Raw genomic sequence first — 109080 nt, forward strand, 5'->3', positions numbered from 1 at the left:
AGTGGATAGATACTTCGTAACCCTGCAGCTGTGGCAGTCACATTCAGTGAGGGAGAGCGCCCAGCCCTCCTCGGCCCAGGCTCTGGCTCCGGTCAGTGCCCATCACACAGCAGTCAGATGACTCCTCTTGGGCCCAGGTCTTCTGTCTGTGAAATGAGGAGACCTAGCCTTCCAGGGGATGCCTTCCGTGGGTCTGCCAGAGGTGTGGGCAGAATTGTGACCATTTTAACCAGGCGCCGGCCATCCTTCATTCTTCGGCCTTGCCTGGGGATGGCCCTCCTCTCAGGATACAGGAGCCTGGCGTGGGCCGGGGTGGGGGCTTCTCCTCTCCTCAGCTCCTGTCAACATGCCCGTGGGACCTGTGGTCCTCAGACCATTCCTGCTGGTGAACTGGGCAGTGGCTTCACTGAGACCGGTGTCTAACAGCAGAAGGTAAGGGATGCCTCGGTGTCCAGCAACCAGAACCGATGAGAAACCCGTGGGGAAAGTGTGGCACTGGCAGACAAAACAGACTGGGGGGTGGGAGCCAGTCTGGACCCCCTCCTGGCCTCCTCCTTATATATAAAGACAGGTCTGCTGTCTATACGGGATGTCCATTCGCCTTGGTTCAGAGCACAGGCCTTGTACTCTGGGCTGCTCCATGACTACCCGTGTTGGAAGGTCTGAGCCTCAGGCTCCTCATCTGCAGAATGGGGAGATTTCAATTCCTAGTTCCCGGGTGTTGGATAACTGGCTGCAAGATATAGAGACCCTGGCACGGTCTCTGGGCGTGGGGGGCACTGTAGACCGTACTGGAGGAGTACCGAAGCAGGGTTCTGGATTGACAGGTCAAACTGCAGGTTCAAAATGTGCCCATCTCTTAGGTTCCGGGCATGAGATGGAGCTTAGAGTAGGCAAAGAGAAGCCAAGGCTAGCAAAGAGAAGAAGCCAAGGCTAGCAAAGAGAAGAAGCCAAGGCTAGCAAACACAAGTAGCCAAGGCTAGCAAACATCAAGTAGCCAAGGCTAGCAAACACAAGTAGCCAGGGCTAGCAAACAGAAGCCAAGGCTAGGTGAGTGTCAGCCTGGGCTTTTGAAGGAGAGGCTGACCAAAGTGGATCCGAGAGAGGCAGACAGGAAGGGAGGATGACTCCAAGGAGGGGAGGTGTTGGGAAGAGGGGGTTTTGTAGGCCGGGGCTCTGGAGTCGCTGGAGTCGCTGGAGAGATGCCCCATTTGGGAGACAAATTGGACTAAGTTCTGAGTGAGTGTGAACAGTTTGGGAACCTGGGAAGAGAGGAAGCTGTGGGGTGTGTGGGGTGGGGAGCAGGAGCCCGGTGTGCAGAGCCAAGGCCATGGCTGCCTCTCTTGGAGACCTGCTTCATGGCCAATGCCCTGTAAGTGGAAAGCAGGTGGAAGGATTGTATGGCCTGAAGCGTGGAGAGCGCGCCATGGTCAGAGGGCAGAGGTGGGCGCCCTCTGGACTTGCTCCTGGACGACCTCCCACTCCTGGCCTGCTGGGAGGCAGACAGGTCCCTTGGGTGCCTGTGTGAGGTGGCCTGTGCTTGGCCTACAGACGGAGGGCATGTTCACAGTGCTGAGGCATGGCCGAAGCTCAGCAGTCGACACCGGACAGTCCAGGTAGGAGGAGGGCCTGAGGCGCTCAGCACAGCCCCTGCTGGGGAGACCCCAGGCTTTGGGTCACAAGCTGAGCAGTCTTCGTGGCACCCTGGCAGTGGGGCTTCGAGGCTTCCAGAGCTGCCGTCTGCTTTGCCACATTCTCAAAGATGCCTCATTGGACAGACTGTCAGGGTCCTCACCGTCCCCAGGCGGGGACGCCCCGCCTTGTGTCAAATGGAAATGCATCTTCCTCCATAGGTTGCTGAAGACTGAAGTGGCCATCTATCCTGTGCGTGTCTGTGGGTGTGGACACGCCCCGGGGCATTCATGGCTTTGGAGGACAATTCAAGGAAGCTGGTGTTCTCGGCCATGTTCTGGGTTCTGGCTTCAAACTCAGCTTATCAGGCTTGGAGGCAAGTGCCTTTACGGCTGAGTTATCTCACCAGTACTTGGAAGAGGTCACCCACGTAAAGAACTGAGCAGTGCCAACAGTCACGGTCGATCGCCAACAGCAGCTGGAATCATGTCATGATCAAGAGGAGTGCTGTGTGTGCAGACCCGCGAGCATCTACAGCAGTGTCGTCCGGCGCGGTACAGACGGGCAGCAGCAACAGCCCCAGGGGCACCCGCACAGCCGGGCCAGCCTCGTATGGCTCAGCAACTCCACAGGGCTTCTTGGGAACCTGACCCGGAAGCACTCTGGGGGTGAGCTGTTGGGTGTGACCGACTGCGGGCTCTCCCTAGATGCCCTCCCTAGCAGGGAGTAACGTCCTGCCTTTCTGAGGCTTCATTTGGAGAGGCCTGGAGATAGTCGTGTCCCCTCCTCCTTCTACCGGAAGTACCAAGTCACTTCTCCAGAAGACTGGGTGGCCCCGACAGACCCAAGCACACGGCCCCCACGCAGCCGGAAGTGAAAAGACTGCTGCCCTTCAGCTCGAACTCCTTCTATGACCTGACTGCCTGCTGGGAAGGGGTGAGGCCATGTGAGTTAGGCTGGCTTGGGACGACCTAGACATGAAAGGGCCAAGTGCACCAGGGTGGGCATGATGGCACATGTCTGTAGTTCCAGTGTTCAGGAAGCTGAGGCAGGAGGATGACTGCTCAAGGAATGCCTGAGCTATACAGGTTGAGACCCTGCCTCAAATACAAAACACACAGGCTGCATGCTAAACACAGGAAAGCGAAGGCTAAGCTGGGTGCCCCAAGGTGGGGAGACTCAAACCTCCCCTCCTCAGAGATACAGTGGCGTGAGGGCCTCCCCACCCCTACCCAGTGTCTGGAGACGTCCAGCAGCTGGAGGAGAGCAAAGTGACCACAGGCACTTGAAGAGACTGTTTATTGCATAACTGGCAGGGACAATTTCCAGAACAATGGTTTTACATGAGGGGACAGTAACGTCGGGAACCGGATGTTTAACGACAACGGGGGCCGGTGCAGGCGAAGGAGCGACGCAGGCAAACACCGGGCGTGCCATGCGTCTCCTTCTGTCTGTGCAGCATTGTTTTGTAGGAGCACAGGTCACATTCAACTAGCACAAAGAAGGAAAGGAGACTACAAGAGGCTCCGGGAGCTGTGGAGGACTCGCTGGGGGCAGGGGAGCACCCCACACTGTGATTATAGTCCCGACTGTGTGCAACACTGGACTCGAGTCTTTGGCAAGTAAGAACCGTCATGCCGAGACCACGGTGCCTCCTGCAAATGGAGCTTGGGGCGGGGCCTGCTCACCAACAGGACCTTCATCCTCTCGGTCCTGGGAAGTGGGGTACGCAGGCAGGAAGGAAGAACAGGGAAGGAGGGACAGAACAGCTGGATTGGACGCAGGGCTGACTTGCGCAAGGCGATGGGACCCACAAGCAAAACCGGCCAGGACAAGCGTTGAGACAGGATGCATTTGCCTATGGGAGCAGAATGTTCTGACCCCAGGTTTCACGAGGGGCTTTGTGGGGCACCTCCTGCTGTTTCCTTGGCCTCCACCTGGAAGCTTCGGCCTGAGGAGCACTCAGGACTGACTGAACTCCAGCAGCCATGTGGCATTTAGGGTTTTATGGACAGATAAGTGGGCAGAGTTTCTGGAGTGCTGGCCCTTTGCCATGCACACAGTGTAGGCAACCTGACCTGGAGAACCTGACTGACGGTGCTGTTTCCGGGAGGAAACCTGCACCTTGGTCATTCCCACAGAGCACACGGGAGGAGACTGACAGTGACCTCAGGGCAGGTGATCGCTGCCTTCCAGGGTTGGCTCAGAGGCTGCTTCTGGTGGCCAGGAAAGCCAGCCCTCCTCGGGAGGCAGAGCTGGCAGATCTCTGTGAGTTCGAGGCCAGCCTGGTCTACAGAGCCAGATTTAGGACAGGCACCAGAACTACACAGAGAAACCCTGTCTCGAAAAAAACAAAAACAAAAACAAACAAACAAAAAGCCAGCCCTCATGTTACAGTTTACAGACCGCAGCAGAGGCTGTGAGAGGCAGCCTAGAGGCTACAGGTCACTTCCGCCTGTTCAGTGGGCATGTCTGGATTGACTACCCACATTTCTAACTAGAAAAATGGCATAAAATGACCCAAATTTCTGGTATCCGGAAAAACCAAAACTTTAGCAACTCCAAGTCTGTTTCTCCACAGCAACAGGAGAGGAGGGAGAGGGAGAGGAGCCGCTGTCCTTGCAGGCCAGGCGGGGCTCCCCGCTGCCCTCTGCCCTGCTGGACACGTGGCTGCCTTCACAGCCATACACTGCCTGTGCTCTCAGGTCAGGCCTGAGTTCCACCCATACGAAACAGATGGGGTAAGCTGGGACAGATGGGCTGGGGCATGAAGAAAGAGCCTTAGGTAATGTGAACCCCAGTGCTGCTGAGGTCTGGGTGTCAACCTCCTCCCTTGCAGAGCTATGGGAGAGCTGCAGTCAGCTGGAGCATGCTGAGAACTACCTAATCTCTAAGTAGCAGCGAGGTGAAGGGAAGAAACCGAGGCCATTATGTCTTACCTGGGAAGAAACCCTTCCAGAGCAGGAGTCACGGGAAGCTGTGAGGGGTCACAGAATGAAGGGCACCATGGTGTCTGCCCAGTGCAAGAGCTGTGGTTGTCTTTGCAGTAAGTTCTCAGTGAACTGTCAGGCTGGGGGGAAGGTAGGTCCCTGACAATGGGTGCTGCTCATGCTCTGAATGTGGCCCACTGGAACCCGATGTAGAGGGTGGATTCATAACTACTATTTGGACATTATGGAGACTGAAGCATGATGGTAAAATCTTTATAGATAGAAAATCAAGATAAAAATATTAAATAACACACACTTAACATGATATAAAAGTTAGATATGGGTCATTTCCTTGTCTCTCCCAAGAGATGCGCTCTCTTTAGAAGAGGCAAGGACCCTGCTCTCCACACTCGCCTGGAGATACCCCGAGCTCTGGGAGTCTATGACAGGATGGACAATCTACTTATTGCACGATGCTTGGAAGGAACAGAAGTCATTTTTTAAAAATCCAACTCTCTTAAGAAAAGGTTTTACTAAAAATATCAGTTATAGTTTCAGCCATGGGCAGAGAGTTGTAAGGGATGGAAGAGTTTTAGCAAACTCTGCACAGAGACTTGAAACACATCTGGTCATGATCTAAGCACCTGGTGACAGGAACACAACAGGAACGAAGCTGCAGACAGGCACAGGTAAGGCAACGGTAAGTTACAGTCAGAAGTCTGTTAGAAAACATGCAAAAATAATACTGAGTTTTCTTTTAAAAGTTTCAAGTCATCATTAACGTTTCTATAAAAATCTGAAGAGTTCAGGTCTACACCGAAGCCGGACTTCCAGAAGCCTAGAAAACAGGGCCGCGCCTCACAGCTCAGTTGTTGTTCTCTTTGGTGGTGATTGTGACCAGCTGTTTGGCGGCCTTGGCGATGTCATAGGCACACTGGATGACCTGCTGTGTGACCAACTGCACATCTGTGGGCAAGCTCGAGTCTCCCGGGAGGGCCTTTCTGCACTCCGACTGGAGCCGGTAGGCACTGGACGTCAGTAACCGGAGGGAAGTCCTCACCGTGTCAGACTTGGGTTTCTAAAATGAAGAGGACAGCGGTAGGCTGTGGGTTGCAGGGTGGACCCCGACAGCAAGGAGGAAGCCCGCCCGAGAGCACCCGGAGTTGTGCTTTAAACGTTACCAGCTTCGCCAACAAGGGCCTAAGCAGTGAGGAAATGCTTACATTTGGGAAGAATTTTAGAAGTCTGTGCTGTTTTAAGGCATTTGGAGATGATCTTGTAGGCAGCACATTCTAAACTCTACTCTATTGCCTTGCCTTGCCACCTGACTTCCAGATCCACGTCTCACTAAATCTGATGTTTGTGCATAATAAAAACATCTTCAAGTCCTCTGAGGTGATGTGTTTTAAGCCATGTGCTACAATGTAAGAAAAAGGCTGTGGGTCACTGTACAGCTCCACAGCAGAGTGCCTAGTACACGCAGGGCCCTAGATTTCATCCCAGCACCCCGCTCCTCACCAAAGACAATCCATAAGGTCCGGGAGCAATGATGAGAAACTCATTCAAAGAGAGCTGGGAGGAAGTGACTTACTTTGGGGAACAAGGCTGCCATCTCAGTAACGGCGACATGGATTCTCTCCGAGCAGGGAATATAACTGTAAGACATTGAAAAGGCTGTTAAGCAGCAGCTCAAATGATTCAGAGGTCAAGAGTGCTCAGCGGCCAGACAGGTTCCATTTCCACTTTGTTAATGCAGGGGCTGAGGCCGTGTGCACCCGAGAGCAGACACACAGCTACAAAGCAGGTCCCCCTCTTTCAGGAACACACATTCACCCCGGTAACAGTCCCCAGGCCTCGAATTTGCACTATGTGCTCTGGGCCACAGAGATGAAGACAACCATGTGCCTAGCCTGCTCCCTTACTTCTCCTATCTACCTTCCAGGTTTCCAGGAGGAGGAGCAATGGTCCCGTGCCAAGTTCCATGAAAGTGAAGAAGAAAGGACTGATAAAAAAAAAAAAAAAAGGTCTGTTGGGCGGTGGTGGCGCATGCCTTTAATCCCAGCACTCGGGAGGCAGAGCCAGGCGGATCTCTGTGAGTTCGAGGCCAGCCTGGGCTACCAAGTGAGTCCCAGGAAAGGCGCAAAGCTACACAGAGAAACCCTGTCTCGAAAAACCAAAAAAAAAAAAGGTCCCTCCAGTGCCTCCACCTCACCATGTGCTCCTTTCCTTCGGCTGCTCCGAGAGCAAGGAGATAACAGCTTCACATTGCCATCTGTAAAAAGCCTCTTTGCACGCAGGCATGGTGAGCTGACTCGTAATGAGAAAGGGAAGAACCGCCAGGCGGTGGTGGTGGTGGCGGCGGCGGCGGCGGCGGCGGCGGCGGCGGCGGCAGCAGCACACGCCTTTAATCCCAGCACTCGGGAGGCAGAGACAAGCGGATCTCTGTGAGTTCGAGGCCAGCTTGGGCTCCAGAGTGAGTTCCAGGAAAGGTGCCAAAACTACACTGAGAAACCCTGTCTCGAAAAACCAAAAAAGAGAAAGGGAAGAACCAAGACCCCGGCTTTAAGCAGGAGTCTTATCTGAGGCACCCTGACAGAGCGCAGGGGATTCACTACAGCACACCTGTCAGGTCTGCAGCCTGGGGAGGGATGATGTGCTCTAACACAAGCTGATGGGGACTGAGTGACAGTTCTGAATACAACACTGCCACCAAGCCTTGGCTATGTGCGCAGGACTTCCTCGCTGCCTGGGAGGGACATGGGCACCGGGAAAGAATGTTGGGAGGCATTTTCTGCAGAGAAACACTGCCCAGACTGCTGTAGGTTTAGCCTGATGAAGGTGTTCCTAATCACCACGGACTCAAAGCCGCAAGCGAGTAACAATCTTTCCTTGTTTTTTTAAAACCATAAAACTGACTTCTGAGTAAAGACTATCAAAAGCCATCTCTATTTCTAATTTTATATTAGTGTGTGTGTGTGTGTGTGTGTGTGTGCGCGCGCGCGCGCGCACACGTACACCCACGCCCGAGGACAGAGACAGGACCAGGAGCACATGAAGCTGCAGCAGAGCCAGGCTGGGGGTGAAGGAAGCCCGCTGGACTCAGGCAACTAGAAGCGAGATGGAGGTGTGGAGGTGCAGATGGCCTAGGTAAACCTGAGTGACAGCCATGTGATGAGGACGCAGGCGGGGAGGAGGAGGCGGTGGCTGTCACTAGCCCAGCACCAGGTCCATGTGAAAGCTCAGAACACCAAGTCAGTAATAAAGAGGAAATCCCCAAGGCCAACTTGAGCTTTAAATCGGAAGCATAAGCCAATGATTTTGATATCGTTTTCTCTGGTCTTCAAGTGAAAGGAGAGCAAGTCATTAAAGGTGCTGATGGATTTCTACATAAAAAAATGCCCCTAACTTGAAGCAAAGAAGATATGGCAATCGTTGAAGCCGGAAGTCTCAGGGTTCATATTTATTTGTATTTCTGACAGCCACCAGACAGCGGTTAGTGTAAGCGCAGCTTGAAACACCAGCAGTGTTTCTAACTGTGTAAGGAATCACACACAGAGCACCCCGACAAACGGGGAGCACTCGGGAGTGGTTCTTGTGTGAGATCCCTTATCACTGTCAGGTGGTGTGGGGGAAGCTGCAGGGCACTCTGCTCTATGCAGGAAGGTGCAGTCTCTTGCCAAGTTACCATGGGCACCTGTGTGTGTGCGCGTGCGTGCGTGCGTGCGTGCGTGCGTGCGTGCGTGCGTGCGTGCGTGTGTGTGTGTGTGTGTGTACGCGCGCGGGTGCTCTCCAGAGCATCCTCCCCCTCAGGACGCCTCCTGTCTGGAAGCCTCATCCCCAGTGGACTCTGGCAGCAGCGCTGGCCTTCGAGCTGTGAGGTGGTTCCCTCCCCTGGGCTGTCCCCAGACACTGCAGCTTTATTTCTGGATGTATTTACTCTAGATGACTTCGTAACGTGATGAAAACACAAAACTCCACACTAACATCCCCAGACTCGAGCCACACACATGTTCACGTTCCCACCCACCCCGAAGTCAGAGCAGAACTCAAGCAGCCCCGCTGGCCCGGGTGCACACTCAGCACACCCACCCCGCTGGCCCAGGTGCACACTCAGCACACCCACCCCACTGGCCCAGGTGCAGCTCGTACCTGTCGTGTGTGTTCTCCTGGGCCGCTCTGAGGAGCTCCTGGATGTTTTTGGTGATCTGCTCAGTCTTCCGGATGACATCTTCTGTGCTGGGGAGCGTGGGGCTGGGGACCAAGTGGGGCTCCGCTGGGTCGGGCAGTGAGCCGTCACCGGGCCACACCACACTCCTCTGCCGTCCTTTCCGGTTTGGCCTGTGGACAGTTAGGAAGGCTAAGCCCGAGGAGCGCACACGAGCTGTTTCCGTGGTTCCCCTCTCCTGTCTAACAGGAGACCCACAGCCAGGCCTGCCTGTCACCGGCACTGCGGCCACACTCCGCCTTTCACTTTGTCCTGGCTGGAGTTAGGGCTGCTGGAGACAGGGCGAAGGAGAGAGACGGAGGAAAGTCAGGTGGGGAGGGCCAACAGCCACCCCAGGCTGCCGACTCCTTGAGAAACAGGAGGGTGCAGCAGGCTGGCACAGGGGCAAACGGACGGCACTGAGCTGGTGATGTGAGTGCAGAAGACAGACAGACAGTCTACGACACCAGGAAACCCAAGCAGCTGTGCTCACAGCCCCACGGCCCCGCCCCACGGCCCCTGGCTCCCTCCTGCACATACACTGTGTCATCCGGCTCAGTGTCATAGGGAGTGTTGTCATAGTCACTCTCCGGGGTGCTGTTCTGTTTCTCCAGCCTGGATGCCTACGAAAAGAGATGGCCCCCGTTAGTTTTGAGCATCCCATCCTTCCTCAGTCCTCCCAGGGAGGCACGCCTGCCAGGCTAGGTTACCTTCACACCCAGAGCTCCCTTGGGACAGGAAGCGGCCCTTTAGTGGGAACGCAGTGAAGGTGAGTGAACACCGGGTCCACGTCTCCTGAACAGACACACGCATGACAAGGGCACACACGCAAGCCTCTCCTCTAGTTCTCAGTGGAGGGAACGAGACGCAGTTAGTAACAAACCCAGCGGCATGTGTCTGAACACACACCTTCAGAGCTGGTCTGGTTTAACACCAGAGGGGCAGAAGGACCAAGAGCTAGCTGCTCACCCTCAGGCAGAGTCTGCAGAGGAGCCAAGAGCCGGGCCGCAAGCCTTCTGCAGACCCCCCATTACCACATGCTTGGGAAGTCTGGGGACTGCTGCTAAGAACTGCCTTCAGGGATGGTTTCCATGAGCCCTCTTTAAGAAAGCCACGAGCTGCCTGGGAACCAAATGGGTTAGCCCAGGATGACTCTTAGTTCCACACTACTTGTTTCCCAAAATATTTACCTCTGAAGATGCAAAGATTCGGTCTAACTATGGAGGTTCAAAATGGGCTGAAGATTCAAAGTGGGAATGCCTAAAGCACTGCAAGGGAAAGGCAGTGCCATTAAAGGTGGGGCCTCTCAGTGTGACAAGATGTGGCAAGGACCACATCCTCTGGAGGAGTCTGGTCTGGAGCGTGTGGAGAAACCATCTCTCGGCGTTCATCTTCCTGTGTGTGACAACCCCTTATCTAGAAATAAGCATAAGTCGATGCAAAATCTACACCCATTACAGACTGATTGCCTGTTTCCAGCCACCCACGACAGGGACTTAACTGGTGTGGCGGGAGAGTGTGGTGAAGGCTGCGGCTGTAAAGGCTTTGCTTAGACACAGGAGACGGGGCCGCCTCCTCCAGAACGGCTCCTGCCAGAGGAAGCTGACTGAGGAAGTCTGCAGAAGGTCTGTGGTCTGGCCAGCTCCAAGGTGGGGCGCCTTCTCTGTCTGTCTGCTGAGTTCCTTCACATTTCCTCCTGGACTTCCTCTCCCCCTCTGAGAAGACACTGGGGCTGGCTAGTATCTAATACCGACTTTCTTACCCACTCCAACTCATCTGGTCAATGACCAGTGTTGGCTTGGAACCTCGTGACAGTAAAACCACACCTCTCTAAGACCTTCCTTACCTTTTACAGGGAATGTCTGGCTAATCTTTTTTTTTTTTAATTTCAAACAAATATGCACACACACACACACACACACACACACACACACACACACACACACACACACACACGCAGCTGGACAGTCCATTCAGAGCTGCTCCCATGGGAGGAAAAATCTAGAAGACAGGACTAATATCTTCCGCACCTTCTATTTTGGATGTTGAGCAGAGCCCTGCTATGTAGCCGGGTCTGTCCTAAAATTGTAATCCTCCTGTCTCCTGCAATCCCATGTCTCTACAGCAGATGATTCTGCTTCCCCTGATGTCAAGACGACCGTCAGAAATGGAATACCTTACCCACAGTGATCAACAGTGCCAAGCTCTGTGTAAACCTCCGAAGAGTGAGCCACACACCCACTCAGTGCTCAGAGCTCAGGGAGTGCTCGTCCAGCGCAGAGGACAACCACCCAGGGTCAATTACTTACGCACTAAGTCCTCCTCCGTCGTCAAAAAAGCACACAGGATTTCAATGTAGCCAGCATTTAAGTTTATGAAAATTACTGTGAACATGCAGAGCCAGGGCTGTTAAGTGCTGCTCTCAAAGCTGTTAATAGAAAAGTTACCTTATAGCTGCTGTTTCTCCAGCTCCTTAACAACTTGCCATCTCCTCTGCACAGACAAACCACAGAAACCTAACCTACGACAAAGCTGCAGGAGCTCGGATGAGCCTGAATGACTTCACCCATCACTGCACAAAACCATTTCAGCAACAGGTCTTTTTCAAGGCTACAAAAACGCCATACATTTTAAAAACTACAAAATTTTATGGTGGGTAAGGAGGGCCTACTTGACTCTCATTAACAAAATTATGAACAAAATGGGGGATTTCCTTATTATTTTGCTGTTCTCTAGCTGGATTGGAACAAATCACTAAGTAGGCCGTCAGGACTCCTCAGAAGACTGCAAGTACCAAACAGCAAGACTTCTTTGGACGTCACCACTTCAAAAGGAAACTCAGACCTGGCTAGCCACGTGACCCTGGCAGCGGATGGGGTCCCCGCCACTCTGAGGGGCGGAGGGGACCCACCAAGCCTTGCTGGGGGAGGTACTCTCTTGCCCCCAGTTCCGTCCCTCTTCTCACCCTTGCTCCAGACAGACTGAGCTAGAACTGAAGGGCAGGTCTCCACCGCTCGGGCTCTACCCACAGCCTTCCTCAGAGGAAGTCATCATGCTCTCTGCATATATGAAAGCATTCTTTCTACATGGCGGTCCTTTGGGAACAGGGACCATAACACTTAACTCCTCTGCGTCCTTTAGCTGCCTTTCTTTCTTTTTTTTTTTTTTTTCTTTTTCTTTTTTTGGTTTTTCGAGACAGGGTTTCTCTGTGTAGCTTGGCGCCTTTGCTGGATCTTGCTCTGTAGACCAGCCTGGCCTCGAACTCACAGAGATCCACCTGCCTCTGCCTCCTAAGTGCTGGGATTAAAGGTGTGCACCACCACTGCCCGGCTAGCTGCCATCCTTAAAGGTAGGTGTTGGGGAGGTGACCCCCTAGAGGGGCTTGATCATGTACTACTCTTCAGAGGGTGAGGCCCACACCAGCACAAGGGTCTGGCCAATCAGTACAAGCAGACAGTTTAAGCCTATGGCCACCTCACCCCTCACACGCGTGACAGCAGCACTGAGGGCTGGGTTTGTCAGACATGACGGTGCCAGCACAGAGTAAGTCAGAACACGTTCGTGCCAACCCAAACACAACACTTGAACTGCAGCTCCAAAAACCTAGACAGATTTTCCCTGTTATAGTTAACCAGCAGCCAGCTAAACGTTCTGTTTAACAAGATAGTATGCTTAGAGTGAGCGCTGCAGGCTGATTCGTGACCTTGGTTAGACAGGTGAGAGGAGCGATGTGGAGTCACACAGAGGGAGGCTGAATCGCTAGGACAGATGTGCATGTGGCTGCTGCCGTGAGAAACCAGGAGCAAAGTGCCGCCGCCGTTTCATGCAGGACAGAGGGCTGTTAGCAAGGGACAGGGACAGAAGGACCAGCGCCCAAGCACAAAGCGCCCAGGAGCACTGCCCCTCCTCCAGGGCAGACCATTCAGAGTGTACTTAACCCTTCGGGCGCTTTCGTCCCTGGACCAGGAAAGTGTGGAGGGGAAGGAAGGCAGAGACGAAGAGGAGGTCACAAGTGCACTCCTCCCGATCTGGAAGTGGAGAGAGAAATAAGCTTGGGAAAATACAAAATAAACCAACGGCCACCTCCCACCCTGCGGCTCATCACACAATAGTCCCATGAGCTCAGTGACAGCTGTGACAGCTCCTGAGAGGCTTGGTGCCTGCTGGAAACCACTCTCCACGCAAGAGGCCACTTCTGCTGGAGGGAAAAGTCAGCACAGCCATCAGAGCTATGCTTGGCGTACGGTCAAAACCGGCAGCGCCTACAGTTAATGCACAGCCTGCCATGAATGACGCGTGCTCTCCAACCAAGAGGGGCAATGTGACCTAAGTGCTGTGGGTGACGAAACTGGCGCACCCCAGCACGCCAGTCTCCAGTCGTGCAGACACAGGACAACACGACAGCCGTACACCCTGACGTCCTCTAAGATCAAGTACGCTTGTACGTTACCAAGGTGGGCTTTCCTAAGTTCTGTTCTCGGTTATATGAAAATTAGACTCTTTTTCACTTAGTTCAAAGACAAATATATTGTCTTCAAGCATTAAACCAAATAAACAGAAGTTGAGAAATGGACTCCTGGTTACATACAACACTACAGCTTTACCACTCTAAAGCTGACAAAATTAAAATCAGTTTATTACATTTTTTTTTTCTTCTCGTATTTCAAGACAGGGTTTCCCTGTGTAATTGTCCTGGAACTGGCTCTATAACCCAGGCTGGCCTCGAACTCACAGAGATCCTCCTGGCTCTGCCTCCTGAGTGCTGGGATTGAAGGTGTGCGCCACCACCACCTGTCTAGTTTATTAGATTTTTATCATTTACTTTGCATTACCCTAAGGATTTTTTTGAAACTCTATTTTCCAAGAAATAATTTTGACACTCAGAACAACTATGACACTCTGAAGGCAGTGTATGCTCATGGCATTCTGTGAAAACAGACAACTTCATAATAAACCAATCCAGAAGAAAGAGCATTTTAATGTCTGAAAACAAAACTTGCATACCAATTTGTGAGTCACTGCAAAGATCGTGAGAACCTGTCACAGAGCAGTCTTCAGAACTGACACTTGTGGGGTAGATGCAGTTTCTATTATTTACATCTTTTTTATTTTTTTTGAAGATAAGCTCTCCTCATATAGTCCAGGCAATCCCCCTGCTTCAGCTTCCCGAGTGCTGCTTTCCTTGCTGCTTAGACTGCACCTTTATGAAATGACCGAGCCATGCTAATAGCTGTGCTGAGGTCAGTGAACAGGACGCTGAAGCCCAGAGTCTCAGCCCGTGGGTCATCTTTGGTCCTAAGTGCTACAGTTCATAGAGGGGCCTGCCTCTGCCTACCCTGCTGGGTTCCCGAAGATCATCATACGCACGAGTGTTCTGCTGGCATGGCTGTGTGGCACGTGCATGCAGTGCCCTTGGAGGCCAGAAGAGGGAGTCAAATCCCCTGAACAGGGAGTTGCAGACAGTTGTGAGCTGCCATGTGGGTGCTGGGAAATGAACCCAGGTCCTCTGCAAGAGCAGCCAGTGCTCTAACCATTGAGCCATGCCTCCAGCCCCAATCTCTGCCTATTTTGAAGACAAAGACATTTCGGCTGGGGACCTTTACAATTGGCTTTTGTTTGTGGAATCAGGAAGGATGCTTTACATAAAAATTGTCAACAGAGGCTGTCTGGGAAACACATCACAGAAAGAGAGGCACTGAAGAGGCGGGGCTGAGCAAGAGCCAGAATGCCCAACCCAGCCCAAACATTTCAGCCCACAAGCCTGTGCGCACGCCCATGGCACATTGGGAGCACTTGTAGTCATGTCCACTCAGCAAACCCACGGCACTTCTCAGAGCCCAGAGATCACATGGTCAGAAGAGGAGCACGCAGTCAGAGCACACAGTAGGGACAGACACACAACGGTGCTACTTACATGAGCAGGGAAGGGTTGAAGTCTTGTCCTGCTCTCCTCAGGGCGGTTCGCTTCCCCCAGTGGGAGGTATGGTTTCTGACCTGATCCAGTCTCATACATGGACATGGGCCTACTGCCCCGGGCCGATGGCCGGCGCTTTAAAGACGGGTGGCTGGAAGTGTCTGGGTAGTCAGGGCCAGTCTGCACCTGACAGGCATTGGTTGTGGCCTGCTTCCTGAGGCTTGAATTCTCACTCTGGAGTGTCTGAAGCTGAAAGAAATGTCAGGCAGTGGGCCCGTGTTTTCGCACAGTGAGCAGACAAAGCCAACATCAAATACACGAGCACAACGCCGGCCTCAGGCGAACAGTAAAGCTAGCTGGGCTGCAAGTGGAAGCCCTACCTCTCCCTCTGGAGTGACCCACTTTTCTATCACACAGGCTCACGGAAACTCAAGTCTAACCACCTAAAAAGTTGTCTTGGGGTGGGGCCAGAAACATCTGCAGACAAGCTGTTTCAAGGACGCAGTTCAGAGCGTTAACTCGATTCTTTTTGTGTGACCCCTGAACATTTGCAGATGGGAGAAGTGACGGCAGACACCACGGAAGCAGGACAGAGAAACCATAGTTGCTGTGCGAAGCAGGAAACAGAGTGAGGTTCAGCTCAGGAAAACCCAGCACCCACTGCTTTCTAAAAGACCCAACAAGAAAAACTGGGATAAATTTGTATTGCACGGCACTCTTGATATTCCAAGCACTTTCAAGCACGTCTTTAAAAGAGTATGAGGGAGCCAAACCATGGTGAGTTCGCTAAATTCCCTTATCACAGAAAACTGGCAACCTATTGGACTACATTAGCATCTTCACATGAAGGCACTCCACGGGGCACGTGTGCTTCCCCTGGTGACCAGTGCTCTGCCAGGGCTGGTGCATCCAGCCTTCCTGTCATTGGCCCTGTCACTCAAAAGCCATGCCGTCAGTGATGATGTGGCTCTAAAGGAGCTAGCCTGCCTGGTGGCACCTGGCTTTGGTCAGACACTGACATCTGGAGGCCCCGAGTAATCTCCATGTTCACATCTGGGCTGCTTCAGGGTGAAGAGAGCAGCAAGGGATTGTGGGGCTGGCGACCTGAACCGTACCCATGCTTCCTGGTGCTTCCCCTCTGTATGGCAACTTCCCGACACTGTCCCAACTGCCTCCTCTTGGACAGAATGTACCTCTGACCAAACTGCCCTCCATCGACAAGGTTTAAGTCCATAAGCAACTGTGTCTGCCCCAGGAGAGCCTTGCTTTCCAATAGCAAGCTCATGCAGTATTAGGAGTTCACTTTCAATTTTTATTTAGAAAGCAGACATTTGCGCAAAATACACCAATAGTGGCCGGTCCTCTTCATTAATTAGCATCGTTTCCAAGCAACTGTTAAATGTAAAAGGTCAGACATAAATCACACTACTTTGCCAATTCTATTAAAAACTGTATCTAGCTGAAATAAAATCGATACATACTTTGCTATATAAACAAGCCCAGGTCTTTGTATCAGAAGGGCCACACTTCCACAGAAGCATGGCTTCCTCGCCTATATCTGCAACCTCTTCTTCAACCAGAGCCTCCAGCAATCCTTGCATTCCAGGACACAGGTAAGTGTGATTGGCCTGTCAGGATTATGAACGGGGAACTGGGTGCCTCAGTGAAATGGCCACAGTCCAAAGAGTGAAGAGTGTAAGTGACTACGTGCCCGAGTGCCATGTGCATGTCTGTCTACATTAAAAGCCCACCGTGGCGTCTCAGACTAGGCTGTGAAATCAGAAACCCTCTCAACACTGCTGATGCCTCTGAAATGTCCAGTCTGGGTCTTGCTAATTGTCTTCTGAGATGAGAACAAGTTCTTGGTTTCAATCGCCCCAGCCCCTCACACGGGATTTAATCCAGGGCCTCAAGCACAGAGGCACATGGTCTACCAGAGCTGTGACCCTGGCACACTGAGACAGAGTACAAGTTACTCAGGCTGGCCTGAACTAGTTCTTAACCCAAGAGGTCTCTGAACTTGTGATTCTCCTGCCTTAGCCTCTGTAGTGCCTGGGATTACAAGGCTGTGTCAACTTAAAAAAAAAATTAATTACTCTGTATTTTTTTTTTTTTTTTTTGGTTTTTTCGAGACAGGGTTTCTCTGTGTAGCTTTGCTCCTTTCCTGGAACTCACTTGGTAGACCAGGCTGGCCTCGAACTCACAGAGATCCGCCTGCCTCTGCCTCCCGAGTGCTGGGATTAAAGGCATGCGCCACCACCGCCCGGCTAATTACTCTGTATTTACAAAGAAGATGCCCTTAGATAAACGTTAACCATGTTTATCTTTGTAAGAACCAGGCAGTGGTGGCACACACCTTTAATCCCAACACATGGAGGCAGGAGGAGCTCGGTGAGTTCGAGGCCAGCCTGGTCTACAGAGTAAGCTCCAGGACAGCCAGGGCTACACAACACAGTGAAATCCTGTCTGGAGAAACAAAAAACAAAAGCTACACTGTTTGGAAAAAATATGGCAGGAAATAAAAAGTTACAGATATTTCAATAGTTTCAGAAACCAAAAGTATTTGTAAGAATGGAAAAGGCAATCAATGAACAATGGCCCTGCTCAACATCTCCTTTTAAATGTCTGTTTCTTTCTTTGTGTGCACATGTATGCACCTAGGTGAGTGCACACCATGGCACATGTGCGGATGTTGGGGTGTTGGGTCCTTCCTTCTACTGTGCGCTGGGAGGGGGGGAACGACTGAACGTAAGTCATTAGGCTTGGTGGCAAGTGCCTTACCCACCAGCCACCTCCCCGGTCTCTGTTCTACATTTCCTAAAGAAACTCAAGACACCTGCTTTCAGAGATACGGATTGCCTCCAGAAATTAAAATAAAAACAAAAAATGACTATGCACATGGGTATCAAGTGTGAGTTGGGGTGGTCAGAGGACAACGTGGCGGAGTCCTTTCCTGCCTCTATGCAGGTGCTGGGACTGGAATGCAGGCCATCAGGCTTCTGCAGTGAGTTCCTTTGCCCGCTCAGCCATCGCCCCAGCCAATTTTAGTTTTCCTTATTTTTTTGCATATGTGTGTGTACCTTCCTCAATCGCTCTCTCCCTTACCTATGGAGACAAGGTGTCTCACTGTTTGGTCTAGCCTGGCTAGTGGCTTGCTCTGGAGAACCCATCCTGCTTCTGGTGCCCGGCCATTGCAAGTGGACCGCTGTGACCAACTTGGCTTCTCACATGGATTCTGGGGGTGTGAACTTCAGTCCTCACCTTGCCTGGCAAATCCCACTGAGCCATCTCCCAGCACCGTCTGATGAACTCTATAGACACTGAAAGGAGAGCTATAGGAAAAGGTGATGTCTGACAGAGTGCTCTCTACAAAGGCCAAGTTTCAGAACAAAGACATCACTCCAAGAAAATGACTTGTGTGATGACACATTAAACTACATCCTTGTGTCTCAGAAAAGGTGGAGGAAATGCAAGTCCTGATGTTCCAGCAAAGGGATCTCAGCCTGTTGGTCTCCGTTGTGCACTAGCCTAGATGGGGCTGTGAGGCAGGCCTGAGCACCGGTCTGTGGGGGCCGAATGATCTAAGGCATCCTCACCCTCTGCAGTACAGGTATGGGACCACCCATTTCAAAGGGTCTCACAACCTGAATCCCAGCAAGCAAGAGCTCGATTCTCTGGCTTTCCTTTAGGAAGAGCACCTGTGACCTGGCCTTAAAAGTTTTTTAATCTGAAGCTGCATGGTGGTGGCGGTGCCTTTAATCCCAGCACTCGGGAGGCAGAGGCAGGTGGATCTCTGTGAGTTCGAGGCCAGCCTAGTCTACAGAGCGAGATCCAGGACAGGCTCCAAAGCTACACAGAGAAACCCTGTCTCAAAAAACCAAAAACCAAAAAAAAAAAAAAAAAAAAAAAAAAAAAAAAACCAAGTAAAAAAGTTTTAAAATCTGAAATAGCATTCTTTGACGGCAACATAAAAACACAAACCAGTCTCTGGTTTTTCTGGGTGCAGAAAAAGCTTGTTTCTCAAGAGAACCAATGAGTGCAGAAACTACAATCTGGGGGTGACGCTTGTTGCTTCTCAATGTCCCACTCTCACCCATGCCCCACAACCAGGTAAACGCACTCACGCAGTTCCCAGTATCTTCCAATGTCTTTGGGGGTTGGGACCTACAGCTTGAGAACCACTGCTCTCGGGGACTAGCTAGATGTGCTGACCACAGGGGCTGTCGCTCCTTGCTAGTACAGGGGAACGTGTGAACTGAGATGCTGGAGAGGGCTGCAGGGTAGCGGTCAGTCGGTGCCAACAGAGAGTGCACCTTGCATGGTGTGTGATAGACCTCCATGCTGATAAGCCCCCTCTTTTGCCTTCTTTGTCTGCATGGTGTGATTAATCTTTGGAATCAGTGACTGGAGTGTGTGTGACGCGGTGTCACATCCAAGAAGTAGCTTCCAGACTCCCAGGAAGCCCAGGACAGGACAAAACTATGCTGCCTCACACAAACTAGGCTGTTTGTTAGGTCTCTTGAGTGGAGAGTTTACTCTGGATGCATTTTTAGATGCAAATGATGCATTTAGAAGCACACACTGAACTATATCCCCAGGCAAACATGAAAACTGAACCCAGGGCCTCATGCATGCTAGGCAGATGCTCTACCACTGAGCTACAGTCCCTAGCCCTCCTCTGGATGCATTTCTAATCAGTAATATTTCATTTCAAACATCCACACACATCCTGCTTTCAAGAAGACAGCTTTCCTTGGCCCCCGGATCTCTAGGTCTGCTACAGTCAATGTTTCCCTTCCCTTGGCACACTCATGGTGACTAGGGTTCTCCCTTCTACTCTGGGGTCAGTGAGTCAACCATCCTGGCATTTATGAACATGTTACCTTTTTCTGCATAATTCTCAGCTCGTCACTCAAGTTGTTATTCACCTTCATTAGCTGCTGTATCTTGGCCTCAGAAGCCACTAGGGCGCTTCTGACCTCCATAAAGTCCTGCACAGTGACTGGTCCATCTGACAAATCTGAATCTAGGCTCTAAAAATAAATTGGGGAAAACGTTCACAATCTGAGATGATGATGTTCAAGACTACAGCTAAAGAATCTCAATCTCTGGCCATGCCAGCTGAACTGCACAGTTAAACCAAATGAGAAGCAGGGGCCCTATAGTCCTTTTGACTTTGAAAGCCAGAATTTCCTCAAGGAGCAGGGAGGGAGCTGCAAACCTGTATGGACACTGACTGTCTAAGGTTTGTCCTGACTTGCACACATCTTCCTTGCTAATTTAAAAACCCATTCTTTCAAGAATTCATTCATTCCATACTACTTCCTGAGCATCAAGCGATTTCCAGTGAGTGGGATGTATCAGGAGAGAAAATAAAGACTGCCGCTTCCATGGTGTGTGTGCCCAGCAGGTGAGAGGGAGGACTAATGTGGAATCACAGCCGGGCTGAGGTGATTAGTGCTGTGGAGACAGATACAGTGGAGCAGGGGAGGGAGAAAGCTGGACCAGGCTGCGTGTTAAGGTGTTGGGGGATCTCTAAGTCATGTCTGAGGAGCGGGGACATCAGTGAGAATGTCCAGAGGAGAAGCTTCCAACAGCAGCAGAGCTCAGCTAGAGGGAGCCGAGGATTGGAGGAAGAGTGGGAACCTAGTCATTCAGTGGAGGGTCTAGCCCGAGGGTCTGGGAAGGACCTTGGCTTTCAGTGGCAGGGGTATCCCTTCTGCCAATGTGAGGTAGCAAATGCTGAACACATCTCTGTCCACGCCCCTGCTTCAAGCCTATCTCCTTGCTCAGTATTCTAGTGTCTGTGGAGTGCCTCTGGGGGTCAGTCCTGGGGCTCCAGCCTGCAGTGGGTGGGACCTTCTCTCATGTTCATAGTACAGTGCCTCAGTTTCTCCCACTGGCCCCTCTGGCCTAAGCCCTGAGGGAGCTCTGTGGTCAGCCCTTTCCAGCTTAAAGCTTCTGGGCTCTGCACTGCCCTCTAGGCCTCCGTCCTCCGAGGTGGTGTCACAACCTCTGCGCTGTGTGGCCGACCTTTAGGCTGGTCCTCCCCTCTGCCCAGCCCTCCCTGCTCCACCTTCTTCCTGCTTAAGATCCTACACTGTCCAAGCCTCCACCCTTCTTAAGATCCCACACTGTCCAGGCCTCCACCCTTGGTGCTCGGTCTCTGCCCCTCCTGGCTGGCTGTCCTTCACGACTCACACCACCTGTGTGGTGCGCCTTTTCCTGTCACCATCCACTTCCCCAGCAGTGACCTCTTCTGGGGAAAGGAGAAGAGCCTCATTGGGAGAAGAGCATGCAGAGAAACCACCTGATAAAAATTTGAGCCCATAAAAGCTTCTGGTCATGCCCCATAAAACAGTCATGATACCAACAGGGATGACTTTTCATTTGCTTACTTTAAGAGCATTTACTTTTTTATCTTTGCTTGTCTTGAGGTAGCAGGAAACCCAGTTTCATCCATAGCACCTTTGAAGGGCTAACCCTTGCAATTTTGCAGGCAAGTTTTATTTTTTTTTGCAAGTGTATGTGTGCTTTTTCTGGTGGTGCTGGGAATTGAACTCAGGGCCTTGTTCATGTTCGGCAAGCTCTGTGCCATTCAGTGTCAGGCCCAGTGGGAGAAGAAGTTGAAGAGACACACGTCTGTCCAGTCTACGTGTGTCCTCTCACCTTCTGCCGGCTTGCCTTGCTCGCTCTGGTCTCCACGTCTGTGTCTTCATCTGAGGCCACACTGTCATAGTCTGGCTGGTCGTTGTCCTGGCTCTCAGTGCTGTGCTGGTTACTGACAGTTCTCAGTATGAGTTCCACATTATCTGTTCACAGAAGCGGGAAAACGATTTCAGACTTACAATCTATTCTTTCCTCCTAAAAACTACTAGGATGACTTACTGGTTTACCCATTTAAAGGACTGAAAGAAAATGAGAGAAATAATAACATTACATTCTTACCCATAGAGGGCTAACAGAAAGCAAGCAGCCCAATGGATAGCTACACAGAAAAGGTCAGAGTCCCTGATCCAAGCCTGTAGAGAGCTGACCTAGGTCTTCTGCATATATGTTATAGCTGAGCAGCTTGGTGTTCTTGTGGAACTCCTAAGAGTGGGAGGGGCGGGGCTGTCTCTGACTCTTTTGCCTGCTTGTGGGATCCTTTTCCTCCTACTGGGTTGCCTCGTCCAGCCTAGATGAGATGGTATATGCCTGGTCTTACTGTGGCTTGTTATGCCGTGTTTGGTTGATGGCCCTGGGAGGCTTGCTCTTTTCTGAGGGGAGACAGAGTGGGGGTAGATCTGGGGGAAAGCAGAAGGGTCAGGGAGAGACTCGGGGCGGGGGAGAGGAATCTGTGGTTGGGAATAAAATGTATGAGAGAAGAAAAAAAAACCCGCTCGTCCACCCACTGTGGCTGGACAAGCTCGGGGCTGCCAGACTCAGCCAAGGATGTCCTTTGGGCAAATACTGAATCTGCCGGTCAGGAGCAATTCCATGTGCATATTCTTATATGGTCCAGTCTCCTTACACTTCCCTTACAAAATCGAGACTACACCAAACCCTTAAAAATGTCCAATTTCACTTCCCATCACTAAGTGTTTCTGGAATGTTTGTGTGCTACTCTTGTGACTGTTTCTCTAGAATTTATTACTTAGCTGTTTCTAACGTCTGCTATTATATACAACACACATGAAACATCTGGTCATTTCTCTTTAAGAGGAGGCTTCTTTTGAGGTTTCAAATTAACACAGACTCTCCAGACTGCATCTTTACCAATCTACTGCACCTTCCCAGTCTTTATTCTTGGTTGAATTAATAGAACCACAATCTTTTTTTTTTTTACTTTTTCGAGACAGGGTTTCTCTGTGTAGCTTTGCGCCCTCGCTCTGTAGACCAGGCTGGCCTCGAAATCACAGAGATCCGCCTGGCTCTGCCTCCTAAGTGCTGGGATTAAAGGCATGCACCACCACCGCCCAGCTTAGAACCACAATCTTGAACAAACAAGAGCAAACACAAATTATTGTCTGCCTTTGGGGAATGTGATACTGACTGGAACCTTAATTTTTATGGTACAAATATCTTGTTTAAGTGCCTCAAAAATAAAAGGCGTCATTTCCGTACACAGACAAACGGAGACTAGAGTTACGGGCCAGCTACGGGGAAGTGGGTTCCTATGTCTGCAGATGGGACTTGTGAGAGCTACTCTGAGACGGACGCTCAGCGTGCTTTACACTTCCATCACAATGCTGCTTGCTATAGACACCTAACGTTTACAGAGCAAATTCCAATCACGTGGAGGTGGAGGGGTTCTGAATGTAAGGGACAGCAGGGGAATATACTAATTAAGGGCCGTCATTTTCTCATTTATGTCCTTTGTACACTTTAAATTAGGCTCCTGGGTTCATTTCAAGGTGCTAATTTTATGGGGAAATAAGTGGCTAGGAAAACAATTACATGTAAGATAAATCTGAGTAACCCTTGATAATTCTGAAGTATTCTTTGTTCATCAGAGCTCCAACAGGTGCCTTCCTACCACAATAAATTAGCAATGAAACCCTCAGGATGGCTAGGCTACGTTTATGACTATCCATGACCCCGGCTCTGGACTCAACCATGTCTTAGACGGCCCAGGCACACTCAGAGCTGGACACTTGCCTTTTGACCTGGACAGAGGACTGCCTTGCTGTCTCCTCTTGGCGTCACTGAGGATGTCGATGACCAGCGTAGCAAATTCATGGGCATTAAACCGAGCTAATTTCTGTCTGCCCTAGGGGGAGAAAACAATGGAAAAATGTGAGTGTGGACAGAGACAGCAAGTGCTCCACACTGACAGACTGGCTTGATCGCATTCACTCGGTCACCAGCATTCTCCCATTAATACCAACATCTGCTGTTGAGTCAAAATAAAATAGTTCTGGTAGGAGGTACAGATCATTGCTGGACACCTGACTAGCACACGAGGCCCTGGGTTCCATTTCCAGCACTATCAGAATATAAAAACGTAGCTCTATTATCAATGATTTAACTTTGAGGTGAGTGAACAGTGAATCTGGAGGGAAATCTCCAAATTTCAAGATAAGGTTCGAGTGTGGATGTGGGCTCCATCCCTTCAGACAGTCGTCAGTGGGAACTAAAACCCTCTCCTCATTTTCTCACTCCTCTGTCAGAGTGAGGCTCCCTTGAATGTTCTATTGTTACAGACAACACATATGGATAAATCTGCTCCCATTTTTTGGGGAATATTCTTAAACGAGGATTCCTTTGTACAAGGACTCACTACACTGGAGGCTTCTGACACATCAGTAAACAGTCTTCCTCCTTCCCTTCCCACTGCTCTCCCCATCTGTCACGCTCTTGCTATGGACCCAGGCTGGCTTCAAGCTGGAGGTCCCGGTCCCAGCCTCCTGAGCACTGAGGTCGCACCCGTGTGTCTGTCACCCGCAGCCGCTCACAGTCTTGTCAGCAGCAGCACAGCCCGTCACACCCCACCGCCAGCCAGTGTCCTTTACTATCTGTTACCATGTTCCTTTCATGTCTTTCTGTCCATATCTGCTTTTATCCATTCTCAAGTTGTCTGTTCACGTGTACACAGGACACTAACTACCGTGACATCAGCCATTTCCCAAATAATATGAACTTTTCACACTGGGCCACTTGCCTGGTTTCGTGTTGAGGAGTACTCAGGATTGACCGGAAGAAAGGGGACGACGGTTGTCTCGGTTACCAGGGTGCTGTGGTTTTGCGTGGCGAGCCAGACTAGCCAGAGGAAAAGAGCCAGAGACAGAATCTCATCACACCTGCAGTGCCTGCCACAGCTCCGCGGGGAGGCACGGCTCGCACGCTACGAGGGAGACTTGGGGAAGCACACTCCAAAGCCAACACACACACAAGTACACGTCAACACACGGGCTAGGAGGGCAGCAGCAACCGGGCAAGTAAAACACAGGCTGGCAGCTTGCCACCGCCCAAGGAGAGCAGAAGCTTAGCAGAGAAAGCCGCGTGGTAAGTCACCTGCATCGGTCTCTCGCCTGTCAACTTCATCGTACACATCCATGGCAAGTTCTTCAAACAAATGATTACTTAGCTGAAAGTAAGCATATCAGGGACACAAGGGACACGAGTTAACACCAGGAGGATGCCTGTGGTGGGGTCACCCTCTCTCCAATGTCTCGCTCAAAGCCAGAGCCTAGTGAATGCCGCCGCCGTTAGCACTTCTCTGCCTGCTCTACCACAGGCTACCAAGCGGTGGCTGACGGGTGACCACTCCGATCTCACTGTGCCAGTCAGCACCCTAATCTCTGCTCTCCCAAAAGGAAGGGACCCTAAACCCTGGCAGGAGAAAGAAGAGAAAAGCTGAGGTGAGGAGGGCAGCTGATGGGTCGCCGTGGCAGAGGTGAGGCTCTAGACCAGAGCCACTGTCGGGAGTGGGTAAGTATGGGGCCGCACGACACTTCTCAGCTAGGTTTCCTGCTGATTTTCAACCCCAGAGCTGAGTCTCTTCACCAAGCAAAGCACAATGTGGCTCACGAGGGCACTGTGGGGTGCAGCTTACAACACAATCCCACAGACCAAGGTCCTCGCTGGCAGCAGCCAGGAACGGGGAGGACCATCAAGGTCTTCCCAACTGAGTCAAGAAGCCCAGCCAGGTTCTGGCTCTTCTGGCTCAGCCTGACACCCAGCAGCTGTGATTTCTTTGCTGACTGTTTTGTGCTCTGAGGGTAGATGCTGAATTTGTCACACTGCCACTCTGTTCCTGACATCTGGAGGGACATCCACTTGGATGAACTTGGAAGTCTTTTATTCAACAATTAAAAAACAAAACAAAACAAAAAACCCCTGGCTACAGAGACCCCAGAGGAACACAGGAAATGCCTGATACCCACTGGGTAAAAAAAAAAGCAGGGTATGAAATTCTGGTATACAATTTCCAGAAGAAGAAAAAAAGATACAAATAGGTACCAATAGGAAATAAAAACTGAAGGAAATATACCAAAATGCTGAGCCTGAGCTCACAGAGAGAGATGACTGAGGACGAGCACATCAGTCCATCAGCCTTTCCATTTTTCTATTGTACTCACATTACACCAATTGTTCTAAATAACCCCACCCCCACCCCCAAGAACCTTGCTGGGGAATATGAGCAAGTCTGGGAGCTCGAACATACTTGAGAATCATCCAGTTCCCACCTTCAAGGACTGGACTGCAAACTGTTTTGTTATCACTAATGGCAACATGGCCCACACAGCTATTTAATACCATCAGTGAAGACAGAACTTACTATTGTCCCATTTTACAGACAAGGAAATTGCGGAACAGACATCACTGGCCTTAAGACTTCAAAATGTTAACATTTAATAATTTAAGAATACATTGGTTTTGTTATATTTCTCTCAGTTTTTCACAGGGAGGAAAGTGAGTATGAGACAGACACAGGGAGGGAGGGAAGGAATGAAAGAAGAAGAGAGAAGAGAAGGTGTATGGAGGAGAAAGGTGATGGGGCGACACACCCTGGCACTGGTGAGAGCAGCCACCTATGAGCAGCAGACCCTGGATGCTCTCTTTCCCAGCACCCCTGCTGGAGGGGAGGTTCTCTGCTGCAGGGCTGAGGGGGGGCCCGGCCGCTGAGCCTGACATACAGCCTAAGGTCTGGAGAGCATATTAAACTCTGTCCAAGGTATTTATTTAATGCCTGTCCCATGTTAGATATTACAGACAAGCTCAGGTTTTCTGTGGCATCCAGCCCAGCCAACAGAGTCAGAAGGAGTCTCTCTGTCTGTTGTGTATAACACAAGTTTGCTTACAGATGACCAGTAACTAAAGGAAAGCACACACTCCCATCCTGCCTTGAAAGCTTGACATCTCATTTATCTTACTATACGGCCTCCTTAATTTAAGAAAGGCATTAAAACACACAAACACACAAAGTGCAGATACAGAACACAGAGACACCAAACAAATTGCATAAAACACATTTATTTCACAATACAGTTAAATACTAGTAAGGATAATTTACTTTATGTGATACTTAATGATACCGTATGAGGCTCTAAAAGAGTCTCTTGTGAAAAGGGGAAGAAGGGGAAAATCACAAATCAGGGAAGTTGGGCTTTGCCTACACCATGGAGGTGTTCAGGCTCCGTAAGTGCTAAGAGAGATGGGAACTAGGAAGGCAAACACACAGGCCAGAGAGTCCTGGAGCAAGGCGCCAAGGCAGCTGCTTTTGGCTTCCGAGAGCTAATTCACAGAGCCACCCCAACAACGCATGTACACCTAACTGGACGGGAAGTGACACTGTGCTGAAGGGTACTTAAAGGTGACTAAAAGAAGCAAGGGATCTTGGTTCTGATGCAGGGAGCATGGAGAAGAAATGAGGCATGAAATCTCACAAGGGGACCAATAAGCACCTGGCGAGGCTTTGTGGGAAAGCCTGACAAAGGCAAGCCTCTCTCCCAGGGCCTCTTCACACAGAGGTGAGTGTGCCCGACAGGCCTGGGCAGACACATGGGTCCAGACCATCAGCTTCACAAGTGTAAATTTAAAAAGCTCTGAGGAATGGCATACGATGGGCAAGAGCCGTACCGCTCCATGGATAATGTACCAGACTCGATGCCCTGGCAGCATCAGCTATTGCTATTCCGCAGTATCCCATGGGACGAACGTAAGAGATGCCACGGAAGGGTACCCTACTCACCCTGAGAAATACCCAGAACTCTGGCAGAAAACAACATCCCACTACCACAGGCAGGGGCTGCATTTTTAACCCGACAGAGAAGAACATGGATTGTGTGAAGCAGTCAGTGGACTGGAAATGCTCAAGTGCTTTTGGTCTTCATTGCTCTACACAGACCTGCCAGCCTACCTCTAATGCAATAGTCATCAGATACAACAGGCAACTCAGACCGACACTAGGGACCAGCAGGGTGTCCATGCTGGGGTCCACCAGGAAGAGATACTCACAGACTGAAGCTTCTTCTTGGCAGCTTTTGCCAACTCAGACACATCCAGGCTGCTGAGGAAATGCACAAAACCATTAAGTAAGGAACTACAAGTGTGAACTCTCTACAAGATTAAGACACCCAAGGGATGAAAATACTACGGTTCATGGAACTGTCAGAACCAAGCATTCTGTAGCCGAGGAGTCACTGAAGAGGCTGAGACAATCTGGCACTGGCCCACAACTGGATGACAAAGGCTACTGTGGGTTCATCTCTAGGCCCTGGGGTATGGCTCAGTGGTAAAGTATCTGTCTAATATGTAAGCCACTGAGTTCTATCCACAGCACAAAGGGGAAAAAAAAGGCAAGGTAAAAAGGAAAACAGAGGGGAAACAGAAAACCGGGAAGACAGGAGCACAGCAGAACAGCAGTGACGCCTGCCCTCTGGCAGCACCGGCCCAGGGCTGCAGGGTCACTGCCACGGCCGTGACGTCATCTCACCTTACAGGTGGGGGCAGCGGGCTAGGGCATTTTCTTAGCTCATGAACTAAGGATGGCTTTCTATCTTTACACATTTTGGGTAGAGAAGGAAAAAGAACATTCATTTCTCAAGATCTAAACACTCGAGTCTCAGTACCTGGCCCATTATCTTAAGTGCCCTCTGATACTCTCTGGAGGACAAACTGACAGCTCTGACACTCACAGCTCACAGAGCTTAACATTTCCCGGCCCTTGACAAAATAGTTTGCCAACCCCTGTTAGAGACCAGGAATATTCATCTCTTCTGACACAGAAACATCTGTAGATATAACCTAGGAACACAAAATACCAGGACAACTGGCCAAACTAGTGGCAGCACCCCTGGCCCCAACTCCTTCTTAGTGTATCTGTGATCTGTGCTCTTGCCAAGTGCAGTTTCACACGGTGGTTTACTTACAGCCGTCTTATTTCCAAAGTGTATAGCCATAAAAGAGAAAAATGTATGGGCTCTGTTAAACACAAAATATAACAACACACTGACATACTGCAAACCAGGGCAATGCTGGGCAGATAAACTGGACCGGTCCTTACCTGTCTGCCATTTGAGGAATTATAAAGTGCTGTCCGTTTTTGTGATCTGAAACAGAAACCAAAGTTTTGCTCATCTCAATATTGAGGTATAGAGAGGAGTGCCACCATTTTTATTTTCAGTTTTCCAATGAGTCAGTTTTCATAATCGTGTATCACGTGGGGAAACCGAAGTTCTGAGACTGGCTACGAGCTCCCTGAAACCTGTCCGGTTCCAGACATCACCGGGCAGAGAACCTGTGCTCACCCCAATCCTTGCAACTGATTAACTCACCCCTAGAACAACCAAAAGAAAAATGCTGAGGGAGCCGGGTTAGCTCAGAGCAGGCTGTTGGCTCTGGGTGGCAGATGGCAGAGCTGCCCCAAGTCTGGGAGAGGTTCAATGAGACAATCAGCGGCAAACAGCCAGGGCTGGAGCAGGTGTGCTTTGCATGCAGATCCAGCGCGGCTCCACCTTGCCATCTGCTGAGGGAGGGACTCTGCCCTAACCCAGATTCTAGAACAATGATTTGCATTCCAATGAACAAAACCACTATAAGAACCTATGCGGTTTTTGTGGACACTCAGTTACCCTCTTAGGCAGTGCCTGGAGTGGGGGCACACGGTGATGTGTGTCTCACTTGGGAGGGAGGTGCCATTCCTCTGGCAGCTCTGCTGCTCTGTATTCTGAACAGCACAGAGTGGTGGCACGTGCCGCACCTGCAGCACAACGGGAGCTGGGCAGAGGGCCTGCGAGTCTGAGGTCCACCGCAGCAAGACCACGTCTGCTAAAGACAAACACTGCATCACACTGCGGTGTTCATCTGCACTTGTGAAACGGCTCGTGACCTACACCCGCGTGCTCGGTGTTTGTTGTTCCTTCGTCTTTTGCCGTTTAGACACTGTCTTCAAGTTCTGTGTTTCTCTTTCATCTTTAGGAGATAGTCTTGAACTCGAGTGTAGGAAACGGCCCAGAGCCCAAGGAGTTGGCTCAGTAAGTAAAACGTCTAGCTGTGAAAGCCTGACAAGCCCGGCCTCAGATGCTGATGGCAGTGGCACCCATGCATGCACGCAGGCACGCACGCAGCGTGCACGCCTGCAAGGAGGTGGGAGAGGAGAGACTCCTGGAAGCTCACGGGCCAGCTAGGCTGGCGTACAGTGCAGAGACAAGAAAGACTCTGGCTCAACAAAGTGGAGAGAGAGAACTGACTCCAGAACGCTGGCCCACGTGTACACACACTTGCGCACACACACAGGCATGGTATTGCATGTCTATAACCCCAGCCCTTACGCTGACCATCAGTTCACATAGCAAATTAGAGACCAGCCTAAGTTAATGAGCTCTTGCTTCATTTCTTCTTCAAATTTTTAAATTTTTATTTTAATGTGCATACATGTTTTTCCTGCATACCACAAGAGTGCCTTGTGCCCACAGAGCCTAAAAGGTCAATAGATCTCCTGGAACTGGAGTTGTAGGCAGTTGTGAGCCAACATGTGGGCACTGGGAATGGAACCCAGGCCCTCTGCAAAAGCAGCAAATGATCTCAACTACTGAGCCATCTCCCTATTGCTTCCACCCTCACCCTCTTTTAGACAGGGTCTACTGTGTAGTCCTAGATGGCCTGGAACTCACGAGACCCTTCTGCTTCTGCCTCCCACATGCTGAGATTAAAGGTATACACCATCACCACCCAGTCAAGATCCTGTTTTCAAAAATATGAAAAAGAAATGATTCTTCCGAAGAAATATGACTACATTCTTTGACTCCGTCTCAAGAGATGAAGAGTCTTAGCTGTCACTGCTGGCTCCTCTTATGGGCAGTCAAGCACTCAAACTTCTTATAGCAGGAGTATGTGGGAGGAGTATGGGCGAGAACCAGATCAGTGCCTAGCCCAATTGTCCTCAGAGACCCACAAGCATTAGGCAAAGAGAGAGCCTAAATTGGAGATCTCATCAGGTCCCTGCCCTTGGAGCTTGGGGAATCCACCAGAAGTGGGGAAGGAAGAACTGTAGGAGCCAGAGGGGCTGAAGACACCACAAGAACATGTCCCACAGAATCAACTAAGCAGGGCTCATAGGGGCTCAGTCCAAAGTGACAATCACAGAGCCTCTGCATGTATATTATGATCATTAGCTTGGTGTTTTTGTGGTACTCCTAACAGTGGGGCTGTCTCAGACTTGTGTGCCTGCTCTTAAAACTCTTTTCCTCCTATTGGGTTTCCTCGCCTAGTCCTGAGATGAGGGTTTGTGCCTGGTCTTATTGCATCTTATTACCCCATGTTAACTCGATATCCCTCAGAGGCCTGCTCCTTTCTGGGGGAAAGGGAAGGCTGCAGGAAGATGGGAAGAGTGGAGGGAGAGGAAACTGCAGTCAGCATTGTGGAATAGAATATTACTTTAGATAAAGATGTGTTACCTTTATGTTGCAGAATATCACTTTAACTATGTAAAGATGTGTTGCGTTTGTTTATGCTGCATTTGCTTAATGATGTAAAGATGTGTCGCTCTGCCTGCCTAAAGCACCTGATTGGTCTAATAAAAAGCTGAACAGCCAAGAGCTAGGCAGGAGAGGGAGAGGTGGGGCTGGCGGGCAGAGAGAATAGGTAGGACTCTAGGCTTCAGAAAACAGAGAATGAGGGAGTAAGAGAGGGAGAGGCCTGGGGCCAGCCAGGAAGCCATAGCATAGGACATACAGAATGAAATGTAAAAAGCCCCAAAGCAAAGCGTAGATGAGAAACAGGTTAGTTTAAGTTATAAGAGCTAGTGGGACAAGCCTAAGATAAGATTGAGCATTTGTAACCAATAGTAAGTCTCCGTGCCATGATCTGGGAACTGGCTGACGGTCCAAGAAAGCCTGATACAAGGATATCCTGTATGAGAGAAGAATAAAGAAGAAGACACAATCCTTCCTCAGCTGCCCACTGCTGGTGCTGCAGATCTGTTGTGCCCAGCACTGCCCAGGCTGAACTTTAGTTTTTAAATGTTCTTGATGCACATTCTTATCAAAAATGTGATTTACAAGCCCAGTGATGGTGGCACGTGCTGTGCCTTTAATCTCAGCACTCGGGAGGCAGAGGCAGGCGGTTCCCTAAGTTTGAGGCCAGCCTGGTCTACAGAGCGAGTTCCAGGATGGCTAGGGCTACACAGAAAAACCCTGTCTTGAACCTTCCCCCTGCGCCCCAAAGAAAGAAGGAAGGAAGGGAGGGAGGTAGGAAGGGAGGGAGGGAGGGAAGGAGGAAGGAAGGAAGGAGAAGCAAATGTGATTTCCAAAGACTTCCTCCCAGTATCCGGCTCATCTTTTCACTCTCTAGTTTTTGAGAGCAGGAGCTTTTGGTTTCAAGGCTGGGTGTGATGGTGCACACCTGTGGTCAGGACTAGCGGGGGGGCCCAGCAGAGGACTGCATGACCTTGACGACAGACGCGCAGGACAGGGTGAGAGCCACTCAGAGAACACAGCAGGAGAGAGGGTGACGACTTCTGACGAGGCACAGATTATGAATGTAACAGAACGAAATCCGAGAACTGTAAACCAGCATCCCAAGACCCCTCCCTCCTTAGTTTACAGCTGTAGGTCTTAGATCTCTGCCTGGATTATTCTGGTGTAAAGTTTTGGTGCACATGGAGTGCAGCATCCCTATGTGGCAATACCACGTACATTTGCACTGAGTAATGAAGGAAATAAGATTTGGAGCTGTTGATTTTATTCTAGGATCTTCCTACACTCTTAGTTTTAGGAATTTTCTTGTAGGTTCCTTGGGATTTTTCCATATAGATATATATTATCTCATTTGAGTGGGGAAAGTTTTATTTCTTCCCTTTTCAATCTCCATGGGAGGTAGAGTTTCTGGAACCTCGCTGAGTAGGAGTGGTGAGAGCGGACCCCGGCCCCAGGACAGCAGCTGGTTCTCGGGTGCAGCAGCCAGGATCCAGTTCAGCAGCCCCATCTGTTTCTAGTTGGCTAACTCTTTTCTAAATTATGAATGGATGTTGAATTTGGCCAAAGGCCTGGTCTATACCCGCTGACAACTGTGTCTTTGCCTTTTAGTTCATCAATGGCCTGAACTACATTAACTGATTTTCTTTTTTAAAAAGATTTTTTAAAACTTTGTGGATATGAGTGTTTTGCCTGCAAGTATGTCTGGGTTCCATGTGTGTAGCTGTGTGGCCAAGGTCAGAAGACAGTGCCAGATGCTGTGAACTGGAGCTTCAGATGGATGTGAGCTCACTTGTGGGTCCTCTGCAAGAGCAGCAGTGTTCTTAGCTGGTGAGCTCAACTGCTGAGCCTTCTCTGCAGCCCGCTTCCTAGTTTTTGGACCTGACAGTTTCTTTAAGGGGATATGCTGAGGTATAAATTCAAATTCTTGAAAAACACAGTTTCACAGGGCTGGGAGCTCGGCCGAGCAGTCGAGTGTTTGCCTAGCATGCATGAAACCTGACCCCAGGGTTGGTCCTCAGCACTGCAGAAGGGCTGGGGAGGAATGTGAGTGTGTATATGAACATACATGTAAGATTATGTATTTGGCTGGGCAGTGGTGGTGCACGCCTTTAGTCCCAGCACTCAGGAGACAGAGGCAGTGGATCTCTGTGAGTTCGAGGCCAGCCCGGTCTACAGAGAGAGTTTAAGTTACAGAGAAACCCTGTCTTGTTCCAATTTTAGTAAACGTGCTGCTGAAGTGAGCACAAAACCTTGTCTCAAAAAGAAAAAACAAACAAAACAAACCTTATTTATTTATATTCTCCTTTTTCTCGGGCTTTGAAAGGATTAGTGCATCTGATCTAAGTGGTCATATTTATGTGCACGGTTGTAATATCTTCCTACTGTTGTTTGTAGTGCCGGGGATCAGCACAGAGCCTTGTACGCATGCCCCCCCCCCCGCCCCCCAGTTTCTGGCCTATCAGTTTATCCAGTCACAGAAAGGGAACTCCTGCTGGAAAGATTATATCAGAGTCATGAAGTGAGTCCCCTCACCCTCCGCCACCCCCCCACTACTCCCCCCCTTCTTGATACTTGATGGCTAAGAAAGATGAAAGGTATTTCTCATTCTCCTGGGAATTGAACCTGGGTGCTCTGGAAGAACAGCCAGTGCTCTTAAACTTCTGAGCCATCTCTCCAGCCCCTATCTCTAGGCTTTTTTGATCACACCGTTTTATTCTTCTTGTGTCTGTGCTAAGGATTACATGACCCATACTTTTTTCCCAGAGCCGAGGACCGAACCCAGGGCCTAGCAAGCGCTCTACCACTGAGCTACATCCCTCTTCTGCCGCTGAGTCACAGTCTCCACTCCCGCTTTTCATTCGCCATTAACTGTCTGCTGTTAGTAAGACCCTTCTTGCTGTAGTCTGGTTGTTTTTGTTTGTTTTCTTTCTGGCATGAATAGCCTTCCTTCTATCCATTTTCTTGATCTCTATGAAGCATTGGCCACGGTAATGTTAATTTTCCCATTGTTTTCGGTGTAACAGTCCTGTGCTGGGCTAGCCATGCTCACCCTAGCTCCTCTGTGAGAAGACTGACTTGAGGGCTCCCTTCTTCTCAAATCCAAGTACTCAATGCAATAAACCTCCTGTAAACACTGTTTAACTATACCCCATGAACATCTCTCTCGGGCTCCCCACCTCCCCCTCCCTTTCTGTTTTTGAGACAGGGTCTTACTATGTAGCTCTGACTGGCCTAGAACTCACAGTACAGACTAAGCTGGCTTTGATTCACAGATGTCCCAGGTGCTGGGATTAACGGCATGCACCACCAGGCCCTACAAGTTTCGATACTGTATTTTTATTTTCATTTAGTTGAAAGTACTTTTGAGTCAGGCATGGTAGTACAAACCTGTAATTCCAGTATTTAGGCTAGGAGGACTCTGGTGAGTGCAAAGTCAGCCTGGGCTAGAGCATACTACTGTTCAGAACATGGCTTCCCTTGCTAAAGGTGAACTTCAAAAGCAGTATGTGGAGTCTGTGGTAAGACTGTGCCTCTGATCTTCCTCTCAACTCCACTGGGTTCAGTACGCTGTGCAAGTGTACATGTGGGTGCATGTGTGCCAAGGCGTGAACGTGCAAGTCAGAAGACAACTTCCGGGGATTAGTTGTCTCCTTCTACCAGGTGGGTCCTGGGGTTTGAACTCGGGCTGTCCAGGGCCCTTGCCTGCTGAGCCCCCTTGGCGTCTCTCCTTTGGTTCTATTAACGCCTGCTGCATGTGATTTGGAGCGTGCGCTGCAGCTGCGCATACAGACGTTCAGACTTGCATCGTCTTGGTGTAGGCTGACATTCTGTCACTGTCTCATGTCCCCCTCTATCTCTGCTCTGAGGTCCACTCTGACCTATTCAGATCACATCTGGTTCATTCAGGGTGGTACGGCCACAGGCAGTCTCATGTGGGCACAGCTCCAAAGTTGTTTCACACCTTTTGGTGATGACCCAGTCATGGTATTGAAGCTGGTTTCTTGTACAGTACACAGCTCAGCTTTTAACCCTTTCCTGCCACCACTGCTTCTAAATGCTCTGTTTAGGTCATTAACACTTAATGCAAGTATGGTTGTGTCTAGATTTATGTCATTTTATCACTTATTTTCTTGAGCTTCAGTTTTTTTTCCTATTTTCTTTTTATTAGTATTTTCAATAAAGATCTTTCAATTATTTGAGTACTACTTAACATTTTTCAATTTATCTCTAAAATCTTTTAAAAAGATTTGTACACACACACACACACACACACACACACACACACACACACACACACAGGTGTTTTGCTTGCATGTATGTCTGTTGTACTATTTGTGTGCACCGAATGCAAAGGTCAGAAGAAGGCATTGGATCCCATGCAACTGAAGTTACGGATGGTTGGGAGCCACCAAGCAGGTGCTGGGAATTGAACCTGGGTCTTCTGGAAGAACAGCCAGTGCTCTTAGACTTCTGAGCCATCTCTCCAGCCCCTATCTCTAGGCTTTTTTGATCACACCGTTTTATTCTTCTTGTGTCTGTGCTAAGGATTACACAACCCATACTTTTTTCCCAGAGCCGAGGACCGAACCCAGGGCCTAGCAAGCGCTCTACCACTGAGCTACATCCCCAACCTGACCCATACCTTTTAATCTACTTAGAAGCGTTACCTTCCCACCTCAAGCAGAATGTAGGGCACTACTATATTTCTTCCCCCTTCTCATTCCTGCTGCAGCTGCCTAGTACACACCCAGTCTGCTGGACACTGCATGGCAGAGCACGCTGTCAGCTGCAAATCTGCAGCCGGGCTCCTCTGCTACCATGCACTTCTCATGCAGCTCCTCATCCCGATGTGCTAAGATGCCCTCGGGTCCACGCTGACCCGAAGACCCTTCCTTCTCTAGCGCTGCTGTTAGAGCAGTGAAGTCTCTGGTTTTTCTTCATCTTGCAATGTGTTTCCTTTGTCTCCATGCTCTAGGTAAGGCTTTACCAGCTGTGGGGCCCAGGCAGGCAGCTCTTTGAACAATAACGTTTAATGTCCTTTTCATCTCCTTGACTTCCGAGGAGCATCAGGGAAACAAGAGGATGTTTACAACGTTTGGCACTTCAGATTTCTGCATCAGAAATCTATGGCAAATATTCCAAAATATTTTTAAGGAAAATCTGAAACCTGTAACATCTCTGGTCCTAGGCATTTCAGATAAAGGATATTCAACCTTGATGTGTGAATGTGTTCTGGATGTTTAGAGTGTGGTCTTCGACGTCAGCTTCAGTAGTTGGATCGGATGCGGCGTCTCAAGTGCAGTTCTCTTCTGCCTTCACCTTCTTTGGGGTTTCAGGAATTTGTTTTTTTGTTGGTTGGTTGGTTGGTTTTTCAAGACAGGATTCCTTGTTGTAACAGCCCAGGTTGTCCTGGAACTCAGAGATTCTCCTGTCTTGCCTCCAAGTGCTGAGATTTAAAGGTATGAACCCCACTTCCAGCCCTTTTAAAAATTATTTATTTTTAAGATTGTAATTACATCATTTCCCCCTTTACTTTCTTCCATCTAAGCCCTCTCATACAAGCCTCCCTGCTTTTTCAAATTCATGGACTCTTTTTTCATTAATTACTTTATATGCATACATGTATATGTATATGCTACCCTTATCTTTTGAGATAGGTCTCTTACTGAAACCTGGGACTCACTGACTGGTCAGACCCGCTGGCCAGCCAGCCTCCGTGATCCTACTTCCTCTGCGTGCCCAGTGCTGGGACTTACCGGCATGTCCCACGTACCTGGCTTCTGACACCTGCTAGACACAAGCACAGGTCTCACGCTCGCAAAGCAAGCACTGCCAGTGTAGCGCCCCAGCCCCAGCCTTCCAGTGCTCCCCACAGGCCCCAGCCTTCCAGTACTCCCCACAGGCCCCAGCCTTCCAGTACTCCCCACAGGCCCCAGGCAGGTTGCTGCTGGCTCTCCTTTCCTTGTGCTGGGGACTGAGCCCAGAGCCCCCACATGCCAGGTACCCTCTACCACTGAGCTACGTCACTACCTAGCTGTCTATTTTCAATGTATTTTTTCTAATAGTTCCAGTCTGGTATTAAACCTATTAATTTGAATTTGAGATTGTTAGCTACTATAATTTTCAATTCTAATATTCCTTCTAGGTTCTTCTGTTTATGTGTCTTTGAGAGTGTTCATTGCCTTCAGAGCATGGTCTTACTAGCTCGTTTCAAGTGTTCTGACAGTTCCAACAGGAAAACTCGTGGGAGCTGAATCTCCCTCTGTCATGTGGGTGGGTCACAGGGTCACTCAGATCCTGCTGGCCACCAGCTGGCCCCACCCAGCATCTGCTGACTGCTTCTCCTTACAGCCCCTGAGGTTTTTCTTGGCTCTTCATACACCAAGTCACTATGGATGGAATCAGGATATTCTAAACATTGTGTTTGAGACTCTGGGCCTTCTTCAAAACCGATGGGAAGTGTTACTGCTTGGGTTGGGCTCCGCCTGCTGAGCAGGCAGCAGGGGAAAAGCGACCCCCTCCCCCATGCAGGGCCAGTCATTCAGGCGCCTGAACCTAAGCCACCGTCTGTGCCGCCTGCCCATAGTCTGGGACCACAGAGAACAGAAAAAATAACATCACCTAGAGGAATCCCCTTCCTGTCTGCCTAAGTCTCCTTTCATTTCAAATGTCTGCAGCTGCATTTCACAGGCCACCAAGCGCCCCCATCAGAAGTGAAAGTAAGGCACCCCAGCTTGCTGGGACTTCAGGTCCTGTCACTCTTAGCTAGCATTTACTTTACAGAGCTACTCTGAGCATCCTGTCCTTAGCCTTTAGCTCCATTCATCAGGAGAGCTGGGGTAGAGTATGCTTGTCACCTTGCCCCAGAATGGCTCTTAATTCCATTGCACAGCCAGGCTGAGGAACTACTGTACACATTTACGTGGACACTGTGCATCAAGAGTTGGTAAACCGTGAGCCCACAAGACGGCTCAGCAGGTAAAAGCACCTGCCGCCACATCTGATCCCCAGAAACTACATGGTGGGACAGAATGACTCCTACAGATTGTCCTAGGTCTCTCTGTCTCTCTGTCTGTCTGTCTCTCACCTACCCAGTATGTGCTCCCCACTAACATTTTTTTACCAGTTGGCAAATGCCTTATGCACAGGGTTAACAGACACTGCTTGAGGCTTTGTCCTTATCTGCTGCAACAGCAGCCCGCACAGCATCAGCAGGCACAGCCGCCTTCCAATAAAATGTTATTTGACAAAACTGGTCCCCAGCTGCATGGGCTCAGCCATCGTTTGCTGACTCCTGCTCCATTTCACAAACAAGGTCAATTAAAGGTCAAGTCCACACTGAGAAACTACTCTGAGACACCTGAGCAATCTGTAGAACCTGATGTTTGGAACACTGTGTGAGACGGACTGTCGCTCTCTGTAAGCTGGTGTCTCACCTGAACTACCCTCCCAATTAACATGGGATACTTAAGGATTTTAAGACTTACCAGAGGATAAAGATTAATTTCATGTAATGAAGTGACAATAAAATGAATAAACGGCCGAGAGAAGAGGTCTGAAAAGCCAACGACTGTTTCTATCCTTGGATTCTTCTAGAAAAGAAAGGCTTCGGCTCTGCTCCTCTGCTGCTAGCTCCACAGTGCTCCAAACTGTGGTGCACGTTCAACACTGGTTCAGTTACGCTCTGGGATTCTTGAAACAGATCTTTCTCTAGAGTGAAAGTAGTTTTAAAAACTAAAATTTCAGGTTGACAAGATGGTTCTGTAAGCGAAGCCGTCAGGGGCCGATGGCTTGAGTTCTATCTGCAGAATCCACAAGGTGGAAGCAAAGAACTGAATCATGCAAGGTGTCCTCTGACGAGCGCCTGTGCTCACGCAGTACGGCACGGTAAGCCTGAGGGGGCAGCATACCTCGACAGTAACCAGCAGCTCTCTAACTGGACTCAGGATCCTCTCAACAACAGGGAACTCATGCCTGGTACTGGAAACTTAGTCCACTATCCAGAGCTAGTCAAGTCCTGGATCTTGTAGAGCCTACAACTGTCACTTGACTAAGCCAGCATCATTTCTAACTATGTTCTGAATATTTGTCCTTATGCCCACAGATAAGGACAGTCCTCATCCCTCAAGGAAACTTCTCTTTGAAACAGATGGAAACTTCTCTTTGAAACAGATGGAGACCACTGCAGAAAACCCCAGCCAATCAGAAATGCCATGTGGAGCCCAGTCTCAACAGATACATCCACATCACAATTCTTGCACCTAAGGCTCAGGGATCATCGTGCAAGAGGGAAGAAAGGTGGTACGAGCCCGAGGAACCGGGAGTTTACCGTGAGACTGTCTCCTAGAGATGCCAGAAGTTACACCCATAAAGTCTCACCAGCACGGCTGCCTGAACAGCCAAAACAGACATGCTGACACGGAAGGGGAAGCTCATGAGGCTCAATTCTTCACGGAGAATGACAGGAAACCAGACTGCCGGGAGAAGAACAATCACTCTTCCCCAGGGGAGCACTTCAATATAACCAAGGCTAAATGGCCAACCACGCAAATCTACGTACAAGTAACATAATACAAACTGTATGCATGCACTCAGGAATATATAATACATGCACGCGCACACACACACACACACACACATACACCACCACCACCAATAGCAACAACAATTAAAGAAAAAAGAGGCCATGAATTCAAAGGAGAGCAAGGTGAGGGGAACATGGGAGGGACCAAAGGGAGGAAAGGAAAGGGGGAGATGATGTAATTATATTATCTCTAAAAAATTATTTAAAAAAAGTTAAGACCAGCTGAAGGTACACAGCTAAGTACCAGGCCAAGGTGGGATACACTGTGAGACCCTATCTAAAAAGCAAAACCTAAACAAACACAAAAATTCTGCAGTTATGGTATCCTTCCAAAAAGAAACCCTATGGCAATCTTCTTGAGGCTAGTTTAAAGCAGAGGAAGTCATAAAAATGCTGTCCGGACCTGTTTTTCCAGATTCGAGGTGGAGCAGGGCTGCCCTCCTCTCCCTCACCTGGTTTCCTGCCGCAGAGGTAGAAGGCCAGTCTGTCAGTCAGCTCGTACTGTATCTCCACGAGGCGCTCCGCCAGCTCATGGTGCCCTCCTTGCCTACCAAGAAGACAAAGCACCATTGACACAGCCCAGCGCGCTGGCACTGAGTCAGAAGAGCACAGGCCGTTCTGAGACACCTGAGAGGCTATCAAACGCGACTCTCTCTCGGGAATCTGTGCTCGGCTGACTCATGGCTTTCAGTGTCTCCTCCAGGAGCCAGGGCCCCTACCCAGCCACCCTCTTCCCTTCACAAATGTGTCAAGACTCCTGAGTTCATTTCATGAGGTGGAAAAAATCAAACTAATACATAGAAGAGGTTCGCAAAAGTCAACCAGAGTATTCCCAGAAATATCCAGCCTTGGGAACTCTGATCAGTAAGGACAGAACAGCCCCAGGCCAACGTTCCGAAGAAGGAAGACCCTTCCTCCACATGATCCTGATGCCTGTGGCCAGCTGGCCTTGGGTCTGAGCCTACAAGGCAGAAATCACTTCAAGGGCTTCAAGGCAGATTAACCTGATGCAGAACTCATCCCTGCAGCTACTTCTGCCTCTGTATCTGCCATTTCTGCAACATGAAACAGTGTCTGCCTTTCTTTATTCATAAAATATTTAGGCTGTTTGGAATCCTTTTAGCATATTAGTAAACTTTTACACCGACACTATTATATGCAAAGTACACAAGAGATTCCAAAGTGAAAAAAGCGTTTACTTTGGATTCTGTTATCCTCAAAGATCAAATCTAGCTTCAGCCAGTTTCTCTCTCCACACACTTCCTGACCTGCTGCACGTATCGGAATCTAACAGACGCCCTGTCTTCTCAGTCGGTAACTGTTTGTGAAATCGTGAACTGCCCCGTGGTGCTGGTCTGTGGTGGTGCATCTGGCGGAGGTCGCTCTGTGCTGGCTGAAATGGAGCAGTGTGGTCCAGCAGAGCTGATCAAACACTGCATTCCTCTCACCACCCCTCAGCTCCTCCAGGCCCATCTCCACGGTGATGAACACACTCGGTCCATCCCCACCTCCCACCCTGGACTGTCTTTCCTCTCTTGAGGATGTTTTAGTTCCTCCTTCATGGGTCCAAATCGAACCCACTCCTCAAAGATCACTGGGGCCACAATAAAGAAACTTTACATAAGCTCACTTTCTGTTACATGTCAGTGTGTGTGGTGTGTATGAAACACGTTTGCACGTATGTGGCCCCGTGTGTGTGTGTGTGTGTGTGTGTGTGTGTGTGTGTGTGTGTATGCACATGTATATGGATATTCAAAGCCTACATCAGGAATCTTCCATGACTGCTCTCCACCTTATCAGGGAGGCAGAGTCTTGAGTGAACCCAGAACTTGATGACACAGCTAGTCTTGCTAGTCAGCTAGCCACAGGATCCTTGTCTCTGCCGTCTACTGCTGGAATACAGGAGGACCACCATGCTCACAAGGCATCTGTCTGTGGGAGCTCTGGTCTTTAGGCTTGCACGGCAAGGGCTTTAATCAGTGGCCATCTCCACAGCCCCTTACATGGGCTTTTTAAATTTATTATGGATTTCATGGCATGTATGTGGTTCAGGGGACTTTTGGTGGTGGGTTCTTGCCTTCTGTCTTATTAGGCAGGGTCTCTCTGGTTTTTGCCACACTGCACACACCAGGACAGCTGGCTCACAAGCTTTATGACTCTGCCCTCTGCTTCCCATCTTGCTGTGGGTGCTGGGATTACAGATGTATGAAGCACACCTGGCTTTGCATGTGGGTTCTGGGGACCACACTCTGGTTTTCAGGGCTGTGTGACAGGGCTTTTACCTTTGAGTCACACGGAGGGGTGTGGCAGTTCACACCTATAATCATAGCATGGGGGAGAGAGGAGAGCACCTGCAGGAATATTTCTGGGAATTTAAGGCCAGCCTGGGTTAGAGTCAGACCCTGTCTCAAAGGAAAACAAAACAAAACGAAACACCACATGGCTAACTGTCCATTTATCAACGATTCATTTATCATCTTGCCTCCATTCCTTCAGGCATTCATTAGTCCCCTCTTCCAGATTCTGGGACAGAGTTTGTTGTTTCCCATTTAATTCTTCGTGAAGCAGAACATGCTGCTTCATAGTTAATAAAATGAATCTGGGAAGAGAAGGAAAGCTAGCCACCTTCCATCACCGGCACCTGCAGGTTTGTATTTAACCCTGTGGAGTTCCTCCCCACTCTGGCATTTCAGCTGCAGCAGGGCGTGGTGGTGTGCCTGCAGCCCCAGTTACTCAGGGGCACACAGTAAGAAGTTTGTGTAAGTTCAGAAGTTCAAGATCAGCCTGGGCCCCCAAACAAAACAAAACCACAGCAGGAAAAAATTAAAGATGTATTAAAAACTTGAAGAGTGGGTACTGTATTTGCCCCCAATGCCAGGGACTGAACTTGCCCACACATGCTAGGCCAATGCTCCAGCCCTGCGGTGCTTCTAGCCCCATTTCATTCCTCAGGCTTACAGGCGAGCACGTCACTCAGTGAGCCATTTCCCTAGCCTCCTCTCTAATTCTTTTATTTAATTTTTACAATTAAGATTTATTTATTTTTATGTGTAAATGTTCTGCTTGCATGTAAGTGCATTTCATGTGTGCCTGGTGCCCTTGGAGGAACCCCTAGAACTAGAGCTACAGATGAGGTACCACGTGGTGCTGGAAACTGAACCCTGAGCCCCAGTCCTCTGCAAGAGCAGCCGGTGATCTTAACCACTGAGTGTATTCTCCAGCCACCCCAACTCCCAATTCTTGATACCTGATTTGTATGCTATGGCTTGAACACCATTTGTTATAAAGACTGGAAGTTAAACACCCCAGTTTATGGTTCTAGATTCCCTGATCTTGCCTATGTTGAAAAATCTTCATCAACAAACATTCTATCAACAACAACAACAACAACAAAATCTATTATTATAGAATATAAATCTCAAAAGGGACTGAACACAAGCCATACACAATTCAGTCACTTAACAAGGAATCCTACTCAGCTCACAGGCAAAGCCAGCCCTCCAGGCCCTCACCTTGCATAATCAACAGGAGTCTTCCCACTGGAATCTTGAGTGCCTGGGTCAGCTCCGTATACTGCCAATAATTCAGCCTGTAAAATCTGTCCTGCTTTGGAGGCGACGTGGAGTGGAGTGCTTCCTTTTTCCTAAGAATTATTAATAAAAGTAGACAAAAAAAAAATCAAACTAAGTAAACTTGGCCTATTCCAGTGCAACTCATTTTCAATCTAATATCTGAACCAACTGAGGTCTCCGTACAGGATGGAAGAAGTTGGCTTGGGCTCCTAGAGACAGCAATCTCAGACAGGTCTCCAGGTTCCCTGTTCGCACACTTGAGTGGAGTTGCTGGAAAAGAGACAAGAAAGAGTAGCTGTGAGAAGTGTCAGGTGACATGCTCCACTAGTAGCAGATCTTTATTTGGCTCAGGAAGATGGGAGGCCTCTGCTGACACAATGGCTGCAGGCTGAGTGAGTCTTGCACGTTTTATCCACAAGGAGCCAGAACTGCAAAGGCCAGTCTACCCAGTGTGGGGCCTGCCAGGTAGGGGCACAACTATGACCCGAGTGGGAAGCACAAGAAGGAGACTGCGGTTGGGTGGAATGGACTTCAAGGCCCATTGCCTTCCAGCTGTGTGAGCTGAGAAAAATTCTTTGGGCAGCGGAACCTGGGTACCATGGTGCCATCTGCCAATGGGGTTATTGTGAGGATTCAATGATACAGGAAATGTTTCAAAACTCAGACGCTGCTACACTCGTAATTATTTGCTGCTGCCATGGGTACTGCTGATCTCAAGCTGCCCACTGCATAAGCTGCACACCTGCCTTACACCATCCACTATCAATCTGCATTGTTCATCTATCCACACAAAGCTTTCAAGAGGTTGCTGTTGGTGGGAAACAGGCCTGTGCTACACCAAATCCTTATTATCACAGAAAAGCTTTCCCTCAAGTTTAATCTAGAACTGCTCCAGATGCAGTGATTGACACCACAGGAACAGAGAAACCCACTGTAGCCCCCTTTTTTTGTTTTGTTTTGGTTTTTATTTTTAATTATAGGTAGTATGTATGTATGTGCACACTGAGTGAACGCAGATGCCCACAGAGGCCAGAAGAGGGTGTCAGAACCCCTGGAGCTAGAGTTACAGGTGGTTGTGAGTCATCTGATGTGGGTCATCTGCAGAACACTATGCACTCACTCTTAATTGGTGATCCATCTCTCCAGCCCCACGTTGTATTATTATTATTATTATTATTATTATTATTATTATTATTATTATTATTAATTTTAAACACACACACACACACACACACACACACACACACACACACACACACACACACTTTTACACAAGGTCTTACTATGTAGTCCTGGCTGGCTGGAACTCACTATTTAGACCGGGCTGGCCTTGAATTCACAGCTGTCTCCCTGCCTCTGCCTCCCAAAAGCCGAGGATTAAAGATGCATGCCACCACACCTGGCTGTATTTTTTATTTGGTAAAAAAGGAGAGAAACTATTTAAGTCTTACTAATTAGTAGAAAACATATATATGTATATATGTAAAATTAGTGTTCTGAATTGGGCACATGCTCTGTTGAGTGAACATCCAGTTCAAAGCACTGCTCCAAGAGTTAAGACGTGCATTTCTACAGCATCTCCCAGACACTCAAGGCCCCCAGAGAAAGCGCCAGCTCACCAGCATAACAGACCATGTGTGCACCAGCTCTAGCCACACTCTCCCTTCTGAAGATCCCAGCCCTGCACTCCTGCCTCTGCTGTTCTCGTCTCCTAGAAACAAGCATCCTAAAAACTTCCTAGGCCCTTCTTTCAGAAACACTCCTTTGAAAATAACAATTTCCAAGTACAGAACTTACCAAAATATGTATGTGAAAACTATACTGAGAAGCACAAATTAATTAAAACTCTTAAAAAGAGGAAAAGGGACTGATTCTGAGACACTTCTTTTTCCTGTTTGTCTAGCATGTCCAAGAGGAGGAGTGACTGCCATTTAAGAGACAACTGCAGCAGAAAGCGGTCAGTTAAAGGTTCGGGAGAGATCCGTTTCTTCCCCCTAGTGAGGCAGCCCACGGTTGGCAGGCCCCTGGGACTGGGAAGAGTGCGCCCACCTTACTGAGGTCTTTGGCAGTCACACTTCCCCCTGGTGAGGCAGCCCACGGTCGGCAGGCTCCTGGGACTGGGAAGAGAGCGCCCACCTTACTGAGGTCTTTGGCAGTCACGCTGTCATCGTCACGGCAGGGCAGTCGGTGGACAAACGCTAACATCTGATACTTGGCTCTGATGAATTCTGCTTTATTGGGGCTGGTTTGAAAACAAAAGAGAAAATAGTTCACTTACAGTTCAGACACATCTCTCATTCTTTGTATCGTAAGAGGAAGTGACCACACCCCCCAACTTGAGACTACATTTCAGCAGTGCTGAAGACCTGGTCTGCAAACACAGTACAGACCACCACTTTCTATAGCATCCTTCTTCCCTTTCCAACCTCCTTAGCTGATGGAACCCCAGGGGGAAGCAGCATTTAGTCCTCGTTCTAGGTGAGGCACTGGGCAGAATGCTGCCAGAAGCCAGGTTTCTGGTCTGACTGCCACTAGTTCTGATCACACCTACTTGCCAAGCTCCGGTCTCCAACTGGAGAAATGATTAAGTTCAGTTGGCTGACCAAGCAAGCAATGGCCTCCTGCCTCACTCTGCCTTTCTAACAGAAAATGCTCAGGCACAAGGCCGATCAAAACAGCCACATCCCTTCCAATTGGGTCGTTTGTTGTAAAGAAACAGAAGGAGTTAGAAACATTCCACTCACTGCACTTTATCCTGCGGATTAGCTTTCCGTCTTCCACTCATAATAGATGCGGGGTCCAGCAGAGAATGCTCCCATATAGAATTAGCACCATTGTTATACAAGGTCTCAACCATCTGAAACCAAACAGTATGAAATGATATTTTATTTCCTTAAATAGTCAAAAAGAATCGGTAAAAAAAACATGGAAAAATAACACTCCATTAAAACACTACCACGTCTGTGTACCACTCCATTACTATTTCTGATCGTAAAGGGAGACTGAGGAGCTCGAGGTATGATTCGGCTTTGCTTGTAGGATAGCCAAATCCAGCTTGATTGCACAAACTTACAAACTGAAGGAAAACTGACTGATGCTTTAGGGTGGCATTTCCCTGCCTGAACAAATGTTATTTTACCCACATACACACTATTCACTTAATACTTTTCATTAAATCCACCTATTTAAAAATATTTTACTAATAATTGTTAGTTATAAACTCTTAAATAAAGTAATGCAATAAACAAATATTTGAGTGCTCTCTCTCTCACACGTCCCATCATGTTCCATCCTTTAGAATCTGATGCCTTAGTGTCAACCCCAGCAATTTCAATTACTCATCTCTGGACCATTTGTAAACTCTAAAACGGTAAACAAAGACAGACCTAGGAGCAGCACACTCCTTTCATGTGAGAATGGGCCTTTGGAAACTTCTAAGGCGAACTTTTTTGTTTGGTTGTTTTGTTTTTTGGAGACAGGGTTTCTCTGTGTAGCCCTAGCTGTCCTGAAACTCACTTCCTGAGTGCTTGGATTAAAGGCATGTACCACCACTGCCTGGGTTAAGTAGACAAACATCTCAACTTCATTTCCAAACAGGAGTCCTAGAAAGGCCCGTCTGTTTGGGCAGCTCAATTATCAGCAACCCAAAGCACTTGCTGTGGTACCTTGGCTCATTCAAGTTTAAGGGGCACCGTGTACAGCTGTTGCAGATTTAGTGAGATGTGTATTCAGACAAAAATCACAAAATGTACTGTTGTAGAATAATCCTTCTGTACACTGTAAAAATGTTCCAATGAAAAACTCCATCTACAGCGCACAATTAATCCCGAGTTTCAGAAGAATGAGGAATGTGTACCCCAAATAGAAGTACAAGGAACATGACATCAGATCCCAAATAAGACAAAGACCCCGACAAGTGTTAGGCGTGCAATCAAAACATGCCCACTTAGTCTCTGACAGTGGGGGCTTTAAAAAAACCTTCAGATATTGAAGATATTTCTGAGGAATCCCAATCTATGCTTTTATCAAAGCAAGAAAAAATGGTCTAAAAATGTGAGCAGGTACTCAGGAATCTAGTGTTAATGAAAAGTTTCTTAGCAGTGGCTTTTAGGATCATTCATCACACTATATATGATAGATAGACTTTTTAAAAATAATTTCCAGTAGCTGGAGGGATGGCTCAGTGTTCTAACCAAGCATTGGCTGCTCTTGCAGAAGACCTGGGTTTGAGTCCCAGCACCCACATGGTGGTTCACAATCATTTGTAAATCCAGTTTCAGGAGATCCTATGTCTTCTTCTGGCCTCTGTGGGCATATACATACATGCAGGAAAAATACTTATACATATAAAAATAAATAAATCTAAAAAAAGTTAAAAAAACAAAAATAATTTCTGGGGACTGAAGAATGGCTCAGTAGTTAAGAGCACTGGCTGTTCTTCCAGAGGACCCGGGTTCAATTCCCAGCACTCATAGCAGATCACCGCTATATCTCCAGTTTTAGGGGATCCCAACACCCTCATACAAACACACACGCAGGCAAAACATCAATGCATTAAAAAGAAATTAAAAAATAATTTCTGAACCTGGGCATAGTAGTGCACACCTTTAATCCTAGCACTTAGGAAGCAGAGCCAGAAGGATGTCTGTGAGTTCAAGACCAGCCAGGGCTACATAGTGAGACTCTTGTCTCAAATAAAACAAAACAATTTCTGTTGACAATCTAGAAAATCAGCAGTGAAAAACTAACTGAGAAATTTAGATTTCTATTGATACAGTCTATTGATACATTTGTCTAGGTATAACTCCGTTTAGGGGAACAAAATTATGTTTGGTGAGCAAAGAAAGAATAGATAACTATTTCAATACAGGACAATATTTTATACTATACAAAGGGCACAGCACTTTATCCAATTATGATCCAAACATTTTTATAAGATTTAAGATGTATATTAGGAGATCTTTTAGTTGATAAAATAACACTCTCTAAACCACAAATTTCCAATTATGAAAATTTTTCTTATCATTTACCTGAAGCAGTGTTGGAGGCCATGGTGTGTGTTTAAGATGCCTTACTTGGGAGATATGGCGCCCTAGACTCCGATGAACACTGCAACACTCGTCACATATAAAAGTTCCCCTGTTTACTGATGCCCAGGAAGGATCTGGAAGAAGAACGACACCTCAGTGGCAAGGACACTAATTGGCTGCTATAAACATGATGGTGAAAGATGGCTGATATTTGGTTTCTAAGAAAACAACAGAACATCCTCAACATAGAATCGGATGGACCAGCCTGAGAATCCTGTCCAAATGACGGATTAGGCACAATGTTAACTAAGACTCACAGCCTTACATATCAGCTACCTTCCTGTGTAGGCCACAGTCTGCAGCCTGAATGTGGATCGACCACCACAGACACAACTCTTACAGAACGTTAAAGCAGCAGACTGAAGGAGTGAGCAGGGGCGGATCATTCTCCTGTTTCCTTTCTTGTAGTGCTAGGGACTGAACCTGGGGCTTGTCCACGCTAGGCAAGCACTCTACCATTGAGCTCCATCCTCCTTCAGCTCGATGAATCATTTTGAGTCCATCTCTGTGAATAAGACTGAATAATCTCGACAGTGAATTATCCGAGTAACAGTATCGAAGATAAACAGTGAACTCACTGCTGCCCAGTGCAGGAAGTCAAGCCCCACATGCTAACAGAAAGCCAGAAGAGAACTGCAGAAGCACTCAGCTCTTCTGAGGGCAGGGAAGAGGGTGCCCACTCTGCCAAGGTGATGCTCTATGACCACACCAGTTGTTTTAGACAACCTGCTGGACCCAGTCTTGCAGCTGACTTGAAGGAAGGGGCCTCACAGATAAAGACAAACCAAGGGAACAGTACTTCTTGTTGGGTACTAGAATTTTTTCCTTTGAAATCCACAGAACTTCATCAGACAACCTTTCATAAGAGGAATAATTTACACTAGGTGGACAGGGTGGATCTGGGTAAGTAAACTGAGCTTTAGAAACCCCAAATAAAGACAGGCCTTTCCCATTCCATCAGACTCACAGCAGAGTGACAAGAGGTGCTATGCCAGCCGCCTGGCCTAAGGGTTATATTTAAAAATTCTTCAATGTCCACAAAAATCTCTAAAATGCATGTATATCATCCTTACCATTTTAAACAGTTTACTCTAACCCTTTCAAGCCATATAATGAAAAGCTATGGGGTTTCAATCAAAGACATATCCTGGGAGCCAGAGAATACAGTGGTTAAGAGGGCTGGTTATGGAGACAAACAGTCCACGGTTTGAACCCCAACTCTGCCACACTTCTTGTGCAATAATCTGAGGCAAGTTACTTCTTTGAGTGTCCTCCCAGGGTGAGAAGAGGGGAGGGACAATGTAAAGAGTAAATAAAGTGTCTGTCATGGGGGCACAGGAATGATGCATTTTACATGAACTAGGTTCCTTAAAAACAAACAAGAAATCAGGGCTGGGCGTGTGGCTCTCCTAGCAATTGTGAGCCCCAGCACCAGCGAGGTAAACAAGACTTAATCATAGTGAAGTGTCTTCTCGAAAACAAAACAGAAAAGGAGCCGGCAAGCTTAACCACAGGTGCTGCTGTGCGTGCTGCGGAGGGGAGAGGGAAGCAGGGGGACCCTGCACAGACTGTAGCAACACTGCTTCCTGCGTCCATCTGTCAGTACTAAGACTGGAGGTGGCTCTGCTTCTCATTATCAGAGGCTCACAGCACTCCTGCACAAATCAGCCAGGAAAAAGGGAGCAATGGTTTAAGATGTAGTAAGCAAGGGTCTCCATTAATCACTCAAACACCATGGATCAGAATCCCAAGGAAAGAATACTTGACCACACGGAAAATGAAAATCAAGCTTTTATGAATGAGACTGGGTGAAGCCCTTCCAGTTTATCTGGAAGGCAGGGTTTTTTAAGGCTCCATGAACACCACAAATAGACTTCAAAAGTATCTGTGTGCCCCCCCCGCCATCTTATGAAAATTTTGTCCAGGAGAGTTAAGTATTTGAGTATCTTTTGAGATGGCCTTATCATTAGGATGTCAAAGGAGCCCTAATCTTACAGGTAACCCTCCACCTGAGCTGTGCTCAAGAGGCAGTACAAATTCCTAGTTGCTCGTTCACCCTTCAAGGTAGCCACATTATCTTCAAAACAGGAAGGAAGTGACTCAAGCCCTTCTAGATTTTGGCATTCAAGACAGCTAATATGAAACAAGAGAAAAGGTCCTGAAGGGCCACAAATGGACAAGACGGTACTCAGGGTGGCAAGGGCAGGCAATCTGCCTTTGCCGTGTACCTTCCTCCCGAGAGGTAAGGAACGTGCATCCCAAGAGGAAGTTTTAAGTTAGGCACACATGAATCAACGGAAAACAGGCAAGAAAAGGAGGAAGCGGAACAAACGACATTTTTAGAGAAAATGATAGTGTGTATAAACCTGGCTTACATTATGAGGATTAAAAACCCTCCCTGCCTGTCCTCATCTTCCACCTGAACTGTTAGCCCGCAGTACCGAGGGCCACGACATACGTAAGGGTTACCACAGCACCATGTAAAATCAGGCCTCTGCTTCTAAATGACAAGATGAACAGGAGAACAGTTGCAAGCCGCTGGTGTTCAGTGACTTCATTAAGATTGTTTACCAAACCCTGCTGGACCAGGAAAGTCCTCTAACGTGTTAAGTGACTGCGAACTCGAAGTTAATCCAGTCCAAGAACCAAAACAAGGACCAAAAAAAAAAAAAAAAAAAATCTGAATCGGGACCTGTCCATGGGGTTCCAGTTACTAAACGAGATCCGATCTTCCAATCCAAATCCTAGCTACAGTAAGAACCGTTTGGGCCGTTCGATGTCCCGGACTCTGTGTGTGTGTTTGGTACCACTCTGAACCCAAACTTTAGCCGAAGGAACTACGAGGGTTCTGAACTGAGCCACACCATACAAAAGAGGCGATCCCTAGAGACTATCCATTGACCACGGCGCACGGGTCTGGCCAAAGTTTCCATCGGGGCGGGGAGGGGGGCGGTAAAAAAAAAACGAGGAAATCAAGGTTTGAACAAGTGAAGTCATCAGTCCAAGGTCACGCCGAAGCGCAATCCGGTGGGAACTTAGACCCTCCAACACCCCCGAGCTAGGTAGGGCTGTCTCCGCTCCCGGGAGCGGGTGCCGGGCGCAGGGCAATCCTCCACTCGGGGTCGCGCACACGCACGGGCGGGGCGGGGCAGGGCAGGGCGGGGGGGGGGGGACGACACCGGGAAGGGGAAACACCTGCAGCCTCGGGCCGCCCGCGTCTGACTTGTCACCGGCTTTCCCGCCCCGTCCGGTCCGCTCCGCTCCCGGGGCCCGTCGCCGGTGTCCTCGGCCGGGCCGCGGGAGGGAGGGACCCCCCTCCACCCCCCGGGAGCCCCGCGCGGCTGACAGGCCCGGGAGCGGCTCGCGCCCCGGCGGCCCGGCGGCCCGGGGTTGGGGGGATCGGCGTGGCTGGGCCGCAGTCCACCCTCCGCCCGCCGGGGACCGCCCCCGCCAAGGGGGTCCCGGTCCCCGAGAGTGCGGCGAGCGGGCCCCGCCGGCGGCGGCGGCGGCGGCGGCGTCACTCACCCGGCCCGCTGCAGTCGGCGCACACGTCGCTGCTCCGGAGCCGCTTCGACATGGCTCCCGCTTCACCTGCCGGGAACCCCCCGCGACGGCAGAGGCGGCGGCGGCGGCTGCGCTTCCGCTCTAACGGGTCCCCCCTCCCCGGCGGCGCTGGCGGCGCCTCTCCCCCTCAGCGCCTTAGCAGCCCCGGCACACTGCGCATGCGCGGGGGGAGACGTCCCGCTGAGCCTGGCGGGGGGGGGCGGTCATGTGACCGGAAAGGGCACGCTTCCTTATCGCCATGTTGAATGAGGGCAGAGGTCTGCCTGAGCATCCTTTACCTGTCTCTTAAATACTCTGGCGTTTGGGCTCTCCCTTTTGGGAAGTGACTCCTCGAGCCAGTACTGATTCGTACCAGAGGGAGAAGCAGAACTTTGCGACAAAAACTCTAAACATATAATCTCCCGGGGACAACAGTTCATTTAGTGATTCCCAGAAGCACGGGTCATGCCCATCTCTCCAGCGTGATCACGTTTGATGGTTCACCACACTCCTCCATTAAAGATCTTAGGTACCATCTTGACGTTACGAATCCCGTCTTAGCTCCCCCTCAGTCTTCAAGGACTCCAGCCCCGAGGAGAATGGACTAGGTCGGTGGGAACCCTTGACCGGCCCTTGCGCTCATCTGAAAAGCTGGGTGTATGTCAAAAGCCAAGAGGGGAGAGCAAAATGCTTGCGTGTTGTTGCACTGGACAACTTCGTCGTGGCAGCTGCGAACATCTGGGCAGACACGACACTTGGTTCTTCGTGGTGGTGTCAACAAGATACAGAGCCCGGGAGCCGCAGCCCAGAGGATGAATTTTACGTGTGCATATGGTGGGCCAACCTGGACACTCTCTAAGTCCTTTGGGCCGCAGTCCTAAATCTGAAGGGCTAGGTTAATGAGCCTGATGCGGGGTAAACCTTCACGGTAAGTACACTGAACTAGAGCCGAGTTTGGGAACTCAGACAAAAACAGTGTTTTCCAACGGGGCGACTTTTCTCCTCCAGGGGATGACTGCCAACGTCTGGAGACAGTTTTGGGGAGCGTGCTGATGGCATCGAAGAGGCAGCGCTCACCCTCCTACAAGGCATCGGACAACCTCCCCACAAAGAACCACCCAGTTCAGATTCAAAGTGTAGTATTAGCCCAGAGTCACAACCACCCCGTTATCATGAGGGTAACCGGGGGGGCCACCTCTCCAGGGTACAGTTCTTCCGTGAAAAACGATTTCGTGTTGCCCACTTCCAAAATGGCTTCTGACCAGTCGTGGAAGGGCACCAGCCGGAGGGATGGTTTGCTCCAGGCCTCCGCTCGCACCCCCGGGGCTGCAGAGCCAATGGAAGGGGCCCGGTTGTGGAGCGAACCATTGGAGAGGGCTGGAGCGGGGGGGGAGAGCGTCGAGGGGGGGAGCGCGCATCCTGGAATTTTCCCGCGGGGATCTCTGGCCTCCCGGGGGAGGGGGTTCCGCGGTTCACCATGACTCTGATCGTCGCGTGTCCCGGCGTGGGAGTGGGTGCGGCGGGACGAAATGGAGCGCGGCTCGGGTCGGTCGCGGGGCCGCGTCCCCCCCCGCGCCGCGGCGCTCGGTGGGACGGCCCGCGCACTTCCCTGTTCGGGGCGGTTCGGGCCGCGGCAGTCGGTGCGCGAGCTGTCAGCGCGGGCGCGAGTGCGCGGGGCGCGGGGTGGGCGCGGCCGAGCGGGTCCCCGAGCCGGTCCCTAGCCCGGCCCGCGACCCCGGGCCTCCAGCGCCGCCCGCTCCGGCCTCGGAGGCCCGCGCCGCCCGCCGCGCCCCGCACTCGCCGGCTCGCCGCTCTCCTCCCCTCGCTCTCCGGCCAGTCGGGCGGCGGGCCCCCGAGAGACCCCGTCGGGTCGAGGCTGGTGGCAGGCAGGCGGGCGGGCGGGCGGGCGGTCAGGCCCGGACCTCGGCCTCCTCGCCATGTCCTCGGGCCGCGACGCCAGCGGCCGCTTCCCGCTGCACCTCCTGGTCTGGAACAACGACTACCGGCAGCTGGAGAAGGAGCTGCGGGACCAGGTGAGGTGCGCGGCGCGGAGTCGGGGGTCGGTTCCCCTCCCGAGCCCCGCTCGACCCTCGAGCTCTGCGGGCCCCGCTAGGACCCGCATCGAGCGATTCCGGTAGACCGGGCCCTATGCCGAGGGCTTTTGGTACCGGATCCCTTTTCCAGTGTCGCTAGGAATGAATGCTTGTAATTCCACTTGACCGGGAAGGAAACCGAGAGACCCTGGAGCCTACTTGCCTTGCGCAAGGCCACCAGGCTAATGAGTACCAAGTCGGGATCTTTTATCTCAGGCTGGCTGGCCTCAGAATGCACCTTGAAGCTTTATGGCCTTGAAGGCGGAAGAGCAACACACACACCCACCCTTGTGCTGGGGAAGACCTTGGTTGGCTTCGGAGGCCCGGTTCTAACTCCCCTGTGACCTTGGGCAAAGCAGTTACGTTCCGGGGGGGGGTCCCTTTACCGTACCCATAGGGTGAGGATGTTGGCGGTGATGAGGGAAAACCCAGTACTCGTCTAGATTGATGGTTCTGGGGCTGGGCCTAGGAATCAGAATGTAACGAGCTTCCCAGGACGACTGATGGAAAGTTCGAGACTCTCTGGTGCTCAGACCCCTTGGGACCCCTCTCTGTTCTGAAGTGCTTTTCTTTAAAATTATATATATTGCCATTTCTCAAAAATCAGCGATTCTCAATTGGAGACAATGGGGATCATTTGGCACTGCAAGGAGACATTTTTAGTTGTTATACTTGGGAGGTGGGTGCTCTTAGCATCTACTTGGGTGGAGGCCAGGGTCCCCGCTGTGCCCTACAGTGTTCAAGGTAGCCACCCACCCACAACAGAGTTTATGTGACTCCAGATGTCAGTGGTGCCTTGGTTGAGAACGTTTGCACGTTTGCCTTGTATGTATATTCTTATTTTGTTGTTTGGGTTTCTTGGTTTTTCTTTCCTCCTTCCCCCCCCCCTTTTTTTTTGAGACAGGGTCTCACTGTGTTGCTTTGCTTAGCCTGGAATTCACTAGGTAGCCCAGGCTGGCCCCTTACTTAGGAGGTAGCCTCCTGAATGCTGAGCCACCACCTGGCCCGAGACGATGGCATTAATGGCGCTGTAGCAATTTTAGTAGGTATTGGTGCCCTCGAGTTCCATACTAAATATTAGCAAATACGATAAGGATGTGCAATTACTCCTGAAATCGGGCGTGATTGTTACTGTTCCTCTTATCCAGTGTGTTCAAGGCCTGCTTTTGAATGACTTAACATCGACTCTGTAATTGTTAAGAACCTTTGGTGGTTCTGGTTGGTAAACACTGGGCACACTCCATGGCCTGCTGTTTAAACAGCTCTGCTAAGTGTTCGTTTGCAGCTGGCCATGTGTGTTTTAAGTTGTATGGGCACCCGAGAAGAGTCAGAACTCACTATTTTCATTTTAAAAACAGGATCCCATGGCAGGTGTGGTGCTGTACACCAGGAACCCACAGCTCCCACGAGATTGAAGCAGGAAGATTCCAATCTTGGAGGCTAGCCTGGGCAATTTAGTGAGAGAGCCTGTCTGAAAATAAATAAGAAAGCTCAGTGGTACAGCACTTGTCTATTGTGTGGGAGGCCCTGGGTTTCATCCTCAGCGTGGGGCGGGGGAATAGCCAGACAGAACACGGTTTTGTAAGAGTCATTGTTCTCAATTAGATGACACAGTAACTATTTAAGAGTTAAAGAGATAATGACACATGCCCCCAGAGAGAATGATTCACTGCCAACCATCTCAGTATACCTGCTGATAGAAGTCTCTTTCTATTAGACACAGCTCAGAGACCTTCTTATCTTAGGTCTCTCCCCAAATCTCATCCTGGACATTTCAAAAAGGAGCCAGTTTTGACTAGGCATAGTGGCCCATACCTATAATGGAAGCTGAGGCAGAAGAATTACAAGTTCAAGGCTAGTATGGGCAAGTTAGACTCTGTCTCAAAAGAAAAATGAAAAAAAAAATGCGGAAGAGATGTTGGGTTGTGTAGCTCAGTGCTGAAGGCCTGGTAAGGCTCTGGGCCCAGTCCTCGGTGCTGGGTTCGCTGGAGACTGTCGTTCTCAGCTTGTGCAGTGTTGGGAGTACAGAAAACATCGCAGAATTAAAATCCTGTACGATAAAAAGGTTCATTATCATCAACCCACGGGCTTCCAGCCCTGAGTTTGGAAAACAGCATTCTACTCATTGAAGAGAAAGAGCTGTCTGTGAAAGTAAGAGCTGCACCTTGGTCCCTGGTCTCAGCGTGGCCAAGCGCTGAGGTGCAGACTCTGGTAAAGGCCTCCACTGAAAGTTCTGTCTCTAACAGTGGCGACCTTAAAGGCCTTTGTGATTACGATTTAGGAATCCAAAGCTTTTAGTTTTGTTTTGAGACAGGGTGTCACTGTAACTCTAGGTAGCCTGCAAGTCGTCTGTGTAGCCCAGGCTAGCCTCAAACCCTCTCAATGATACCACCCCATCCCCGCTCCCTACATGCTGGGATCAGAGGCTTGGCAGTGCCCGGAATTAAAATCTTGCAATAGATTTTGTGGGAGAAAACTTCAGGTCTTTCCTGCCCTTGACTTCAAGGCTGAGAAAGAACGCTCATACTTGCTGATTCTCAGGTTTGATGTTGCTCTTGTAACAATGGCCATTTCATATTGTAGCTCTTACTCCAGGGAGAGGACCTTTGCATGGACATCTTGACTGTCACACTGTACAGTCCAACTGCAGCCTTGAAGTTTGGCTGCTGAGTGGCAGGGACAGAGCAGCCGTGTGGGCCCCATGCTCTGCCATCACTGTTGTGAAAATCTCTGTTTTGGATAAGGGGCATCTTACACTTTAGTTTGCTTGAGTCCCTACAGATTATAGAACTGGTTTGGGGTCAAGATCATCGATATCACTAAAATACCCTTCAGTACCAAACATGGCGGGAGATGCGTGTTGCTTCGTGTTTGTCCAGATTCCTTGTTGATTATGACATAGCTACCTTAATGGTCAGTACTAGTGCTGACTCAGTCGTGTGTCTGGGTGTGTGACCTGTCCTGGGTGAACTGTCACCTGTGAAGGTGGCTGTGGACCGTGGAAGGCGGCTGTCTCCTGCTGAGTTCCTGGCTGAAGTGACTGGTCGGTTTGTTGTTTGGTGGAATTTAACTATGTAGCCTAGGCTGGCTTTGAATTCATGGCCGTCCTCCTGCCTCGCTCAGTCTTCTGAGTGGTGGAATTAAAGACCTGAGCCATTGTGCCCAGTGTCTGCTAAAGTATTTTTAAATGCAGTCTTAAATTTTTTTATATTTGAATTGGGGGGCGGGGGGGGGATATGACGTACACAAGAGCACAAATGCACTTCTCCGCTTCCATTGTGGGTCCCAGAGTCAGAGTCATCTCTTCAGGTTTGGGGGCAGTTGCCTTTACCCACGGAGCCATCTCTGGGTCCCTGGAGTCTTTGACTTAGATCTGCCAGCCCTCTGAGGAAGCTGTCACTATGCGTCCTTTCCCAGAGCTCTGAAGAGCAGCAGCTCACTTGCGTGCTTAGCTTGTGTTTGAGCCATGATTTGAAGCCTGCGAGGAGAGGTGTGCTCTGTCTGAATCTGTCTCTTTCCTTCCCTCCCTCCCTCTTCATCCCCCTTCCCTCTGGAGAGAAGGACAAACATAGAAGAGAAATCAAAAGCAAAGTTTTGTACTCTTGGTTGTTTCTCCTTGGTGCTGTATGTGTTGTGTAGTACACGTGTGTTCCTGGTTGGTGCTGTATGTGTTGTGTGGTACACGTGTGTTCCTGGTTGGTGCTGTATGTGTTGTGTGGTACACGTGTGTTCCTGGTTGGTGCTGTATGTGTTGTGTGGTACACGTGTGTTCCTGGCGTGCTTGCTTGTGAGGGTGCAGCGGGGAGGCTAGAGGTTGGTGTTGGGATGTCTTCCTCAGTCATTTCTCTGATCTTTTTGAGACAGGGTTTATCACTGACCTGGAGCTCCTGCTTTCTGCTAGACTGGCAGGCTAGTGACCCCTCAGGATGCTCCTGTCTCCTGTCTCTGTGTCCTTAGTGTGTGTGTGACAGGTGTGTGCCGTGCCTGGCTGTTACCTGGGCAGTGGGGACCTGACCTCAGGATCTGACCTGGTGTTCAGCACAGTGATCACCTTACTCCCTGAGCTGCCTCCCCAGTGCCTGCTTTGTGTGGTTCTTTGAGACGAGGCTTCACTGTGCAGTATCCCCTGCCTCTGCCGTCTTCCGGCCTCAACCTCCTGAGCTGGGATTGTAGAGCTATTCCATCACGCCTGGCTAGCAATTAAATCTTGCAACCAACTGGCCCAGGCTGGCTTCAAACCTGTCTTCCTAACTTCTCACCACTCAGGGAGCTTGCCTCTCCCTCAGGGATCTAAGGACAGCAATAGATCTAACCTCTGGTGTACAGTAAATGGGCACAATGCCCCTGAGCAGACCCAGCAATAGCCACTGAGTTCCCGAACCCGGGGAATTTAACTGTACTATGCATATTCCAGTTTTCCTACAGGAGTTGGGAGTTGGCTGTAAAATTAAAAACAAAGAATTCCCGTCACCTCGACAGTGGACTGCTGCTTGCCTCGCTGTGCCGCGCCATTGACTTTCCGCGGTCCACTTCTTCAGTGGAACTGGAAGCTGGCACAGCAGGATTGTTTTGTTCCAAAAGAGTTGAGTTTATCCAGACCAAGACATCAGGTCTCGGCAGCTTTGAGTGTCGCTGGCAGTGAGCACTAGTGTGACTTGGCCAACTGGGAGCATTTCAGGCCTCAGTAGGGGCCCCACAGTGCCGCTCACCCCTCGGCTTTAATGGTAGGTGGGGCTTTGAGGTTGGTGGCCACAGGGGAAAAGTGTCTTTTGACCAGGAGGTCTTTAGGACTCTCTGACCTTCCACTGATGCTAGAGAGTGAGTGAACACTTGCAGAGATGAAGGCAAAGGGAGTCCACGCATCTGAGCACAGGAACCCTGGGATCACGTTGGCGGAGAGTGGCAGATAGACGCTTTTCTGAAGCTAGCAGCCGAAGCACAGCGGTGGGAAGGGAAGAGAATGTTCCAGACAGCTATCGTCCCTGGAGCCTGTTGGAGGCCTGTGGCAGCCCGGGGGAGGTCACTGGGCACACGTTCTAGTCGGTGTCCTTTGTCTGGAGGCCAGTGTGAGCCACCTCAGATGAAACACCTACAGGCTCTCTGGTGCTCCTCCTTGGTGAACTCAAGTTCACAGAACCACCGGGGTTACCTTTTCCTATCTGACTTGAGGCAGGAGCCACAGTCACAGAGGCCCAGGGCAGTCAAGAGAGGAGAGGGGTGAGGGTGGTCGGTGTGCTGCACCCTTCTGTTGGAGGCCTCAGGTAGTGATTGCCCCGGGCTAGGTGATGTTGAGGATTCCCGGGAGCCAGTCGGGGAGCTGGAGCTGGAGCTGGGGCCCAGGCTGTCTGTAGCCGGCCCTCAAGTCAGCCACTCCCCGGTCTCTGATGGCAGGTGGTGAAGAAGGCTTTTGTACGAGGAAAGGGGAATTAGCAAGCAAGCACAAAGGAGATGTGGGAATCTTACTCCTTGACTTCATTCCAGACTCAAAGGAGAAGAGGGACTTTTACTTTGATATAGCTCATGGCTGAGGAAACAGAGTCAAAACGTCAAGGATCAGAGTTGGTTGAATTCTGAAAGCCCATCCTCTCTGAGCTGCTGGTAGCTGGCATAACTCATGAAACAGCACGTTGTCTCTCAGGGAGCGTGACAGGTGATCTGAACCTCCACAGTGGGTGGCTGCTCCGAGGAACCCAGTCGGGGTGCCAGCTGTGAGAGCTGTGAGGTGGGGACCTTTACAAGGGAGCAAACCCAAGCTCAGGAGAATTGAAGCAGCTTGTCAGGCAATAAAACGGTTTATAGATGGTAGATTAGTCTTAGGTGCCACATATAAACACACGTGGGTTTTCCGACATCTTTATTGACACACAGTTCACTTGCCATGAATCTATCTCTGGTGGTTGAACCGATTGTGTTTTTGTGCCTGGTCCCAGCGAGTGGTGTCTCTGGGGGGGTTTGGTGGCGCAGCCTTACTGGAGGAAGTATAGTACTTGGAGGTGGGCTTGAGATCACACACACATCTATATGACGTGTGTGTGTGTGTGTGTGTGTGTGTGTGTGTGTGTGCGCGCGCGCGCGCGCGCGCACCCCCCCCCCCCCCCCCCCCCCCCCCCCCCCCCCGTCCATCCTCACTCTCTGCTTTGTGCGTAGGATTGGGGTGTGAGTTACAGCTTCCTGCTCCACCACCATGACTACCCACTGTAGTGGATTCTTAACCCTCTGGAACTGTGAGCCAAATAAACGCTTTCGTTTCACTTGCCATGATCACGGTACTGTTCTCACAGCCGCAGAAAAGTGGCTCCCACAGCGCTCTCCATCTCAGGTGGCCTAGCTCAAGGTTTTTAGTATGTCCACTCCCATTAGCCAAGTGCCACGTGGCACCTGTGCCACTGTCTGTCACCAAGCAGTGGAGCAGTGGCCTGGTCTGCCTGCCTCGGCCCAGCCCCTTCAATGTGCTAGTTCTGGCAAAATCCAAACGTAGGTTTTGTTTTTAACCTGTTAACACTTGAAAAATCTAAAAAAAGTATTTAGATTATTTTTAAAAATAATAAAGAAGTAAAAAAGGAACCGTATATTCTTAGCATTTGCTCTTCACCCCTCCCTAACCCTTCAGTCGCAGGCAGCTAACGCATTTCCTGTCTTGGTACACCTGTCTCATCCGGGGTTGCACATGATTAGGCTTGTGAAGCTTGTGGTCTTTTGTGTCTAGCATGATGATGTTACAACATGCATCAGTTCTCCATTTTTATTTATTTATTTATTTTTTATTTTTGGTTTTTCCAGACAGGGTTTCTTTGTGTATCTTTGCGCCTTTCCTGGAACTCGCTTTGTAGACCAGGCTGGCCTCGAACTCAGAGATCCGACTGGCTCTGCCTCCTAAGTGCTGGGATTAAAGGCGTGCGCCACCACCGCCACTACCCGGCTAGTTCTCCATTTTTATGATGAAAGCAATTCTTTTGCATTGATAGACTGTATCCTGTTCATTTATAATATGGTCACTCTAACTTTCTGAGCAATTTCTGATTTTCAGAGAGATTGCACTTTTCTTTTTTTCTTCTCTTTGGGACAGAGTTTCTCTGTGTAGCTCTGGCTATCTTGGAACTTGCTGTGTAGACTAGGCTGGCCTCAAACTCACAAAGAAAGGCATGTGCTACCACCGTCTGGCTTTTTTATTTATTTATTTTTTTTGGCTCATCTGAAATGTGCTATGTAGCCATTGGTAGCCTTGAAATTCTGAACCTCCTGCCTCTGCCCTCAGTGCTGGGGGTCCAAGTGTGAGTAGCATGCTCATCTAAAGGGAATATTCCTTTCTCAATGAATTATTTTGGCGCCTTCATTGAACTTTTACTGAATCGGATGGTGCCTACTATAATCCAGACATAGGGCATGGAGGCAGGAGACTGAGGACCCCCAGGTGGTCTTCACCTACATACCAAGTCCAGGCCATCCTGGGCAGGTGAGACCTGTCACAAACAACAACACAAATCTTTAAAAAAACAAAAGTAAAGAAGGTGTTTATTCAGGGGTCTAAATTTTATCCTCGTGACGGGGTGTTTGTCCTCATGGCAGTATCACCCTGTCCTGTGTTTTTGTGTACTATGTTTTGAAATTGTAAAATGGATGTCCTTGAATTTGGCTTTTCTCTTTCAGAAAATTAGTTTAGTGTATGGGTGTTTGGCTACATGTATATGTGTGCGCAATGTGTGTGCCTCCTGCCCTCAGAGATCAGAAGAGATTGTTGGAGCCCATGGAGTTATGGGTAGCTGTGAGTTTTGCTGTGGCTGCAGGGGATGGTACCCAGCAGCTGGTGCTCCTGACTGCTGAGCCTTCTCTCTATCCCTTGGCTTTTCTTTTGATACTGATGACTCTGGGTTCTGTGCATTTCATATAATTTACAATCAGTTTGTCAGTTTCTACAAAAACCTGCTGGGATTTGATGGGCATTGCATTGATTCTACCATAGTTCAGCATAGGTTGTCTCTAGCTAGTCTTCTGAACCGTGAGCATCAGCTGTGCTAATGTTTCTTTAAATTCTTTAAAAATTCTTTCAGTGGTTCTTCAGACCCTTCAGAGTGTGAGCTTTGTCTTTATTTTCATTTTTTCCTTCAAGTGTTTTTTATTGTTTTTGATGCTGTTGTACGAAGCATTGTTTTCCTAAGGTTTTCTGTTTGTTTTTTGCAAGTGTATAGAAATGCAGTTGGCTTTGTTTTATACCGTGATCTCTTTGTTTTGGTTCGGTTTTTCTTTGGTTGTTTTTGTTTGTTTGTTTATTTGAGGCAAGGTTTTTGTGTCCTAGAACTGGCTCTGTAGAGGCTGTCCTCCAACTCATAGATCCTCCTGCCTCTCTCTCCTGAGTGCTGGGATTGAAGGTGTGCATCATTACCGTGGCTGTACCTTGATCTTTTATCTTGCAACATTGATGAGTGTGTGGATACTAAATGCATTTAGTATTAGTTTTTTTTTTTTTTTTTTTTTTTTTTGCTTTTTCAAGACAGGGTTTCTCTGCGCAGCTTTGCGCCTTTCCTGGAGCTCACTTGGTAGCCCAGGCTGGCCTCGAACTCACAGAGATCCGCCTGGCTCTGCCTCCCAAGTGCTGGGATTAAAGGCGTGCGCCACCACCGCCCGGCTAGTATTAGTTTTGTAGTGTACTCTTTAGGGTTTTCTGTGTACATCATCCTATGAGAAGAGATGCTTTTATTTCTTTACATTTTACGTATGTTACCCTGTGTTCTTCTGTAGGCGTGTGTTTCATGTGAGTGCAGATGCTCAGCAAGGCCAGAAGAGGGTGCAGATTCCCCTGGAACTAGAGTTAGAGGGGGTTGTGAGCTCCCTCTGTGTGAGCCCTCTGCAAGAGCAGCATGAGTTTTTTTTAATCTGCTGAGCCATCTCTCCAGCCCACTGCTCCTGACCTGGGCTCTGGGGACAGCCCTCAGGAGGTGAGCTTGTGTGGGAAGTGTTCCCACATGCCGAGACGCATGCGTTCATTCTTGATTTTAGTAACCCAGAGCTTTTTCTTAGCATCTGTCAGTGCAGTGGAGGACTTTGGAGACCTTTGCCTTTGTTGGTTTGAGAGCTCCTTATTTCTCCCTCATCTCTAGTCTCCCATAGTTTTCAAATCACATTGTCACCATAGTGTAACCGGGGATGGGGTGGGGTGGGGGGGTTCTTCGTGCCTTTCTCATTCCAGGTTGGAAAGGGAGGCCTGGTAAGCCCGAAGAATTCTCATCAGCCATGCAAAATGTGATGCCGAAATGTGTCCTTTCCTTCTGTGGTTTGGGACAGAAGGAAGCTAGCTTAGTGATCTGGGTCTTATGTTTTATATCATGTCTGAGATAACTGCCCAGGAGGTGAGTGCTGTGGCAGCCTCAGTCGGTCGGTGCTTCTCGGTTTCTGGGTGTGGAGGAGTAAGTAGTTCCCTTTCTATGGTAAACACAGTAAAAGCTGTGAAGCCGGCCTGTGTGGCTGGCTGCAGTGGGCCGAGCCTGTGGCTGGCTTAGACTGCACTTGAGGATGGAGTGTGTGTAATGGAGGGGAAGGGATGCTAATGAGTTTGCTAATTACTTCCTCACTGTTAAGCTTCAACTGTGTTCCAGCTTCACAAGTTCATAGTCCTGCTACTTTTAGGAAAAGAGTTATTTAATGCAAGTTAGAGATTAGGATGGCAGGAGCTAAGAAATACAATACTTAGACCCCATTTTGTTTTATAGTTCAATCTCTTTGGTGCAGTGGTCTAGCCATACCCTTGGTGAGGAACCCTGGCAGGGGTGTGGACTGTAGATAGAGACATGATGGTGCAGTGGTCTAGCCATACCCTTGGTGAGGAACCCTGGTGGGGTGTGGACCGTAGATAGAGACATGATGGTGCAGTGGTCTAGCCATACCCTTGGTGAGGTCCGGGGAACCCTGGCAGGGGTGTGGACTGTAGATAGAGACATGATGGTGCAGTGGTCTCCCGTTTTCAGGGCTTTCCTTTCTGTCCACTTGACACAACCTAGAATCACCTGGGAAGAGAGTCGGAGGGAATGTCTATGCTGGGTTGGCCAGTGGGTGTGTCTGTAGGGATTGTCTTAATTGGCTTAGTTGATGTGGGAAGACTCAGCCCATTGTGGGTGGCACCATTCCCTGTGAAGGGGGTTCGGAAATGTGCTGAGAGTACAGAAATTGGAGCTGGAGAGAGGGCTCAGCAGTGTAGAGCACTGGCTGCTCTTCCAGAGGTCCTGAGTTCAATTCCCAGCAACCACATGGTGGCTCACAACCATCTGTGATGGGATCTGGTGCCCTCTTCCGGGATGAAGGTGTGCATGCTGATAGAGCACTCATACATAAAATAAATAAAGAAATCTTTTTTAAAAAAGAGTGGAGAAACGAAGCTGAGAACTGGCAAGTGAGCATGCATGTGTGTGTTTCTCTGCTCTTGACTGCTGTGATGAGACCCGCCGTCCTCTCAAGCTCCTGCCCTTGCAGCTTACCCAGAGCGCTGCCTGGTGACCTGGAATGGCGAGCCAAATAAACCTCCCTCGTAAACTGCTCTTTAGTCGGGTGTTTCACCACAGCAACAGAAGTGAAAGTGGAGTCCCGTGATCAACCATGGTCCGCAGCTACTGAGCGGGAAATTCCGGAGAGAACGCGGCCATTTCCAGTTGTGTGCTGCTCTGCTCTGCGTAGGGTGATGAGATCCCTGCCGAGCACCCAGTCCTGCTGCTGACATGGGCCACCCTTGTCCAGCAAGCCCACGCCGTGTGCTGCTCTCCATCAGTCACTACGCAGCCAGCCGCTGGGCGCAGCCGCTCTGCAGGTGGAGAGCCACCACCATGCTGGTGCTCAGACGCCTCTTACTTCACTACTGTCCCCAAAGAACAAGATGATACTGGCACCTGGGATGTGCCAACGGGGAAGCTAAAGCCGGTCCTTTCATGCAAAGATGAGACAGCTTCATGAATTCATTTTTTAGACAGGGTCCTCACTATGCAGCCCTGCCGGCCTGGAAATTGCCTTGTAGACTAGACTGGCCTTGAACACAGAGGGATTCACATACCCTTGCCTCCAGGGTGCTGTGGTTAACGGTATGGGCTGCCCTGCTGGGTGAAAATTCTTCATCTTATTGTATGAATGTATGTGTAGGAAAAGCACAGTGCATTTATGCGGTTCACACTGTACTTAGCTTCAGGCTTTCACAGGTTTCCTGGGACCTATACCCCATGAAAAAAAGGGGGGTATCTTGTTTTAGCACCTGGGAGAGTGCCGAGGCCTGGGGTTGGCCAGGGACCTCCGGGTCAGCAAGCACACTGCTTCCCACTTCTTTTCCTCGATAACAGTTCTTCTCTTCATTGCACATAGCTGTGATAAAATTTTGCAGAACAGGAGGTTGCGTAACTGTCAGCGCGTGGCCGTTAACCCTCCGTCTCACCCCCGTCCTCCCTTTCCTTAGCAGCCTGTGAGGCATTTGCTGGAGACGACAGTTGACCCGAGCAGCTGTGGTTCAAGGCAGCTCACCTTTGCCGAGGATGTTCAGCCTCTAGAAAGGCTCTTGTTCCCTCCGTCCGCAGCAGTTCACTGAGTCCTGGGAAGAACTTGCCACGCTGTGCCGAGCTGTGCCATGCAGGCAGGCCGGGACACTGACACCACACCAGACTCGGTCACTTGGCTCCGGTGCTCCAGAGGAGAGCTCTGGGAGCACAATAGGAAGGGAGAGCGCAGACCCCGCGTGTGTGCTGTGCGTCTTCTCCCATTTCCCCACACTGTGTCCACAGGCGTGCCTGACGGGGCTCACTCACAGTCACGGAGACCTCAGCTGCTGCTGTGCGCCCCTTCTGGGCCTGTGGAACTCAGCACACAACCTCTGTTGTGCTGCTTTGTAGCAGCCGCCCCAGGACTGACGTCCCGATGGGACCCAGCTGATGTCCCGTGCTTTCAGTTCTGACCGCAGGCCTGCACTTCCTGTTCTGAACACGAATGCTGGCCCGTGCTTGAAGTCACCACCCTCGGTGGACAGGGCGCTTGTTCTCCCTGACAGCCCTGGCCTCTTTAGGTTTCACTTGAATGGTGTTGAAGATTATGGTGTATGGTGGAAGCCATGAGGCCTAGAGTCTTGTTTGTTTATTAGGCCCATAACTTTATAGAAACAGGAACTCATTGTTTAAAAAATTAGCTAAAACAAAAGAAGAACTTGAGCACTGTGATGGTGCCCTCCTGAAACCCCAGCACCTGGGGGTGGAGGCAGGAGGAGGAGGAGGAGGAGGAGGAGGAGGAGGAGCTCCAGGCCAGTCTGGGCTGCCTGAGAACCTGTTTCAAACAATAATGAACCCAGCCAACTCACTGGCCATCTCCTTTGTTTCTGGTCCCATGTTCGTGTTTGACCAGTGCTCACATGCGCGCTTACACACACACACACACACACACACACACACACACACACACACACACACACCTTGCAGCATCTGTTGCTGAAGTGTGTGTGTGGTGTGTTCTGTTTTCTACACTTCGTGAGGCTCACAAGTGCCTGCCTGTTCATGCTCATTATATATGACCAGTGTGAGATTTTCATGCTCTGTATGGAGGTCCAGTGTGTGATTTTCGTGCTCTGTATATATGACCAGTGTGAGATTTTCGTGCTCTCTATGTATGGCCAGTGTGAGATTTTCGTGCTCTCTCTATATATGTCCAATATATGAATGCATTGTTTGATTTTCACAGAATGCAGAAGCTCTGGACCCACGGGGTCGGACATTACTGCACCTTGCGGTTTCTTTGGGGCATTTGGAATCTGCTCGAGTGTTGCTGCGACATAAAGCAGATGTGACCAAAGAGAACGGCCAGGGATGGACAGGCAAGTATACATATTACCCAAGCAGTCATCTCCATGTTTCTGGCTGCAAATGAATAGTCTCAGGGTAATTTTCCTCTCTGTCAGCTGGGCACGATGACAACATGAATCCAGAAAGCTTGATTCTCACAGTCTTGACCCCCTCAGTGGAGGGTGACTCCTCTCCCAGAAATGGTCCTTCTGGCATCTGTCAGTGATGCCAGTTTTACCCTGGTATGGTGGGACTGCACTGAGGCCCACAGTGTAGGTGAACTCAAAGATATGAATGCCAGAAGTAGCCTCTTGGTGTTCGCTGTTTGGACACCCTCTTACTATCAGAGACAATAGTCTTGTGTGGGCCAAGCAAGGACACTTGTGTGTGCAGGTGAGTCCTACCTGCCAGAGCTAAGTGTAGTCACGTCGGTGTGAGTGCATGAGGGGTGTGATCGGGCCAGTAAGTGTGCTGTTTTCTTTCATGAAGTGATGAGTTGGTTATCAGAAGTCATGGCCATGCCTCATCAACTCCAGCTTCAGTCCTCTGCCTCTCTGAGGCACATATTGAGCTCCACAGATGGCTCTTCATGCTGGCACAGGAATCTGTCAGAGAACATGAGGATGCTTCGTGATTCAGTTTTGCCCTTTTGTTTCCTAGTTCTGCATGAGGCTGTGAGCACGGGTGATCCCGAGATGGTCTACACCGTCCTGCAACACCGAGACTACCATAACACATCCATGGCCCTTGGAGGTGTACCTGAGCTGCTACACAAGATTCTTGAGGTAATCGTAAGACTGCGCATGCCTTCCTCTGAGCCAGACACTGCCGTTACCGTGGGAGACGGCCCCATGGCCTTGTGTGTCTTCCTTAAGAGTAGTGAATATGCCAGGCGGATCTCAGTGAGTTCGAGGCCAGCCTGGGCTACAGAGGGAGTTCCAGGACAGGCTTCAAAGCTACTCAGAGAAATCCTGTCACAAACAAACAAACAAACAAACAAACAAACAAAAAAAGACAGAAAGAAAGAAAGAAGAAGAATAGTGTATATGGTATTTTGTTGCCCAATAGTGCCGACAGTTTACCTAGGGCCTATGTTCCTAACAGGGCGCCTTGTGCTGAGGTGACCTCACAGAAATAGTGATGGGCACAGTTGCTGTGTGGCCATTGCCAGGGTCTGTGTACTGCATCTCCTCAGCACTCTGGTCACTTGTAGCCAGTGGTATGGCTTCAAGTCCATTTCCGTCATTCATCGGCAGTCACTGGCTTTGGGGACATCTTGTGAATCGCATTGTGAGAGCGCTATGGCTCTGGGGTCTTCCTTTAAAGACCGGGGATTCCTAGCCTCCAGGGTAGTCTGGGGTGATGGCTGTCATTCTGTAGCTGACCTCTGCTATCTGGGGGCTCTCTCGGGAGCACCTGTGATACGCCCACCCCGGGCAGCAGCAGACAGAAGGCAGCGGGGGAGACGCCATCTTCAGTGTTCCAGAGTCTCAGCTTAAGCACGGAAGTGACTTAATTAGCTACTAGCTAGTGATCAGTTTTACAGTAATAGTTAAGGACATTCTTGAGTAAAATGACTGTTTGGAGAGGAGGAAGAACTCGGTCGGCTAGAAGTAAAGCAGCCGTCGGCCATTGTCTGAGCACTCTTCAGAACGGTTTTCTGAAGCGAGAGAAAGCTTGGGAAGGTACTCTTTTCTCAGATAAGCACAAAAGCACTTCCCGTGCAGTGTGAAGTAGTTAGATACGCTTTTTAAAACCGGATGTCCGGTTAGGGGTGTGCAGAGGTCACATGGCTCCGCTGTGTTTTCATCAGAGCTACTGTAAGCGGACCCCAGTCATTTGTGTTCTGTTGCTTTTTGTCTTTTTTTCCTGAAGCAGTTATCCCATGTGGCTCAGGCTGGTCAGCCCAGGACTGACTGTCCTCCCACCTCACCTCCCAGGGCTGGGATCCCAGGCGTGCGCCACGCCTGGTTCCCGGAGTGCTGGGGTGGAAGTCAGGGCTTCTGGCCTGGGAGGCGTGTGCTGTGTGCACTGTGTGCACTGTGCTATGTGCCAGCCTTTCAGTTGTCTGTGTGACAGGGAAGAAATAGGATGGAATGTAGAGACTGTTTTTGAAGACCTGTATTGACCGTTAGAAGTGAACTGGTGACATTGCTCCGTGTTTGACGCTTCAGGGTACAGTCTGTAAACCATTTTCAGTGGCACCAGAAGCTATTGTTGGTGGCTGTATGTTTCAGCATTGTCTCTTAGAACATACATTAACATTCCTTTCTTACCAGTTACCCTTGGATGTTGTCTTCGCCCAGTAATTAAAATCTTGGCTGCTTTCACTCAGGGTAGATTTCCTTGCCTTCTGCTCCATACAGGGACAAAAGCCAGTGCAGAGGGGAAGAGTAACGGGAGACTGAGGAGACAGTCTGACCTGTACTGTCTCCAGGACAGGGTCTCACTGTGTAGCCCTGGCTGTCCTGGAAGTCACTCTGTAGACCAGGCTGGCCTCGAACTCAGAGACCCTTCGTATCTCTATCTCCCAAGTGCTGGGATAAACACATGCAACACTATGCCCGGGGGTCTCTCTTTTTGGATGATCAGTTGGCTTTCTTAAGTAGCTCTTCAAGAGCCTTCTGTAAGAAATTAATGAGGGGCGCACACACACACACACACACACACACAGTCCTAAAACAAGGATGCTGTGGTGGCATAATACTTCAGAAAGCCAAATTCTAAAAGTTTCTGAGGAAACCGAGACGTTGGTTAAGCGAAGGGAACCCACTCCTGAGGAGGTAGTGTCGGCCTCCCTTGCCATTCTGTACTGTTGGCCAATCAATGTGAAGGACTTCCCAGCACATCCACCCTTTCCACTCAAGTTCCCTGAGAAGAGCCAGAACTGAATTCCTTCTCTTGGCGGTGAATAGGCATCAGCCATTCCTAATTCTCTAATACTGGGAGCCTGCTGGTCCCACGTAAGGTTAACCTTGGTTCCATCCTACCCAGTCACTGTTCTTCTGTTAACCTTTTCTTTTCTTCTTTTAAGTGGCATTTCCTTATTTGGGGTGTGGGTGCGTGTATGTGGGTGTCACAGGACTCCGTGGGGCTGGCTCCCTCCTTCCACCACCGTGTGGATCCCAGAGAAGGAACTTGGGCACCAGTCTTGGCTGCTGGTACCTTTGCCTGCTGAGCCGGCCACCGGGTGCCTTTGAGCCTTCTTGGCTGTCTGGAAGGGTTTTCATCAGGACGGAGGGACAGTTGAGACACCCATGACTGGTTTAGTGTGTTCACGGTTGCTCGCTCTCCTCCCTTCATTGTTGAAGAAGCCACATTAACCCTGCTGTGCTTGTCTGAGTAATCGTGTCATGGGTCACCTATTCTAAACCTTTGTCTGCCCTTCAGGCCCCGGATTTCTATGTGCAGATGAAATGGGAGTTCACCAGCTGGGGTGAGTGGCTGTGGGCTTGGAATTTATGTGTTTCCAAATTTAAATAGCCTGTTGGTAGGTTTATGTTCCTTTGCAAAAGCTCGTGGGGGGGTTGGGTGTGTGTGTGTGTGTGTGTGTGTGTGTCTTAAATCCAGATCTGGTAGATGACCTGCATTCTCATTCAGTTTCCTCTAGTCTGTCTTTCTGAGTGTCCGACTTTGGCCCAGAACATGTGTACACGCAGCAGACAGACGCTTCTGTCCCCCCTGCATTGTGTATCCCTGACACCCGCTTTATTGGTGTGATTGGGTTGTATTATTTTTAGGGGTTGCTATAGCCCATACTGGCCACAGATTCTTGTCAGTCCTCCTGCCCCTGGCCTCCCATGCAAGGATTATAAGTGTGTGCTGAAGCCTACAGCTTCTTTAGGAAGCAGGGTCTCACTGTGGCCTCTGGACCCTGGGCTGAAGTAACCTTGCTTTGGCTAGGACTAGTCGGGTACTGCTCCACCCAGCCACCTGGCCATCTTACTAGTTTTTTTGGTTTTTCGGGACAGGGTCTCCTTATAGTTTTGGTGGCTGTCCTGGATCTCGCTCTGTAGACCAGGCTGGCCTTGAACTCACAGAGATCCACCTGCCTCTGCCTCCCGAGTGCTGGGATTAAAGGCGTTGCCACTCCCACCTGGCCATCTTACTAGTTTTTAATGCCTGTTTGTAGTGCTATCATTTTCGTGATTTACTATAATTTGTTACTTTTCTTATGTTGTTTAGCTTGATTCTTTCAAACTTGTTATTCTGGGGGAAATGAGTCAATATTAGTATAGTTTTCTTTCTCTGGGTTTTTGTTTTTTTTAATTTAATTTTCTACAAAATGCATGTATTTCCCCAGAATACTCTGTGAGGTAATTGATGATATATTTTCATAGGTATCTGCTTTTCCTTCTTGTAGGCCAGTGAACTAACATTTGGTTTTTATAGCTTTTCCATCTCACTAGGATTTCCAGCTTTGATAAAAAGCATCAGGGGCCGGGTGGTAGTGGCACACGCCTTTAATCTCAGCACTCAGGAGATGAGCCAGGCGATCTCTGTGAGTTCGAGGCCAGTCTGGTCTACAGAGTGAGATCCAGACAGCCAGGGCTACACAGAGAACCCTGTCTCAGGGGGAAAAAAAGGGTTTAGACCCTTGATATACTGTGAATGGAGGCTATAATGTGGTAACTGTGGCCTTGTAGCAGTGGGCGTGTGAGTGAGAAGTCCAGATGGGCACACTCCTCAGCCCTGGAGGGTCAGTCTGGGCCAAGAAGACTGCTGGGAAATTTGTTTACTGTTTTCTCTGATGTGTTGAAATAGGCTCTTTTTTCTATATTTTTTGTTTTTTTTTAATGCTGGGAATTCAGCCCCAGGGCCTGATACATACTAAGCATGTACTCTACTAGTGAACTACACCTCTAGCCTTCCTAATTATTGTCTGTCTGTCTGTCTGTCTGTCTGTGCTGCTGGGATTAAACTTAGTGTATGCAACTGACCTATCATGGGGATCGAACTCCAGCCACTTAATTTTTTTTTTTTCTAGTTAAAATGCCCTCACTAGGTTGTCCTGACTAGCCTCAAACTTGCTATGTGGCCCAGACTACCTTCAAAATGAACTCCTGCTCAGCCTCTTGAGTGCTATGAGTGGAGGCTTGCCCCGCCTTGCTTGCCCAGCTTCCATTTCTGTTTCTCAGGATGAGTTCCTGTACAAGTGGGAAAGGGGAAGTCCAGTTGTGTTTGGGCGGTCATGACTGAACCATCCGCCCCGTTTACTGACGTCAGAACCCCAAGTTCCTGGCTCACGCCTTCTGCTGAGTCCTTGTGTTCTATTCAGTAATGCGCCTCTCCCCTCCAGTGCCCTTGGTCTCTAGAATCTGCCCGAATGATGTCTGCCGCATTTGGAAGAGTGGTGCTAAGCTGCGCGTGGACATCACTCTGCTGGGGTTTGAGAACATGAGCTGGATAAGAGGGAGACGAAGTTTCATATTTAAGGGAGGAGGTGAGTGACTCCGCTGTCCTAATCCCTGCCCAATCCAAGCCCCGGGTCACTTGGTTGCTGTCGCTGAGACAGGGTCTCACTGTGGTGCCCAGGTTGGCCCGGAACTCTCCTTGTAGACCAGGCTGGCCTCTGCCTCCTGATGCTGGGGTTGATGGTGTGCACCACCATGTCCAGTGAGTAGCACAGTAATTGTGAACCATCAGAATGTGTTTGTATTTTATTCTTTATCTGTTCGGGACTTCATCTTTGTGGTGGGTGGAGTCGTCTGTCACGTGTGAGCTACTCACTTTCCTGAGGTTCAGTACACCCTTCAGAACGGGCACGAGTCTCTAGTGAAGGCACAAGTAGCCCTGCTCACCAGAGTGGTGAACAGACCGTTCACGTCAGCTCTGTGGCAGTGTTTTCTAAAGGTCATGGGTGAAATGTGTTGGAAAATTAGTTTTAAAACCTCCATTTCGGGGAAGATGCTCTGGGGTCTCCTACAAGTTGTAGAGGGCTGACCAGACAAACACTGTGCACGGAGAGTGAGCAGCCGGGGGTCTTGAGGTGAGGTGCTCAGGCAGTGTGCCCCCTGTCACCCTGAGGTGCTCAGAGGCAGTGTGCCCCCTGTCACCCTGAGGTGCTCAGAGGCGGTGTGCCCCCTGTCACCCTGAGGTGCTCAGAGGCGGTGTGCCCTCTGTCACCCTGAGGTGCTCAGAGGCGGTGTGCCCCCTGTCACCCTGAGGTGCGCGGGCATCTGGAGGGTGTGGACCAAACGAGCGCACTGTAGGTGCTCTGAGGGTGGGGGTGAGGGTGGCCTTGCCGCCTGTGTCTCCCAGCCATGTGCTTCCTCCTCACTCTGGTGCTCTTGTTGACAGACAACTGGGCGGAGCTGATGGAAGTCAACCACGATGACAGAGTGGTCACCACTGAACACTTCGACCTTTCCCAAGAAATGGAGCGCCTCACCCTGGACCTCATGAAGCCAAAGAGCAGGGAGGTTGAGAGGCGGCTCACGAGCCCAGTCATCAACACCAGCCTCGACACTAAGAATATCGCCTTTGAAAGGTAGGGAGTGGACTCCGGTTCACCATCGGCCGGGGCCTGCCTGCCTCTTTAACGGCATGTCTGCAGTAACTGGAGCTGTGACTAGGTTAGGACTTGTTCTTCCCAGTGTGCTTAAAGCTAGTGGGTTTAGCGTGATCAAATGCTCACCAAATAGACTCCCAGCTGACGTCCTGTGTACATCATTTTTGTAGCGTGGTGTCTAAGCCTCATCTTCGTGTGCTTCTGTGGACGCTGTCTTCTGGGTCCTCTGGATCTTGTTTTTGTTTTGGTAGTTTTGAATGCACAACACTACTTCATCCCAAAATGTGGATCTTTGAGTTTCCTGAAGCTAGAATTGGCATTGACATTGTACTGACATTAGGCAGTCAAATTTATACTTACTACGATGTATTGTGACCCCCAAATCCCACCTATGAGGCCCAATGTGTAGAAGAGTCTCAGAGGTGTTCAGTTCTTCCCAGTTCCTATGAGCATAGCTCTCCAGAGGGGTCTGTGCCCTGATTAATCCCAATGACACACTGGTCATAGCATCTACCTGTGGGGCATGCCGGGCATGTACAGGGTACTTGGAGTATGAAGGAGGTAGAAACTGTCATGTGTCTCTGCCGTGGGAGTCTGCAGTGTTTGCCGAGGATGTCACATCTGGCTGCCTGAGACTTATTGTAACCTGAGCTAATCTGGGCACTGTTCTGGACCTAGGCATTCCTTCCTCCCATGAATATGCTAACTGATCTCTTTAAAATTGTTTTCTTCTGTTTCCATTATACAATCGGTGAAGAAAACTGAGAGATGTCTCTTTAGTCAAATCTAAAACATAATTACCCTTTTCTTTTTGTTTAAATAAAGCCATGAAAGCAGAGTGTCTGTACCAGGCTAGGGCCTGCAGCCTGTGTTGTGTCTGTCTGGGGGCCACTTCTGCTTTGGAAGTAGGAACTGGGTTCTTGAAGACTCCTGGCTAGGGACACTGAGAGCTAGGGACTGACTGTGAGATCTTGCTAGATGTCTCTAGGCTTCAGCATGTGCCTCTACAGGCAGGGAGAACCTTCAGTGTGAGGCTCTGGACTGGAGGAGGCCATTGTCACTGCCGCAGCCTGTCAGCATGGTGAGTTAGGGCGACTAACAGCAGTAGCTGTGGGCAAGTGGCCCGGCCCTCCACTTTCCCCAGCTGGAAGGAAGACAGGCAAGTGAGCTTCAGAACACAGCCCCCGAGGCCTGTGACCCACCCTGAGGCTGCCATTCTCTGTTGCTCATGGGGATTTGTTGGAGCCATTGTGATGAAGTGTGGCTTCTCCAGGGTGTGTGGACTGGCTTGAGTCCATGAGTGCAGACGGGAAACAAGAGTGTCTTCCGTTGTACTGAGGACGAAGGTACGCTGTGTGTCCGTGTGGTCAAGCTGACTCCCCTGGAGCTGACAGTGGGCTGCAGCAGCTGGGCCACAAGACAGCAATTGCTTCTGCGCTGTTCTGTCTGCATCACGCTCGGACGCGATTGGGAACTCAGGCATTAGGAGAGATTTGGGCCGCTCCCGAGTGGAGGTTTGCTGACTCAGAGATGTGTGGACCATCGTGACTGTGGTGCTCCTCGTGGTTCTTTGCCATGTTACACCGTTTACTTCTGTCCTTTTCCTGAGTCTGTACTAGGAAACTGACCCTTACAAATCACTACCCTCCCTGGTGAGCTTTGGCTGGTGGCACTTGGGATTTTACTCTTTTCCTGAAAGATTATGCTGTGCCATATCAAAAAAACAAAACACCCTGCCAGTTCAGAGCTGCCTTTAAATTATGTAGTAGTCACCAAGTCACAGTGCCTGCTAAGTGGCCTTCGGTGTGTTGGTCTCAGGGGGACAGGCAGGAGGAAGCTGGCTGCTGTCATCTTCAGACGCCCATGCACGCCAAGCTAACGGAGGCACAAGGCGTCTTAGCAGCCGGGTCTAAAATACTAGACACTGACACTGAGCGTTCTAACTCAGCCGCTGTCAGCGCGGAACTGCAAAGGGCGAGGGGCAGCAGAAGCCAGGGTTGTGCGAGAGCAAGTGTGGACAGTGAAGAGTGGAGGGCCCACCGCGTACTAATGCAGGTGCACCAATGCAGCAGGGAAGGGAGCAGCGTCGGCACCCCTCAGGCTGCGTGTCTGGAAACAGCAGTTTCCCAGCTTAAAACATCAATGTCTGCAAAAATAAGGAACGAGTTAGTTAACTAAAAGGAGTATCTTGACTTTTGTTACTGGTGACGGACAGCGGGAGCTGTGGCTGTAGTCAGTTGGGCGTGGTTCAGCCCCTGGTCTCGTTTGCAGTGTAAGCTAGAGTAGCCGGCATCTGCCACCGTCCCTGCAGGACCCCATCTCTGGCTGTGCGGATCGTGATGCACTGATTGTAGACACCCAAGAGGAAAACTAACATCCGTGGTCTTCCTTTTATGATGGGTTAAAACAGACAAATAAAACTCACTATGTCCCTGATTTGATTGGCCAAATTCCATTGGACAGGGAACCGAAAACACCAAATTTAAAAGCTGCATTTTGCTTTTGTGACTTGGCTTACCCACCAGCGTCCTCTGAGCTTCCTGTGTCCACTTCACTCGGTCAGACAGAGCAAAGGGTAGACTTCTGAGCGCTCCGCACAGTGCCAGGCCAAGCTAGGTGTGATATCCTAGCAAAGGGCTGGATGACTCCTACGGTGCACCTCCTGGGGCAAGGTGTTCTGAAAAGATTCACACCCAGGAGTGGCAGGAAGCTCTTGTCTGTAATTCTAGCACTTTGGAGGTGGAGGCAAGAGGCTCTCTGGTTTGGGACCAGCCTGGCCCACATAGCAACATCTGTCTTTAAAACAGCACACATAAAAGAAAAAGAATCAGAACCTAGAGGCTGTTCTTGGATCCTGAATACATTTTCCCCCAGAAGTGTGTAGCCTTGGGTAGCTGGGTTTCTAAGCCCATGTTACTGCTGCAGCTACACCCTGGGGTACCTCAGAAGTCGCTGCCCAGCTGGGAATCAGTGGCTGGGCTGAACAGCCACTTTTCATGTCCTTCCCCTCTCCTCTACCTGACCTGATGGACACGAGACTCTGCAGTCATTGTGAAAGCTTTAATGGCCACTCCTCCTCCATCTGCCTTTCTCCAAGAGGCGGGGAGCGGCGGGGAGCTCTGGGCTTCACTTCTGAGAATTCCTGGATGGAGCTGGAGGCTCTTACGCCCCTGCCTGCAGGAGATGACCCAGATAAATGCTCTGACCCAGATTCCTTCTTGGAGCAAGCGAGACCTCGGACACTGGTCATCTCCACTTACTTCTTTGGGATAGCTGTCCACAGATGTCACGACCTTTGTCCCCTGTACTGGCAATTCCTGTTTAGAAGCCAGAAGTGGAGGCTTCCTTTGCTGGAGTGAGGCAAATTGATTGATAACCGTGTGAGGGGGCGGGGTTAAGCCATCTGTCATTGGTAGCATCCTTTTGTGGACAGTGGGACCATGATTTCCAAGTGTCCTTGACTAACTCAAGCTGGGGGACTGTAAAGGCTGTGGGGTGAACTCAGAATGGCATACTGTACATGTGGAAATTTGTGGTGTTCACTCTTTATCAGAACTAAATCCGGATTCTGGGGCTGGAGGACAGATAAAGCAGAAGTTGTTAATGGTTACGAAGCCAAGGTAAAAGGAAACTCTTACAATAAGATTTCTTATAGCTTTTTAGCTTCTATGCGAATGAGGAATCTGTTCTGATTGTTCTCATGCATCTGTGCGAGAGGATCCCTGGGGAATAATCCAATGTGTCTCCTACCTGATAGTTTTTTGTTTGTTTTTGTTTTTTGAGACAGGGTTTCTCTGTGTAGCTTTACCCTTTCTTGGAACTCATTCTGTAGCCCAGGCTGGCCTCAAACTCACAGAAATCTGCCTGGCTCTGCCTCCTGAGTGCTGGGACTAAAGGCGTGCGCCACCACCACCCAGCTTGATGTTTTATCTTAACTGATTTTCAGAAAATGGGATAGCATTCAGTGAACAGATCCACAGCTTTCCTAAAGAAAAATGATTGTTGGTTCTGTTTTTTACATTAAATTTAACCAGTTTGTCTTTTCTAAAGACTATGCCATTTAGTAAGGAGCTTCTGTGAATCTTTGTTACTTAGGTTTTAGTTGATTTCTAGAGCTGATGCATCCCAGCCCACTTACATAGCATCTGTGAACTGAGAGGGATGCCTGTCATGTCATCTGGTATTTTATCAGCTGACAGGCTGTTTGCTGGACTTTCCTTAGTGTACGGCGGCGGGGATGGAGGGAGCCAGGTGCTGTAGGGTCCTCTGCTGGCCTCTGGGTGAGCAGATCCGCTCCATCATGCTCGGATGCTGCATTTAGAAACAGCTGCTGGGCTCCAGACAGTTGGGCAGCTGCCAGCACACAGCACACCAGCCCCGCAGACGGCACGACGGCCCAGCTCCCTGGCAGGCCGGCAGGAGAAAGGGTGTGGTGCTCTCTGTCTCCCAGGTCTAGAGATCCTGGCTTCGGCTAAGGCAGGACTGTGATAGAGCACCCCGGAGCACAGGAGGCAGGTTAGGATCAAGAGGCGCCCAGTGCAGCCGCCCTGTCTGCAAGATAGATACCTGCCTGCTGAGCCCTTAGCAACAAGAAGGGCACAGAGAAGGGCAGGTAGTGCTGCTGCGTCCCCCGGGCTCCCAGGGGTTGGGGAGGCTGGGTTTGGTGACCGGGTCTCACTTTTAGTTGGCTGGGTTTGCTGGGTTTTGCTTCAGCTCTCTTGGACTTTCTGTGCCAGAGCTGGCTGACGCCTGTGTCACTGTTCTCTTTTGCACACACACCTCAAGGTTTACACGGTCAACAATGTGAGTGTGATCACCAAAATCCGCACGGAGCACCTGACAGAGGAGGAAAAGAAGAGGTACAAAGGTAATCGGCACCGCCCTGCCTCCTCCCCCGACTGCCTGGCTGGGGAGAACAGCGGCTCTCAGCCTTCCTAACGCCGCAGCGCCTCACCCCTAACGCCGCCGCAGCGCCTCACCCCTAACGCCGCCGCAGCGCCTCACCCCTAACGCTGCAGCGCCTCACCCCTAACACTGCCGCAGCGCCTTACCCAGGTCCCTCGTGCTGTGCTGTCTCCAGCCCTGAGACTATTTTCGTTGCTACTTAGAGCTGTCATTTTGCCACTGTAATGAATGATAGTGTAAATATCTGAGTTTTCCAGTGGTCTTAGGCGACCCCTGTGAAAAGATCCTTTGACCCCTTAAAGGGGTAGTGACCCACACACAAGTTGAAAACCACTGGTCTAAACAGTTCTGTTTAGTTTGGGCTAAATGTGCTTGGACATACAGATCCTAACTTTTCTTTGTAAAAATTTCCTTAGTTTGACTTTTTCTTGAAGTTTTTCATGGTTGGTTTCAGTTGTTTTAATTAAAACCATTCACGAGGGTGTGTCTGTGTGTTATTACAAGTAACTGTTGGATTTAGCAGCAGCAACAACAAAAATGGAGAGAGAGAAGGTACTGGAACTCGGGCTCTTAGCCGAGTCACCGTGGGTATGGGGTTATTACATCCTGGCTTTGCCAGCTCCGTGGCCTTGTGAAGCTGTCCTGCTGGAGGCCTCATCCTCCTGTGTAGTGACGTGGAGGTGCTGCTGACCACTGTTGGTCACTGAGAACGTGCAGGTAGTGACGTGGTCACCAGCTGTGCACCTGGTGGGCAGGCTAGAGCCAGAGCACAGCCCTGAGTGGCCAGGGTGGCAGAGATCCACACCAGCTCTCCTCCAAACCAGGTGCTAAAACTACTCTGCTTGAATTCTTTTTTTTCCCCCACTTTCCTAAGTGATCTATGTTAATCACATATAACAATGGTTTCTATGGTGATGCTGCTTGGATTCTTTTTTTTTTTTTAAAGATTTATTTATTGTGTATACAGTGTTTTGCCTGCATGTTTGCCTACAGGCCAGGCGCCAGATCTCATTACAGATGGTTGTGAGCCACCATGTGGTTGCTGGGAATTGAACTCAGGACCTCTGGAAGAGCAACCAGTGCTCTTAACTGATGAGCCATCCCTCCAGTCCTTTGGATTCTTATAATGGTCCCTCCAAGTTAAAGCTGCTAATGAAAGGATGCTCTAAGGATAAACTCACCCTGTGGGTGGTTTTTATCTCCCTGCCTGCAAATGGAATCGTCGGGAGCTTGGATCAGGACCCGGGAAATGCTGCGAGGGCCTTGATTCTGTTTATCTTCCTTCCTCTCTAGAGGACCGGAATCCACTGGAGTCTCTGCTGGGAACTGTGGAACATCAGTTTGGTGCTCAAGGGGTGAGTTGAAGACAGGGCTTCTCCTGTTTGTGATGGCGGCCGCTGGGTCCTGAGTAGGTCACTTGACTTGGAAAGTACCTCAGTTCCCGAGGTGTACTACAGACATCTGGGGGGAGAGAAGTAGATGAAGGGGACTTTGAAACATCAAGATTTTGGAGAAAGGGTAGGTCCTAGAATCCCACATCCCACACTGGCTCCCCTGGCTGTCTTCTCTACCCAGCACATAAAGATGGGAAGAGGGCGGGGACCAAACCCGGGGCTGTTATGTTAGACTTGCTTGTTCCTGCCGTAACCGGACTTAGTGAAGCCCCTTGTGGGGCTGCACTTCAGCCGGGCAGCTGTGACTCCCCTGAGTTCTGGCTCAGCAGGACCTCACTACGGAGTGTGCCACCGTGAACAACCCCACGGCCATCACACCCGACGAGTACTTTGACGAAGACTTTGATCTGAAAGACAGGGACATTGGAAGGCCAAAGGAGCTGACGATCCGAACACAGAAGTAAGTGGAGGGTGAGGCTGTCGTGTTCCCTCCGAAACTGAGTTTCCGTTGGCTTTGGCTGTTCCTTGCCCTTCCCTTTAAAGGGAATGTTGAAGTTACTTAACCTGACAAAGTCTAACAGGAACGGCTCTCCGTGTGGCCTTTGTCTAGAGAACAGGGAGAGAAGAGCGCCTTTGTCCTGTAAGGCTCTGTTTTATTCACTGCCAGTAAACCCCAGCTGATCAAATGAAAGTCTGTCAGCGTTCAGGGGAGCCGACTTCCTCGGGCTCTCACAAGTCCTCAGCTGAGGGGTAATGAGCAGGTGTGGGTTCCAGAGGGTGGTGTGTCTAGCCTGCTGAGTAGCAGTGCCCTGCCTCTCCCACCCAGGGGAGCTGGCCTCAGCCCTGCCCTGTCAAACCGCACAGGTTTAAAGCTACACTGTGGATGTGCGAAGAGTTCCCGCTCTCCCTCGTGGAACAGGTCATTCCCATCATCGACCTCATGGCTCGGACCAGCGCTCATTTTGCAAGATTGAGAGATTTCATCAAATTGGACTTTCCTCCTGGATTCCCTGTCAAAATAGGTATGGTTAAATAGAATTGAGGGGTACCTGCAGGTTTGCCTGTTTGTGAGGGGGGCAGTGCACGTCAGGGAAATGGAGCGTATTAGAGAAATTAGCAGCAGACTGTGGTGCGCACACCTTTAATCTCAGCACTTAGAGACAGAGGCAGGTGGAGCTCTGTGAGTTCAAGGCCAGCTTGGTTACAGAGAGAGTTCTAAGACAGCCAGGGCTATGTAGCGAGACCTTGTCTTAAAAAAAAAAAAAAAAGGCAATGGGGAAGACCCAAAAGAACCAATAACATTAAAAAAAGAAAGGGACATTGGGAGGCCAAATTAATGGCGCACACCATTAATCCCAGCACTTAGAGACAGAGGCAGGTGGAGCTCTGTGAGTTGTAGCTAGCCAGGGTTACATAAAGAGACGCTGTCTCAAAACACAAAACCAAAAAGAACAAGAATGGAGAGGCCAGAATTATCATCTGAATTGACTGTATTTGAAGACTTGGCATGCTGCTTGATTCCTTTTGTTATCAAAATGAACAGATTCCCAGCTAGTGTGTCTGTGTATGGACGGTACTAACAGGTGTGAGAAGGGCCAGGAGTGGTGGCGCACGCCTTTGACCCAGTACCCAGGCAGGTGGGCGGATCTGTATACATTTGAGGTCAGCCTGGTCTACAGAGTGAGTTCCAGGCAGGTCAGAGCTACATGATGAGGCCTATATCATAAAACAAGAACCACCCCCAAATAAAGAATATGAATCTTGTTTTGATGTCATACCTTTAATGTAAGCAAACTTCAAATTGGATAATTTTATTTTGAACTTTTTAGATTTTTTTTTAATATTTTGTTAATACTTCAATAATTGCGTGTGTGAGTGTGTGTGTGTGTGTGTGCGTGCGCGCGCGCACACTACCCATCCTCCTGTAAGGTAATTGCTCCTAGATTCACCTATCACCCTAGATAATTAGTGGATGAAAGCATTTGACACTAAGATCTTCCCATGCATCCACATGCTTTGGTTTTGGACTAGTATGGACAAGGCTATTTTGGATTGGGGTGTTTGAGTATTCGTGACACTTGACTCCTGTCTTGATCACTTACTCACTGTCATCTGGGAGAAGGTGGGTCTGACTTGGTCTCAGTTTTCCCATCCGTGGACTGGGTGTATGTGTATGTATGTGGTGCTGCCCTAAGCCTGATGGAAACCTGCTGATAGAGTGTGCTTTGCATGGTGCTAGCCAGTGATTATTGTTCTCGGTGAAGTCTCCTGATAGAAGCTTTTGTTTTGTCAGAAATCCCCTTGTTTCACGTTTTGAACGCACGGATTACCTTTGGAAATGTTAATGGCTGTAGCACCGCTGAAGAGAGTCAGAATGTGGAGGGGATCCAGGCCGACACAGGTAAACTGAAGAGCTGCGATGGTGACTTGAGAACCCTGTCATTAGACTAAATATTTGATGTCACATTTGATGTCATAGACTAGACATTAGATGTCATAGACTAGACACTGGATGTCATAGACTAGACACTGGATGCTGTAGACTAGACACTGGATGTCAGTAGACTAGACAGACACTAGATGTCATAGACTAGACAGACACTGGATGTCATAGACTAGACACTGGATGTCATAGACTAGACACTGGATGTCGTAGACTAGACACTGGATGCTGTAGACTAGACACTGGATGTCATAGACTAGACACTGGATGTCGTAGACTAGACACTGGATGTCATAGACTAGACACTGGATGCTGTAGACTAGACACTGGATGCTGTAGACTAGACACTGGATGCTGTAGACTAGACACTGGATGCTGTAGACTAGACACTGGATGTCATAGACTAGACACTGGATGTCATAGACTAGACACTGGATGTCATAGACTAGACACTGGATGTCATAGACTAGACACTGGATGCTGTAGACTAGACACTGTATGCTGTAGACTAGACACTGGATGCTGTAGACTAGACACTGGATGTCATAGACTAGACACTGGATGTCATAGACTAGACACTGGATGCTGTAGACTAGACACTGGATGTCATAGACTAGACACTGGATGCTGTAGACTAGACATTAGAAGTAAGTGCAGCAGGTCTGTGATGCAGACGAGGAAAGTTCAGATGCAGTGGGACAACCTGTGTCGTTGGGTCAGTCGTGTCACTGTGACAACGACTTGGAACAACCGGAGGAGGAAGGGTGCATTTTTGCCGCGGTTCTAGGTCGCTCAGTTGGCTCCATTAGGGAAGAGAATCTCCGTACTTTACAGTCTACCGAGTTCCCTTCGTCAGGATCACGCGTTAGTTTCCACCAGAAAGATCGAGGACAGTGAACCCATGCTCTGGTGAACTTTACTGTTACAGTACTCTTTTCAAGTCTTCAATAGCAATTTGGTTATTACACTTTCATCTTTCACGCTTGATTATTTGCCGCGCTGCCCCGCTGAACCGAGAGCCTCACGTGCCAGGCCAGCGCTGCCCCGCTGAACCGAGAGCCTCACGTGCCAGGCCAGCGCTGCCCCGCTGAACCGAGAGCCTCACGTGCCAGGCCAGCCTGCCCCGCTCAGCCACATCCTGGCTCCTGGGTAGTTCCAGTTTCACCTTTTTCACCTGAGATGTCTTTAAGCTGAGCACAGTGACTCAGGCCTCTAACCCAGCCCTTGGAGGCTGAGGCAGGAGGGTTGGAGTCCAGGAGTTTGAGGTCAGCATGAGCTTTACAGTAAGATCCCCGTGTCAGGAAAGAACAGTCAAGGAAACGACGCCCCCCACACATAGTTGAACACACACCATACTCTGAGGCTGGAAGATTATGTGTTTGGAGCCAACCTGGGCTGTGTTTTGAGTTTGAGGCCAGCTTGAGCTACATAGACCCTGTCTCAAAAAAAAAAAAAAAGCCTGAAAGAAAACAATTGTCTGAATTGACTGTAATGAGTGAAGACACTGGACAGTTGCCTTTGTATTTCAGCTTCCGAGGTCACAAGCTTTGAGGTTGATCAGTCTGTGTTTGAAATTCCTGAGTCCTATCATGTTCAAGACAATGGCAGAAACGTGCATCTCCAGGATGAGGACTATGAAATAATGCAGTTTGCCATCCAGCAGAGCCTGTTGGAGTCCAGCAGGAGCCAGGTACGTTGTCAGCAGGGAAGTTTCTAGCTCAGACTTGCTCTAAGTAACAAGGTTGGCATGGCATGGTGACGGTGCTTGTCAGGTCATTTCACAAAAGCTCGCTACCGAAGAGACTCGGCTCCCTCTGGCCGTCACCAGCTGGCATCGTTCATAAGCTGTCTTCAGACAGACTTCCTTTAGCCGTTCACCCGGGTAGCTCTTGGGTATTTTTCAAGGTGTGCTTCACAATCTTCTAGTACTGAAGTGTCACGTTTACGTCAGTTAAGGTAGTGGTGTGGACCTTCACCCCGGTTCCCCAAGAGGACGATCACTGTAAGGGCTGCTCAGTCAGGGTGTGGTAAATGAGCTCACTCTGACAGTTGAGTCTCTTTCTGTTCTCAGAACTAAGAAAAGAGCACATGGGGTGGGGGTGGGGGGGGTGTCCCTCCCTCCTGCGGCTTCTGGCGCTATTCCGGGAGGCTTGCTCTTCCACCCTCGGGGGCGCCTAGCTTGAGCAGAGGTCAGCTGGGCACACAGTCAGCCCCCAGCCTGCTGAGGATAACGGAGTGTCATTGCTTTCTTTGTTCCTTCCTTCCTTTCCCTACGGCAGGGCTCCGTGGTCCACAGTGGCCTTGTGCCCTGGGCTGTGCTGTCCAGCTACTGGTTTCTTCTTTCCTCCCCATTGTCCATTCACAGGAATTTGCAGAGCATGCTGGGAATTCTTGGGTGAACCAGCTCCTGCTCTGCTGGAGCCTATGAGCTGTGAGCAGTGTCCATGCGCCTGTCACTGCTCACAAAGCCTTCTGGGGCCTGAGCAGTTCTAGTCCCACCCCGTCTTTACTCCCCCACTGCCATCATAGACCCATTCCCAAGTCATTTGTTGTGCTTTTTTCTTTTTCATTCATTTTTTAATGTGCATGGGTGTTTTTCCAGCATGTATGTCTGTGTCTGGTGCCTGAGAAGGCCAGAAGAGTGTTGGATCCCCTGGAACTGGAGTTATAGATGGTTGTGAGCTGCCACGTGGGTGCTGGGAACCAAACCTGGGTCCTGGAAGAGCAGCCATTGCTCTAACCATTGAACCATCATCTCTCCGGCCCTCTTTTTTGGGCGTGGGTGGGTGGGATGGGGTTGGTTTTATTTACTTTTTTGGCAGCTGGGCCTGCTGCCTTTGGAAGCTCCCTGTATTCCAGCCCCTAGACAGGACTGTCAGCCCTTCCTCTCCCCGTCCAGGCAAGCTTCGCTGTGCTCTCCCAATAGCGGTGAGACCTCGACTTCACAATAGCTCGAGTCCAGGGCCACAAAGACCAGACTATGCCTCCTGTCTGTCTCTAAAGCATGCCCCGCCTTGGCTGTTTGAGTGTTGCCCCAGGTTAGTGGTTCTAGGCTGGAACCATGTGAAGCCTGAGAAGGTGGTGGTGGCCCTGAATCCAGGGTGACGCCTGATGCCGGTCCATACGGTAGAAAAGTATGCAACCTGACAGTCACCATCAGTGACAGGTTATAAATACTGCACATTTTGTCCTCACTATCTTCATTTCCTGGTCATTTTGGCAACTATTCCTTCTGTGAGGTATTTATACCCGTCTTCGGTTTTCCAGGAACTTTCGGGACCAGCTTCAAATGGAGGGATCAGCCCCACCCACAGCTATGAAGCCCAGTATGAGAGGTAAGGGATGGGACCTCTCAGGATGTGGCTTTTGTCAGACCCGGGTGGGCACAGGCGCCCGGTACAGAGTCAGCTCTGCCGTTCCTCTTCTGTGCTTCCTCATTAAACCAGCTCTGAAGTGAGTGCATTTCTGGAGGGCACTGTGCGCTGCCTGGCCCACAGGGGAGGGGTTTTCTGACCGGCCTGCTCTTCTGTCAGTGTTGATTGTGGGGCTGGCTGGGGAGGAGCTACAGACCTGGGAGACGGCAGCAGTGCCTCCTTTTTCCTGTGTGAGCCAGGCACGTGAGCAGTGTGGGTCACGAACCTCACCTTTGCTTTCAGACAGCCCGATTCCCTTCATAGCCTAGTCCTGGGTGATGCTGGGTCACGTCGGCCCAGCACCTCCTCCTCACCAGGAGGGCTTGGTACAGGGTGCTCTTAGTAATCAGTAAGAAGGTGGTTGCTGCCACTGCCTCCCGGACAGGAATGACCGGCCTGTGTTCCACCCTAGGGCCATCCAGGAGAGCCTCCTAACCACCATGGAAGGCCCGTGCCCAGGTGCCCTCGGTGAGTCGAGCCGCTTTGATAGTGACCTGCAGCTGGCCATGGAGCTGTCTGCCAAGGAGCTGGCCGAACAGGAGCTCAGGCTGCAGGAGGAAGAGGCCCAACTCCAGCAAGTCTTGCAGCTGTCACTCACCGAGAAATAGACATTTCTGTCCAGGGGCTACGCGGGAGTGCTCCGTCAGCTGAGACCCGACGGCAGAGGGCCTGCACTCCTGCAGACAGCAGCTGCCCCTTCCTTATGCAAAGGAGCAGGCCCAGGGACTCCCCAGAATGGAGAAGGGGAGCACTGGCAGGCCCCATCTCCTGGCTGAGGGGAGGGGCATCGTCACCTTCCATTAGCTGCCCTGGCTTGCAGGTCACATCTCTACTACCAGCTTTAGACAGACGCCAAGCCCTGCGGGTTAGCAGAGACATCTTAATCAGGAGTTCTAACAGTTCCTGTAGGGTCAGGGTGCTTTCTACACGGGAGCAGCGGCCTTTGTAGAGTGCTCACCAAAGAAACGGGTTATGCTGACCTCTCCATTTCCCTTCCTGTAGGGTCCCTAGGATAGGACGTTGCCGCCATTACACCTCCTCATCTCTACCTTGTCCATGCTCTGTACCCCAGCTAAGAGGATATGCACAGGATCTATTTTAGATTATGGCTAACTATTTGCATCAAATTAAGATAGACAAATGACCACGGATGTTGCCTTAGCCTTAAAAATTACTAATAGTTTTAAGCCACCTCACTCCACACACTGAGGAGAGTTCCTCTGGGAGCAGCATCCTCCAGGCTACACCAAAGGCAGCTAATCCTGTCCTTGGAGGAGCAGCTAGGGGAGTCGGTCGGCGGCTGGTTCTCGAAGCAGGCAAGCTGACCGAAGCGCTGGCCCGGCAGAGCCAGCTGCAGGCCTGGCTGCCTCGGAGGACGGACAGGATGGACTTGAATCAGAGGGACGCTAACATGGAGTAGAGGCTCTTCATCCAAAAGGGAAAAGGGACAACTCATTGCTTTTTAGAGTTCAAATCAACATCTTTCTGGATAAATATATTTTTTAACAGAATCTTTTTATTATTTTTAAAAGATATAAAAATGACTACTCCCATCAGTAGCAATACAAGGTTATGCATTTTAACCAGATTTTCTCAGGCCTTTTTTGGATACCTTTAGTAGTTAACTATTTTGTCTAACCCTCCTGTAAATACCTACTGCATAACAGACCGACCCCTGGGGGATACAGCCAAGGGCACCCTGCACCTCTCACCCGGTGCAGGCGTCCCCCCCACAGGCTGCGCTGACCACTGGTAAACAGCACCTGCCTCTGTTTTGCATCTGTTTCCTGTTACGCTTCTTTTGGGATAGGAAGGGAATCCACCAGTCCCAAGAATGTCTGTTTGATACAGTCAGTGTTGCCAGTAAAATGTTCTTAGACAAAAAGAATTGTGATTTTAATTCCTCATAGCCATCTGCCTTTTGTCCTGGTCTAACCAGACTTCCCTCCCTGTACATAGGCCAGTATGGGCATCACATTTGTACAGCTTGGCGGTCTGTGTCCTTGGCGTTTGTTGGGGGCAAAGGTACCGTGGGAGTGGCAGTCCTCGGGCTGTGTCACCCACCAAGGTGACTCCCGGGTGACTCCTCTGTTTGCATTCCTGAAGTCTGTGACTGTGTCCCCAGGAAGTCACTTAAAAAAGGACTGAGCATTGCATCAACGTGTTGCAGCTTTCCCCATGTGTTCTCTCTTAAAACGCCAATAAATATGCTTCCATAGAGGGTGCTCACAGTCCTGAGGGCCGGCCGGCCGGAGTCCTGTCTCTTCCTCGGAGCATCCTCTTGTCACTGGAGGTTCACCGGACACGCACTCCCCGTCACAGTGCCTGTCCTTTACAAAGTAGCGCGCGCGCGCACACACACACACACACACACACACACACACACACACACACACACACACAGCCTTCCTGCTCAGGGCACAGTCAACATTGTCTCACAACTTGTGCCAGATGGAGATGAAGAAGCATCCATTGTTGGGCTGTTTGGATCCATTTCGTGCACCTCCTGAAGTGTGGTGTCTTCAGGAAGAAGGAAAAGTGGGTCAACATCATCACTGCTGAAGTGGACTCGCTCCTTGAAGCCAGGGTGCTGGGGGCGGGGGGCTACTTGTAAGGCATTCAAGTGAAAACCAGGGTCTTAAAAAGGCAGTGGCTAGATAAAGGTGTTAGGGTTCTGGAAGGGGCTTTGCTGCCCTAGGAAGATGGGGAGAGCAGCTGTGCTTGGGGGCGTCATGAAGAACAGCCCCTTTGGGGGGGGGGGGGGCACGGCAGCCTATGCATACTTAACACCGAGCAGTTCACCAAGGCTCACGCCCCAGTCCGTTCCACCTGGAAGCGTTGCTGGCATGAATACAGGTTTCTGAGAGTCTGTTCCTGCCTTGTGCTTTACCAAGTTAAGTGTGAAGAGAAAGTTGGCTTTGGTGGTGATGGGCACAGGAAGACAGCAGCCTGGCCTCAGGCTCCTCCTGACCATCAGGACATCAAGGGAGATGAACTGGACTGCGGAAGTCTTAAGTGACCATGGGGCAGTAAGTGATGGAGTCAGAGTGCTGCCTAGCCCCGAGTCTAGCAGAGGTGTGGGTTTGAGACTGAAGTCAGCTAGAAACTGACTTGTGAGTGCTGGGATCAAAGGTGTGCACCACCAGGCCTGGCAATGTCTGATTGTTCTTAAGAAACGCTTAATCACGTGTCTGAGGAGGGTAGGTGTGCTGGCCCCCTCGGAAGCCAGCGCTCCCTGGAGCTGTAGTGGAGCTGGTTGTGAGCCGCCTGATGTAGATGCTGGGGGTCAACCCGGGTCCTCTGGAAGCGCAATACATGCTCTCAATTGCTGAACCCTCTCTCCAGCCCCACAATTTCTGTCTCTAACCAGGTGTCTCTGAGGGTCTAACTCTGCCCTGGGACTCATCCACAGCTCCTGGTTACCACCAAGTGAAAACAATAACAAGGATTACTTGGCAAGGTTTTACTCTTTCCCTTAAAAATCTTAAAAATGGCAACAAGTAGTATAGCGGCATATCAAGAGGTTGTTCATGGAGTGGGCTGGACTTGTCCTCCTGGGATGCTCAGTCTCAGTGTCCACATATTCCTCATCCAGCAGGGCAATAGCCTGGAACTTCTGGGGAGAGCGGCCTGGCTGTGACCATGTCTCCCACATTTCAGTATTTAACATCACCTGGCTTCAGGGTGCCGGTGTACTGCTTAGAGGGAATCCGAGGCTCTGGGGAGGGTAAGCTGCTTACAGTTGGCCTTGAACAAGAATGCAGGCCTGCTCTCCCAGCCCCAGAGTGATTCTGGTTCAGCCTCACGTCACATACCAGTTTATACCAGTTTAGAGTCTGCTGCACAGGTCCTTCCTTAAACAAATGAGACCAGATTCAAACACACCAAACACACCTGCACTGAAGTTTTTACACAGACTGAGTGGTTTGCCTTGGTGATGTCTGTTCACTACACATATGCTTGGTGTCCCCCAGAGGTCAGCAGAAAGCGTTGGATTCCCTGGAACTGGAGTTCCAGGTGGTCGTCAGCCACCACCTGGGTTCTGGGAACCAAACCTTGATTCTGTACAAAAGCAACCAGTGCTCCTAACCACTGAGCCACCTGTACAGCCCCACCCCACATTCTAAACACTTGGGAACATAATGATGAATAAAACAGCAGACAGGATTTCTCTTTAACCTTGACATTTTAATGGCTCAGTGTTACAGGGTTACCGACAAGACCCCAACAGTTACAGTGCTCCTCATCAGTTAATTCACATCAAGTACAGGTTATTAGATTATAAGACAAAAAAGACCAGTGCTGTGCTTGCAGGGAACACAAGACTAAGCATTACAACAATTCCATAACAAAATTAAATCTAGCACCTTTCAAATAAATACTAATCATCACTATCACGATGAAAATATCAGCAGGGAAATCTAGTTCAGTAGCAGCACTTGGAAAGCTGGCAGCCTTGTAAACACAGCAGCCTGCACAGCGGACAATGGCTGGCCGGCCCCTCGACAGCCGGGAGAAGACGGGGAGCGAAGTCTCACGTTCCCATCTGAGAAGCTACCACAGGCCTGAGCCGCGGGTGAGAGGGACATCAGTATGTTTGGGTCAGGTGGAGTTGTTCTTCTGGTAGACAGGAGCATTTCCAGTCCAACCCAGAGCCTTCCAGGCCAAGGGGGCTTGGGGTTACAGACCGAGGATACAATTCTGGCAGAACTGTGGGCATTCAAGTACAGTGCCGATGCAGGAGCGCTGGCCTAGGTGGCCCACAGCGAACGCTGGCTTTGCACCCAGGGTATTCTAGGGCAGCTCAGTAGAGCAAAAACGTGGGCTTTGTTTTTATATTTATTCATCTGCGGGGGTCAGAGAACAACCCACGGGAGTCGGTTCTCTCCTTCCACCAGATGAGTGCTGGGAATCAAACTCAGGTCATCAGGCTTGGTGGCAAGCCCCTCTACCTGCTGAGCCATCTTCCTGGCCCCCATGTGTGAGCAACACATAGTGACAGAATGGTTGAAAGCAGGGGATGTCTACATGTTAAGCCTCCTTACTATTTCAAGCATTAGTGATGCATCCTCTTCTCCAGTGCGGTTCTTCCAGTGGACACTGCAATGGACACATCTTTACAGGGAACCTTGGGGCTTCCGGCTTCACTTTTAACTGGTACAGCCAAACAAAAAGAAACACTGAGACATTGACTCAGCCACCAATAACTGATGTTAGGGTAACGATTACTGCTGGGTGCCTTCCCAAAGCCCGTCACGTTTACCACCCATCAGATCAACAGTCACTTCCAAGAAGCTGATTCCACCATCTCCAGCGGCTCATGTTTCCATCCCAGAAACTCGAAACAGGGTGATCCCGTGCAGCCATCACCGACGACGGATGGGCTTGTAGACACAAAATGCCATAAGGATGACGGTCACCAGCAGGATGCTGAAAATGGTCCCCATCAACACTGCAAAGGGAAAACAGGTTATCTCATGAAAGCTCCAGGCTCCATGACTTCATTAAGAGACAGTGCTTTTCCAATTGCTACTTGAACCCAGGGTACTTACTGTGCTGGGCCCCAGAACTAGCCATGAACAGGCACTTACTCAACTCACCCCACAGATACGGGAAAATAAATGTGAGTGTTCTCCATACAGCCTGAGGCCCGGGAAGAACCGCATCTGAGCTACTTGTGAGAGACAACTCGGGTCAGCAAAGCAAGGGCCTTGGGAGCCAGAACAAGCTCAGCACGTGCAGCAAGTAGACAGGCATCACGGAAAGCACGCCGAGACGCAGGAGGTAACAGGAAAGCAATGTACACAGGGCCTTGCAGACAGGAACCTAGGCTGATGCTCGCATGCGGTGCATGCATGTGGGTGTGCAAGTGCACACCTCATACACATGTATGCAGGGCCAATGCAAGAGGTCAGATCTCTATCGTCCCTACTGTATTGCCTTGAGAGGGTCTCCCACTGAACCGGAAGCTTGCTGGTTTTTGGTTGGGCAAGCTGAGCATCCGGCAAGTTTTCTGTTCCCTAATGCTGGGGTCCATCACAGGCAGTCATGTGCAGCTTTTTATGTGGGTGCTAAGGTCTTGAACTCAGGTCCTCAAGTGTAGTGGTATTGTGTTCCCCAAAATATTGTGCACCCTAATAAACTTACCTGGGGTCAGGACATAGAACAGCCACTAGATACAGAGACTAGAAAATGGTGGCACATACACCTTTAATCCTAGCATTCCAGAGGCAGAAATCCCTCTGGATCTCTGTGAGTTCAAGGCCACATTGGAAACAGCCAGGCATGGTGACTCACACCTTTAATCCCAGGAAGTGATGGCAGAAAGCAGAAAGATATATAAGGCGTGAGGATCAGAAACTAGAAGCTTTTGACTGGATAAGCTTTCAGGCTTTTGAGCAGCAGTTCAGCTAGAGATTCATTCTGGATGAGGACACAGAGTGGACACAGAGGACACAGTCTGAGGAAACAGGATCAGCTGAGGAACTGGCGAGGTGAGGAAGCTGTGGCTTGTTCTGCTTCTCTGATCTTCCAGCATTCACCCCAATACTGGCCTCAGGTTTGATTTTATTAATAAGACCTTCTAAGATTCCTGCTACACTCAAGCTTGTAGACCAAGCACTCTTACTGAGGAATCTGCCAGGCCCGTCCCCCACTCAATGTCAAGAAAGGCCTTTGGAAGGCTACAGGCAAAGACAATTGTGATCTGGTGAGTTGGGGAAAGAGATCCTGTAGCTCCTGATGCAAGAGGCACCTCATGATGGGCGATGAGAGAGCCAGGGAGCCCGTTCATCTTTAAAGCCCGAGGGTTTGATAAATAAGGCAGTTCAGCAGCTGATGAATCTTGACAAGGGGCTTCTCACCAAAACACTGTAACTTTATAAATCTGCTTTCAAAAAAAATTTTTTTTAACTTTTTTTTTTTTTTTTTTTTTGTCTTTCAAGATAGGGTTTCTCTGTGTAGCTCTGGCTGTCCTGGAACTCGCTCTGTAGCCCAGGCTGGCCTCGAACTCACATAGATCCACCTGCCTCTGTTTCCCGAGTGCTGGGATTAAAGGCGTGCACTGCCACCACCAGGCTAAAAATCGAATTTTTGTATGTCTCTGCGCATGCACAGGGGTCAAAGGACAATTTCAGGGGTCTGTTCCTTTCAGTGTGTGTCCCAGAGATCAAATTCAGGTCACTGGGCTTAGCAGCAAGCACCGTTACCTGCTGCGCCATCTTGCCGGCTTAATTATCTGCACGTGTGTGTAAGCTTCAAGATTTGTGTGTCATGTGAGTGTGTATGCCATGTGTGTACAGGTACCTGCCGAGACCAGAAAAGACACTGGACCCTAGAATTGAATTACCGGAGGCTGTGAGCTGCCAGAGTGGATGCTGGGAACCAGCTTGGGTCCCCTGGAAGAGCAGAAAGCACTCTTAACCCCTGAGCCATCTCTCCAGGCCCGAACTGTATTCTTTTAAAACTTAATTGTGTGTGTGTGGGGCGGGGGTGGGGGGGGGTGGGGGGGGTGTTGGTGGCTGCAGAGGCTTCAAGAGGGGGTCAGATTCCTGGGGACTAGAGTTACAGAAGGTTTGAGCTGGCATGTGGGTGCTGGGAATCAAACCCAGGGCCTCTGTAAGAGCGTGCTCTGTAAGACTGGTGCTCTTCTTAACTGCTCCACTGTCTCGCCAGCCCCCAGCTGCGCTTTTGAGAGTCAAGGTCATGCCTAAAACATTCAAGGTGCTCAGGGAGGAAGTGGGCCCTACAAGTGGCCTCAGCCTGGCCGTCCGGGGCTTTAAGCTACTGACATAAGCCACCTACGTTACTCGGCAGCAGCGATCTGTGGCGTTCAAAATGCTGTGACCTTTAATAGGCAAAGGCGCCTTTATAAATGCTCAGTTCCAAGCGTGTGGGCCCACACGGGCTCCAGTGGCCTGGACTATGGTCGTGCTGGTCGAGGTCCAGTTCCTCCGAAAAAGCCAAGCCCTGACTACTTTCAAGCCGGGCATTTCAGAGCACCTGTGCCTGCCCCGCCTCTCTAACCCAGCCCCTCCCCTTAGCCCAGTTATCACACACAGAGCTGCTTTTCTTGGGGAGCGAGGGGAAGACAGGAGAGGGGAAAAAAAATGACAAAGAGAACATGCCACAACTCCAGAAGCCAGATGTAATTTTACGACCATTATGGGTGCTGGGAACTGAGCTCAGGCCCTCTGCCGAGTACAGCCAGGACTGCCTGCCAAGCACCTCTCCAGCCCTGCTTCTGTGTTAAGAAGCCGGTTTCCCTTCCCTTTGCTATTTTAAAGCCCCTTCCAAAATGTAAGAAAATGGCTTAAGTGGAGCAAGAGAATTTTAAGTCCAGTTGTAGTCATAACTTTAGGTAATTAGAAATTCAAGACTTTTGACAATTTGGCCAAGTATTTAGTTGACCTGGGCTATCTGGAGATAGGGCATTTAGCTCATTTAAGACCAAGATTGTGTTTAACAAAGACCTAGCACCCATACTGGACCCCCACCATACCTATAACTCCAGTTCCAGGATCTGATACCCACTTCTGGCCTCACGGGACACACACACACACACACACACACACACACACACACACACACACACACACACACACACACACACGATCCAAACAGGGAGAAAGGAAAAAGCTTAATTAAAACCATGTGCTAGGTATACAGTATCATTTGGATTCATATCCACTCGGAGCTTGATAAGCTCCTCTATTTTTCATCCTTGTACCACCTCTCTCGAATGGTACATCAGTAACCAGACTGGTTCCAAAAAGAACCTTAAAAGACAATTTGTTGTTGTTGTTGTTGTTCTTTGAGACAGGGTTTCTCTGTGTAGCCCTGACTGTCCTGGAACTCACTCTGTAGACCAGGCTGGCCTCGAACTCACAGAGATCCGCCTGCCTCTGCCTCCAGAGTGCTGGGATTAAAGGTGTGCACCACCACCACTACCCGGCTTTAAAAGACAATTTTAATTCCATCCTTTGGTCCCTTCTCATCATTGAGCCTCATGCTCTGCATCCAGAGTGGGACAAATGAAAACTGAATTAAAAGGACTCCTTTACGCTTAACTATGGATTACTCCAAAGTGTTCAATCACGTACTGAGGTTTGGGGTCAGACTGCCTGGGTTCCCATGTACTTCGTAGGCTATGCACCTTCCTAGGCTAAAGTACCCAACTTCTCTGTGTCTTATTCATGAAATCGGAGACAAAAATCCCACTGCCGGGCAGTGGTGGCACACACACACCTTTAATCCCAGCATGTGGGAGGCAGACTGATCTCTGTGAGTTCGAGGCCAGCCTGGGCTTCAGAGTGAGTTTCAGGAAAGGCGCAAAGCTACACAGAGAAACCCTGTCTGGGGGGTGGGGGGGATCCCACTGCCCTTAACTGCCTAGGGCTGCATTTCTTGAACTCAAGGTAGTAAAGGACAATTCTACTTTGTCCCAGACCTCTAGATATATGCACGATCACTAAGCAGGCCACCTCAGAGCATTCTGTACAGACACACAACCTGCTTGGATGCTGCAATGTCAGTGTCAACTTTCATAACACTATTTCTGTGTGTCGGGGGGGGGGGGGTTGTTTTCTTTTTCTTTTTCTTTTTCTGTTTTTTTTTTAGGTAATAGTTTGGGAGCATCCTCAGCTTGCTGTTCTTCAGTAGGGCTCTCAACCAAGAAGGTTAGGACTAGAAACATTTTGATTATGTGGACTACAAGAGGCGGGTGTGACTGCATCCAGAGATTAAAGGATAGTAAAAGAGAGGCTCAGGACAGCCTCTCCCCCTCCCTCAAATGAAAACAAAAACAAAAACCACGTGATCTAAGGTGTCAGTAGTATCCAGGCTGACAAACCCAGGTCTAAAGGGTTAGGCTGGAAATCTAGACAGGTACAAAGTATGTGGTCAAAACGTGGGAGAAACCAAGCACATAAAAGACAATCCAGAAACGATACCAGGTGGTCACTCACTTCAGATACACAGATGTCCTAATGAGGCGAGAAGGGAGGGCGGAGGCAGGACAGACAGATTCACTCTGGTTTGCCCAGGATCGAGCACCAGAGCTCTTCAAGGCCATGCACTAGAATGTGTGTGCATGTATGTTGTAGATACTCCCCAAAGTTGTTTCAAGCCCCCACAAACCCCAGACTCAAATACTGGCATTCACCACGCCCTACCCGGTTGTCCCTGAGTAACATAACTTTACCTCTGGGCTTCATTTTCCTTTTCCGTAAAACCGAAAAGCCCTACTTTTCTCATTAGCTTACAATGAAGCCCCCCCCCCAAAAAAAAAATACACGTAAACAGCGCTGAGCACAACACCTGGTGTGTAGGAAATGCCAAAACGTGTCCATTACAAACGCCATCACTGAGAACGGGCCTAGATGGCAGGAAGAGGGATGCAGGGTGAGCCCTACTGCCTAGCCTGGATCCATAGAGCCGGACATGAGCGCACAAACCCAGGTCTCCAGCTTCAAGTGCCAGCAGGTGCCGCCAGCACACAGGGCAAGAGCGCCGGCTCCCAAGGCTGGGGGCTGACAGCAGGAAAACCGGGCTCCTGAGGACCAGCGGTCCGGGACCAGCTCCCGCGCCTCCCGCCCGCCCGCTCCCCAAGGCCGGGACCAGCTCCCCGAGCTCGGCTCTGTCTGCAAATGCGCATCCCGCTCCGCCCCGTTCCAGCCCCGGCCCGGCCCGGCCCGCGCCGCTCACCCAGGTTCTGCCCGCGCAGCACCGCGTAGGGCCGGCTCCGCTCCGGCGGCACCCCGGGGCTCGGGGCCTGGGCCTGCCCCAGCAGGAGGCTGCAGAGCGCGGCCACCAGCCGCAGCCAGCCCGCAGGCAGCATCGCTGCAGCCTGCCCCGCACCGAGCCCACGGACGCCGCTTCCGCCGCAGGCCCCGCCCCTAAGCGCACCCTTCTCCGCGGCCCGCCCACTCGGCCTGCGTGGTTGCCACGGAAACTAGACGGGGCGGGGACCGGGGGTAGACCGGACGAGGTTCCGCCAATGCGGAGTGGTCCGAGCTTAATACGGCACCCAGGCCAACTTCCGCCGGGGATCAACGTTCCGCCTGGAATGTTCCACCGCTGCCGCAAGCGCTCAAGTCAACCTACCCTGTGGACGGCTTTGCTTTACAAACCCAAGCGTTTAAATCGTATTGAATCGTCACCATGGTCTGGAGAAACAGACTATGCATTCCCATTTTACATGTACTCTCTCAAGGAACCTACGTCCTGAATATCTTTTTCTTTTCTTTTTTTGGTTTTTCGAGACAGGGTTTCTCTGTGTAGTTTTGCGCCTTTCCTGGAACTCACTTTGTAGACCAGGCTGGCCTCAAACTCACAGAGATCCACCAGCCTGATCCACCTGCCTCTGCCTCCGGAGTGCTGGGATTAAAGGCGTGCGCCAGGCCTGAACAGCTTTTTCTAAAACTGAGGCCTCCCCTTCTCTCAAAAATATACCCACTCTACCCAGCGCCACCCTTAACCTCATTGCCTTAAGCCTATCACCATTTGACTGACGAATTTAACACATATTTAACTATTAATATATATATATATATATATATATATATATATATATATATATATATATATATATATATATATATATATATACACACACACACACCATCTACCCTGGCATGTAAAATTCCACGAGGGCAGTGATTTTGGTTTTGCTTGCTGTTCTGTCCAGAGACGAGGGTAGCATATTATGTTGAATGAATGTTCACTTAATGACCGAGGAAACTAAACCTTAGTTAAGTGTTAGGGCCAGTTATGAGACAGACGGCTCCTCCAGTATTTTCTCTTCCTCTCTCCTCCCCCTCCAATCCTCCTCTCCTTTTCCCCTCCCCTCCCCAACTCCAGCTTCAAAAAGTGAAACTTCAGCCACCACTATTTCCAACAGCTTGCGACACTCTCTCTGAAGCCATTTCCACCCACCCTAGCTGTAGCACGAATCTTAACAGGTCTTGTAAAAACAAACCCAGAAGCCAGGTATTGGGGTGAACGTTGGAAGATCAGAGAAGCAGAACAAGCCACAGCCACCTTACCTTGTTGTGCCCAGATCGTAACCCCCAGAGAGACCACCAAAGACGAGCATGCCGGAATGCAAAAGCAAGGTTTAATTCTGGATATACAAGCCTAGGCAAGGACTTTGTCCAATACATCCAACGTGGTGGAGGCTGAAGGAAGTGCCCACCTGTCTGCAAGCTCAGCTTTTAAAGGGAAAAGTCACAAGGTTACATCATTTAGGGGTGCTAGTACGGGTACAATTCTGACTGGCTCGCTTCTAGGGACTTCTAGAAATTACTTCTAAGGGAGTGGTTGCCCACCACCATTTCTCATTGGCTGCCCTCAGGTGGGGGCATTTCTGTGGTCAGTTACCCTGGAAACCAGGGAGAGGACATTCCATAGTCCGGCAGGCGTTACCTCGTGACTATCTTGTGACTCTGTAGTTTTACACTTCCTGGTTTCTGGAATCTGAACTGGTTTCAGTAACTAATGGCCTATTCCCAAAAGGAGAAATCTTAGGCCTTAATTTTAGGGTGAAAGCATTTTGGTCTTATTTCTAAGATGGCTCATTTTGGTCTCACAACCTCACCAATTCCTCAGCTGATCCTGTTTTCTCAGACTGGATGCCTCTCAGCTCTCATCCAGAATGAATCTCAGTTGAACCGATGCTCAAAAGCCTAAAAGCTTAACCAGCTTCTAGTTCCTCATCCTCACTCCTTAAAAACCTTTCTGCTTTCTGCCATTACTTCCTGGGATTAAAGGCGTGAGTCACCATGCCTGACTGTTTCTAGTGTGGCTTTAAACTCACAGAGATCCGAATGGATCTCTGCCTCTGGAATGCTAGGATTAAAGGCTTGTGTGCTACCATTTTCTGGCCTCTGTATCTAGTGGTTGTTCTGTTCTCTGACCCCAGATAAGTTTATTAGGGTACACAATATTTTGGGGAACACAATACCACCACACCTGGCAGAGCTTCATGAAGGTCTGCTGTGATTGGTACAAATACAACACCCCTTTTCTGGCTGAGTAAGTAGACTATTCAGTTCACTGGGAGACATTCCCCTGTGCTACCTTCCCTGTAATAAAATGCTTCTCTCTAGTGGTCTTTTGTGTTTTTGTGTGCCTGTCTGCTTTTGATATTCACATTAGTAGAGTAGACTGAACTGGTAACATGAAAAAGAGGCGTAACCAGTAGAAGCTTGTAGGGTCTCAGAGCAGAGGTAAGAGTACGGAGGGAGGGAGGGGGGAGAAGAGTACCAGGTGCAGAGAAGCAACAGCAGGATTCTCGTAACCCATATTAACCGGTGTAGTGGCTCACCTGTGTCCCAGGGCTCTGCTCCAGAGGAGACAGGGTCAGAGCAAGCCGACAGATGAGCTCTGGGTTCAAGTGACAGACCCCACCTCGATACATAAGGTGGAGAGTGATGCAGGAGCCATTCATCATTAACCTCTGGCTTCCACAAGCGCGAATACTGTGCACACGCACACACAGACCCAGGTGCACCCACACACATACAAACGCACATGCATAACATGTATATACACGGTTCTAAAAGCACCAGAGAAGTCTTTCCATGCCTACCCTAATATATAGAGAGCAAACAAAGGACCCCAGCCAGCAGGAAGTGCCAGTGCCAGTGCTGCACTGGACTCAGGTAGAGTTCTGGGTTTGAGATTGTTCATACAATGATGGAGGAGCAAGGCTAAGAAGCAATGTAAAGCATTATGTCAACTTGAGATGATAATGCTCAAGTACATGCAATCCTAAAGAATAGTATCTTCATCCATCCATCCATCCATCCATCCATCCATCCATCCATCCATCCATCCATGCATCCACCCATCCATGCATCCACCCATTCATCCATCCGTCTGTCTGTCCGTCCATCCATGCATCCACCCATTCATCCATCCATCCGTCGGTCCATCCATCCATCCATCCATCCATGCATCCATGCATCCATCTATCCATCCATCCATCCATCTATCTATCCACCCATCCACCCACCTATCCATCCATACATCCATCTATCCATCCATCCATCCATCCATCCACCCATCCATGCATCCACCCATCCATTCATCCATCCATCCATCTATACATCCATCCATCCATCCAATTATCCATCCATGCATTCATCCATCCATCCATCCATCCATCTTAACACTCACCCCTTGTCATCATGTAACTTTCAATCTAGTTGGGAAGACAGATATTCAATAAGCAACCAGAAAGGGAAATACTACTAAAACTGTGGATCTGGAGAGATGGCTTAGTAGTTGAGAATACTAGCTGTTCTTCCAGAGGACTCAGGTTTAATTCCCAGCACCCACATGGTAGCTCACAACTGTCTGTAACTTCAGTTCCAAGGGACCTGTTGCACATATGTTGCATGGACATACATGTGTATACACAAAATAAAAAAATTAAATGGTGATAGATGCTATAAAAATAACAGTCATGATTAAGTGCTGAGTTTAGGCATCAGGGTGGCATAGTCTCATGAGGCTGGTAGGTTTCTTGTCTAGCCTTGGGAACAGGTGGGGTGTAGGGTGTGAAGAGCACCCCCCATGAGCAGAGAAGGGAGAATGTCTTTATCTACCCCAAATCAGGGTCCTGATTCATTAACTTCTGGTGAGTGGATGAGCTCATGCTGACAGCAGGATTTCTGGTACTTGTACGAATCTAAGCAGGGAGCAGAGCGTGTGACCTGCCTGCCCAGCATGTCACCTCCCCTGAGCCTTACTGTCTGTATCTAGAAAATGCCAGCAAGACAATTCCTCTGAACTCTTAGAAATTAAAAAAGCATGCAGCTGACACCGGGCACTGTGATTTATATGGGAGCTCTGATGATTATTACTCTGGGTGTCTGTCTGAGAAGAGTGGGTTTGGAATGAGCCCTAGAAATCACATACTCTAATGGTTGGTGAATTCCTGAGGTGCAGGCTTTCTCACACTACCTATCATTTAACCCTTCCCATGGGAATTTCCTTCAATAAAAGCAGATATGGAAGAAACCAAAGGCTGTGTGCTTGATTAAAGAGACTGTGTTCTCTTCCTGCCTCGGGACTGCCTATTCTCTTTATTTTCAACTCTTCCCTAGGAACTGTACATAGCCGGCCTCTGCAAACCACCGAGGCCCGGATGTCCACCCCTTGGAACGCCCTTTCCTCATCTCTCAAGCGGCCTCCACAACCACTCACCTTCACAGGACTTCCGTTTCCGGCACTACCCGTTCTGTTCCTTCTGTGGGTATTTGTCTCTCTCCTACTGAACTACAAACTGTGAGAAGGCAGAGACAACATCCTCAGTGCTGGAACGTGTGCAGAGCAGTGTCCTCAGACATTTGTTGAGTGGCTATAGAATAATAACACTGAAGGAGAAACATTCACCTCCAAGGGCTGGAGAAGGGAAACGAAAGGATGGAAAACAGCCCTTTACTCCACTTGCTGACTTCCGTTTGTTGTGCTGGCTAGTTTTGTGTCAGCTTGACAGAGTCACTGGAGAGGAGGGAGCTTCAACTGAGAAAAATGCCTCCATAAGACTGGATATAGGGCATTTTCCTAGTCAGTGATTTGATGGGGGAGGGCCCAGCCTGGTGGGTGGTACCATCCCTGGGCTGGTGGTCCTGGGTTCTATAAGAAAGCAGGCTGAGAAAGCCATGGGGAGCAAGCCAGTGAGCAGCACCCCTCCATGGCCTCTGCATCAGCTCCTGCCTCCAGGATCCTGCCCTGCTTGAGTTCCTGTCCTGACTTCCTGCAGTGATGAACAATGGTGTGGAAGCATAAACCAAATAAACCCTTTCCTCCTCAAGTTGCTTTGGGCATGGTGTTCATCACAGCTATAGCAACCCTAAGACACTTGTAAATTCCTAACTCAGTGGATTCAGAACTAAATGTAATAATAACCACCAAATATTCATGGCTCTAGACCATTTGATGCTTTTTGAGAGATTGCCTCCATTGTCCTTTCCCTTCAGCTGAAATAGAAACATCTGCATTCTCAGGTCCTCCCTTCCACACAGATAATTTACCTCACTGTGGTATTCCTCCAGTCACCATGCTGACATGAAACAGGATCTACACACAGCCTTTATTAGACAACTTTTCTTGAGACCTTGAGATCACAGTCTTAAAAAATTAAAATGATGTGAGTGGAACACCAGATCACAGATCTGAGAGCATCTTGTCTATGGAACTGGACTGAAAATTCCATTGGGGTTGTAGGACACCAAGTTAAAATTTAATTTCAGATCAGGAATGGTATTTAGTATAAATACATTCCTAATAGTGGGGGGGGGGTCAAATATGCATGATGTACAATGATATATGTGTGAAAATGTCAATACAACCCATTGTCTTTTTTTTTTTTAAATTTGAGGTTTTACTTTCATTTTCACTTTTTAAAAAGTTTTTGTTTTTGAGACAGGGCTTCTCTATGTAGCTCTGGCTGTCCGGGAACTCGCTCTGTAGACCAGGCTGGCCTTGAACTCAGAGATCTGCCTGCCTCTGCCTCCCAAGTGCTGGTATTAAAGGCCTGTGCCAACACTGCTACTGTGGCAGGGTCCTGTGCTGTTGTTCCCTTTGGGGGAGTAGGGCAAGTAGGCGCAGAGTCAATAACACAGACTCTGGGAGAATGTTGCAACAAGCTGCTCAGTTTATTCAGGAAGAGGCAAGCCTTATATACCCTCCACCCCACTCCAAGGGAAGGTCTGATGAATATGCATCTGCTGGTGTGACATGGCTGCCTCTCATTGGTCCAGGTCATCTCCAGATCACATCTCAGCTGCTGTTGCTTGGGCCCTTAGGCGGACCCAGGTTGGCTCTCGAAAGTATCTTATTACTGGTTTGAGCCGGTTGGCCCTCAAGCCTGTTAGGGATGAGTCATCCCACATACCACCTGGTTTATTTTCATTTTGTGTATATGGGCATTTTGCATGCACGTATGTCTGTGTACCACCTAGCTGCCATGCCCACAGAGGCCAGAAAAGGGTGTTGGATCCTCTGGAACTGGAGTTATAGATGGTTGTTAGCCACCATGTAGGTGCTGGGAACTGAACTTGGGTCCTCTGCAAGAGTAGTCAGTGCTTTTGGCCCCTGAGCCACCTCTCCAGCCCCCTTAATTTTATTCATGCGTATATGTGTGTGTGTGCACGCAGGCACATGTGCGCACTCATGTGTTTGTGTGTATGAATGCATGCTATACAAGTGCAGTGTCTGTGGTGGCCACTAGAGGCTGCTGTACATCCTGTAGCACCTGGAGTTACAAGGGGTTGTGATTTATCTGCTGGGATAGCTCTCCAGCCCCTAAAGCCATTGTCCTCTACACTAACTAAAAAAAATGTTAAAGTACATCACAAATACCTCATGGAATATCACATTTGTTATCTATTTGAAATTCAAATGTATGATGGTGGTGGACATGGGCTGGTTTTGGCTCTCCGAGATTGCTCTGGGCCACAGAAATATGAAGCAGGAATTCAGCTGACTATAGCAAAGGCTAATATCTGAAAAAAGCAGGGCTCTTCCAGAGGAGAAAGCCAAGCCTCAAGGAGTCTTGGTGATACTAGCTTTTATATATACATTAGCTGTTTCCTGCAATGATTTTCGTGTGTGCTATGGCAGCTTTCCCAACTGATTCTTTTCCTAAGAACTTCAAAACTGGGTGGACTGATCATCTGTTGCTGTTTGTTGCAGTGTGGGTGTGTGGGTTCACGGGGATGCATGGAAAGAAGACTCAGAGGCATCTTAAGAATGAATCTATCCCGCCGGGCGGTGGTGGCGCACGCCTTTAATCCCAGCACTCGGGAGGCAGAGCCAGGCGGATCGCTGTGAGTTCGAGGCCAGCCTGGGCTACCAAGTGAGCTCCAGGAAAGGCGCAAAACTACACAGAGAAACCCTGTCTCGAAAAAAACCAAAAAAAAAAAAAAAAAAAAAAGAATGAATCTATCCCTTTCATGGCTGCGGCGGGGGGGGGGGGGGGGGGGGGTGTCCAACCTCAAAGGACTCCCTTCACCTAGGGCATTTTTATTTTCTATTTACAGTTTAGCCAGATAATTTCCATATGCTCAAAACAACCTCAAAGGAGCTCCCAAAGGTACAACGCCAAGTGCAAATTCCTTGATTGCTCAGGTACCACGGTGGTTTTCCGGGTTTCCTGAACCAAGTTTTGCATCCTTAGGAGGCCCTCAGACAAGATTCACATAGGGTAGCTAGAGGAATAAAAGGTATTGGTTAAACAAAGGATGGATTAGGGCCAGGTGTAGCTCAGCAGGAATGTAGTCACAATCATTCCTTGGGCACATACAACCAAGGTGTTTGGGTACAGTCACCAGTCACGCAGGCAAGGCTTCCTGCTCCCAGGCTTTCTGCTGCTTCTTTTTAGCATTAGAATCCAGACGTCCGCCTTCTGCAATTATCTCCTTTAGCAAGCACACAAAGCCAGGGCCAGCTCCGGACAAAAGCACCCAAGGACAAATGGCAGACAGAATAAGCTCTCCAGACCACCCACTGTGCAAATATACATACAAGACACTGCCTAGGCCAGGTACAAAGCTTCGCTTCTTGTGCAAACTAAGCTCACAGCCCCCCCCCCCCCCTTGCTCTCACAGCCCAAGTGGCACCCTCGGGCAACTGACTTAGAACAAAAAGGGTTTTTACATGCCAGGTGCCTCAAGCTCCGAGGCAGGCTTCCTAGCTCGCCTCACACCGCGCAGACTTATCCCCCACCCTGGACCAGAAAGCGGCAGGGCCGGAGGATTGCTGATGGTAGGGTATGGAGGGATGAAGGAAGGGGAAGCTGAGAATGAAATGGAAAGAACTTAGAGCTATGAGAGGACAGGACAAGGGACAGAGAGGAGCTATATGAGAACAGAACTGAAGCTGTGTGGATAGAATTTCGTCTTAGAATAAAGTGAATGGACCGAGGAGCTCGGTGGACTTAAGATTCATTCCCTCAGATTATTTCTCGCCATTGGTAGCATCTCTTCTGGAAACCCTGGGGGAAAAGACTGTTAGAAGCTGGACCCTAATAGCCTCTGTTACGGGATCTGTTCCCTTTTGAGTTACAGTTGGTGACCCCTCTCTTCCTACCCATGGGGTTCTGGAGTCCTTGCTCCAGGAGCATACACACTATCCAGTAGCCAATAAGCATCTTCCACCCCTTTGGCTGCAAGGACTAGGTCAGGCCTGAGTGCGTGACCTGAGTTAGACCAATGTGTTGTAGGCGGGCCTCCTTCCATCCCTGTTCTTGAGGAATACTTACTGTTGTTGAGATGGGGTGTCTCTAAATAGCCCTATCCTGGAACTCCCTTTGTAAACCAGGATGGCCTCAAATTCCTAGAGATCCGCCTGCCTCTGCCTCCTGAGTGCTGGGATCAAAGGCGTGCGCCACCACACCCAACCTATACAATCACTTTTAAGGTTTAGTTTATTTTATGTATATGAGTGTTTTGCTTGCATGTATGTGTGTGCACTGCATGGGTGCCTGGTGCTCCTCTGGAACTGGAGTTACAAATAATTGTGAGCCTCCATGTGAGTGCTGGAAACTGAACCCAGGTCCTCTGGAAGAGCAGTCAGTGCTCTTAACCATAGAGCCATCTCTCAGTCCCTCTTACACAATCTTAAAATCACCTTAGCTGATAATCTCACTTCTGTTGTGATGGTGAAAATCCATAATGTAAAACGAATCAGTTTAGCTGCTTTTAAGTATAATTCAGTGGTATTAGGCACTTCAACATATATGGCCCATTTTCAGAGCTATTTCATCATCACAAACCGAGACCTCACGTCCATTAGACGGTAACTCAGCTACTTCCCCAGTCCCCATCCCCTAGTGACCCGCTTTACTTTGGGCCCCTACATAGTTATCTATTCCATACAAACAGATCACCATCATCAGTGGAGCGTACATTTGCCTGTTTGTTACCCTTAAATAGCTATTTTTGTAGTTTGTAGCAATCTTTTAAAAGCAGCAGAACTCACGCACAGGAATCCAGTTACAAAACATTTGCTTTCCACGGCCACTTATCTTGACATGGATCCATAAAACCCAAAGCAATGTCTGTAAGCTTCCCAGACCTCACTTAGTATTGCATAAAGGAGCCCCCTCACCAGGTGAAAGGGCGCGCACACATTTTGCCCGACCTGAGCATGGTTTTCTTGGCACACTCCCAAAGCAAACGATTCCTCGATTCCTCGGCCCTGGGGATCCTGGAGGGCTGGCTGCAGGAGGCTGTGAAATCCCTGAGAGCTCCTGGGGATCCCTCTGGGGCTGGGGCAGGAGTGACTCCACGCCGCCCCACTGGCATCAAGGGACCACAGAGGGAGGGGAACCATGTCCCGTGCATCACTGTGCGGTGTTCACGGGGTTGAGGCGGAGGAGACTCGCCTGGCTGTGGTCTGCGACCGGCCAGCACAAGCCACTGTCTCTGAAGAGAGCTCCAAGAGCCAAGTAAGCGCCCAGCCCCGCCCCCGTGCCCTGGCTGGCCAACCAGGGACGGAAGGGCGGGAGGCCACGCCCACCCGCGGGAGCCCGAGTCAGCATTTTCGGCAGCAGTGGTGAGGTCTGCAGGGGAGCGAGAACCGCCAGCGCTCACAGTGAGGGGAGCTTCAAACCGGCTCTGGGTTAGAACTTGCACCTGAACTTCCAGACTATCTGAGAGGGCTTGAAATCCCACTCTGAGTTTCCTAGAGTTCCACCCATTTCCCATATAGACACTTAAAATATCCCCAACTTTATGAAGCCCTGTTTCCCTTTATATCAAACACCATCAATCCTTCTGGCCTCTTTATTTCCCTAGGCTGGGCTGGGCTGGAACAAAGGAGAAATCAAAAGGAAAAGGTAATAGCTTGGGACGAATGAATCCAGGAATGTTGCCGGGCGGTGGCGGCACTCACCTTTCATTCCCAGCATTAGGGGGGTGGACAGGGCCAGGAGGATCTCTGTGAGTTCAAGGTCAGACTGGTCTACAAGAGTGAGTTCTAGGACAGCCAGGACTGTTATACAGAGAAACCCTGTCTCAGAAAACAAAAACAAACAACTAAAAAAATAAATAATAATAATAACAGGAATACCACACATTAAGCTTCTAGAATGCAGCAAAGGCAGTTTTAAAGGGGAAGTTCGTGGCAATAGATTCACTAGGAAGAAAAACAGGCCTTAAATAAGCATTGTAATAGACCTCGAGGTATCAGGGGAAATGAAGAACCCAAGGCCAAAGAGAGCAGAGGGAGAGGAATAACAGAGGTTAGAGCAGCGATCAACAAAGCCGAACATTTGGAGGAGGAGGAAAGAGCGGTTACGGTTGGTGTGAAAGCAGGACGGATTCTTAAAACGGCCACAAAGTTGGCAAACGCTTTGCTGTATTGAGAAACAATGACAGAAGACAGGGCACTGCTTTGGAGTCACAGACTGCCGTTGTATGTGAGCTGAGGTGGAGGAGGGGACGCCCCATCTATTTCGGCACAGGTGCCCAGACACAGGACCCCTCGGCAAGGAAGCGGTACCATTTCACTGCCCTGGAGTGACCTTGGCGATGAACTCATTCGTGAGAACGACAGATGCATCCCTTCTGTGGCTCGGAAACGACGGCCAGGTTCTCCGAGGCACGCGGCCTCGGCAGGCACAGCGCGTGCCAGACTCTGTGTTCGCCAGATTCCTCTCATCCCTCCGTTGTCCTGACCGCCACTGGTTCTAGGAAGAAAAGGCAGAGGACCCTGCCCCCCACCCCACCCCCACCAATCTGCAGTTGCTTTTATGCTATCAATAGCTCTGGTCTTATGCGGGGGAAATTCAAGGTTTTCTCTTCCCTTCATCATCAAGTTCTGTCACACATCCCTAACCAAGTCAGATTTTTTTTAAATCTAATTATAGCAGAAAAAAAAGGTTAAATTCTCACTGGAGATTTCTCTCTATGTGGCATTCATCTTGTTAAAATCCTTAATCCTAAGAGTGCTTTTTTTTTTCCATACAAAGATTAAATTGCCAGTTTTAGGTCAGACCTAACATTGACATCACAAGGTCATTTAAATTTGAGATTTTATTTCATTCTACTGAGTGCTTTGCTTGAGTGTATGTCTCTGCATTACATTTGCACAGTGTCCTCAGAGAGCATCGGACTCCCTGCTCCCTGGGACCAGAGTTAGAGATGACTGTGAGCCACCCCGTGGATACAGTCGGTACTCTCTTGGTTTTTTTTTTTAACAATTTATTTTTATGCTATGTGCTTTGGGGTTTTGCCTACATGAATATTTATATGAGGGTGCCAGATCCCCTGGAACTAGAGTTACAGACAGTTGTGAGCCGCCATGTGGGTGCTGGGTATTGAACTCAGGATCCCTGAAGAGCAGCCAGTGCTCTTAACCTCTGAGCCATCTCTCCAGTCCCAGCATCAGGGCCAGCCAGCTCTACCTGCTGCCCAAGCCAGGCGAAGGGGCTGCTCTCCTGAGCGCTGCAGCTGGTGGGGGGCAGGACCAGCTCTCCTGCTCTCATGACCTCAGGGCCAGCTCTCCCACCACCTCAGGCATAGGGGGTGGAGGAGGGGCATCTCTCATGCGGCCACGTGGCAGATGAGCCATAGGGTTAGGTCTCCCATGCTCACCTGCGCCCCTTCAACAGAGTCAGCTCCCGCTGTGCTGCCCTGACAAGGTGCAGGGCCTGTTTTCCAGAGTGTTGCACCTGATAAAGGGGAGGGATCCGCTCCCTCACCAGTTGGAGGGCATCTTTCCCTCGCCCCCACCACCACAGCTCAGACAAGGGAGGTGGTACCAGCTATGCCCCCTCCCATGACCCCCACCCCCCCACCCCCGCAAACAGGGTCAGCTCTGTTGTGCTGCCCAGGTGAGGTGTAGGACCCTCTCTCCCAAGTGCTTCAGCTGGTGAGGGGCAGGACCAGTTCTCCCTAGTGTTGCAGCCAGTGGGTTGGTGTGTGTGTGTGTGTGTGTGTGTGTGTGTGTGTGTGTGTGTGTGTAGCTACTCTGTACAGCCTTGGCCTCTCAGCCGTTGGTGTTATCAGGAGTCATGGACATCAACATCAGACATGGGCCCCAGCAGCAGCCCAGGCCCAGACATCAACAAGGCCCTGGGTGACGATCAAGCCATCCACTTCAGCCCGTTCCTCACCCCGTTTTCACCTCTTCAGATTATGCCTCTGTCCACAGGACATGAACCGTTCTCTGCCTCTCTCTGTCTCTCTGTCCCTATCTTACCATACCATACATTTGCTCACCATTAAAGTGCCCATCTGCCCGGTGCCACAAGGCCCAGGAAGGACCATGTTTTCTCCTTGGAGCCCCAGGCCTGCCTGTGGGCCTCCTTAAATGCTTGCTTTCAAAGGTGCCATGGTCATGGTGTCTCTTCACAGCAGGAGGACAGTGACTGAGACACCATCTCTCTAGTCCACAGGGTCGTATTAGTGAGGGCCCAGCCTGGAGGACAGGGGTGCTGGTGCTTTCTTCTCTTGAATCTTTTCAGTCTCCTGTCTACTGGGATCCTCACCACTTGGTTTTCAACTTTCAAACACTTTGAATATGATCCTGCTTCTTCTCCTCTTTTAACCTACTGGATACTAAGCTGCATCTTTCTTCAAAAAAGGAAAAAAAAAAAAGATATCATTTAGGTCCTCTTCAACCCTGATGGGATGAGCTCACCCG

The 109080-nt window shown here is 49.8% G+C and overlaps 3 protein-coding genes across 26 annotated transcripts; 1 reads left to right on the forward strand and 2 right to left on the reverse strand.

The window, feature by feature from the left end:
• Positions 1-2915: 2915 nt before the first annotated feature.
• Git2 (GIT ArfGAP 2) lies at positions 2916-53135 on the reverse strand. 23 transcript variants are annotated; one of them, XM_076559951.1, is made up of 20 exons: positions 51855-52062; positions 48270-48403; positions 45984-46096; positions 45376-45481; positions 43423-43509; positions 43180-43310; positions 40120-40214; positions 28671-28716; positions 27623-27671; positions 24677-24749; positions 24324-24421; positions 23321-23432; positions 21350-21492; positions 19564-19713; positions 14681-14929; positions 12705-12794; positions 9307-9389; positions 8712-8900; positions 6154-6217; positions 2916-5640 (listed from the first exon to the last, which is right to left on the reverse strand). In XM_076559951.1, the coding sequence occupies exons 1-20, from the start codon at positions 51904-51906 to the stop codon at positions 5428-5430; spliced, it is 2277 nt and encodes a 758-aa protein (XP_076416066.1). In that variant the 5' UTR covers positions 51907-52062; the 3' UTR covers positions 2916-5427. The 23 variants fall into 23 exon arrangements, with proteins under 23 accessions (XP_076416066.1, XP_076416070.1, XP_076416069.1 ...); XM_076559955.1 differs by having other exon boundaries at positions 19609-19713; positions 51855-52047; XM_076559954.1 differs by having other exon boundaries at positions 19609-19713; positions 27623-27674; positions 51855-52047.
• A 503-nt stretch (positions 53136-53638) lies between these two features.
• Ankrd13a (ankyrin repeat domain 13A) lies at positions 53639-87656 on the forward strand. 2 transcript variants are annotated; one of them, XM_076559971.1, is made up of 15 exons: positions 53639-53905; positions 66656-66788; positions 67417-67541; positions 70147-70192; positions 72056-72199; positions 73057-73246; positions 76821-76887; positions 78053-78134; positions 79466-79527; positions 79893-80026; positions 80431-80588; positions 81860-81967; positions 83539-83699; positions 85277-85344; positions 85835-87656. In XM_076559971.1, exons 1-15 carry the CDS (start codon positions 53810-53812, stop codon positions 86028-86030), a joined length of 1770 nt encoding a protein of 589 aa, XP_076416086.1. In that variant the 5' UTR covers positions 53639-53809; the 3' UTR covers positions 86031-87656. The 2 variants fall into 2 exon arrangements, with proteins under 2 accessions (XP_076416086.1, XP_076416085.1); XM_076559970.1 differs by having other exon boundaries at positions 53655-53905; positions 79896-80026.
• Positions 87657-89589: 1933 nt separating this feature from the next.
• On the reverse strand, positions 89590-96335 carry C23H12orf76 (chromosome 23 C12orf76 homolog). Its single transcript, XM_042268360.2, has 2 exons — positions 96127-96335; positions 89590-90874 (listed from the first exon to the last, which is right to left on the reverse strand). Exons 1-2 carry the CDS (start codon positions 96257-96259, stop codon positions 90789-90791), a joined length of 219 nt encoding a protein of 72 aa, XP_042124294.2. The 5' UTR covers positions 96260-96335; the 3' UTR covers positions 89590-90788.
• Positions 96336-109080: the final 12745 nt, after the last annotated feature.

This window comes from Peromyscus maniculatus, chromosome 23 (genome assembly GCF_049852395.1).
Source record: "Peromyscus maniculatus bairdii isolate BWxNUB_F1_BW_parent chromosome 23, HU_Pman_BW_mat_3.1, whole genome shotgun sequence".
NCBI lineage: Eukaryota > Metazoa > Chordata > Mammalia > Rodentia > Cricetidae > Peromyscus > Peromyscus maniculatus.

Excerpts from the sequence above, each read along its gene's own strand:
- Ankrd13a (XM_076559971.1), top strand. The coding sequence starts at position 53,810 with ATGTCCTCGGGCCGCGACGCCAGCGGCCGCTTCCCGCTGCACCTCCTG. Across the intron at positions 67,542-70,146 it reads TGCTACACAAGATTCTTGAG|GCCCCGGATTTCTATGTGCA; the intron begins GTAATCGTAAGA and ends TCTGCCCTTCAG. Across the intron at positions 80,589-81,859 it reads TGGATTCCCTGTCAAAATAG|AAATCCCCTTGTTTCACGTT; the intron begins GTATGGTTAAAT and ends TTGTTTTGTCAG.
- C23H12orf76 (XM_042268360.2), bottom strand. The coding sequence starts at position 96,259 with ATGCTGCCTGCGGGCTGGCTGCGGCTGGTGGCCGCGCTCTGCAGCCTC. Across the intron at positions 90,875-96,126 it reads GCTGCGCGGGCAGAACCTGG|TGTTGATGGGGACCATTTTC; the intron begins GTGAGCGGCGCG and ends TTCCCTTTGCAG.
- Git2 (XM_076559946.1), bottom strand. The coding sequence starts at position 51,906 with ATGTCGAAGCGGCTCCGGAGCAGCGACGTGTGCGCCGACTGCAGCGGG. Across the intron at positions 45,482-45,983 it reads AATCCGCAGGATAAAGTGCA|CCCCAATAAAGCAGAATTCA; the intron begins GTGAGTGGAATG and ends TTTTCAAACCAG. Across the intron at positions 19,714-21,349 it reads GCAAGGCAAGCCGGCAGAAG|AGCCTAGATTCAGATTTGTC; the intron begins GTGAGAGGACAC and ends ATTTATTTTTAG.